Source organism: Carassius auratus, chromosome 31 (assembly GCF_003368295.1).
Source record: "Carassius auratus strain Wakin chromosome 31, ASM336829v1, whole genome shotgun sequence".
Taxonomy (NCBI): Eukaryota; Metazoa; Chordata; class Actinopteri; order Cypriniformes; family Cyprinidae; genus Carassius; species Carassius auratus.
This window is the reverse complement of record NC_039273.1, coordinates 295,001-400,000: the sequence shown is the minus strand read 5'-3', so window position 1 is coordinate 400,000 and position 105,000 is coordinate 295,001. Positions and strand designations below refer to the sequence as shown.

Below are 105,000 nucleotides of genomic sequence, written 5' to 3'. Positions count from 1 at the left end.
TAGGGTTATGGCTAAGGTTAAAGTTAGGGTTTAAATGACCAACTTTACAGCAGGTTAAGCATGTTTACAGCTTGTTTCAAAAAATTATTTCAGTCTGTATATCTAATTTTTCATGATAACTATGGGGGATTGATTTTTTTTATAATTTATCAGTTTAAATTATTTTAATCCTTAATAGCCGCTTTTCCACTGTCGGTCCAGTGCGAGCCAGGGCTTAAAGTGGGCCGGGCGGGGCTCATAGCCCCGGGCCAGTAGCACGAGGCCAGAATAGCGCAGTGTTTCCTCAGTGGAGCTTAAAGCTCTGCTGCATGTCACTAAAACACGCCCTTTACACGCCTCTCAGAACAACGTCATGCAACCTCAACATTTCACCAACAAAGAGAAGTTATTAGAAAACTAAGAAATAAGTCACTGGAACATGTGTGATCACAAAAAGAAACTGATAAAAGCGGCCGTTTGTTTGCATGCTTTGTTATATATTCAAATTCAAGAGCATCGATGTTTTAACTATAGAATACATGATACATTGATCATATTGATTTAATTTATCAGGACTCAAAATTATTCACACATAAATAGACTTATATCTATTTTATTTATTTATTTTTGACGCTCATGAAAATAGCCAGCTTGTTCATTCAAGTCTGTTTCTGTTTATTAGCCACAGTAGCCGTCATATTTAGAATAAGTGATAATATCTCTATTTTTGTAAGCTCCCGAACAAAAACATTATTATGTTATATTCTTTTATGATAGGCAACGTGAGAAAAACTCTCGAGACGAGGCTTGTGACAGAAAATATAAGTTACTTAATAAATACACGACTGTGATAGAGAATAAGGAGCTGACATCTGATTTCTTCAAGCGGTCATTTTACCATGTTTACTATGGTAACATGTTTAGCGTGCATATTTTTTTCATCGCTTATAAATATTTCTGCCTTGTTTGATTATAATCCACATTGGATCAAGTTATTTCAAACACTTGCTGCTGACTGAAAGAGAGTTTTGAGCTCGACTTATTTAAAAAAGTGTTTAATGCTGGTGTTAAAGCTGTTATCTTTCTGAAATGATCCACGCTGACGCTCTCTAGACACGGAGAAACTCCGCCTTTGTTCATAACTCCTCCTCTAGCCCCAGCTGGCCCGCTTTGTCCCAAGGATTTCATCGGGCCGAAAAACCCTGGCCGTTGGCCCCAAGAAAGGCACGATCAAGCCCCTGAAGTGACAGTGGAAACGCGACTGGCTCTGGCACGCACTAGCACGCCCGGTCCTAGCTCGATAGTGGAAACACGGCTAATGTTCTGCATTATTAAAGGCATGGCTACTAGAGTGACAGGTAGATTGCCAATGCTGTCACCGCCGCGCTATGTTGGTGTGGCTTCAGCTTCAAGCTCCCACCTTTTTGTCTATTTGTTACTATCCCAAAGTGAAGCGCGGTGACGTGCTGCCAAGATAGCGACAGTCGGCTCCGCCCACTTTTGGTTTCAATAACTCTCATCAGAAACCTATGGATGAAGTCACGGACACTACGTCCATGTTTGTAATACAGTCTGTGGTTAGATTACAGTCGATTACACATTTATAATGACATGGTTGCATTGGGATCAGCATTCATAGACATTCTGAAATCTATTGGGGTTTAGACAATATGTCTCAGGACCTACTCATTTTTGAAATTATACAGCCAAGTGATGATATCTCAGATTATTATTTAGTTTTGTGCAAACTTCATATAGCTAAAATTGTAAATTCTACTCCTTGTTACAAGTATGGAAGGACAATCACTTCTACAAAAAAAGCCTGCTTTGTAACTAATCTTCTTGATTTATCTCAATTCCTTAACACATCCAAAAACTCTTGATGATGTAACAAAAACTACGGACTCTCTCTTTTCTAAAATTTTGAATACAATTTGCTCCTTTATGCTTAAGGAAGATTAAGGAAAACATTCTGACACCCTGGTATAATGAGCACCCTCACACCCTAAAAATAGCAGACTGGAAAATGGAACACAGCTGGAGGAAAACAAAACTACAGTTATTTCGTATTGCTTGGCAGGAAAGTACACTATCGAATTAGATTTTTATCACTGTCTTGAGGCCATAGTGTTTTCTTTATGGAAATTTTTTTCAAATGCATTTTTGCGCGTTGCATATCTTGCGTTCATATTCTGGGCTCATCTACCTGTATTTATATAGTCTGCAACATTAGTGAGATGTATTCTGAGTTTACTCTTTTAATAGCTATCACAGTGTTACTATTCCTGCAGTTCCCAGATGTGCAGAGTGAAATACAACGGTTTAAAGGAGGAAATTAGGGTATTTTTCTTGCTGATTTGGTAGGTGTTTCCACAGTCTAACCTTCTGAATGTGAAATAAAGATAAAAGGGTTTAACAGGACTACCTTAAAATGCCACAAGAATGTTAAGAATCTTGGAAAGAATATATTAACATTTCATACAACATTCCTAATTTCAATATGACATCATTTTAAAGATGCTCTTAAAGTGAAAACTTTGTAATTACTAGTACAATTTGATTGCACAAGTTTGTTTCCGTAGACTCTGACCAATTACAGGAAAGAGCAGTCTAGCGTTCCATGTAAGGCCGATGTGGCAACAGGAAGGAGCTGGAATGCACTGCACAATGACAGCAATACACAGAACAGTGCATCTCTCTCTCTCTCTCTCTCTCTCTCTCTCTCTCTATATATATATATATATATATATATATATATATATCAGCAGAGCTGCAGCCAAAACACATCCTCCTCACATCCATCCAGAGCGGTCTGCTCTGGCCTGGCCTGTTTCTCCTCAAACCAAGATTTGTTTTCTCCTTTGGTCAACATAGTAAAGGCAGCTTTTAAGTACTGATAATACAAATCACTGGGTTCCAAGAACAACAGTATGTCAGACATAATTACAATTAAATTAATTGTAATTATTGTAATACTTAAAATTATATATGAGATATTTCAAAGATGTACACTGTAAGAATTTGCTTACGTCTAGCTCACTTTAATACATCTCAATAGTGTCAGTGCTCTTGGACACCTGTTGGCATGGATACGAGTTTGACATTGAAGTGGTTCTGTAAACCAGAGCTCCAGGTCATTCTGGTTTGTGCCATACATTCTGTTTGTTAGTAGTTAGTTAAAATATCATCAAAAGTTGATTTATTTCACTAATTCCATTCAAAAAGTGAAAAGTGAAGCATATCCCATCTTCCTCTTCACAATACCCCACAGATTTTCTGTTGGGTTAAGGTCAGGCGAGTTTGTTGGCCAATTAAGAACTGGGATACCATGGTCCTTAAACCAGGTACTGGTAGCTTTGGCACTGTGTGAGGGTTCCAAGTCCTGTTGGAAAATGAAATCTGCATCTCTATAAAGTTGTTCAGCAGCAGGAAGCATGAAGTGCTCTAAAACTTCCTGGTTTATGTCTGGGTTGACCTTGGACCTCAGAAAACACAGTGGACCAACACCAGCAGTTGACATGGCACCGTAAACCATCACTGACTGTGGAAACTTTACACTGCACCTCAAGCAATGTGGATTGTGTGCCTCTCCGATTGAAAACTCTCAGATTTGAGCTTTAAACAACTACATTCTCACCTGAAATACTTCTAAAATTACATTTCATGACTCAATAACAGTAATATTTTGAAAATGATCCAAATAAATGGTGGTTGAAATCACAATGCTGCATGAACTCAACCAATCAGCATGTTTAGTGTCCAAGTCCCGCCTCTGAAAGTTCCAGATTTTAAAAAGTACTACATCGCCAGCAGGGACTTTTTGAGGGGAATTTTTTTTTACCCTGAACTTTATTTAGATCCTGGTTCCTGTGGTGGAAACACACGGAGTACCAGCCCAATGTCCCTAGTTTCTGGGTAAAGTCCCAGAGGTTGAAACGTGGCTTTATAGTACCTTTTAAAAAAGTGTTAACAAAGTAGCCTATGTGTAAAGAAAATAAGAAAATACAAACAAAAAAGAGATAGTAGTAAAACAAAGTAGCTACAATAACCAGTTTGGTTAAAACTAAAATAGAAAAATAGAAAAAATAACGCAAGTTAAATTAGACAAACTTGGGTGGGGGCCATGTCCTAAAAGGTTGAAAACCCCTGATCTAGTATATGAGGTTTAAAAGGTTATTTCTGATAGTCTCCTGTGGTGAGTGCATGAAGTGGCCAACATTTCTTTATGTTTCTACAATATTTAGTAGTAGATTATCAGTGGTGACTGTCAGTTTATATACATATGGCACAGATGCATTTAAAAATCTATTAAAGATGAATGATGAATGATGACATGACATGATGAACACTCATCACAACTGCATGACAACATTCCACAATCATGACATTCCTAATTGTGACTCATGACCCTGGGAATCTATGACGTTGCTACCAGGGGTCCCTGAACAGATATACATATCAATTTCTTTTAAAACAAAAAAATGACCAGACAAGCTTGAAATAAGAAGCACTTTGAATAAATAGTCCCACTTGAAACATCTGCCGAATTAGGGGGCTTGACTTGGGAAGGTTAAACAGACCTCAAACAGCTCAAAGAAAGCCTTGAAATGGCATGTTGATTAATTTCCTTGAGACCAAAGAGAATGTAAAGAACATCTATGCCAAGCAAGTGTGTCTCAATTCGTTTACAGGACTATTAAATACTTGTTTGATTTTAAAAGAATCCAAATGGGAGGCCAATTACAAAACACTGACTATGTAATGTGATGGAGACAAACATAATTAATGCTGGACTGAGGGCAAAAATGGAAAATAAAGACAAAAACAAAATGTAAATATGAATTGTTGATTAATATTATGCTATAATATTTCCATAGTAGAAATTTAATGCAACAGTTTGTTTTCCCTAGACTCTGAAGAGGGCAAAAATACACACATCCAAATCCAATTTCCATCAGGTGCCAAAATAGAAAACTTGAAACAGAAAAAAGAGCAACTGTACACTATCCAACCATTCCCTTTATTTTTAACAACTTCATAATGATGAAAAGTGGGTTTATTTTGGGAAAAAAGGGAATAGTCAAATATTGTGTGGATTCTCCTCGTTTGTTTTCATAGACCCTGAGCCATTACAGGAAAAAGCAGTCTAGCATTCCATGTAAGGCCGATGTCACAACAAGAAGGAGCTGGAATGCACTGCACAATGATAGTAATACACAGAACAGCACATCTCTCTCTCTCTCTCTCTCTCTCTCTCTCTTTCTCTGTGTATGTGTGTGTGTGTGTGTGTGTTTTTCTCTCTGTCTGTCTCTCTCTCTCTCTCTGTCTCTCTCTCTTTGTGTGTTTCTCTCTCTCTCTCTCTCTCTCTCTCTCTCTCTCTCTCTCTCTCTCTCTCTCTCTCTCTCTCTCTCCATCCACAGCTAAGCTGCAGCCAAAACACATCCTCCTCACATCCATCCAGAGTCGTCTGCTCTGGCCTGGCCTGTTTCCCCTCAAACCAAGATTTGTGTTGTACTTTTGTCCACATGATCAAGGCAGCTTTTAAGTACTGATAATACAAATCACTGGGTTACAAAAACAACAGTATGTCAGACATAATCACAACTAAAGTAAAACACTTGTAATTATTGTAATACTTAAAATTATATTTGATATATTTTTCAATATATCTGCCCTCTGTAAAAATTTAGCAGAGTAAATTTGGCAAACCTAATTTGGCAACTTTTAGGTGGCAACAATACAGATTACTTAATTTCAGGTGAAGCATTAAAAAGAATATGAAGTATGTCTCATCTGTCCCTTTGCTGCGACGTTTTGTGCGCAGTACACAAAATCTCATCATCAGCAGCATCCATCCAGGCCATGTGCATAAAGACAGTTTCTTGTACGTGTATCACGAATATGCGTCTTTTTGCGTCAAATGAACCCGTCAAATGTGGACCAAATTCATCTGAGAAGGTGCTTCGAGTGTGGTTTACATGTGAAAATATGTTTATGTTGAAGGCCATTCTTTAGTTGTCTGTAGAAACTAAGGCTTGAGGGTTAAATCAAACAGCATTACAATGCTGCCTGAAATAGGGAAAAAAATGCAAAATGACTGAGATAATACTAAAACATTTAATAAAAATAAAAATAAAGTATATTTGTAATAACTACCATTTCAACTCCTTCTGTTGCACCAAAACTACCTTAGCGTTATTGTGCTATAACGTGATACTTTAGCTTAACTATATGGCTGGATTAGCTGGCTAGCCAGGTAAGTTTCAGGTTAGTTTGCACCAAAACCAGGTAAGTGGCTTGGCTTTTAACGGCATTCATTGTCATAGTAACTTGCACTCCACGGCTAACCTGCTCCGGGGCAGGTTATGTTCTGGGTTAGAGATCTCAAACTGAAGTTGGACCAATCAAATTTGAGAGAAGTGACACATGTCTGAAAACAAAGTCACTCCTCCAGTTTATCTTGCTCCAAATTAAAGGTTACAAAAAAAAAAAAAGCTAAAAACTATCTCTAAAAAAAAAAATAGATGTCTGACTTTAATGATAATTACCGAATCATTTTATGATTTATATAATTATTGTGATTCATATTATTATTATTATTTATCTTTTACACTTTTACAATTTTAGTTTAACAGTTATTATAAATAATTTATTTTAAATAAATATTAATGTATACAGATCATGTAATATAAATAAGCTGTTGTATCAAAAGATTGAACTATTTAAAAAATAAAACATCTGACCTTACATATTGAAGTCTCTATCACTATATATTTTCAAATGTATAAATTAACTTAAATTTCACTTGTTACTGCACTGATAGGGCGAGATTATTTATTTTACTTGTCCTCATTAATTTTTCACATCTAAGCTCTTAAATGAGGTGCTTCCAGAAGTCATAGGTCCTCTTCTGACTATTATTAATTCCTCATTGTCATTAGGACATGTCCCCAAAACCTTCAAACTGGCTGTTATTAAGCCTCTCATAAAAAAGCCACAACTTGACCCCAGAGAACTAGTTAATTATAGACCAATCTCGAATCTCCCTTTTCTGTCCAAGATACTAGAAAAGGTGGTATCCTCACAATTATATTCCTTCTTAGAGAAAAATGGTATATGTGAGGATTTCCAGTCAGGATTTAGACCGTATCATAGTACTGAAACTGCTCTCCTTAGAGTTACAAATGATCTGCTCTTATCATCTGATCGTGGGTGTATCTCTCTATTAGTTTTATTGGATCTTAGTGCTGCGTTTGACACAATTGACCACAACATTCTTTTGCATAGACTTGAACACTTTGTTGGCATCAGTGGAAGTGCATTAGCATGGTTTAAATCGTACTTATATGACCGCCATCAGTTCGTAGCAGTGAATGAAGATGTATCATATCGATCACAAGTGCAGTATGGAGTACCTCAAGGCTCAGTTCTAGGGCCGCTACTCTTCACGCTTTATATGTTACCCTTGGGAGATATCATCAGGAAACATGGTGTTAGCTTTCACTGTTATGCTGATGATACGCAGCTCTATATTTCCTCGCAGCCCGGTGAAACACACCAATTTGAAAAACTAATGGAATGCATAGTTGATATAAAAAATTGGATGACGAGTAATTTCTTACTGCTAAATTCAGAAAAAACAGAGGTGTTAATCATAGGGCCTAAAAACTCTACTTGTAATAACCTAGAACACTGTCTAAGACTTGATGGTTGCTCTGTCAATTCTTCGTCATCAGTTAGGAACCTAGGTGTGCTACTTGATCGCAATCTGTCCTTAGAAAGCCACGTTTCTAGCATTTGTAAAACTGCATTTTTCCATCTCAAAAATATATCTAAATTACGGCCTATGCTCTCAATGTCAAATGCAGAAATGCTAATCCATGCATTTATGACTTCAAGGTTAGACTATTGTAATGCTTTATTGGGTGGTTGTTCTGCACGCTTGGTAAACAAACTACAGCTAGTCCAAAATGCAGCAGCAAGAGTTCTTACTAGAACCAGGAAGTATGACCATATTAGCCCGGTCCTGTCCACACTGCACTGGCTCCCTATCAAACATCGTATAGATTTTAAAATATTGCTTATTACTTATAAAGCCCTGAATGGTTTAGCACCTCAGTATTTGAATGAGCTCCTTTTACATTATACTCCTCTACGTCCGCTACGTTCTCAAAACTCAGGCAATTTGATAATACCTAGAATATCAAAATCAACTGCGGGCGGCAGATCCTTTTCCTATTTGGCGCCTAAACTCTGGAATAACCTACCTAACATTGTTCGGGAGGCAGACACACTCTTGCTGTTTAAATCTAGATTAAAGACCCATCTCTTTAACCTGGCATACACATAACATACTAATATGCTTTTAATATCCAAATCCGTTAAAGGATTTTTAGGCTGCATTAATTAGGTAAACTGGAACCGGAACACTTCACATAACACCGTACTTTCTACATCATTAGAAGAATGGCATCTACGCTAATATTTGTCTGTTTCTCTCTTGTTCCGAGGTCACCGTGGCCACCAGATCCAGTCTGTATCCAGATCAGAGGGTCACTGCAGTCACCCGGATCCAGTACGTATCCAGACCAGATGGTGGATCAGCACCTAGAAAGGACCTCTACTGCCCTGAAAGACAGCGGAGACCAGGACAACTATAGCCCCAGATACAGATCCCCTGTAAAGACCTTGTCTCAGAGGAGCACCAGGACAAGACCACAGGAAACAGATGATTCTTCTGCACAATCTGACTTTGCTGCAGCCTGGAATTGAACTACTGGTTTCGTCTGGTCAGAGGAGAACTGACCCCCCAACTGAGCCTGGTTTCTCCCAAGGTTTTTTTCTCCATTCTGTCACCGATGGAGTTTCGGTTCCTTGCCGCTGTCGCCTCTGGCTTGCTTAGTTGGGGTCACTTCATCTACAGCGATATCATTGACTTGATTGCAAATTAAAACAGACACTATTTCAACTGAACAGAGATGACATAACTGAATTCAATGATGAACTGCCTTTAACTATCATTTTGCATTATTGAGACACTGTTTTCCAAATGAATGTTGTTCAGTGCTTTGGCGCAATGTATTTTGTTTAAAGCACTATATAAATAAAGGTGATTGATTGATTGACATGACATTTAAATTTGTCATATTCTTCAATCTCTTAAACTTTAGCAAAACCTTTAACCTTTAGTTCTGAATTTCGCTGGGTCTCTAGCGATAAGTAAATCAAACTTGCTTTGTGTTGCAAGGCTCGTGATTGGCTGTTAGGGTTAGCCAGTGATGTCACACATTCATGTGCAAGCGCTCCACAAACTCAGGATCAAAGCCTGAGTTGACAGAGTTGATGAACAGCATCATGGTACCAACGTACCAACAACCATGTTACCAACTAATCCTGTAACTCTGAATTTGTTCAACTACCATCATGATACCGGTCCCTGGTGTTAAGTTGACAGCTCTGTAAAGTATGGTGAGTATCATTCATTTTATTTTACATTATTTTTACCACAGGCAAATAATCCATTCTTCTTTTGCACAATATCAAAGTATTACCCTCCAGAAATGATTCTTCCACAGTTTATCTTGCAGACATCAGTGCTGTTTTTCATCACTGTCATACTAATGTAAATTTGTTATCTTTTGCTCAGATTTCTAAAATCTAAACAAAACATTCCTCCTTCCTTTGGACATAAAGGCCACAATACAAGGCCAAAGAACATTCCCTCTTGTAGCATACAAAAAATATTTCCATATTTCACAGTGTGATCATATTCTGAAATTAGGAAGAATGTCAGGATGAAAGGAAGTTACTGTATGTCTTTAGATTCTGTATAATACACCACATTAAAGTGTGATATTATATCAGTATAATATATCTGAAAGAACTGGGAATAACAAAGATCCACTCATGTTACACAAGGGATAATTATTGCACTGTAAATAGATTTATTCACAAAACTGACTATACAAACAAACAGGCTAATGGCTGGTTTATTCTACACTCCTGGTTTAATGTCAATTTATTTACAATGCTCCTGAAAACAGGTTTTAAAATGGACAAGTCGGATATAAAACTGATGGCAGACATAAGCATGAATATCTATTTTAAACCAAAAAATATACAGTACTTCAGTATCTCTGTACCCCTTTCTCACATTTCCTATATATTACACAAAATAAATTCAACATACCTTTTTAAAAAAAAATTTATAAATACTGTAATTTAGGAGAACCACAACAAGAGTGCATAAAAAGATAAAAGAAAACAACTAACCTCCAGTGAAGATCAATGTTGCCGCAAGTCCACCTAGAACTAACTTGTTACAAGACTGGAAAAAAATGGAACAATGGTCTAGAATTGGATGGGACATTATTTCTATTTTATTTTTTTAGGTAAAATAACATCAAAATCTAACCCTACCAACACCTAAATAACATCGATCTACAAAGCATCAAGGAGGTTGCTGCTCTGCTGCCTTAAACTGTGGGGAAGTCATGGCCTAATGTTTGGAGAGTTTGACTCCTAAACCTAAAGGTTGTGGGTTTGAATCCCGGGCCGGCAAACAAAACGACTGAGGTGCTCTTGAGCAAAGCACCAAATCCCCAACTGTTCCCAGGGTGCCACAGCATAAATGATGCCCACTGCTCAGGGTGTGTTCACTGCTCCGGGTGTGTGTTCACTGCTGTGTGTGTGTGTGTGTGTGTTTGTGTGTGTGTGTGTGTGTGTGTGTTCATTGTTCCGGATGTGCATTCACTGTTGTGTGTGTGTGTGTGTGTGTGTGTGTGTGTGTGTGTGTGTGTTCACTGCTATGTGTGTGTGTGTGTGTTCACTGCTATGTGTGTGTGTGTGTGTGTGTGTGTGTTCATTGTTCCGGGTGTGCATTCACTGTTGTGTGTGTGTGTGTGTGTGTGTGTGTGTGTGTGTGTGTTCATTGTTCCGGATGTGCATTCACTGTTGTGTGTGTGTGTGTGTGTGTGTGTGTTCACTGCTATGTGTGTGTGTGTGTGTGTGTGTGTGTGTTCATTGTTCCGGGTGTGCATTCACTGTTGTGTGTGTGTGTGTGTGTGTGTTCACTGCTATGTGTGTGTGTGTGTGTGTGTTCATTGTTCCGGATGTGCATTCACTGTTGTGTGTGTGTGTGTGTGTGTGTGTGTGTGTGTTCACTGCTATGTGTGTGTGTGTGTGTTCACTGCTATGTGTGTGTGTGTGTGTGTGTGTGTTCATTGTTCCGGGTGTGCATTCACTGTTGTGTGTGTGTGTGTGTGTGTGTGTGTGTGTGTTCACTGCTATGTGTGTGTGTGTGTGTGTGTGTTCACTGTTCCGGGTGTGCGTTCACTGTTATGTGTGGATGTGTGCGTGAGCTTGTTTATGTGGTTAAGGAGGACACAAATTTGTATAATGACATAGGTATGACACAGGTATTACAATGAGGTGGTTTATGAGGACATTTTTAAATCATACAGAATTATTAATTTGAAAATCCTAAAATGCACAAAGTTTCCTGTGAGGGTTAGGGTTAGGGGTAGGGTTGGGGTAGGGCCATAGAATATACAATTTGTACATTATAAAAACCATTACACCTATGAAGAGTCCCCATAAACCACATATACCAACATGTGTGTGTGTTCACTGCTATGTGTGTGTGTGTGCGTTCACTGCTGTGTGTGTGTATGTGTGTGTGTGTGTGTGTGTGTCACTGCTCCGGGTGTGCGTTCACTGTTGTGTGTGTGCACTTTAGATGGGTTAGATGTAAAGCACTAAGTCAGAGTATGGGTCAACATACTTGGCGGTATGTCACGTCACTTTCTTTTTTTTCACTTTTTAAGTCTCCTTCTCTATAGTAGATAAGTGGCACAGCAGTTGCTTCATGAGTCTGCACAAACACTCTCACTTAAAGATTATTTCAAGATTTTCTTGACACTCAGTACATAAAAAAACATTCAAGCATCCTATAGACCATTTCACTGAAACCCAGCTCACATGTTATCTTTAGCTGAATATTACAAATACAAAAATTAGTCAAATGGCAATTTGATCAGCTGAATCGAAGGCTAGTGTCCATTTGCACACTTTGTCCGTGGCGGTGCCACAGTCTGCAGAACAGTTTCTTGACTGGATCTGTGTACTCCCTGTTGGCGAGTCCCAAAAACAGAGGCACGACTGCAGTGCCCCCGATACCAACACAGGACAGCACAATGTGGCCAGTGCGATTGCTCTTTCCTCCCTGTCTGAGCAAAAACTCCATGCCTACATGGGTGTAAACAATGTAGGGCACCCAGCAGGTCAGGAAGGCGAGGGAAACGGCTGCTACACAACAAGCATAACGCATTTCCATTCTCCGTCTGCATTTCCTGTTTGCTACGGCTCGCTGCAGACGCTGGATGTGCCTCAGCTGTTCTCGTGTGATCCACAGCACACGGCACGTCATGGCAGCGATGGAAAGAATAGCGGGTGCCAGTAGACCATATACTTCCAAATAGATGAAAGCATTTGGAAAAACACTGCGGTATGTACAGCAACGCTCTCCAGACAGTGCTATGCAGTTAGAGTGCGCCGTGCTGTTGGTTATTGGACAGCACTCATTCCGATCATGAATAGCTTTGTTGTTCCAGCCAAAGGCAGGCAGCAGTGCAAACAGCAGCGGCAGCATCCACACAGCCAGCAGTGGCAGCACAAACCAGCGATGCAGCCAGAGCTGTCCACGCTTAAGGGGACTCATGATGCTCCGGTAACGCTCATAGTGCACCAGCACCAGGTTGAAGAGAAAGGCCAGGAACAGAAAGTTGGGAAAGATGTGAACCAGCAGGCAGGACGAGAAGCTGAGAGGGCGGTTCAGGCCCATCCAGGGGATGAAGGGAAGTGCCACGCCGGTGCACAAGTCGGCCACCAGCAGGCTTAGAAAGAAGTAGTTCTGTGAGCTGTGAAGCTGACGGTTACAGATGATGCCCAGGATGATGAGCAGGTTGATCAGGATGATGGCACAGGAGACGGGCAGCGTGATGGCATAGATCAGCTGGGCCTCCACATTGTTCCCGGAGACATTTCGCATCTCCACAGCCATTACTGCGACTTTCTGCACCAAACATCCATTCTTAAATCTGTTAAACCTACGCGAAGAGAGCAATGCATCATTGATTTTCTGTTAGCAAAACAACACACATCATGGAACAATGACACAACAATTCATATTACTAGTTATATCGTGTCAACATTTAAAAATCCATTAGGTTTTTCCCCTTCCCCTGAAAGGTTTTAGGGTTGATTTTACAAGTTGTCCTCCCTAAGAAACTATATGACAGCAGTTGTTATTGCCATAATGACCCTCAAATACATTTAATTAACAAAACTTAAATCTTGTCACAGCACACTAACACAGCTTGTGGCAGCTGGTCCCCCTTTTTGATATAATAGTTAAAAAAGATTAGTAATACAGCAGATCTACTGATCATGATTTGTTCTTTCAGGCTAATTTAGTTAATTGTATGTGCAGATTTGATTCATGCATCTGGATTTTTTTGTCAGACATAAATGTGCATTCCTGCATCTACTGGAAATGGCATATTAATTCATGAAACTTGCGTAAATATGTGAATAAATTATGAGTAATTTGTGCAGAAACCTTCCAAAAAACTCTCCTCTAGATTCAAAAACTCTTCGTAAATGTCAGATTTGATAGTTAAACGTGTATTTTAATGAATTCCAATCATTGGTAAATAGGGTGTTTGTAGATGCTCATTCACAATTAGTACAATGTACTTGTAATTATGGTATTGCATCAATTTCAGTGTCATCAGTTTGCCAAAAAGAGCACCATTAACACATGCTAGGGAGCAGGTGTACATTTCTTTCACATCACTTTACATTTTCAAAATACAAACATTTTGTGAATTCGAAAATTTAAGTCAAAACAGCTTTACGATAATTTACACAAAAATTAGTTCTGCTCATGTTTCATGAATGAAGCCGAAAATGTCCTATTTTTAGGGTTACAGCAGGACTGATAAACTCTTTGTGTTGCATATCATTACTCGTATTATTTCTTAAACCCTTCCAAATGAGGAGCATTACTAGTAATAAAAGAGCCAACAATTGTCTTGATATACAAGCGTCAGAAACCAAAACGGCTAGATAAGGAAACAACCAAGAGCACAGAACACACACTCAAGCACTTTCGTGTTCAATGTGCATTAAACCTGCTTTATAAGACAAAGCTGCTAAACCGAGAGATTATAAATTCAGTTCTAAGTATGTGTGATCTACAAAAATAATAGTTCTTCACTGATGTTGTTTATTCTGAGTTCCATTTAGAACATCCTTTCAGCATCTTTGCATTAGATGCCACACTATATTATATTATTCAAATAAAAGTAAAAAGCTTTGATATGTAACAAAAGTTTTAGTCTATAAAATGTCCATTCTACATTTTAATGCCAACATAAAAATATATCTAATGAAAGCAGATGCTAAAAGACCTTGATCGTAGGTCATAAATGGTCCATTTGCCGGGTTTATAAGTCATGAACAAGTAACTCCTGACCATAAATTCAACCCTTTCTTTATGAATGCGGGGTTTCCTAAATAATTATTCATAGAGCAAATGAAAAGTGAGAAAGAAAACATACCTTTTGTCAGCTTGGCTTGAAGAGAAGATTAAACTTAAACTCAGGTCTTCATCACTGTTGGGTCATGTCAGGTTGTTTAGTACAACATAAAGTTTGCAGGTTAGCAAACTGTAAAAGGCAATAGCAGTCCATTATAAGTCTGATTTTACATCAGAGCTCTACAAGTAAGATCCACTGAGAACAGCTGGAAAGAGACAAGTGGCTTGTCAAGCAGAGAAAGTGAACAGGGGCGAGTACAGGGGGAACGTCGCTCGTAAAACTCTGAGCAACACCCGAGCAAACCTACAAACCTGTGACATGCACTGCTAATGCATGTACGCATGACAGATAAAGACAGAGGACGATAGACCATTTGAGACTTTGACCGAGTCAGGAGGGATGTCAGAGATGTGCATAACTACTAACAGATAAAGTGTAGAGAAAGACAACTAAAAAAATACCTGAAATGGAGACATTACACAAAATTACATTAGGGACATTTATACCAAAATAGAGATAAAAAAGTGTACATTGTGATAATGTTATTTATCATTGAAACAAGTTAAACAGGTTAACCAAGCAAAACACAATGAGTACAATGAAGAAACAAACATTTCCCTTTTACAATCAATTCCTGCTCCACACTTACTAGTGGACATCACTGACATCAGTGTAGCACTTAAAGACAAAACATAGATGAAAAAAGATAGATGTGGTTGTGTGTGTAACAACAATAATTATAAGATTGTAATTTGTATTATTCTGTTGCTGAAGTATTTCCTGGAGTTCAACAGACCTGGCTGCTGTGACTGAATGAATACGGTGGAGTGTCTAACATCTGGACTGACTAGTGCTCATTCTCACACAGAGCATGTAGTATCAGAATTATAAGAGAGTGCATCCCTTCATTCATCATGTTTGGGAAGTAACTAGCCCCAAAACCATGCAATGTCAAGAAAAACTGTCCAAAGTTGAGATATTTAGATATAATATAATTTGGTAGTAAATCAGTGTAAAATGTTTGCAACTGCTTTTTATTAATTACAACCGCAACTGTATTGTGTTTCGTTTATATGAATTAAAAATCAAACCTTGTAATAAAGCTGTTCAAACTTTTCTTGCATTTTTAACCCACACTATACGTGTCCCATCAGGTCATGAAAAGTTCTTCATACACTTTCACACCCACTTTAACCAGGGTCCGAGACAGTGATGGGACTGAATCAGAAACTAGACATTTTAATGAAGGAACTGGCGAGATGCAGAACTCAGTCAGCTGGAAATGCACAGAACACCACTTCAGTGTTTTCTGCGATGACTATTTAATAGCCCTCGATTCAACGTTGCATTTCTAAGTTCAACAGAAACTATGTGATTGGTTATGATGCTCAACTGGGCAAAAAATGCTTAAAAATTAATCTGATGCAACCAAAGCATATTTAAATTTAATGCTGCAATCAACACTTTAAACTTTCATATTTCACTTTAATCACGACAGCCGTTACGGATTTAGTTTATTTGTGCAAGAGCATTTTTTCCCTCTGTCTTAAATTTGTTATTTTGGTGGCATTTTTGTCCCAAAGCCCGGCTAATTTCTGACCCTGACTTCAGCAGAAATGCATCTTGTTAGCAGACAGGTAGTGAAGTGCAAAGACCGCAAGTATTGGGACGAGCCCCTGGAGCGGACGCAGTGCAAATACTCAGCCTCTCAGCAGAGTTAACATCACTGCTGTGTTTATTCAACATCACATTTCAAACATTCTTCTAACATGCTACAAAGGAATAAAATTAAGGTTGTTTCAACATGACATTGATTAAATACAACAGATTGTATGGCCAACCATTCAGCACTGAACTTTTGCCAAGACAGTCCACAGGCAGTTGTGAATGTGTGTCTGCTAACAGTTTACAGCTAGTGGTGAGAGAAGAACGACAAAAGCTGTTCCTTAACCAGCAAACAGACACATAACAACAGCGAAAGGGAAGATCATTAATCTGACCATCCAACTGAACGATCTCGAAATAGTGGGGAGATATTCAGTTGCTGAAGTCACCCAGGATCCAGATGAAGACGGTGTCTATCGGTCGGGTCTCTGCAGGCAGAACACTTTGGCGTTATGGTCTCCTCCGGCGGTGACGGCGACTGACGCGTCTCTGTGAACACGGACCACACACACCAACATATGAAAGAGATACTGCACACATTTATATTTACAGTTAAAACTGCCAAATATCTTTAGTTGCGGTCATTTTACTTTGGTCAAAAATAACAGAAATCAAAGTGCACAAGATGCCAAAACCTTGCTATGGCTGCCCTGCGTCAATCAGTGCAACTCCAGGAGCGAGTGCTTACTGTACAAACACGAACATTTACTTCATATGCAAAGCAGCCCATTGAAAATCACACACACACACAAACACACACACACACACAAACACTTGCACATGGAGAGAAATAACACAAAGGCTTATGTACCACTAAAAGATTGTTAAATTAAATTTTTACATGCTACATTTAAATAATTTACTTTCTTGTTATGTTTTTGTGGACAAAATGACAAAACATTAAATTATTTAGTGGATAACTCAAGTGTACAATGACAGGGCAACTATGTTGCATATTTAACATGTTCTGTGGCATTCAGTATTAGATTTGGCTACTGGAATAGTCAAATCCTTATTTTTCAATAATTCTTATTTAAATAGAATTTATCTAATAATTTATCATTGATTTGAAATGTTGATGAAAGTAGACTTTGTGCACATCCCTAGTCTTAAAAAAAACAACACCAAAGAACAATAACCATTCTAATATCTAATTAGGTAAATGTGTTAACCATGTTAAACAGCTAACGGTCTAAAACATTGAATCTCCTGTTGATTTATTGACTTTGACAGCACTATTTACATCATTTACATTTCATAACATAACATTAACACTGTTCACTCTGTTCAGCGATTCGGAGCATTTCATCCTACAGACAATGACAACATCAACCGCCGTCCTACACAACTGGACACACTCAGTTTAACAGACTGACCTGTTCAGCACAAAGTCGAGGATCTCAGCCGAGTGTCCGTGGTACTCTGACATCATGACTCCTGATCTGGCGTCCCACAGAGTGACCACACCAGCCAGATTACAGGTGGAGATGACCGCAGACGCCTCCTCCCACTGCAGGTGCACTACACCCACCTGACAGACACACACACACACAGATTCAAAAACGCACGGGTGAAATGAGAAAAGTGCCTATATATGGATTCTAAGCTTTTACCTCATGTTTACACCGATGTCTGAGGCTCTGTGAATTCATATCATAAATGGCCAGGGTTCCGTCCAGATATGCAACAGCAACTAGGGGTAACCTGAAAGTCAAGTCATGGTTATTAACAGTGCTTCGTACGGTACAGATGTGTTGATGTTTGAGGTTGATTCAGGGGAACGTTCTCCTCTGGGCTGATGATTCCAGGCTGCAGCAGATTGTGGACTCATGCATCAGCTGCAGTGTTCATTTTGTCAGCTATTTTTATTTTAGTCTTAATGCTGTGTCAAATGCAACTTTTTATTTTTATCAAATTTAGTCAACCTTGTCCTGTTTTAGTTTTTATCAATTTTTTTTCGACTAAATGTCTGTGTATTTTAGTCTAGTTTTAGTCAGTGGAAACTTACACATTTTCATCATATTTTCATCTTATTCTATAATGGTTACATTTATGAAAAATATTTGGCTAAATTTTAATTGCAATGATTGTTGTGATTTGGAAAATTAATTTATACATTTTATTTTCTAAGTATGTTAGTGTTTTCAGATCACAGAAAGCACATTTGATTGTTTGACAGATTGCATAAAGCAAAAAGCCAGGAGGAGCACGTAATCAGAAAAACTCTGATTGGGGGATTTCAGCTGTTGATATCTGGCAACCGCAAACATGAACACTCATAGAGTCTTTCACAGCAGTCAGAAATGTTTTGGGTCGCCTTTTTTAAAAATAAATAAAATGATTTTGGTAATTATTTTTGTCCTTTTAACTACATTTTAATCTAGGTGTTTTTTAGTCCATGATATTGCATGTTTATTTAGTCTCAGTTATCATTTAAAGGGGTCATATGATGCTTTCTTAAAGATCAATATTTGGTGTATTTTAATGTTCAAAAAACACATTATTTTTCAAATACTGTACATTATTGTAGGTCCTCTATGCCCCGCCTCTTTTAAACGCATCATTTTCTACAAAGCCCCTCCTTCTGACAAGCACAATCTGCTCTGATTGGCCAACTGACCCAGTGCATTGTAATTGGCTGAACACCACAAGCACTCGTCAGAAATGTGACGCCCCTTTCCATAATCGAGAGCTTCATCTTTCAAAATAAATGTAAAGACATTCACATCAGTTCAAGCTGAAAGAGGAACAGATTGGCGTAACAGCCAGTGATGAAGCTCGTATGTGTTCACACGGTTAAGACAGCTAACCCCACTGTGATGTGAATGACCCTGTCTCTTTCTCTCTCTCACACACACACACACACACACACACACACAGGCAGACACACCACACAAAGCTCTGCATTTGAAAAGTCAATAGCAAATACTTCAACTAATAATAAAACAAACTTCCAGTAGCTAATTCAGAAGCTCCCATTGCCGTAGTAAAGTCAGAATGACCTCCTGTCCTAGGTTCACGAAATGGCTTTCCATAAACTGCGTTGCTGTTCTGTTGTGAGTAATCTTAAAGATTCCTAAATGCATCTACTTTCAGAGCAAATAAAGGTCTCTTGCTTTGTCCTAGATACACACACACACATCTCCCAGACACAACTGCTCCAACACTAACGGTGTTACTGAAACCACACCTTCTTTATTTGTGTGAACATTTGGGAGGCATTACACAAATATTCTCACATAGTGATGTAGACATGGGGGCGTGTTTAAACGAGGCATTTTGTGGGCCATGGCATGGAGTCTTAACTTTGATAAAGAATATCTCTTTGGATTTAAGATCATGCAGCTTATCTATGCAGCTTGTAAACACTCCAAAGAGAACGGAAAACTTGAAATCGCATCACGTGACCCCTTTACTGAGCTTATTATTGTCTCATCATAGTCTCGTTTTCATCAGGGGAAAAAACTGTGAGACGAACATTTTTCATATTAGTTTTCATTAACAAACGTAACACTAATTGGCTGTGATGGTACTGGATGCTATCATTGAGGTTAGTAGAGTAGCAATAGATCCACCAAATGTGGTTTGGACAACGATAAAGCACATCAAAACAAATCTAAGCCCTGTTTGAAATTACTTGTGTAAATAGATTCTTTATATATACATATTGAATTAATAGACTATTTGCTTTACTTACACATTACAAAATCCCACAGATTCCACAGAGTTGGAATCCTGCTCCTGCATGGAGTCTTTTGCTTCACTGATTTCACTGGAAAATGAGCATAACACCTAAAGAAAAAATAAATAATAATAAATCACATTACAGGGATCACACATGAAGCTCGATGATGGTGTTCGAGTGATGATCTACATCAGATTACATCAAGGTCCAGTGCTTGGAAATGAACCCAAACTGTAACTGGACACTCGTCACAGTGCTGCGGGAACGATCTCCTGGTGTTTTAACAAATAATGCTACCTATCAGTTTATGCTAACAACACTGTATTTATCTCACTGTAAGGGTAGGGTTAGGGTTAGGGTAGTGTACACGTTAATAAAGGATTTTGCTTCTGAATTATGCTAATAATGGAAGGTACCAAAATCTGACAGGGTTGCATGAATCGTCAGAACACCGGCACAACGAGACAAAACCAATAAAACCCATTACAAACGAGGCATTAGTACCATCCAGTGGGGACATAATTACGGATAATGACTTATACTGTCTTTTTACACAAAGTGTTTTGCGCTGTGTAAACATAAAACCATGTCTAAATTTGTGATAGAGAAATAACAAACAACAAGTACTACTCTACACTCCTCAAAACTGGCGTTTGAATCATCAATGGCAAATCCTTTAAATATAAAAACCTACTTACAGTCTGTGAGTCAGAACAGGCTTCTCTGTAGTCTACTCACCCAGGATCAGGGAACAGTCCTCATCCTCCATAAATACACTGCACACATCTGAATATTTGGGTTGAACTGTTCTGGAACAGTAGCATTACGCAAATCTTCCCACACAGTGACGTACACATGTGGGGCGTGTTTAAACGAGGCGATTTAGGAGGGCATGGACGAGTCTTAACTTTTATATAGAATATCTCTTGGTGTTTGAGACTTTAGTATTTGCAACTTTAGGGAACTTATCTATTCACAAACAGCTTGAAAACTAATTGAAATCGCATATGACCCCTTTAACCCCTTAACTGTCACATTTTTAAAAATTCACTTTGTAGTGCACGATCCAAACTTACATTTTTATAATTCATGAATGAAAATATTTTGTAACATGATATTGATGTACCATTTACATTGTAATGCAATGTCTGATTTTAAAATGGGTATTTAAAGGATGAATTTTGAGATTTTAAGTTTTCAGTCGATATATAATTTCTGATGATTTCTAAAATGTGATGGATAAAAAGGCAACAAAGAAGTCTTTTTTTACTGCACTACTACAGCCTCATCTGTCAGAGAAACTCTGCCGAAGCACCAGTCACAGGCTTCCCTGCTCCAGTACATAAACACATAACAAAGAAATACAGTATCTCAAGTAATAATAATACTGATGTCAGCACAGCCGTATCTCTCCTCACCTTCCCTGTGGATGTGTTGAAGAGTTTAGCCTGACCATCCACTGACCCGGTCAGGACCAGCGTTCCCTCTTTATTACACGCCACAGAGGTCAGCGCTCCCTGATGACCATCATGACCTGAGAAAACAACACGGCTTCAATCTCTTCTGTAGCATGAACATTGACATTTTCTGATGACAACCCAAATAGTTTCAGAGCCAACTCAATGTAACAGGACAACTCAATGTAACAAATAACTTTTTTTTTCTTATTTTTATTTTATGTGATTGTGTCATTCTCACATACTGTGCTTTTACAGAAGTCAAACACTCAAAAGTGCTGAAACATGTGACACAAAGTTCACTCTCACACTGTGTGACCAGATGCTTTATTTGGCTTTGCTTCAGTGTGTGTGATTAGACGCATGTGAGCACCAACCTGATCCAACTCAGATCTATTTCACTTCTTATTGTGCCTGAGTGATTTAAAATCACCTGAAAATCATTTTAGTCACATTTGCGATCGAAAAGTACGGTGTGTGATCCGGTCAGCATAAATGTGTTTGTGTTCAGGGGAGCTTCAAAGATTTCTACTTGCTTGTTTTTGCAGACATGTTGCTGTATTGAATGAATGCAATATTATTCAGATTCACTGATTCACCCTAGGGCTCTACACTGTGTTAATCTGGGCCTGGTGACTTCTGTGGTCAAACATCTCAAATGGCTTGACACTAAATTGATAGTAAAGAGCTTTAAACTTTTTCTAAACCTGTATGATACAAAATATGTTATTTTGAAGACTGCTTTTGTCCACAAAACAGAAGCATTACATTGGACCCCTGTGACGTGACAAAAACAAACACTAGGAGAGAAAAAAAAACCTATGGTTTTGTGCTATACAGGTTTAAAGCGACACGAGGGCGAGTAAATGCCAGAAGTTTCATTTACGTGTGAACCACCATCTGTAAAGGCACCAATGACTCTCGGAGGAAAGTGTGTGAAGGATGTATTACCTTTGATGACATAAACGGCATTGCCTTGTTTTAAGTCCCACAGACGTAAACTTCCGTCCTCGTAGCCCACAACTGCTCTCTTTCCTGTAAGACAGACAAACATTTAAAACAGTCAGTTAGTAACTCAGAGTCTTTGGACAGCCTCAGCTCTCACCGTCAGGAAGGATCTTCCCACTAGTCGCCTGGCAGTTGGGCCCTTGAAATGTCTTGCACTCTCCGCTCGGGATCTTCCACATCCAGACGTTCCCATCAGCTGTTCCGGCCAGCAGCACGGGAGCACAGGGATGCCACTCCAACCACTGCAGCGCAACACACACGCTTCAAATACTCTCCACAAACACCAGCAACGCAAGCAGAGCACCGGCGATGTGCTTCTAACTTACTTCCAGGTCTCCAACCTCAAAAGACCAGATCTCCTCCTTGTTCTCCACGTTCCAGACCTTAATGAGACCGCTCATATCACCAGACACCACCAGCTTGGAGTCGGAGCTGAACGCAGCACATGTGACCGAATCCTTGTGACCTGCAGTGAATCAGACAGAACCAGGTTTGTGCTGATGGACACAGAGCATATAAACGATGAAAGTCTTCTCCAGACCTGTGCATTCAAACAGCACGTCTCCATCAGACACGCTCCACACGAAGGCCCTGTCGTCCTCTCCGCCGGTGACAGCCAGACTGTTGCTCACGGGGTCCAAACTGACACAAAAGACAGAACCTGCGAATCAAAAACAGCATCCAGTAAGATCTCATGACGGAGGAGCGTTTCTCAGACGCTGAGGTGTGTGTGGAGAGTCACCCTTGTGTTTGGAGAAGGTCAGTTCACTGTCGTCCTGCTCAGACTCCATCTCATCCTCCGTCTCCCATCCGTCATCATCCACATTCCCAGCCTCCGCCAGATCTACATCCTCCAGCTCCTCCGCCAGATCCTCTGAACAAACACATGCATGTTTTTTTATATCTTTTTGAGGACGTGCTTTTTTATTTTTCATTCCAATCACAAACCAAAACATCACCCAAACATTTATTTTTTAATTACATTAAAATAAAACATTTATCATGTTAGCTATCTGTATTTATCGTGGGGACATCCTTACAGTGTCTCTCTCTCTCACACACACACACACACACACACACACACACACACACAGAGAGAGAGAGAGAGAGAGAGAGACACACCATGTAAAACATTCAGTGATAAACACACACCTGCGGTCTGTTCTGTGTCACCGAGATCAATAACCTCGATGATTTCTTCATCTTCGTACAGGTTCAGTGAATCTTCCTCAGGATTATCCATCAGTAATATATTTATTTCATTACGTTCCTAGTAAAGTTTTATCACGAGCTCTTTCCGCTTGACCTCGACTGAAAGGCGTTTCTAGGTTCTGTCCGTTACTCGCGATATTGTATTGAAGTCACGGTTCTATAAAAACGTGTTGTTAAATGTACTGTTTTCTGAATAATAAACCTACCGTAACGCGTTTTTTTTACGCTCTTGTATTTCACGTGCTCTTCCAGACAGCTCACGCTGACGTAAGACGTGGAGAACACGGTGACTGACAGCGCGTAAGCCAATCGCGCCCATTGTTTTCCTCAACGGAGTACTGTCGAAAGGCGGGACTTCCGGCTCCGACTGCTCTGTAATAGTCTGTCTATGGTAATAGTGCAGTCTGTGGCACTAGATGGCGTCGTCAGACAAATCACTCATACTCACATCTGAACTGAAATATGAGTTTAGTAGTCTGGATGGAAGATTTGTAATGTATTTGTATGCGAGCACCCCAAGCACTGCACATGTTCTGAGTCTCCCTCATCGATCACGATCCAATTCATCAGCTCATTAGTAGACGCTGAAAGGGGAAACATGTAAACATGAGCAGAGACTGATATGGGGCCTGTACCATGAAGCTGGATTAGGTGGCTAGCCAGCTATGTTTCAGCTTTGTTTCCGCCAAACCTGGGTTTTAGGTACTAAGAAAGTAGCTCGGCTTTAATCGGTGTTCGTTGCTCCGGGGCAGGTTATGTTCTGGATTCAAGATCTCAGACTGAAGCTGGACCAATCAGATGTGAGAGAAGTGACACATGTCTGACACAAAGTCACTCCAGTTTATGTTGCTCCAAATTAAAGGTCACTTATGCTTAAAAAAAAAAAAAAATAATAGATGTCTGGCTTTAATGATAATAACTCAGTCATTTTATGATTTATATAATTATTGTAATTCATATTATTATTTATCTCTTACACACAAGCAATTTTAGTTTAACAGTTATTATAAATTATTTTAAATAAATATTAATGTATACAGATCATGTAATGTAAATAAGCTGTATTATTAAAAGATTGCACCACTTTAAAAATTACAAATCTGACCTTACATGTTCAAGTTTCTATCACTATAAATTGTTCCACTTGTGACTACACTGATGGTGCAAGATCATTTATTTTATTAGTCCTCCTTCATTTGTCATATGACATTTAAATTTGTCATATTCTTCAATCTCTTAACCTTTAGCAAAACCTTTAACCTTTAGTTTTGAATATCGCTGGGTCTCTCACGAGAAGTAAATCAAACTTGCTTTGTATTGCAAGGCTCGTGATTGGCTGTTCGCCAGTGACGTCACACATTCATGTACACGCGCTCCACAAACTCAGGATCAAAGCCTGAGTTGACAAAGAAAGTTGATGAACAGCATCATGGTACCAATAAAGCCGGATTGGAGAGGTTTGGGTTGATATTATGGGCGGGGCTTGATGGAGCGCAGGACATGCAGATAACATGATATTGACCCTTAAGAAATTTAATGCTATCACGTTACAAATCTGTCCCAATATAAAATGAAATGAATAGATAATTTCTACATTGAAATAAAAATGTAAAGACTGCACAACTATAAATTGTGAATCTAAATAATTGGGAATCATTAAAAAAAATATAATAAAATGAAAACATGTATGTATTATCTGTTTCACTAATTTCATTAGTGCTGCGTTTGACACAATTGACCACAACATTCTTTTGCATAGACTTGAACACTTTGTTGGCATCAGTGGAAGTGCATTAGCATGGTTTAAATCGTACTTATATGACCGCCATCAGTTCGTAGCAGTGAATGAAGATGTATCATATCGATAACAAGTGCAGTATGGAGTACCTCAAGGCTCAGTTCTAGGGCCGCTACTCTTCACGCTTTATATGTTACCCTTGGGAGATATCATCAGGAAACATGGTGTTAGCTTTCACTGTTATGCTGATGATATTCAGCTCTATATTTCCTCGCGGCCCGGTGAAACACACCAATTGGAAAAACTAGTGGAATGCATAGTCGATATAAAAAATTGGATGACGAGTAATTTCTTACTGCTAAATTCAGAAAAAACAGAGGTGTTAATCATAGGGCCTAAAAACTCTGCTTGTAATAACCTAGAACACTGTCTAAGACTTGATGGTTGCTCTGTCAATTATTCGTCATCAGTTAGGAACCTAGGTGTGCTACTTGATCGCAATCTTTCCTTAGAAAGCCACGTTTCTAGCATTTGTAAAACTGCATTTTTCCATCTCAAAAATATATCTAAATTACGGCCTATGCTCTCAATGTCAAATGCAGAAATGTTAATCCATGCATTTATAACCTCAAGGTTAGATTATTGTAATGCTTTATTGGGTGGTTGTTCTGCACGCTTAGTAAACAAACTACAGCTAGTCCAAAATGCAGCAGCAAGAGTTCTTACTAGAACCAGGAAGTATGACCATATTAGCCCGGTCCTGTCCACACTGCACTGGCTCCCTATCAAACATCGTATAGATTTTAAAATATTGCTTATTACTTATAAAGCCCTGAATGGTTTAGCACCTCAGTATTTGAATGAGCTCCTTTTACAATATACTCCTCTACATCCGCTACGTTCTCAAAACTCAGGCAATTTGATAATACCTAGAATATCAAAATCAACTGCGGGCGGCAGATCCTTTTCCTATTTGGCGCCTAAACTCTGGAATAACCTACCTAACATTGTTCGGGAGGCAGACACACTCTTGCAGTTTAAATCTAGATTAAAGACCCATCTCTTTAACCTTGCATACACATAACATACTAATATGCTTTTAATATCCAAATCCGTTAAAGGATTTTTAGGCTGCATTAATTAGGTAAACTTGAACCGGAAACACTTCACATAACACCGTACTTTCCACATCATTAGAAGAATGGCATCTACGCTAATATTAGTCTGTTTCTCTCTTATTCCGAGGTCACCGTAGCCACCAGATCCAGTCTGTGTCCAGATCAGAGGGTCACTGCAGTCGCCCGGATCCAGTACGTATCCAGACCAGATGGTGGATCAGCACCTAGAAAGGACCTCTACATCCCTGAAAGACAGCGGAGACCAGGACAACTAGAGCCCAGATACAGATCCCCTGTAAAGACCTTGTCTCAGAGGAGCACCAGGACAAGACCACAGGAAACAGATGATTCTTCTGCACAATCTGACTTTGCTGCAGTCTGGAATTGAACTACTGGTTTCGTCTGGTCAGAGGAGAACTGACCTCCAACTGAGCCTGGTTTCTCCCAAGGTTTTTTTCTCCATTCTGTCACCGATGGAGTTTCGGTTCCTTGCCGCTGTCGCCTCTGGCTTGCTTAGTTGGGGTCACTTCATCTACAGCGATATCGTTGACTTGATTGCAAATAAATGCACAGACACTATTTAAACTGAACAGAGATGACATCACTGAATTCAATGATGAACTGCCTTTAACTATCATTTTGCATTATTGAGACACTGTTTTCCTAATGAATGTTGTTTAGTTGCTTTGAAGCAATGTATTTTGTTTAAAGCACTATATAAATAAAGGTGATTGATTGATTGATTATATATATATATATATATATATATATATATATATATATATATATATAATAGACTATATTACATATTACAATATAATATAATGTTGTGCATCTGTCAGGTCCACTAAAGGCTCGTCAGTAGATCACACGTGCGATGAAGTGAACTAACCCTGGAACAGAAGTTGCTATGGTTACTTACATACCCTGAACCTAACCTCGCTAATCCGATACGTCACATAACCTGCTTTTTGGAGTACCAAGACACTCATTCACACTCAATCACATCGATGCATGATTACCATTAAAATTAATAATATATCAATCCCAACACATGCTTGTTTGCACATAATGTAAGACAGTCAAGACAAACTGCTTTATGTTTTAGAAAACATTTCCATTATTTATATGAAACATGAAAAGCGAACAAAAGGCATTCAATTAGACTTCCAGACATGTTATATAACTTGTGCTCAAAGGTTCATAAAGAGAAGTATAAATCCTCTGTTACTATGGAAACCATAATCCGAACCAGATTCTGTCTGTTACTGGACTGACATGAAGCATAAACCGTGGGCCGTTCTCCTAAACATCACCTGGCTCCATCTGGACCATCATTACTTAATTTACCAAGACTACAGAGAATACAAATGTTCTTAGACTACAACATGAATTATTCAAGTACTTCATGGTTTTAAAAGCTATTGCAATAAACCCCTCAAATTAAAGAAACCCCCTTGATTATAAGTATAAAATAAAGTTATAAATTAAAATAACTCGGGGTGTTTGTTGCTGCTGTTCCACGACTTCCTTTTCCTTCAGATTTTAAATTCACTAACATAATTGTTACGATAGACAAGAATCCACTTCTCTCTGCACAAAATTCAGATGTTCAGATGAAAGGGTTTGGCTGTTGGGTAATGTTGGGAATTGTAATTTTTTGCTCTGTGCCAACTGTACAAATCCATGTTCATTCTTAATGTGGGTGTCTACGATCTGGAATCAAATAATAGAACTGAAAATGTTGCATTATTTAATTTGAACGCCACAAAAAAGGGAGTGTGGTGACGAGTGGAAATGATCCAAACGTTCTGCTCTGAATCATGTGCTCAATCTGCTGAAGAAATGTCACGATGAGCGCTGAACTAATGTGTTGCTCCATGCAGAAGAGATCATTTAATACAGAACCAAGGGTTAAGAGAAATCATGAAATCAAATTTGAATTTTTCTCTTAGAAGACTCAACTGGTTGATAGAGGTTAAGATCACACAAATATAACCATCTGAAAGAGGACCAGCTGCAAACTACCAAAAGGAGATCGCTCTTTTGTCCTGATATGTTGAGCGTACTTGTTTCGTGAAACACACTAATGTCCTTGGGCTTACAGAATGGATATGTGGCTTACTATATTAGCTTAATCAATGACATTAGAAATCTTGAGTGCACATGTATTCAGTGATGGATATTAATAACACTAACATCTACGGATGGAGCTTTGGTTCCTTGCTTCTGTTGAGTTTCTGGCACCATGTTGAACTGAACTGGATGATGACATCAATGAACTGACTTTAACTGATACATCTTACATTATCAGCACACAATTTTCCTGTTTAACACTGGTTTAAAGCTGCTTTGGCACATTCATTATTGTATAAAGAACACTCGAATCACAGTCCTTTGAATGTTGTTGTAGTCTGATGTCAAGAGTCACTTGTTTTGTTAAGAATGAAGAAGAAAATTGCTAAAATCTGTCACTCTTATTTGCTTTGTTGTATTGCCTCAAATAAACATGTCAAGTGAAAGACTTAAAATACACAGTCTGTTCCATCAGAAAGAGGACTGTATGATATTGTAATGTTTTGGATTCATGTCTACAGTGTTCCCTGATCAAAAGAGTTTGTGAACCACAGACACATGAAGGACAACATCAGAGAAACTGTGATTGTCTGTCAAAGCAAGTCATTGAAAACTGATAACATACAAGATTTAGAGATGAACAACATTCACTTATCAGCCGTTAGCGACACCACTGTTCGCACGCACTCACGTAAAACAAACGTCGTCTGGTGTGTTATTAACAGATAATTCTGGAGCACAAGCTAAAGAAACACTTTATTGATCATCACTATCCGCGTGCCCGTCAGGATTGACGTCATCGCGCGTGTGGCGCGTGGATGTTCCCGCCTCTCGTTCAGTCCCGCCACACGTGATTCCCGAATCAAAAATCCAGTATGGCGGAATCTGTCAGACGGCGCTTCTGTGGCTTTTGCGCATTCCGGGCGAATTCAGATGTGTGCCGTTGATCCCGCGAGCGTCCTGCGTCTGCCGCGATCAGGTGAGCGAACGAGCGAGCGATCCGCGTCACGAGCTCCGCGCGCGGCGGTTTGTTGTTATTATGCTCGTCTTCAGCAGCTTCGTTCAATGATGCTCGAAGAGATTTACCTTCACATGTGAGAAAAACCTCTTCAGTGGAGATCAGCTGCGCGTAACGGTTAACCTGAAACCAGCTTTAACTAGTATTGTGTGATTATTGTGTTTAACCGAGCGACGGCCAATGATGCGAAGCGACTCGAGATGGGCGGGTTAGACCGCTTTTTGTGAATGAGGTTGAGAAAGGATTGCCGTGACACACACACACACACACACACACACACACACACACACACACACACACACACACACACACACACACCCACACCCAGATACACACACTGATGTTCAGCATTACAGTTGGTGGTCGTTGCTTGACAGCTGGAACAGAAACTAACAGATAACTTACCTTTAAAATTGCAATCAAAACAAAGCTCCACCTCATGTTTAGTACACTGCTCTGAGTTATCTTCTATTTGAATTCTTATTTGTTCAGAAATTGATTCAGGAGATGGCATATGGTGTTTTATTATCTGTTTAGGCTCCAGTCTTTAGCTTGAGGGACAATGGAAGCCCCAGAGTGAACATAATGGCCACATGGGAATCACCCCCCCCCCCCCCACACACACAGACTGTCAAAGAAGGTTAGCTTACATGCCACCAACATCCCCGTCTGGTGAGGTCAGAGACCCGTTTCAGGAGAGAAATGACCTGATGGTCCAGAAGACCCTGAGATCACGCTTCTGTCGTGCGAAAGAGAGTCTTTCATTTCACGAACATCACAGGATTCCACTGACAGAACATAAGATATATTGGTGATCATCAGTTGTAGAGTAGTTGAGTTACTAAAAATGATTGAGATAAAGCGTAAGACCTGGTCTTCTGTAAAAACGCTGTGTACAAATTGAATAACCCACACACTCCATGTCCTCATCCACGTGGGGTAGTGTTGTTAGGGTTAGGGTTGTAATAACATGTCCACAATAACAGGCCTATATGAACAAAAAACTGACTTTGTGTAAATAAATATTGTCCTTTGTTGGAAAGTCCCTACTGATCGTGTGTGTGCCTGAGTGTGTGTGTGTGTGTTCTTGTTTTTGTGTCATATCAGGACACAACTCTGTATAATGACATGGGTATGACACAGGTATTACAAGGAGATTTTTTGAGAAAGTAAAAATGCACAAAGTTTCCTGTGAGGGTTAGGGTTAGGTGTAGGGTTGGTGAAGGGCCATAGAATATACAGTTTGTACAGAATAAACACCATTACACCTATGGGATGAACACACTTTACACAAAAACAAACATGTGTGTGTGTGTGTGTGTGTGTGTGCATGTTTGAACTGAGGAAGTTAGCCCTGCTGTTTTCTTTCCCACTGGTAAATGTTGTTGTTGTATATCTGCTCAATAATGTGTCCATGTGAAAGGTCTCTTCTGAAGATAAATGAAGGTAAAGTCCATGAGTTGCATTTGATGCAGTGTTTGATCTGAATGCATGGGAGGGCTTTGCCAGCACTGTCTGATGCTGTGTAACTGCTAATCTTTACTAATCTAAAGCTAAGTGTTTTACAGAAATGCGTGTGTCTATATTATAAAGCAGAAGTGAATGTGTACAAGTAATCTTGATATCACAAATGAACAGTTCGATATAATAGAATCTTACAGTTAGCTAACATTAATTTCAGACAGAAGCTCATTAAAGCGATTATTACGAGTGTGATCATATTGATTACAATATAGAGAAATGTTATGTTTTTATGAGAAATCTCTGTAATAAGAGCTTTAGTTACTGGATCTCTGTTTTCTAACAGCTGCTGGATCTGTCGAGACGAGGAGCAGGAAACGCTGCTTTGCTGGAGCTGTATCTGAAGTTTAGAGAAGGCATCAGCTGCTCCAGACATCATGACTTCTCCGAGTCACTCAGGTGCGTCTCGTTGGGTGTTGTATGATTATGATTTTCTGCTTGTAGGTGTAGTGCGTTTGGTTCTTCTGCTTGACACATGCAGTGTGTAATGAGATCTAACAGCTGATGGAGAGACTTACAACGGTTGTGAAAGCTTCTTGACTGATGCAAGCAGACGATCTGTGTTTGTGTTTGAGTTTCATCTTCTCGCCTGAGCCTCAGTAATCCAGGATTCGTTTAATGATGTAATAGGTTTTTTAATCAGTCAGTGCTGTTCACACTGGAGGGATCTCAAGTAGGTTAGTGTCTAAGATTACTTATTCGTCTTGCTAATAAACGTTCTACACATCTTATTTATTTGGTTATATATTATACATGTTTACTTATCCTATTTCCAGTTTGGTATACATATTTTAACTTCATGTAAGCTATTTGTTATTTTATATTTGGCATAGCCTGCCCTATAGCATGGTGTATTTTTATTTTTATTTACATTTACATTTATTCATTTAGCTGATGCTTATATCCAAATTGACTTACAATTGCTATATATGTCAGAGGTCAGAGGTCGCATGCCTCTGGAGCAACTAGGGGTTAAGTGTCTTGCTCAGAGACACATTGGTGTCTCACAGTGGATTCGAACCCGGGTCTCTCACACCAAAGGCATGTGATTTGTCCACTGCGCCAACACTACCCCATATTTGCTTTGTTAATAACATTTCTGTTTTATATACAGGCTAAAGTGAGTTTGACATTGTATTTTGTTGTTGCATTCTGGCAATTGATGCCAAACCTCCGCTGATTTGATTTAAGCTATTTAAAAGTGAAGGAAAGCGGGGGAAAGAGAGAACCCCCCCCCCCCCACAGTGATACAGTATTTATGAGCTTTTTATGAATTAATGAATACTTTTATCAATTAAATGTCACAATGTTTTCTTTCCATCGTCCAATGTTTATTTATCTTTTTTTCTTCTCTGTTCATAATTATTATTATTTTTTTCTTGGTAACACGTTTAACAGGAATAGCTTTGCTTCTTGACATTTAATTTACATAACAGCTGCATTCAGGCCCTTAAGATCCTGTATAGAAGACATTTAATGAATTGCATAATGTTTATAATTTCTCTCATACGTCACTGAGCGTGTGATCATCAGACTGTGTGTGGTTCAGCGTGGTGATGACGGACCGTGAGCTGATGAAATGTGACGGGTGTAACTGTGGTGCTCTGATTGTGTTGTATTATGAGTCCCGTTCCTCCTCCTCGCTCCTTCGATCCGTCTCTCATGTTTATATTCATCAGAGTGCTCTCTTCAGGACTGCAGCAGCTTAACTCGCTGCTATTTATAGATCCGCACAGATTCTGCTTGTGCGCCGAACAAACAAATGTGCTGATTGTTTCTGTCCCTCCAGAAGACTGCAAATCCCCCCCAATCCACCCATCTGACTCCCCACATACAGAACTACAGGCTCTCTGTGGCGGAACCAAACAAATGAACGCTTCCCAGCGTCTGAGCCTCGTTTTCAGATCCTGCATGAAAGCATGCTGGTTTTAATTGCAATCAGTCCAGACGAACAGGAGACTGAAGCAAGCCAGCGGGTGTGCCGTCCGGCGAGAGAGGAACAGATACTGGATGTTCTGCCAACATCTGACCGCTCCAATTACAGCCTACACAGAACCCTCACTGCCATCACACCTTTTGACATTTCAGGCATTTGTCTTTGTCCATTCTGGACACTGATGTGAAGATCCTAATGATGCTGCGTCTAATTAAGGTTATGATGTGATATGTTTCCAGTTTTACATTTCTCATTGTGTTTTCATGTCTCTCAATGGCTTCTGGCCGCTGAAGCGTTGCACGTACATGTGATCATCGTGTTCTTGTACACGTCCAGGTATCACTTTCACAAACAGCTCAGGGAGGTTAAAGATGCTGCATCGATTATTATTATAAGTGCGGCAAACAATAGTTATGAAATACTTAAAATTCACACAAACATTTTCATACATTTTATTGGTGCTGTTGCACTGTGTTACTGTAGAAAAAAAACTATATTTCATAAGATTTGTTGTTTATATTGTGATTTTTGTGGTGTTTATTAGGGCTGAGCGATATATAAAAAAATATATATCCCGATATTGTAAAAATGTTTACGATATTCAATATATATCTCTATGCATTTGCATTTAAATAATTATAAATATTATGCCAATTTAAAAAAAAATTTTTTTTTAGATTGAACAGCTAATTTAAGCAGTTAAAAGAAAATCTAGACCAAGTGATCACTTACTGCTTTTTAATTAAATAAAAACGTATATGTAACTGAAGTAGTGCAAAACAAGTACAGAAAGCACATTCTGTCTACTGCTTTTACTACATTCAATTCACAATGGTGATTTTTTTTTAGTTAAGAACAGTCTGTGAACTATCTGCGGTTTTGAGAGAAGCTCTGTGGCATGAAACTGTTCTTACTGACACTAAAAACCCTCTTAGATGGGGAGCTAGTTGCTGAAGCACACACATATATATATATATGAACAACGCTTTCATTAGATGCTAAACTCCAGCTTGTTAGTGTTTTCAGATCATGGTCAGCGATGCTGAGGAGTGAGAACGTGCGTTTATTTAAAATAAGCAAACAGAAGCGGGCAGAAATGTATCCCTGTAACAGCGAAGCTCTGATTGGGGGATTTAAACTCTTGTTATCTGGTAACCGCTCTCATGAACGCTCTTGTAGAAGAGGAGTGTAGAGCAGTTCGGCGCGTTCTTTTGGGAAACTATGCTTGAATTAGAAATATTCAATACTCCCGATATTTTCTAATTTTACCTTGTCGTCCAAATAATTCTGATATTATCGCTAATATTGGACACATTGGCCCTAGTGTTGATTGATATCTTTGAGGAGGCTCTGCTGTGTATAATGTGTGCTGATGAACAGGATGGTATTTCTAAAGCTGATGGACGTTCTGTTCCTTATCCTTTTTGAAGGGCAGGAAAGGCTTGTTAAGGTTCATCTGATTATTAGTTGACTAGAAAGCTATCCCCTTTGACAGAATGTGAACTTCACAGATGCTAAATCTGGATCTGACCCAGATCAGATGGGATGTTCTCATATATCACCACCATTAATGTCACTGCTGTGTGTTTTTCCAGGAACTTTTTAATCCTGTTATGTATAACTAAAGTAACATATATAACACAAAAAGTTTCTTCTCGTTTCATTATTTTCGAGAGCAAAATCTGATTATGGTGTCTCTCTGTGACCATGCTTTAATATAGCAAAACATTTCCCAAATGAAATGGCTTCTAAAAATGTTATAGCAAATGAGTCGTGTTCATAAGTGGCATGAGAGGTTTAGCGTCTCTGTGTGTGCCGTCTTCATTACAAAGTGTGCAGCGGTGCCAAAGGCCTGATGGATGGACTCTGAGCTCAGAATGCATGCTGGCCTTTGGATGGATATTTGGGAAGTAGATGGATGTTGGCCGCTGCCTTCTGCTCTCAGAAGTGCTCTGTCAGACCTAAAGCCTTCGCCAGAAGCGAATCAAGACTGTGTGAGACATCATGGTTTTACTCTCTTATTCTAGCATGCTAACGGATGCCAGTTGAGTTAAAGCTCTTGTATGATTAAAATAAAACATTTATTTGCCTTTTCACATGAACTTGGTCCGTCGTACTCTTGAACAGAGTGTTGCAGTGATGTCATTGCAGATGTTTGTGAATTATGAGAGACACATACTTTACAGATTGGTTGAAGGGCTAGGGTTAATGTTAGCTTAATGAGTTCTGTAGCCTTTTTTATTGTATATCTCTTTGTCTCCAGTCTATAAGCTAGTTTTTGTTGGTCAGAAAAATAGTGGGTTAAACTTAAACTCTTAACAGAGAACATAGTCTGATTGTTTGTTTGCCATATAATGTTTAAGTGTCAAGGAAGCCGTCAGCATTTGTGAGCTCTGTTTCTTTAAGTCATATCAGCTGGATTTGCCAACGGTGATAATTTAACAAAGAGCTGAGAAGCCCAGACCTAACATTTTGACTAAACGCATATTAGCATTAAGGTAGTGTTTCTGTTTATCACATAGGTAGCATCCGGACGTAAGGCCATCTACAATACTTTCCCTACCAGCAAACATTATTTATTGTTGCAGTCAAAGCCTTTGGTTGAAATGATGTTGCTGTGGACAAAAGCAGCTCTCAGTAGATGGCTGAATGTTTGTTTTGGGAATTGCTTTTTTGCATGTCACTTGGGAAACACTGCTCTGTTCTGCAATCATTTTCATGACTACAACAAGCCTGACATGTAGTTTTATTGTCTTGTGGTTTTCTAAAGGTACTTTGCTCCATGAAACCGAGCTCAGGTTTCATACCTGTTGCTCAGTGGGGTGATGCCTAACCACAGCTGTCTTATCAAGTTAGTAGTCCAACACATTGGCATGCAAACTGATCCATTTATGCATCTTAGTTTAAATAACCACAGCAGATCAGTTTCACGTATCAATTTCTGGCTATGCGTGTTCCTCGTTCAAGCTTAAACATTATATTTCCCATGCAAATCACAAGTCCACAAGTGTTTTTAGTGTTCTCGCCATTTCTGTATGGTCTTTAGCAGCTTTTGGATATTATTGGGCTGGGGCTTCACCTCAGATGGAAATTACACTCAATTCTTGAATAATGTTCTAAACTTTTTTTTTTTTTAATCTTAGATTAATGGAGCTGTGGCTCCCCTCAGCCCCACATTGTGTCTCTCTTCAGATTAATTGTTTTGATGTAGTTGTTCCTCAGCAGAGGGGTTTCCAGCTGAGGCTCCTGGAACCGCTTTCACCACACTTTGGTGCTGTTTGGGTGAAGGGTGAGATCTGTCTGTGGTCATGGACTTCTTCAGCTGCTCATTCTGCTCATTGTGTTTGGACTGATTGAAGATGTTTTCTTGTGTTGTCCATCAGGCTGACTGGAAATTCTATGTCTACTTGAAAGAAATTCTGCCTATATAACCCATGTGTTTTGTAATGCTTTACAATGATATATGTCACAAATCTTGCACAGTCATTTACCATGTTTAAAATGAATATCATGCAGGGGTGGGCGCTATTCCAGTATGAAAGTGACTACCAGTATTATGTTGTTCCATGATATGGATTTTGCTATACAGTTTTTATCAAATTTAGCATTTATATAATTTTGTTCAATTTGGTACGCTTTGCAAATTTGAACAAAAACCACTATAAAGAGTCAAGGCTGAATGTTTTTGTCCTCTGTGTGCAGCACAGTACTACACAGGCATTAGTAATCAAACACATAGAGCATTGTAACAGACCAAACTAATCAAACACAAATCACCTGCTCCAGTGGTTCCCAAACTGAGGGATAGTGAGGGAAAATTAAGAAAGGGGGGTGAAAACTTTTGGAAGGTAAACTGTACTTTATTTGTGTTTCAGGAAGCATACAAGTATCTTCTGTTGCTTATGAAGGGCAGAACTAAATGGAAAAAATATATATTTCAACGGAAATTTTTTTTTGGGCCATCTTCATCGTGTTCAACTCTTAATGCATCTTGTTTCCTTCTTGAGCATCAGTGAACGTTTGAACCTTTTTTAATAGTTGTGTTTGAGTCCCTTAATTGTCCTCAGTCCTAAATACTGACTGGAAATCCTCACAGATACCATTTTTCTCTAAGAAGGAATATAATATACCACCTTTTCTAGTATCTTTGACAGAAAAGGGAGATTCGAGATCAGTCTGTAATTAACTAGTTCTTTGGGATCAGGTTTTGTTTTTTTGATGAGAGGCTTAATAACAGCCAGTTTGAAGCAGTGTAGAGGGTTACCTGCTGACCATTTCAGTTCATCAGCAGACTTGTTGTTATAAGTCAAGTCAAGTCACCTTTATTTATATAGCGCTTTAAACAAAATACATTGCGTCAAAGCAACTGAACAACATTCATTAGGAAAACAGTGTGTCAATAATGCAAAATGACAGTTAAAGGCAGTTCATCATTGAATTCAGTGATGTCATCTCTGTTCAGTTAAATAGTGTCTATGCATTTATTTGCAATCAAGTCAATGATATCGCTGTAGATGAAGTGACCCCAACTAAGCAAGCCAGAGGCGACAGCGGCAAGGAACCGAAACTCCATCGGTGACAGAATGGAGAAAAAAACCTTGGGAGAAACCAGGCTCAGTTGGAGGTCAGTTCTCCTCTGACCAGACGAAACCAGTAGTTCAATTCCAGACTGCAGCAAAGTCAGATTGTGCAGAAGAATCATCTGTTTCCTGTGGTCTTGTCCTGGTGCTCCTCTGAGACAAGGTCTTTACAGGGGATCTGTATCTGGGCTCTAGTTGTCCTGGTCTCCGCTGTCTTTCAGGGATGTAGAGGTCCTTTCTAGGTGCTGATCCACCATCTGGTCTGGATACGTACTGGATCCGGGCGACTGCAGTGACCCTCTGATCTGGACACAGACTGGATCTGGTGGCTACAGTGACCTCGGAATAAGAGAGAAACAGACAAATATTAGCGTAGATGCCATTCTTCTAATGATGTGGAAAGTACGGTGTTATGTGAAGTGTTTCCGGTTCAAGTTTACCTAATTAATGCAGCCTAAAAATCCTTTAACGGATTTGGATATTAAAAGCATATTAGTATGTTATGTGTATGCCAGGTTAAAGAGATGGGTCTTTAATCTAGATTTAAACTGCAAGAGTGTGTCTGCCTCCCGAACAATGTTAGGTAGGTTATTCCAGAGTTTAGGCGCTAAATAGGAAAAGGATCGTAGGATCGTAGGATAGCGGACGTAGAGGAGTATAATGTAAAAGGAGCTCATTCAAATACTGAGGTGCTAAACCATTCAGGGCTTTATAAGTAATAAGCAATATTTTAAAATCTATACGATGTTTGATAGGGAGCCAGTGCAGTGTGGACAGGACCGGGCTAATATGGTCATACTTCCTGGTTCTAGTAAGAACTCTTGCTGCTGCATTTTGGACTAGCTGTAGTTTGTTTACTAAGCGTGCAGAACAACCACCCAATAAAGCATTACAATAATCTAACCTTGAGGTCATAAATGCATGGATTAACATCTCTTCATTTGACATTGAGAGCATAGGCCATAATTTAGATTTATTTTTGAGATGGAAAAATGCAGTTTTACAAATGCTAGAAACGTGGCTTTCTAAGGAAAGATTGCGATCAAGTAGCACACCTAGGTTCCTAACTGATGACGAATAATTGACAGAGCAACCATCAAGTCTTAGACAGTGATCTAGGTTATTACAAGCAGAGATTTTAGTTCCTATAATTAACACCTCTGTTTTTTCTGAATTTAGCAGTAAGAAATTACTCGTCATCCAATTTTTTATATCGACTATGCATTCCATTAGTTTTTCAAATTGGTGTGTTTCACCTGGCCGCGAAGAAATATAGAGCTGAATATCATCAGCATAACAGTGAAAGCTAACACCATGTTTCCTGATGATATCTCCCAAGGGTAACATATAAAGCGTGAAGAGTAGCGGCCCTAGTACTGAGCCTTGAGGTACTCCATATAAAGCATACTGTATGCCAGAGAGCAAACACAATCCGGCTCATTTCTCAAGGAGACCGTCGTGTAAACCGCTGTAGATCTGAGCACCTGGGCTGCATCCTGCTAAAAATAGACAAACACATATAAACAGAATTCCCTGATGCTCGCAGCTCTGCGCTCGTTGCGATGGGGCCTCATTAGATGAACATCAAAGCAGTTTCCCGGGGTTGTGTAGTCGTTGGAAATTTTCCAAAAATAGAAGCTTGTGGCAGATTTGCCACTCTGGGGAAATTGCCTGATATTTTTCTCCTTTTCTGGATGGAAACCCGAGTCAGTGCTTCTGCTGCGGCATTAAAAAGAGAGAAAAGCTGTGTGGTAAATATAAATCTGATGGCTGGTAAAAATAAGATTGAACTGAGATGGAGCAGGCGTTGAGCTGAGTGTGTTGTATTGAGCATCTCTGTCAGTCTGCGTGTCTGTTAGCATACTGATGATGACCATTGCACTGTTGCATGCCTTTTTCTCCATCCATCCCTCTGTCTCTCTTTCTCCCCCCCCCCCTCTCCCTCTCTGTGGGGTTATTTATAGCCATGTCTTGCTGTGTTGAGCTGCTGTGAAGAAGTGAAAAGCCTTTTCATGTTCTCTGTAATGACTATATTCTGCAACTGCTCACTTACATTTAGGTGATGGGACCAACTACTGTCAGTGACGCGGTAGTTCTTTCTATATAATTAACTAGTTTATATATATATAAACTACATAAGTCTGAAGTAATGAATTTAGGTAAATGGGTGCAGAGCCAGTGGTAGTTTTGTAGGCAAACATCAATGCCTTGAATATGCGAGCAGCTATTGTAAGCCAGTGCAAATTGATAAACAGAGGTGTGACGTGTTTCTTTTTGGCTCATTAAAAATTAATCTTGCTGCCGCGTTCTGAATTAATTGTAAAGGTTTGATAGAATTGGCTGGAAGACCTGTCAAGAGAACATTGCAATAGTCCAGCCACAGAACAAGAGCTTGAACAAGGAGTTGTGCAGCATGTTCCCAAAGAAAGGGCTTGATCTTCTCAAGTTGAATAAAGCAAATCTGCAGGATCGGATAGTTTTAGCAATGTGGTCTCAAAAAGTCAGCTGATCATCAATCATAACTCCAAGGCTTCTAGCTGTTTTTGAAGGAGTTATGGTTGATGTGCCTAACTGGATGGTGAAATTATGGAATGATGGGTTCACATAGGGTACACACATACATATACATACATACATACATACATACATATATATATATAAGATACCTCGGTTTTAAGGTGTCGAGCAAACAGCAGGCAGATGTTAGGGTTAGGGTTAGTTCAAAGAAAACGGAATAATAGTAGATGTATAATAAGTAACGCTGTATATGCGTCCGAAAGTCGGACTCCAAATTTTATTCTAAGAATTATTTTGAGGTTAATAAAGCAAATGAAAACTGTTCAGCTTCTGGTAATTTTAAGAAGCTCCGCTAGGCTATTTTAGTTCCCCTCACTCCATTACAAAATAATTTCAATTAACAGTATTTAGAAAAGAAAAACAATTACAATATTAACGACAAACCAAACCAAAACTGAAACTGAAACCAACGTTAGGTCTCTCATTCAACACAAAATGAAAAGTTTCCGTATTCGCAATTTATTTGAATGCCAAATGATTATAAAAATAGCCTAGCTATGTTTACAGTGTTTATTATAGCCCAATGTTTGTAAACATTTTGTGTCTGAAATAATCTTTTTTTTTTTCTAAATAAACGTATATGTTTTTTCTCTCTCTCTCTCTCTCTCTCTCTCTATCTATATCTATATATATATATATATATATATATATATATAAAATTGTAGCGTATTTTCACCATGCAGCAAACCTTTTCAAATATAGCATTTTATAGCATTTTATCAAAACTAAACCCCCTTTAATCGTGTGAAAAAGCGTTTGTTTGTTTTGAGTGGGTTTTGCACATCCTGTCATGCCGATGACTGCGTGTCGCTGCAATAGACGCATTAAGAACAATTAATTTAAACGATGATCGATCATGGAAATGGAAGTGTCGTGCTACATCCCTGAGGACATGGTGGTTACTTTTTATTTTCGAAGGAGATGTACCAAAAAGGAAAAGTCCTGTATATGTTTGTGCTCATCATTTTATGCTGACTGCCTCACAAACGAGGGTCAGTTCAGCGCTGGAGTAGTGTAAGGGTTGATTCTGAAAGAAAGATGGATACTAACGTTCTGTTCATATTCTGTTTTCCAAAAGAGCTTCTTGGCTCTCTGTAAGGCTAATGTTTGCTAAAGCTACTATTGTCTCTGCCTGTTTTCACTGATGCTGCTTCACATGCTTCCAGAATGATCGTAAATAGGAATGTGGTTAGTTAAAAATTGCATTTGGAAGCAATGTGAGGTCAATCTCATAATGTGATGGCACACTAAGGCTGCAGCTATGTCGTTATTATCATCACGCCGTGCTCCTAGTCTGTGTAATTCATAAACACACATATACTTCACAGTGAAGTCAGATTTCAGGAGATTGTCCTGTTTTCCTGGAGCATGAGCTTTTGAAGCTCCGCCCTCTTCTGAAAAGGGAAGCGGGAGCACCAGCTCATTTGCATTTAAGGGTACAAACACAAAAGCGGTGCGTTTTGGCTCATACTCTAGATGTGCCGATTTCAACAAGCTATAAAAAAATATTAGTGGGATATTTTGAGCTTAAACTTCACATACACACACTGGGGACACTAATGTTACATCTTGTAAAAATGGGCATAATATAAAGACCTTTAAAGTGTTGATGCACAAAAATGCCACTGCTCCACCAACTATAATGTTCTGAGTAATCAAAAACCAGTAGAAGATTGTGTGGTGTGTTCTGCCGAATGTTCAGCAGTTCGTCCCAGGTAGGAGTGTGCTGGTATGCGTATCGGTATCAAATGGTTCACAGGGCAAATTGAAAATGTAAGTGATCATCCCTGTCCGCTCGGAGTGAGTAGGGCATGTGCGTGCCATTATGTAGTCATTTGGAATTTACTGGACAAAGGGAGCGAAGTAATTTCCTCATTATCTTCAGCTGGCTGTTCCCGTGACAACACAGATTTGCTGATCGACACTGGCATTCAAAAAAAAAATAATTTTTCAAAATTGCATTTTCAAAAGTTTTTTATTTTAGCTTTTATATATTATATAGCATATTTTAAAAACTTTATGAATAATTAAATGTGGCCTATGTTTATTTGCAACTGGAAATTACTTCGCTCCTTTTGCTGAGTACATTCCCAACACACACGTGCCCTGCTCTCTCCAGAGTCCACACATGATCAATTACATTTAGAGTTTGTCTGTGAACTGTTTGGTACTGATACTCATACTGGCACACCCCTAATCCCTGGTGAAACTGATTGTGTTTGAGAAACAAAAAGAAATGTAAAAACTAGCCAAACAACAGTAAAACAACTGGATATCTTGTTGGATAATGTATATCTAATGCAATATGAAATATTTACAATGTGTGTTGATTGCAAATTGTGTTTACTTTTGTCACTTTGCATTGACACGCTATTTTCCTATTTTGATACTATAAAATTGCTTTGACACAATCTTTATTGTTGAAAGCGCTTAATAAATAAAGGTGACTTTTATTTTCACAGAATGACAGTGGAGAATATTTTGCCATTGAATCATGCTCTGTCTCTGTCTGTGTCTTTTTCTTAGACTCTCAGATGGATCAGACTGTGGAGCTTTTGAAACCGTCTGCGTTTGACCACATTCCCACAGGTAACGCAACTCGTGTCTACCTTTTCAGGATATTTCTCCAGTAAGAATGCTGCAGTTTTCTCCTAACTGACTGAATGTAGAGCAGTGCTATTTAGTCACAGACAAGAGAAAACATGCTAAATACAAAAAACAATACTAAATATAGTAGATGGTTGGAATAGCCAAATAACCTGTCTTCAGATTTAGAATGGAGGCGAAAAACACAGGCCAAATTCCCAGAGCTCCAGCCTCATTCTTCCCACTTGTTGATCTTTTGTGATTAATTTTCTCTGTTGGTCACACAAGAACATGATTGGTCCCCTTTTTTATTTATTTATTACATTTTTTGCTACAACTTGGAATTAATCAATGCATGCTGATGAACTTTTATCATAGTTTCAAGTTATATGGAAATAAAAAGTAGTTACCATTCAACCTGTTATTTTTTCTTCAGTATTTGTGAGGGGGTAGGGGTGCTCCGATCCCGATCGGCCGATCGTTATGCGCATCTCGTCAGTAAAGCTGGTTCTCTAATCAGTGGTTAATTTCATCAGGTGCGTGATTTCACATAGAGCAGCTGTTACTACACAGAACCGTTGTTAATAGAGAAGATGCGCAAATCCACTTCATTTTGAGCGTTTTCTAACCCTATGTGAAATCACGCACCTGATGGAATTAACGGCTGATTAGAGAACCGGCTTTACTGACGAGATGCGCATAACGATCGGCCGATCGGGATCGGAGCACCCCTAGTAAAAAGCCGTTCACGATCTTGTTTTCACGTTTTACAAGAAAAGATAATTGTCTGATTTGCTTACATCCACACATCTTTACATTTTTAAGACTAAAACAAAATATGGATTCTTTGTTGTTCTTAATTAAAAAGCACAACAATAATAACAGTAAGAGACAATGACTAGCTTACAAAACGTTTATTAACAAAAATGATTAAGACAAGGCATGGCATACATCACATGCTGTACTATATAGCAACTAATTAAGTACAGAACATTTAGCAAACACTCAAATCAAATAAAAAAATAAAATAGCGTACCGTAAGGTAAACTGCAAAGATAACAAGCTTTTCAAAGAAAAGTAAAAAAAAATTTCTGTGCGCAGCTTTGCGCTCGTGCCAACGCGGCGAGAATAAACCAGGCTCTTCTCTCACAGCGCTGCGCAGTTCAAATGAGTAGCGCAGTTTCGTTGTGCTTTGTTTAATTTGCCGTTTGATGTTGGTATGCAACAGAAATGGCAGTGCTTATGAGTTGAACAACGCGGTGGTCGCGCCAGTGTGACCACACACAAACATAGAAAATAAAAAAGTACGTGACAAACAGCCAAGTATGGTGACCCATACTCAGAATTAGTGCACTGTGGCCACTAGGCCACGACTTCCACGCTGGACTTTAACGTGACTTTAGTCATGCTGGCAGTCTGGAGCCCTGATTACTAGTTGTTGATGTCAAAAGTTGTGAGTCCAGTCAAACCAAACAATATTTTGGTAAAAAATTTGTCAAATTAGATGGATTCTAAAGACATTTTGATACTTTTGTTCACTAAACCATTGAAGCAAAACCAGTTGAGAACCGCTGTGGTGACGGACAAAATCTGACAATTTGACCTGTAAAAGTGAGCCTGTTAATTTCATCATGTTGGTCATGTGCTGTTCACCAGTCAAACATCTGCACTTTTAATGCTGTGTTTAGAAGAGACATATGATGCATTCATTTTATCCCAGTGTAACGCCTTGATTTAGTGCACTGAATTATAGATGAGGTCTTAAGTGGCGTACAGAGATGGAGACAGATGGCACCGGCTCTGGAGATAGACATGCATTAGCCTTTCACAACAGCAGAATGAAAATTACCCTAACACTTAGTCAAGTCAAGTCACCTTTATTTATATAGCGCTTTAAACAAAATACATTGCGTCAAAGCAACTGAACAACATTCATTAGGAAAACAGTGTCTCAATAATGCAGAATGATAGTTAAAGGCAGTTCATCATTGAATTCAGTGATGCCATCTCTGTTCAGTTTAAATAGTGTCTGTGCATTTATTTGCAATCAAGTCAACGATATCGCTGTAGATGAAGTGACCCCAACTAAGCAAGCCAGAGGCGACAGCGGCAAGGAACCGAAACTCCATCGGTGACAGAATGGAGAAAAAAACCTTGGGAGAAACCAGGCTCAGTTGGGGTCAGTTCTCCTCTGACCAGATGAAACCAGTAGTTCAATTCCAGACTGCAGCAAAGTCAGATTGTGCAGAAGAATCATCTGTTTCCTGGGGTCATGTCCTTAGTTAATTTAAACCAGCTCTTCTTGTGTCTGTGTTCAATATTTGTTGATAAAACAAACAAGGGAAATGTGTTTGCAGCCGTTGTGCGCTGATCCTTTAGACTTGAGGACGAGCAAACATGGATGTGTAGGACTTGTCCAGACCTGCTCGCCTCTGATGATTGAAGCACACGTCATGCAGGCCTTTTCTATGTGTTTTCACTTGACCACAACCATTTTTTTTTTTGCAATTTGCAGAGTATCTAATGGTGCTAACAAAAATGGCACTCCATTAAAGAATTTAAAGGGGGGGTGAAATGCTCGTTTTCACTCAATATCCTGTTAATCTTGAGTACCTATAGAGTAGTACTGCATCCTTCATAACTCCAAAAAGTCTTTAGTTTTATTATATTTATAAGAGAAAGATAGTCTGTACCGATTTTTCAGGAAAAACACGAGCGGCTGGAGGCGTGACGTGTGGGCGGAGCTAAAGAATCACGAGCGCCAGTAGGCTTTTGCGTTGAGAGCATGTGGAAGCTGTGACATTACCTTGAGGAAAAAACCATCCAAAACAAACCATGGCTAACAGTCAGATTCAGCGTATATTTATAATCCAGAATCAAATCCCGAGGCTGAAATTTAACAAGAGCAGCATCAGCAACGACGTCCAACACACGATCGTGACCCTTTTTCGTTGGGATTGCATCATCCTTAAGTAATAAACGATACGCAAATCCGGCGTCAAACTGGGCCTTGTTTGTAAAACAAGCATCTTCGAAATGCAGGTGAACAAACAAAAACACTTGCACAACTCCGTTGATGCTCTGTAAAAATAAACTCCATCCACTGGTCCCTTAATGCTGTTTCTCTTTTGGTAATCTGTGCAGGGTTGTCTTGCCCTGGCAACCAAAAACTAACTTCTTTTGTGACATTTGGCGACGCTCTCGCTCTGATCAGTGAAGTCTGTTGTGCTCTCAGTGCTCTGCTATACGGGAGCGCGCTCTTCCAGCAGAAGTGCCTCAGGACCCATATAAGGAAATTCCGCTCCATCTAACGTCACACAGAGCCATACTCGAAAAAAACTTTCCGAATCTTGTGACAAACGGAAGGAGTATTTTTGGAACAGAAATACTACTTCAAACGTACAACTTAAACTTTGTCCATGTTTAGCATGGGAATCCAACTCTTTAACAGTGTAAAAAACTCAGTATGCATGAAATAGCATTTCACCCCCCCTTTAAAGTCTGTTTTAGATATGTTCCGATACCCTTTTTCTCTTCCCGATACTGATTCCGATACCTGGGCTCAGGGTATCGGCCGATACCGAGTACTGATCCGATACCTGAGTGTGTATCTGTATATACAGCTGTATATACTACTAGCCCTGTGTAATTTGCTAGAATTATTTTATGGTGTGCTTCGGACTTATTCTTTAATAAAACATGAACAAATACATGGTAAACTGCTGTATATATTACAGTATTTCTATTATCTGATATGAATTTGTATATCAGATAACAGTAATATTATTTATTTTCTTAAGCGAAAAAGAACTTCAAATGCAGCCAAAAATCGAACACCCCAAACTAAAAAAGGTATTTTAGTTTTACAATATAACTGTATAAAAAACTGCAACAAATAAGTCTAGGAATATAAAAAATTATATTAATCAAATAATCTCTTTACAACAAAACAAGTAAAAAACAAGTAACCGTCTAGGCATAATTATTATTATTATTATTATTAATAGAGACGTATTATTACGGGCCGGACGGAATTGTGGGTGGGGGGAGTGCATGTACAGCTCTCTCTCCACCTTCAATACCACGACTTAGGTGCCCTTGAGCAAGGCATCGAACCCCCAACTGCTCCCCGGGCGCCGCAGCATAAATGATGCCCACTGCTCCGGGTGTGTGTGTGTGTGTGTGTGTGTGTGTTTGTGTTCACTGCTCTGTGTGTTTGCATTTCGGATGGGTTAAATGCAGAGCATGAATTCTGAGTATGGGTCACAATACTTGGCTGAATGTCACTTCACTTTTACTACATAGAGACATAGCTAAATCTACTGTAGGCTACAACAGTAGCTTAACATATTGTCAATTTACTCACGTTAAACCGAACATTTATTTTGATGGATTGCCATAAAGATCTTTGAGTGTCTGTGTTTATGATATGACCGTTTTCTCAAATGAAACAGTAAATTCTCATGAAGTGATGGTTTATGCGTTCGTGTCCTCATATAGTGACACACAGCATAGACTACAAAACAGCGAGCTCCCGCGCATCTGCGCCCGTCACACACAGATGTAGAATTTGCAGGAGTAATATTTAAATAGTATTTTGCAGTTTAATATTCACGGACACTAGTATATATTCGGCTACAGTCTGGAGTCCTGCGCTTAGACTAACACAGAAGCGACTGAACGCAGCTGAGGGTACCGAATACACTCGGGAGACGGTAACTTACTACCGTTACTGTAGAGACGCTGGTATCATCACATTTTTACATTTTCAGCACCGACTTGGTAGTGAAGTGACAGTACTTGTGGCATCCCTATTCGCCGTTTTACTGTCTGGTTGGTCCAGTCTGAAATACTGCTAAACAGCGGACATACTGATAACCACTGATCTATAATATAGAAGCGGCTTCACTGTCTGTTGCCAGTTTAGAACGCAATGAGAAAATGAAATGATGAGAAAGAAAATGGTATCGGATCGGTTTATGGGTTCTTGTACTCGCCGATGCCAGAATTTGTTGTGGTATCGGTGATATTTCCTATACTATTATCAGAATCGGAACAACTCTAGTCTGTTTGCTGTGTCGCTTAGGAAGTTCATGTCTGACGCCTGTTTCACGACACAAGCTTGAGCTTCACATCAGCGTAACTTCATCACTGCAGCTGCAGACTCGTGATGGTATTCACAAGCGTTTGTACAGTGTCACAGCAGCAGCTCCAAAGCTACAGATTTATTTTCAAAAACAACCATAAATTTGTTTTTAGAAGTTTTAAAGTCTTGTTTGTTAACATGGGGATTCGCATGCAAATAGTAAACAACAAAAACAGATCAGAACATGTAGTTTCAGTCATACTTCAATATAGAACACGCTGTTTTAATGTTTTTATTTTATTTTATTTTTTTGATGAGACACCATGCTTAACATGAAGTTATAACCCAAACTGAATAATTAAAAACAAGTTTAAATGGGTAAATCTTCTAAGCATTTTTTTTCTTCATTTTCTTTTCTGACATACTCCACACACTATATATGATTATTCTGTTAATGTTTAGCAATGTTTATGTGTAATCATATCTATTTTGTCCATCAAAAGTTTGCTGTCACTAATCGAACATTAACAATGCAGCAAAAATAGACTCAGCGCTGAAACCATCGCTGCTCCTGCGCCAGTCTGAACGCACTAGTTTGTTAATATATACGCTGAAAAAACTGCCTTGGAGATGTCCCTCATGTCTCACAACACATCATCACACACCAAACAACACACAGACCTCCCTCGCCTCACCCAACATCCATTAGTGCTAACGAGCAGAGACCAAACATCAGGACCACACACATCAAAACAGATCGCAGACATCAAACCTCAGCACTGGGGGACTGAAGCATCATGGCAGCGGAGCACATAACTAGAAGAGAGACAGACACGAGAAAGACTGCAAGTAATGTTGAGCCATTAAGTTGAGGGACATATCATGAAGCTTGTTGTTCTGTGCTGGAATACATCAGACTGTTATGCAACATGACCGCCAGCATCCTGAAAGCCCAAAGGTCTTCAGCGAATCACAGATGGGGAATAAAGGATTATTCCAGTTATTTGTGTCTGAATTATGACATTTTAACTGCCAGGGTCATCGTGATTTCAGATCAGTTTTGTCACATGAAGTGTTAGATAATGCTGCTGATTATTCATCGACCTCTGAGAGTCTGTGAGATAGCATGTGTCACTGATCTCACTGAAACTCTTCAACACCTTGTCTAAAGCTGAAAATAAACCAGAAGAAGATGAGTACACAGCCAGAGAGATGTGGTTCTCTGTGATTCTGAAGCGGTGTCTGTGGTTCTGGAGCAGTCTCTGTGGTTCTGGAGCAGTGTCTGTGGTTCTCTGTGGTTCTGGAGCGGTGTCTGGTTCTGGAGCGGTGTCTGTGGTTTTCTGTGGTTCTGGAGAGGTGTCTGTGGTTCTCTGTGGTTCTGGAGCAGTCTCTGTGGTTCTGGAGCAGTGTCTGTGGTTCTCTGTGATTCTGAAGCGGTGTCTGTGGTTTTCTGTGGTTCTGGAGCGGTGTCTGTGGTTTTCTGTGGTTTTGGAGCAGTCTCTGTGGTTCTGGAGCAGTGTCTGTGGTTCTCTGTGGTTCTGGAGCGGTGTCTGGTTCTGGAGTGGTGTCTGTGGTTTTCTGTGGTTCTGGAGAGGTGTCTGTGGTTCTCTGTGGTTCTGGAGCAGTCTCTGTGGTTCTGGAGCAGTGTCTGTGGTTCTCTGTGGTTCTGGAGCGGTGTCTGTGGTTCTCTATGGTTCTGGAGTGGTGTCTGTGGTTCTCTATAATTCTGGAGAGGTGTCTGTGGTTTTCTATGGTTCTGGAGCAGTCTCTGTGGTTCCTTGTAGTTCTGGAGCGGTGTCTGTGGTTCTTTATAATTCTGGAGAGGTGTCTGTGGTTCTCTGTGATTCTGAAGTGGTGTCTGTGATTTTCTGTGGTTCTGGAGCGGTGTCTGTGTTTCTCTGTGATTCTGAAGCGGTGTCTGTGATTTTCTGTGGTTCTGGAGCGGTGTCTTTGGTTCTCTGTGATTCTGAACCGGTGTCTGTGGTTTTCTGTGGTTCTGGAGCGGTGTCTGTGGTTCTCTGTGATTCTGAAGCGGTGTCTGTGGTTTTCTGTGGTTCTGGAGCGGTGGCTGTGGTTTTCTGTGGTTCTGGAGCGGTGTCTGTGGTTCTCTGTGATTCTGAAGCGGTGTCTGTGATTTTCTGTGGTTCTGGAGCGGTGTCTGTGGTTCTCTGTGATTCTGAAGCGGTGTCTGTGATTTTCTGTGGTTCTGGAGCGGTGTCTGTGGTTCTCTGTGATTCTGAAGCGGTGTCTGTGGTTTTCTGTGGTTCTGAAGCGGTGTCTGTGGTTTTCTGTGGTTCTGGAGCGGTGGCTGTGGTTTTCTGTGGTTTTGGAGCAGTCTCTGTGGTTCTGGAGCAGTGTCTGTGGTTCTCTGTGGTTCTGGAGCGGTGTCTGGTTCTGGAGCGGTGTCTTTGGTTCTCTGTGGTTCTGGAGCAGTCTCTGTGGTTCTGGAGCAGTGTCTGTGGTTCTCTGTGATTCTGAAGCGGTGTCTGTGGTTTTCTGTGGTTCTGGAGCGGTGTCTGTGGTTTTCTGTGGTTCTGGAGCGGTGTCTGTGGTTTTCTGTGGTTTTGGAGCAGTCTCTGTGGTTCTGGAGCAGTGTCTGTGGTTCTCTGTGGTTCTGGAGCGGTGTCTGGTTCTGGAGCGGTGTCTGTGGTTTTCTGTGGTTCTGGAGAGGTGTCTGTGGTTCTCTGTGGTTCTGGAGCAGTCTCTGTGGTTCTGGAGCAGTGTCTGTGGTTCTCTGTGGTTCTGGAGCGGTGTCTGGTTCTGGAGAGGTGTCTGTGGTTCTCTATGGTTCTGGAGTGGTGTCTGTGGTTCTCTATAATTCTGGAGAGGTGTCTGTGGTTTTCTATGGTTCTGGAGCAGTCTCTGTGGTTCCTTGTAGTTCTGGAGCGGTGTCTGTGGTTCTCTATAATTCTGGAGAGGTGTCTGTGGTTCTCTGTGATTCTGAAGTGGTGTCTGTGATTTTCTGTGGTTCTGGAGCGGTGTCTGTGTTTCTCTGTGATTCTGAAGCGGTGTCTGTGATTTTCTGTGGTTCTGGAGCAGTGTCTTTGGTTCTCTGTGATTCTGAACCGGTGTCTGTGGTTTTCTGTGGTTCTGGAGCGGTGTCTGTGGTTCTCTGTGATTCTGAAGCGGTGTCTGTGGTTTTCTGTGGTTCTGGAGCGGTGTCTGTGGTTCTCTGTGATTCTGAAGCGGTGTCTGTGATTTTCTGTGGTTCTGGAGCGGTGTCTGTGGTTCTCTGTGATTCTGAAGCGGTGTCTGTGATTTTCTGTGGTTCTGGAGCGGTGTCTGTGGTTCTCTGTGATTCTGAAGCGGTGTCTGTGGTTTTCTGTGGTTCTGAAGCGGTGTCTGTGGTTTTCTGTGGTTCTGGAGCGGTGGCTGTGGTTTTCTGTGGTTTTGGAGCAGTCTCTGTGGTTCTGGAGCAGTGTCTGTGGTTCTCTGTGGTTCTGGAGCGGTGTCTGGTTCTGGAGCGGTGTCTGTGGTTCTCTGTGGTTCTGGAGCAGTCTCTGTGGTTCTGGAGCAGTGTCTGTGGTTCTCTGTGGTTCTGGAGCGGTGTCTGGTTCTGGAGCGGTGTCTGTGGTTCTCTATGGTTCTGGAGTGGTGTCTGTGGTTCTCTATAATTCTGGAGAGGTGTCTGTGGTTTTCTATGGTTCTGGAGCAGTCTCTGTGGTTCTCTGTGGTTCTGGAGCGATGTATGTGGTTCTGAAGCGGTGTCTGTGGTTCCTTGTAGTTCTGGAGCGGTGTCTGTGGTTCTCTATAATTCTGGAGAGGTGTCTGTGGTTCTCTGTGGTTCTGGAGCGATGTACGTGGTTCTGAAGCGGTGTCTGTGGTTCCTTGTAGTTCTGGAGCGGTGTCTGTGGTTCTGGAGTGGTGGCTGTGGTTCTCTAAGGTTCTGGAGTGGTGTCTGTGGTTCCCTGTAGTTCTGGAGCGGTGTCTGCGGTTTTCTATAATTCTGGAGAGGTGTCTGTGGTTCTGGAGCAGTCTCTGTGGTTCTCTGTGGTTCTGGAGCGGTGTATGTGGTTCTAAAGTGGTGTCCGTGGTTCTCTGTGGTTCTGGAGTGGTGTCTGTGGTTCTGGAGCGGTGTCTGTAGTTCTCTGTGGTGCTGGAGCGGTGTCTGTGGTTCTCTGTGGTTCTGGAGCGGTGTCTGTGGTTCTCTGTGGTTCTGGAGTGGTGTCTGTGGTTCTGAAGCGGTGTCTGTGGTTCTCTGTGGTTCTGGAGTGGTGTCTGTGGTTCTGAAGCGGTGTCTGTGGTTTTCTATAATTCTGGAGTGGTGTCTGTGCTTCTGAAGCAGTCTCTGTGGTTCTCTGTGGTTCTGGAGCAGTGTCTGTGGTTCTGGAGTGGTGTCTGTGGTTCTGAAGCAGTCTCTGTGGTACTCTGTGGTTCTGTAGTGGTGTCTGTGATTCCTTGTAGTTCTGGAGTGGTGGCTGTGGTTCTCTGTGGTTCTGGAGCGGTGTCTGTGGTTCTCTGTGGTTCTGGAGTGGTGTCTGTGGTTCTGGAGCGGTGTCTGTGGTTCTCTGTGGTTCTGGAGTGGTGTCTGTGGTTCTGTAGTGGTGTCTGTGGTTCCTTGTAGTTCTGGAGTGGTGTCTGTGGTTCTGGAGTGGTGGCTGTGGTTCTCTGTGGTTCTGGAGCGGTGTCTGTGGTTCTCTGTGGTTCTGGAGAGGTGTCTGTGGTTCTGCAACGGTGTTTGTGGTTCTCTATAATTCTGGAGTGGTGGCTGTGGTTCTCTGTGGTTCTGGAGCGGTGTCTTTGGTTCTCTGTGGTTCTGGAGAGTCTGTGGTTCTGCAACGGTGTTTGTGGTTCTCTATAATTCTGAGTGGTGTCTGTGGTTCTCTTTGGTTTTGGAGTGGTGTCTGTGGTTCTGAAGCAGTCTCTGTGGTTCTCTGTGGTTCTGGAGCGGTGTCTGTGGTTCTCTGTGGTTCTGGAGCGGTGTCTGTGGTTCTGGAGCAGTCTCTGTGGTTCTCTGTGGTTCTGGAGCGGTGTCTGTGGTTCTCTGTGGTTCTGGAGCGGTGTCTGTGGTTCTGGAGCAGTCTCTGTGGTTCTCTGTGGTTCTGGAGCGGTGTCTGTACATCGCGTCCATAAAGATCAAATAAACAGCGATTTAGTTACTAATATGGCAGTTACACACAGTGGGATACTAAATCTGACATTCATTCACATCATTACACCATAGTTTGAGAGAACTCGAGTCATTATCATCATGACAGAAAGGCATATTCAAATGTGCTTGAACGTGTGCGATTGGCGATGCTTAAACAACGTGCTAACATGCAAACACAATAAACACATTTTATAAGGAACTGTTCAACTAGCAGTTATTACTAACTTAATAATCAGATAACTTACTTTTGTTCAGTGACGCACACATTAACCCACGCACAGTCTTTGCACTTCTCCTACTAAGTCACTCTCGCACTTTCTGCGCATGCAGACGTGTTAAAGGTGGCGCACGCGCACAGACCCGACCTTTCTAACACGGCTGATGGCTCTCAGTCTGTAATGACTTACAGTGCATTCAGGTTATCAATATAATGTGTTTCAGGGGAATCTAATCCCCAACCTTGCACTTAACAACGCTGTCTGTTCTCTTTAAAGTGCTATATAAATAAGGGTGACTTGACTTGGTATAACTACTTTTACAGAATTAACTTACTGAATTAAATTGCTGAAAATCACAGGAAAGATTGGTTTATTTTTTTTATAAATGAAGAACTGGATTTCTTTGGGCAGTTATTAAAGTTTTACATATGTTACATAACATAGGCTGATTTATTCATTTTTTAGTATTTGGGGTTTTAAGAACAAGTGAAAATGTTTCATTTCATCCAAGTGAAATTAGCAAGCAGTTAGACTGAATTTACATTAGTTTCAAACCAGGGCCAGGCGCGAGTCGAGTCTCATCTATACTGCCAGATGCACTCGTGGAGATCTGCGGTTCGAGCATTACGAGACAGACTCATCCGTGACACGGGATTCACGGCGTGTGGGGCAGAGAGGAGCGAGTGTGAGAAGCATTCAGACACAGACTCTTGTGAACTGGGAATAGCGAACATGCATTATAAACTTATTTCAAATAAATCTATTGGGGAGATAAAATGTGTAAGATAACATTAATGTATTAACAAAAACATCTATGAGTGTATATTTTATTATTTTATTTTATTATATCATTTCAAAACTTAAGTTACATACGTTTTTCTTTAGTTTTAATTTGCCTAACTATTGATGTGACCCTGCAGACACCATAATCCCACAATCCCATCTCTCTCACGCTTTCTGTTTTGTTTTTTATGGTGGGCTTTAAACAGTTGGTTAGAGCAGAGCTGATTGGGGAGAAGAGAGGTGCTCTCACTCTATTGGTTAGTAAGACTGTCACTCAAGGCTGCAGTTATGCAAATGTTCTGGAACAGAGTAATATCACATCCACATCACAGGCTTTACGATTAGCAAATTGTGATTGCGATTCGATTTTGATTGATCACACAGCCCTAGTTGAGAGCTTATCAAAGTCTGTCTGGATGCTCTGCTCGTCTACCTGCTCCAAACCCATCACTGTGTGAACTGAACCTGTCTGAATGCAGGAGGGAGTTTTCGTAGCTGGAAAGCGCTAACATGGGTTCTGTCTCAATGTTGATTCGTAAGGGGAGGTTTTTCATGCTGCCTCAAATGCTTTTGGAAATGTCCCACTTTCCACGTCTGAAGCTGTGATTGCGAGTTTGTTGCCGTTATGTGCTTCATGTCAAAATGAACTGGAATCATGGAGGACAGCACATTAATGACGTCATTCTTGCTTGTTTATTTGGGAAATCTTATTTCAACCAAATGTATAAAGGATATTTAGTCAATTTTTAACAGATTTTTAATAAATTGTAGCATCCTATTCATTGGTAAGCATATAAACATTCACCACTCTATTTAGATATTCAGCTTGCTGACAATGCAAATTTTTTGTCAAATAAATGCTGTTGTGCCTGTGTACAATGTGTATAATTTGCATTAAGTTTTTATTTATATAAATAAAAAATTCTCTGCTCCACCATGTTTAAAGTTTGTGGCTTTCCAAATGTAAACTCGAGTATCAAAATTATATCAGAGTTTCCCAATTTCCTAACTATAAAACTTGAATTTATTATAACTCAACAGCATTATTTTAGCGGTTGTAGCAGTGAAACATATGCATGACTTCTGGTTCCACACATCAACACGTTATGACAATGTAAAACTCGCTTTGTGTGTGTGTGTGTGTGTGTATGTTTGTGCGTGTGTGTGTGTGTGTGTGTGTGTGCGAGCGTGCGTGTGTGTGTGTGTGTGTGCATGCATGTGCCAGCAGTAGATGAGGATTCCAGATGAGAATAAAGCATGTCAGCGTTGTCTCTGGGACGGCCTTGTGACGTCATCAAAGTCAGAGAGAGTCTGAGCGCTGACAGAGCAGTGTTAGTTAGAGAGCGACTGCAGCGGAGGCAGAGAGGAGCTGCGCCACACACACACACACACACACACACAGACCTGCTCGTGCTGAAAATGCGTGTGGTAAGCTCAACTTCACTCTGCATCTGACGTGAGACCCGATGACTGTCATGAATGTGTTTTTCTCTTTATAGTGTTTTTTACTGTGTGTGTGTGTGTGTGTGTGTGTGTGGAGGTAGAGCTACTAACCGAACCTCTGCTTGGTCTCTATCCACGTGTAATTGAAGATGATTTGTGATTGTGCTGCAGCTTGTTTATCAGTAGTTTTCTGTAATACTGCTCTTCACAAACACAAATGTCTGCTGTGGGCTGTGTGTTGCTGTACGGCTCTTTATCTGAACTTGTACAGCATCTTGGTTATTTGAAAATGAAAGCAAAATTTTAAAGTGCAATGCCGTTACTTTCCTAAGAGTCTCTAAGCTTGAAAAATAACGATCTGTTACAGGACCAGCAGCCAGTGATGATTTAGACGTCTTGTCAAGTCAAGTCACCTTTATTTATATAGCGCTTTAAACAAAATACATTGCGTCAAAGCAACTGAACAACATTCATTAGGAAAACAGTGTCTCAATAATGCAAAGTAATAGTTAAAGGCAGTTCATCATTGAATTCTTGCTGCTGCATTTTGGACTAGCTGTAGTTTGTTTACTAAGCGTGCAGAACAACCACCCAATAAAGCATTACAATAATCTAACCTTGAAGTCATGAATGCATGGATTAACATTTCTGCATTTGACATTGAGAGCATAGGCCATAATTTAGACTTTCTAAGGAAAGATTGCGATCAAGTAGCACACCTAGGTTTCTAACTGATGACGGAGAATTAACAGAGCAACCATCAAGTCTTAGACAGTGTTCTAGGTTATTACAAGCAAAGTTTTTAGGTCCTATAATTAACACCTCTTTTTTTCTGAATTTAGCAGTAAGAAATGACTCGTCATCCAGTTTTTTATATCGACTATGCATTCCAGTAGTTTTTCAAAAGTCTTGTGAGTGTTTTGTGTGTGTGTGTGTGTATGTGTGTATCATATCAGGACACAACTCTGTATAATGACATGGGTATGACACAGGTATTACAAGGAGAGGGTGACTTATGAGCACATAACCCATGTCCCCATTTTTCAAAACGCTTATAAATCATACAGAATGAGTTTTTTTGAGAAAGCTTCAGACAGTTTCCGCTGGTAGTTGCTTTATAAGAAGTTGTAGTCATTTATCATTGGCCGAGTCGCACTGATCTGATGTCAGTCTTGTATCTCTCCTGTTAGAGTCTGTGTCTCTGCGCTCGTCTCAGTGTGTTTTTGTCTTGTTTCTGCAGTGGAGCTGAGTTCTGCTCTGCCTGCAAGGGTTCCTCCGGCTGCAATCCCCATGGAGCTGCGTGTGGAGCAGACGCAGACGCTGGACTCGAGCCGTCGCGAGCAGCAGCTGCAGCACGAGATGATGGCGCTCAAACACAAGCAGCAGGTTCAGCGGCAGATCCTCATCGCAGAGTTCCAGCGGAAACACGAGCAGCTCTCGCGCCAACACGAGGCCCAGTTACAGGAGCACATGAAGGTCAGGACGGTGGTGTTTAAAGCTCAGAGCTGCTAGGAGTGTGTCTGTCTGTCGAGAGTTAACTGATGATCAGACCTGATTCTTCACCTCGGGTTCCACGGCTCACTAAATCGCTAGCCACAGATCCCGGGGCTACTGTATTCTCCAGTTGGCCTCCCAAAATGCATCACTGCCCTGTGCATGAGGTATCTTAAACACAGGGTCCCCACGAGTCCTTAAAAAAAAGGCTTCAATTTAGTTGTATCATATTTTTTTCATAAAGACTCTTAAACTCCTTAAAAAGTGCAAGAAAAATTAATTATAGGATCGAAGTGATGTGGCTTGGTTAACCTTGTAATGCCAGAATAAAGGCTAATAACGGCTGAATAAAACAAAAGAATAATGATAAAGTAATAATGAGGATGATGTGTGAGGTTCGTCCCGTGAGAACAATAGAATCATGAACGGGGCAGTTTCGGGCCAGACACGAGGCTACAGCACACAGGAGAGCTTACAGAGGGTCATACTTTTTTTTGTTAGCCTTTTATTAGCCTTCTCTAAAAACGCACATGACATGGTCTCACAGAATGCAGTTTTAGAGGTATGTCCTCAGATTTGGAATGACGCATGAGTAGACTTGTGGCATTAGTTCTTTGTGTTTCTAAAAATATTTACCACAAGCAACATCATTTTTTTATAAAAAAGTCTTCCTACATTTAAAAGCCCTTGTTGATATCACGTTCAAGAGTTTGTCTACCAATTTATGAGAGGAACACAGCTTTCACTTCTAACCAAACTAACATTACTTGCCAATCAGAAGCTTTTGTTCTTCGCTGATGAATGGAAAAGAAGCCTGGGTCTCGAGCGCAACACATTGAAAAAGATTTCCATCTGGTGTCATACACTTGCATAAAAAAGCTATTTATAAAAGAAGCAGAGCTTTGTAAACAGCTCAGAGGAATCACGTCATATCCATAAGAACGATATGGTCGCCAAAACATATTTACCGGGATTTTTGAAAAGGTCCTGTTCACACATGATCTCTTAACCGTAATTTACCAGTAAACTCTTTCTCTGCATATGTGGTGAGTTTGGTTTGCTTAATTAATGTCCATCTGGGAAAACTCACTTTATTTGTAACGTAAATCATTTAAACCTATGCCAACATGGGAGAATACATCAACACATTTCTAATATGCATCGTGATTTCAAAATAAGAGTTTCTGACTTTGGATTTAAATGTCGTTGAATCACACGAAGCATCACCAGGCTGTTATTATAACAAATACATCTGAAGGTGTTTTTCAATAAAACCATATACTTGGTTTTGATACTTTATTTGAGGCCAATTATTATTGCCTCATCGTTACTTTATATATAAATAGTCATATTAAAGTCTGTTTTTTCACTTAGTTCTAGTTATTACAAAAAAAAAAATCAGATTACTCGCTTGTCAAGATAAATGTTAGTAGCTAATTGTGTATAGGTATAGTATTATGTGAAGCATTTATATAGTCTGTATTTTCAGAGTGTATGATACAGCTTTCATTCTTCAGGTCAATCATATATTCATGAAAAAGAGAATCCATTTGAATAAGGAAAGAATAACTTTGCCATTGTATCCTTTCAAATGTTAAAGTTGCTGCAGTCATCGCATTCTTTGCATGTGCCGCACTTAATTTGTACCATTCATTTATTTATTAGAATTTGAAAGATAATAATATTCTATATTCATTTCCTAGTATTTAATTTACTGTTATTTCTTTTGAACAAATCTATTTCAGAAGTTTAATGTTTTAGATTGTAGGTCATCTTGCATTAGACAAAGCTAATCTGCAAAACTTGACATCAAAAGCATCCTAAATGTTACGTGTGTTAGCACCATGTTGTAGTGAGAAACCTTTCTTTGTTTTGCAGTTTCAAACATCCCACAATAATCTGTGTGAGCCTGTCAAGGGCTAATGGCAATGGCAGATACGTTACTAATTAGTTTCAAGGAAAATCTATGTAAATATAAATCCCGTGGCAAAACAGAGAAACAAATCGAGACATAATTAGCGTAGCTACTGTTCCAACCAATTAAAATTAATTAGTTTAACCCAAGCTAAAGAATAAGAATGTGCATTTGATCAGTTACAACTGCAGGCACAATTTAAGGGATGCATTATTCGAATGCTTGGCGAAAGATATGTGTTTTTAATCTAGATTTAAACAGAGAGAGTGTGTCTGAACCCCGAACATTATCAGGAAGGCTGTTCCAGAGTTTGGGAGCCAAATGTGAGAAAGCTCTACCTCCTTTAGAGGACTTCGCTATCCTAGGAACGACCAAAAGTCCAGCGTTTTGTGACCTTAGGGAGCGTGATGGGTTGTAGCGTGGTAGAAGGCTAGTTAGGTACGCTGGAGCTAAACCATTTAGGGCCTTATAGGTAAGTAATGATAATCTGTAACTGATACGGAACTTAATAGGTAGCCATTTCAGAGACTGTAAAATTGGGGTAATATGATCATATTTTCTTGACCTGGTAAGGACTCTAGCTGCTGTATTATGGACGACCTGTAACTTGTTTATTGAAGAAGCAGGACAACCACCTAGAAGTGCATTACAATAGTCCAGTCTAGAGGTCATGAATGCATGAACTAGCTCTTCTGCATCAGAAACAGATGCTGTTTTTGTAACATGGGAAATACTGTTTTCAGTTGCTGTCTAATATTACACCCAGATTTTTGACGGTACAGGCCAGACTGTAGAGAAGCAGGTCATTTGTAATTTTAACAAGTGCAGTTTCTGTGCTATGGTGGGGCCTAAAACCTGACTGAAATTCTTCATACAGATCATTTTTATGTAGGAAGGTGCTCAATTGAGCAGACACAACTTTTTCTAAAATTGTAGACATAAAAGATTTGAATTAGGCCTATAATTTGCCAGTACACTAGGATCTAGTTTTGGTTTCTTAATAAGAGGCTTGATAACCGCCAGCTTGAATGGTTTTGGGACGTGTCCTAAAGTTAACGACGAGTTAATGATATTGAGAAGCGGTTCTTCGGCTACAGGTAACAACTCTTTCAGTAATTTAGTGGGTACAGGATCTAATAAACATGTTGTTGGTTTATATACAGTGATAAGTTTATTTATCTCTTCCTGTCCTATGGTTGTAAAGCACTGCAGTTTATCTTTGGGTACAATGGATGAAACTGAAGTGTTAGACGCTGTAGAATCTACATTCGCTATTGTATTTCTAATGTTATCTATTTTATCAGTGAAGAAATTCATAAAGTCATTACTATTTAACGTTGGTGGAATATTTGAATCAGGTGGCGTCTGGTAATTTGTTAACTTAGCCACTGTGCTAAATAAAAACCTTGGATTGTTTTGGTTATTTTCTATGAGTTTGTGTATATGCTCTGCCCTAGCAGTTTTTAGAGCCTGTCTATAGCTGGACATACTGTTTTTCCATGCAATTCTAAAAACTTCCCAGTTAGTTTTTCTCCATTTGCGTTCAAGACTACGAGTTACTGTCTTGAGAGAGTGAGTATTACTGTTATACCATGGTACAGTACGTTTTTCTCTAACCTTTTTCAATTTGATGGGGGCAACAGTAGGGGTGCTCCGATCAAGATCGGCCGATCGTTATGCGCATCTCGTCAGTAAAGCCGGTTCTCTAATCAGTGGTTAATTCCATCAGGTGCGTGATTTCACATAGAGCAGCTGTTACTACACAGAGTCATTGTTAACTGAGAAGATGCGCCAATAAACGCTGAAAATGAAGTGGATTTGCGCATCTTCTCTATTAACAACGGGTCTGTGTAGTAACAGCTGCTTTATGTGAAATCACGCACCTGATGGAATTAACCGCTGATTAGAGAACCGGCTTTACTGACGAGATGCGCATAACGATCGGCCGATCGTGATCGGAGCACCCCTAGGCAACAGCTTCTAATGTATTAGAGAAAAAACATCATCACTTTGAGATACAATATCTATAGCAGTAAGATCGGTTCCATGCGATATAATTAAATCTAGTGTATGATTAAAACGATGAGTGGGCCCGGTGACATTTTGCTTGACTCCAAAGGAGTTTATTAGGTCAGTAAACGCAAATCCTAATGTATCATTTGCATTATCAACTTGAACATTAAAATCTCCCATGATTAGCGCCTTATCAACTGTAACTAGAAGGCCTGAGAGGAAATCTGCAAATTCTTTTAGGAATTCTGTATACGGCCCTGGTGGTCTATACACAGTAGCCAGAGCAAGAGATACATTAGATTTCTTTTGCATGTCTGACAGAGTAACATTTAGCAGAAGTATTTCAAAAGAGTTAAACCTGTATCCTGTTTTCTGGGTAACATTGAGAATATCACTATATATTGTTGACCAGTCTGACGGGGCTCATGCTTATAACAGTAGTTTGGTGGAGTAGACTCATTTAGACCAAAATAATCATTTGGTTTTAGCCAGGTTTCAGTCAAGCAGAGTAAATCAAAACTATTATCTGTGATCATTTCATTTACAATAACTGCTTTGGGTGTGAGTGATCTAATGTTTAATCACGAAAATATTTTTTTATAGGTCCTACATTATATGTATATTTTGACATCACTATTCGGGGAACAGACACAGTCTTAATAAATTGTACAGCGCAAGTACTTCTATAATTTTAGCGTGTAGAACAAAACTCATCATAATGGTTATTTGAGAATTGTCTTACTAGTCACATGGAGCGAAGTGTCCTGGAGATGTTGTCAGAGAGAAGCTCCGCTCCAATTCTGCTGGGGTGTAATCCATCAGCGCGAAACAGCCTAGGACGCTCCCAGAAAATATTCCAGTTATTAACAAATAGCAGTTTCTGTTCTTTACACCATGACAACAACCATTCATTTAAAGCAACAAGTCTACTGAACCTTTCGTGTCCTCGTCGATACGTGGGCAGTGGTCCTGACACGACGATCGTCGGCGCGGGCGTCATGCTGCGACCCGTCTCGATCAGGAGTAGACGTGGTGGGAACTGTTAGCAGCGCGCTGTATGCTTACCCTGGACTTGTGAGCGTCAACCCGGGATGATTCCTGCGCGGCTCTCCGCTCTCTCAGCTGCGCCTGCCTCACCTCCAGGTCACGAATCTGCTTCTCCACAGCCTCCAACGTGTCCTCACCTGCACTCAAATGTAGTCATACATCTGCCATTAAAGCAAGTAACAGTGACTAAAGCAATGGTAATGTGCGTGAATAGAGTATTAGCAATGCAAGCGGGATTAGCAGCTACCACGCTGGCGATGCTAACGGGCTATAAGCTAAATAGCAGATTCGGGAAATCTAAATAAAACTAGTGATAACAAGGCACTCTGATTGTTTTTGTTGTAGAATACGATAGAGGATATTTCACACATTATTGAAATGAAAATTATGGTGTATAATAAAGATTTTTGAGATTAAAAATAGTTGATGAAAAATAACGTGACGGAGCTCAAACTCAAGACACACAGCAGCAACAAAACTAATTTCAGGAGCTTTTAATCCAGGGACAAAAAACAGGAATCATGCTATTTCTTAAATGTGATAATTCAGCTTTAATGGCTATGATATAATTAAAAGAGAGCAAGGCATGTTTCAAAATAAAAACGCAGTTAGTAATCACCAAACATGTAAATGTAAACTGACAAAAAAATCTCAATAAATAAATAATCATCAGGAATAAATACAAATTATCTGGGGTAGGGGGGCCTACTGTAATGTTGTAGTCAAGTCACCTTTATTTATATAGCTCTTTAAACAAAATACATTGCGTCAAAGCACTGAACAACATTAATTAGGAAAACAGTGTGTCAATAATGCAAAATGATAGTTAAAGGCAGTTCATCATTGAATTCAGTGATGTCATCTCTGTTCAGTTTAAATAGTGTCTGTGCATTTATTTGCAATCAAGTCAATGATATCGCTGTAGATGAAGTGACCCCAACTAAGCAAGCCAGAGGCGACAGCGGCAAGGAACCGAAACTCCATCGGTGACAGAATGGAGAAAAAAACCTTGGGAGAAACCAGGCTCAGTTGGGGTCAGTTCTCCTCTGACCAGACGAAACCAGTAGTTCAATTCCAGACTGCAGCAAAGTCAGATTGTGCAGAAGAATCATCTGTTTCCTGTGGTCTTGTCCTGGTGCTCCTCTGAGACCTCAATTTGTTGAACCTCAATTCAATTGTTAGCCTTAACTTGGTTTGGACGTTTTTTGTATTTTCTAGTTCGGGGAACAGACACAGTCTCTATAGTGTGATATCTAGGTGAAAGAGTCTCTATGTGCTGAGAATTAACTGACCTCTGTGACGGGAGGCAGCTAGCAGACGGTCGGTTTAGCCAGTCTGTCTGCTTCCTGACCTGGGCCCCAGTTAGTCAAGTATAAACACTAAGACTATTTGCGATATTTCTAGACAGAAGAGTGGCGCCACCCCAGGAGGGATGAAGACCATCTCTTTTAAACAGGTCAGGTCTGCCCCAAAAGCTCGTCCAATTGTCTATGAAACCCATGTTATTCTGTGGGCACCACTTAGACATCCAGCCATTGAGTGATGACAATCTGCTATGCATCTCATCACCACGGTAAGCAGGGAGGGGACCAGAGCATATTACAGTGTCTGACATCGTGCTTGCAAGTTCACACACCTCTTTAAAGTTATTTTTAGTGATCTCCGACTGGCGAAGTCGAACATCATTAGCGCCGGCATGAATAACAATCTTACTGTATTTACGTTTAGCATTAGCCAGCACTTTTAAATTTGCCAAGATGTCAGGTGCTCTGGCTCCCGGTAAACATTTGACTATGGTGGCTGGTGTCTCTATATTCACGTTCCGTACAATAGAATCACCAATAACTAGAGCACTTTCATCAGGTTTCTCAGTGGGTGCATCACTGAGTGGGGAGAACCTGTTTAATGTTTTGATTTCAGAATGAGCTTTTATGAGCTTTATTGCCTTTATTGCCAGGTATGTTTACACATACGAGGAATTTGTTTTCGTGACAGAAGCTCCGCAGTACAACAGAATGACAGCGACAGAACATAAAACACATAATAAAAGAATAAAAAATACAAATAAGTAGATAGTGAATGACAATATACAAATGACAATTGTAGGCAGGTATATTACAAAATGAAGTTATGTATGTACATATATATTGTGTGCAAAATTTAAGTGTATACTAAGTATGTGTGTTAGATAAATAAAGTGTGTGTGTATATAAATATAAAGTGTAGTGTGTTCGCCGTTATTATCAGCTGTTCATAAGATGGATTGCCTGAGGGAAGAAACTGGTCCTGTGTCTGGTCGTTCTAGTGCTCAGTGCTCTGTAGCGTCGACCAGATGGACACAGTTCAAAGAGGGAGTGTGCTGGATGTGAGGGGTCCAGAGTGATTTTGACAGCCCTTTTTCTCACTCTGGATAAGTACAGTTCTTGAATAGAAGGGAGGGTTGTACCGATGATTCGTTCAGCAGTCCGGACTACCCTCTGTAGTCTTCTGAGGTCAGATTTAGAAGCTGAGCTGAACCAGACAGTTACTGAAGTGCAGAGGATGGATTCAATGATGGTGGAGTAGAACTGTTTCAGCAGCTCCTGTGGCAAGTTAAACTTCCTCAGCTGGCGGAGAAAGTACAACCTCTGCTGGGCCTTTTTCACAATGGAGTCAATGTGAATGTCCCACTTCAGGTCCTGAGAGATGGTGGTTCCCAGGAACCTGAATGACTCCACTGCAGTCACAGTGCTGTTCATGATGGTGAGTGGGGGGAGGGCAGGGGGGTTTCTCCTGAAGTCCACGATCATCTCCACTGTTTTGAGCGTGTTAAGCTCCAGGTTGTTGAGAGTGCACCAGACAGCCAGCTCTTTTACCTCCTGTCTGTAAGCAGACTCGTCACCGTCCTGAATGAGGCCGATGAGTGTGGTGTCATCTGCAAACTTCAGGAGCTTGACAGAGGGGTCCTTAGACGTGCAATCGTTGGTGTACAGGGAGAAGAGCAGTGGGGAGAGGACGCAGCCCTGGGGGATGCCAGTGTTGGTTATACGGGTGCTTGATGTGTATTTTCCCAGCCTCACTATCTGCTGCCTGTCTGTCAGGAAGCTGTTGATCCACTGACAGATGGAGGTGGGCACGGAGAGCTGATTTAGTTTGGGCAGGAGGAGGTTTGGGATGATCGTGTTGAAGGCCGAGCTGAAGTCCACAAACAGGATCCTCACATAAGTCCCCGGTCTGTCTAGGTGTTGCAGAACATAATGGAGTCCAATGTTTACTGCATCGTCCACAGACCTGTTTGCTCTGTAGGCAAACTGAAGAGGATCCAGCAAGGGCCCAGTGATGTCCTTCAGGTGGGCCAGCACCAGTTTCTCAAATGACTTCATGACTACAGACGTTAGAGCCACAGGCCTGTAGTCATTTAGTCCTGTAATTTTGGGTTTCTTAGGGATGGGGATGTTTAATGTTTAATGTTTAATGTTTTGATCGGAACAGAAGAGTGGTGTTTTGACCCACGACTACGCTGCCTCACCGTCACCCAGTTGCCCTACTGCAGGGGCTCTGCTGGAACCGGACAATGTACAGGAATCCCTGAGCTAGACGCATCCAAAGCCGTATCTAGAGCCCTAACATTCTTACTGTCCTCAATTAAAGTTTGGATGCATGTTTCTAATTCTGAAATCTTCTCTGTCAGCCTAACTGTTTCCCTGCATTTATCACATGTGAATCCCTCATCAGCGACAGAGATAGATAAACTGTACATGTGGCAAGAGGTGCAAATAACGATAGCAGGAGAAGCCATTACTCACCGTGCTTGATGAAATATTCTTACTGCGGTTGTTTGATGAACTTGTGAAAAACTGCAGCGTGAGAGAGGAGAGGAGAGGAGAGGAGAAAAGAAAACGCTAATGACAAGCTAATGAGTGCTAACACTTTGCAGGTGTACTGCACTCACGGAAGAGTGAACGATCAAAGTTAATCTGATAAGATTGATCGATAATATCAGAAATATGGTGTGAATTAAGTTATATTTTACAACTTAAAAAAACAAACAAACAGACAGTGATAGTAAGAAAGATTATAGAGAACAGCTACACGGAGCTACGATTAGCTACAGAAGGCCAACAGGAAGTAGAGAAAACACTGTCCGACAGTGACACCAACAGGTTCTCCAACCAGCTGTTATCCAGCTGTTATCTTGTGTGTGTGTTTCTCTCCCCAGCATCAGCAGGAGCTTCTGGCCCTCAGGCATCAGCAGGAGCTGCTGGAGCAACAGAGGAAGATGGAGCAGCACCGTCTGGAGCAAGAGATGGAGAAACAGCAGCGAGAGCAGAAGCTACAGCTCCTCAAGAACAAAGAACGTGGCCAGGAGAGTGAGTTCACTATGAGTTTTTCACAGTGTTACTTCTAAGTAAAAGAATACTTTTGATGCCAGAAATGTTAACAAAGCTGTGATCAGGAACTTCAGCTGAATGTCTCTCTTTGGTAAATCCTGTGTCTGCTGTGAACAGGTGCAGTGGCCAGTACTGAGGTCAAGATGCGTCTGCAGGAGTTTGTTCTGAATAAAAAGAAAGCGCTCGCTCAGCGCAGTCTCAACCACTGCATCTCCAACAGCCCACGCTACTGGAGCGGGTAAGACACAACACACTCAGGGACACTTCTGATATAAGGACATTTAGTGTTAGTTATTTAAGCTCAAACCGATGACAACATCATTCAGAGTCAAGTCAAGTCACCTTTATTTATATAGCGCTTTAAACAAAATACATTGCGTCAAACATCTGAACAACATTCATTAGGAAAACAGTGTCTCAATAATGCAAAGTAATAGTTAAAGGCAGTTCATCGTTGAATTCAGTGATGTCATCTCTGTTCAGTTAGTGTCTGTCAGAGTGACAAAGAGTTAACCAGACCTGTGTTTCTGCTCTAACCACAGACGGGGATCCAGCAACACTTGTGGTGTCTAAGTATAACAACACTTTTCAGCTTGAAATCTTTTCTCTCATGGCCTTTTTGGCTTCAGTGTGTCAGGCAGCTGAGAACTGATGGGGTAAATGGAGGCAAAATGAGATTCGAACCTGCAGCCCATGTGTCAGGATGGGTTGTGTAACCCTAAGCCGCCTCAGTGTAGTGCACAATTATAATGATTCATGCTGCTGATCTTCATTCTGATATTAAAGCTGCAGAGACTCTGACCCGTATCAGTTCATCATGTTTTTCCCATCACTCGTGTTTTGATTACTGCTTTTATATTTTCTCAGTCTGTCTTTTTCTGTGCAGGAAAACTCAGCACAGTTCTTTGGATCAGAGTTCCCCTCCTCAGACCAGCGTTAGTTCCTATAACCATCCTATCATGGGCGTCTACGACTCCAAAGATGACTTTCCACTGCGCAAAACAGGTGCTTGACTTCACATGTTATCATCAGTCCTTCTGCAAATTGACAGAAATAGTGGCTCTTCAGAAGAATCCAGCACTGCTTGCACCGTATAATTATTAACTCAGTGGTAAAGCCGGTGTGATGCTGTTGACTCGGGCCCGCCGCTGGACACAAGCCACAGTTTACTCTGGACTGCATTAGTGCGTCCCAGCATGCCGCCATGAGTTTAGCAAAAAGTGTGTGTGTGTGTGTGTGTGTGTTACTGTGTGTGACTGTGTGTGTGTGAGTGGGCATGTTTTTGTGACATATCAGGACTTTGTGACAACTTTGTATAATGACCAGTGTTGGGAACGTTACTTTAAAAAAGTAATTAGTTATAGTTACTCACCACTTGTTCCAAAAAGTAACTGAGTTAGTAACTGAATTACTCTATAATAAAAGTAACTCGTTACCAGGGAAAGTAACTTTTTACGTTACTGTAAAAAAAAGAAAGAAAAGAAAAAAAAAAGTTGCTACATGTCAGAGAATTTGTACTTCTTTTTTTTTTTGCAGTTTTCACAAGTCAGTTGAAATGAGTAGAACAGACAGGTACATAACGTTCTATATTTATTGCACGTCAACAGACAGCAAGAGTTTTATCCTGCACTTCAAGTATTATCTTTGTAAGAAAAGTGTTTTTGGCCACTAGCTTTGTAGGTGCGTGTCACACATTACATGTACACATTACATGCACGTTCTTGCCTTTGACCACAATGAATTTGAAGTAGTGCTTATATCTTCACCTTGAAAATGCCAACTTTTCATCGGATTGCTCCTGACTCGCCATCTCTGCTGCGAATCTCTGTGTAGCTGTTGCGTGTGTGTGTGTGTTTGGCGCCGCTAGTGCTGACGCGTGTGCCGGCATGTGTGTAAAAACACTGGCTCTGATTGGCTACCATGAAACACATGACTCTGCCTTAGCCAATCACAACCGCTTACCTCGTCATCAACCCACCTGCTCACTCGCTGTGTGAGCCTGGGGTGCGTTGCGTTAGGATTGCATAGTTTATTAAATCAATGCATAGTAACGCACCGCATTTAACGTTCAGTAACGTTAACGGCATTGTAACGACGGGAAAAGTAATTCGTTAGACTACCACGTTACTGAAAAAAATAACGTCGTTACCTAACGCCGTTCTTTTAAACGCCGTTATTCCAAACACTGATAATGTCATGGGTATGACACAGGTATTACAAGGAGAGGGTGACTTATGAGGACATAACCCATGTCCCCATTTTTCAAAACACTTATAAATCATACAGAATGAGTTTTTTTGAGAAAGTAAAAATGCACAAAGTTTCCTGTGAGGGTTAGGGTTAGGTGTAGGGTTGGTGAAGGGACATAGAATATACAGTTTGTACAGTATAAAAACCATTACACCTATGGGATGAACACACTTTACACAAAAACAAACATGTGTGTGTGTGTGTGTGTGTGTGTGTGTGTGTGTGTGTGTGACTGGATCAACATGAGATGAAACCGTCCTGTAGGTGAAAGTGATCGATGTCTCATCCCAGGGATCTCCTATAACCCAATTCATTTTCTGCGTTTTTCCCGTCTAGTGATGATTTTGTGGAATTTGCTTATGTTAATGGAAAGCCATTTGTTACGAGCCTCCTATATTTCACAGAGCCACAAGCATCATTTCCAGTAATAACTGAATGAATAGAGAGCGGGAAAACAGCCAAATGAATCTACCTTTTATTGTAATGCTGAGATTCTGACTTGAGATGCAAAACGGAGGTAAATCTACTGCAGAATGGAGAGCTATCGTTGCTTTGCTCTTGTGAAGCTGGTTTCCAGTAATGGACTTGTGTTTGTTCTGTGGTGAGTCCTACAGAATCTCCCGCTAGTAACTCTAGTATTACTAGCATCTCCACTCATGGAGCAGCTGGACAAACCTCATTCTTAAATGAAGTATGCACTCTATACACAGTTTCTACATAAAGTGATACAGCACGTGAAAGCTTGCTGTCGTTGTGTCTGTCATTGCAGCGTCTGAACCAAACCTGAAGCTGCGTTCGCGTCTGAAGCAGAAGGTGTCGGAGCGGAGGAGCAGCCCGTTACTGCGCCGCAAAGACAGTCCCATCAGCACGCTCAAGAAACGCTCTCTGGACATGGCAGGTGATGCAGCAGACGCACTCGTGTTTGCTGGCATGGACACGTCACTGTTTTCACACAGACAAACTCTGTCTTTTCTTCTGACGTCCGTAGATTCGGCGTGTAGCAGCGCTCCTGGTTCAGGATCCAGTTCCCCAAACAACAGCTCACACGGAAACCTGTGCGAGAACAACACCAGTGTGACTGAGGTAGTTTGGTTTTGGTGTGTGTGTGTGTGTGTGTGTGTGTGTGTGTGTGTGTGTATGTGTGTATAATGACATGGGTATGACACAGGTATTACAAGGAGAGGGTGACTTATGAGGACATAACCCATGTCCCCATTTTTCAAAACACTTATAAATCATACAGAATGAGTTTTTTTGAGAAAGTAAAAATGCACAAAGTTTCCTGTGAGGGTTAGGGTTAGGTGTAGGGTTGGTGAAGGGACATAGAATATACAGTTTCTACAGAATAAAAACCATTACACCTATGGGATGAACACACTTTACACAAAAACAAACGTGTGTGTGTGAGAGAGAGTGAGAGTGAGTGTGTGTGTGTGTGTGAGTGAGTGTGTGTGTGTGTGAGAGAGAGAGAGAGAGAGAGTGTGTGTGCGTGTGTGGGAGTGTGTGTGTGTGTGTGTGTGTGTGTGGGAGTGATACTAGAGGTCTGCTAACCGACTCGAGCCTGATGTTTCCTGAACTTCTCTCAGGTTTAGGGTTTGTATTGAAAGTAATACTCGGGTATGGCCCGGGTTCAGACTTCAGTTAAAAGCCTTGCAGACCTCTAACACACACGTCTACACACACACACACACAATTCCTCTTTCTCTACATTTCATCTCTAGCTTGTTTCCTAGTCTAGCTCTCTTATAAACCTAGCATCCTTCACTATGAATACTGTTAGCTCTGTGGTAAACTGCTTATATTCGTCTATTTTAAGTCACTTTTATAAAAGCATCTGCTAAAAGAGAACTACTGTACAGAACTACCAAATATTGCCACAAGTGTGATTGCATCATATATTAATAGTGTTACAGTCTTCTAGTTGTCTACGTCTTGTATTCATTTACACATAAACTGACAGTCACCACTGATAAGCGACTACTAAATAAGTTGCTTTGCAATGATTTGTATCGTAAAAATCGCTTTACAAATAAACATGAATTGAATGTGAATGTGGTCCAGTCGTCTCACAGGCCGGCGGGTCAGGACGGGGGGGTCAGTCAGCTGTCTCTCTACACGTCTCCTTCATTACCCAACATCACCCTGGGTCTGCCGGCCACCGGCACCAACAACGTGAGTGTTCAGATCTCACCGAGCTTGTGCTCTTACAACAGTTTTGACAAGGGGTTAAATAAATGCTCTTAATTCAAGACAGATTTTCTGAAATTGTCTGTTTTAGTTAGTTTTGTTTTTTAATTAAATTTGTTTTTAAAGGATGTTGAGATATTTATACTGAAAAATAAACCTAGTAATTAGACTGTGACACTGTACCATTCACAGTTAATACCGAACTGATCTTAATCGAACTGTATTTGACACAGTTAGAGGCTCTGGACTGTTTGATTGTGTTAAGTCAGCACTCATCTTACTGCTGCTTTGTCATGTGATGCTTTGGAAAAGGCTCAGTTTTTTGTTGTTGTTTCTTCAATCAGGTGACATCTACCCAGCCGGACAGTGAATGTTTGTCTGTGACCGGTTTACCCATAAGCTCTCCGTTCCTGGTCACCTCTCACCTGCCATCATTTCTTGGCAATTCGGACACTGCAAACTCCCACAATGCATTACTGCAGCACATGGTCCTTCTGGAGCAATCAGCCCCACCGAGTCCTTTGGCCACAGGTGAGTAGAGCTTGGGGTTCTTTGAGATTCTGTCCTGGTTTAGTAACCGTGAGCAGGCCATTACAAATATTTGTTATTTGGCTAATAGCTACTGATCAGATTGCGGAGCGTTTCCCATGGCCGGTGTCAAAGCATTACAAAAACCTTGAAATGTGTGAACAATCCTCTGTCCATAACAGCGCAGAGGTGCGGTGAGTCAGGGGTCCCTCGGTTAGTTCGATCAGTGTTGGAGTGTTCATGAGGAGTGTGTTCATGAGGAGTGTGTGTGTTGCAGGAGTGTTCATGAGGAGTGAGTTCATGAGATGTGTGTGTTGCAGGAGTGTTCATGTGGAGTGTGTTCATGAGGAGTGTGTTCATGAGGAGTGTGTGTGTTGCAGGAGTGTTCATGAGGAGTGTGTTCATGAGGAGTGTGTGTGTTGCAGGAGTGTTCATGAGGAGTGTGTTCATTAGGAGTGTGTGTGTTGCAGGAGTGTTCATGAGGAGTGAGTTCATGAGGAGTGTGTTCATGAGGAGTGTGTGTTGCAGGAATGTCCATGAGGAGTGAGTTCATGAGGAGTGTGTTCATTGCAGGAGTGTTCATGAGGAGTGTGTGTGCTGCAGGAGTGTTCATGAGGAGTGTGTGTGTGTTGCAGGAGTGTTCATGAGGAGTGTGTGTGCTGCAGGAGTGTTCATGAGGAGTGTGTTCATGAGGAGTGTGTGTGTTGCAGGAGTGTTCATGAGGAGTGAGTTCATGAGGTGTGTGTTGCAGGAGTGTTCATGTGGAGTGTGTTCATGAGGAGTGTGTGTGTTGCAGGAGTGTCCATGAGGAGTGAGTTCATGAGGAGTGTGTTCGTTGCAGGAGTGTTCATGAGGAGTGTGTGTGTTGCAGGAGTGTTCATGAGGAGTGTGTTCATGAGGAGTGTGTGTGTTGCAGGAGTGTTCATGAGGAGTGAGTTCATGAGATGTGTGTGTTGCAGGAGTGTTCATGTGGAGTGTGTTCATGAGGAGTGTGTTCATGAGGAGTGTGTGTGTTGCTGGAGTGTTCATGAGGAGTGTGTTCATGCGGAGTGTGTGTGTTGCAGGAGTGTTCATGAGGAGTGTGTTCATGAGGAGTGTGTTCATGAGGAGTGTGTGTGTTGCAGGAGTGTTCATGAGGAGTGTGTTCATGAGGAGTGTGTGTGTTGCAGGAGTATTCATGAGGAGTGTGTTCATGAGGACTGTGTGTTGCAGGAGTGTTCATGAGGAGTGTGTTCATGAGGTGTGTGTTGCAGGAGTGTGCTATGAGGAGTGTGTGTGTTGCAGGAGTGTTCATGAGGATTGTGTTCATGAGGAGTGTGTTCATGAGGAGTGTGTGTGTTGCAGGAGTGTTCATGAGGAGTGTGTGTGTTGTAGGAGTGTTCATGAGGAGTGTGTTCATGAGGAGTATGTTCATGAGGAGTGTGTTCATGAGGAGTATGTTCATGAGGAGTGTTCATAAGGAGTGTGTGTGCTGCAGGAGTGTTCATGAGGAGTGTGTTCATGAGGAGTGTGTTCATGAGGAGTGTGTTCATGAGGAGTGTGTTCATGAGGAGTGTGTGTGTTGCAGGAGTGTTCATGAGGAGTGTGTGTGTTACAGGAGTGTTGATGGGGATTGTGTTCATGAGGAGTGTGTGTGTTGCAGGAGTGTTCATTAGGAGTGTGTTCATGAGGATTTTGTTCATGAGGAGTGTGTGTGTTGCAGGAGTGTTCATGAGTGTGTGTGTTGCAGGAGTGTTCATGAGGAGTGTGTGTGCTGCAGGAGTGTTCATGAGGAGTGTGTGTGTTGCAGGAGTGTTCATGAGGAGTGTGTGTGTTGCAGGAGTGTTGATGGGGAGTGTGTGTGTGTTGCAGGAGTGTTCATGAGCAGTGTGTTCATGAGGAGTGTGTGTTGCAGGAGTGTTCATGAGGAGTGTGTGTGTTGCAGGAGTGTTCAAGAGGAGTGTGTTCATGAGGAGTGTGTGTGCTGCAGGAGTGTTCATGAGGAGTGTGTGTGTTACAGGAGTGTTGATGGGGATTGTGTGCATGAGGAGTGTGTGTGTTGCAGGAGTGTTCATTAGGAGTGTGTTCATGAGGATTTTGTTCATGAGGAGTGTGTGTGTTGCAGGAGTGTTCATGAAGAGTGTGTGTGCTGCAGGAGTGTTCATGAGGAGTGAGTTCATGAGGAGTGTGTTCATGAGGAGTGTGTGTGTTGCAGGAGTGTTCATGAGGAGTGTGTGTGTTGCAGGAGTGTTGATGAGGAGTGTGTGTGTTGCAGGAGTGTTCATGAGGAGTGTGTTCATGAGGAGTGTGTGTGTTGCAGGAGTGTTCATGAGGAGTGTGTTCATGAGGAGTGTGTGTGTTGCAGGAGTGTTCATGAGGAGTGTGTGTGTTGCAGGAGTGTTCATGAGGAGTGTGTTCATGAGGTGTGTGTTGCAGGAGTGTGCTATGAGGAGTGTGTGTGTTGCAGGAGTGTTCATGAGGAGTGTGTTCATGAGGAGTGTGTGTGTTGCAGGAGTGTTCATGAGGAGTGTGTTCATGAGGAGTGTATGTGTTGCAGGGATGGGAGTGGGGTCACTGCAGAAGCTGGGTCAGCACCGGACGCTGGGCCGCACACAGTCGGCTCCTCTACCCCAGAGTGGACAGGCTCTTCAGCAGCTTGTGGTTCAACAACAGCACCAGCAGTTCCTGGAGAAACACAAGCAGCACTTCCAGCAGCTCCACATCAACAAGGTCAGACATTGAGCTCTTCACCCTATCCCTGCCGTGACAGATGGAACGGTTGTAATAATTAGCTGTAGCAGAGATATATCTCAGGTGGATGTGATTAATATCATCCCTGCGCTTCTGTTTGCTGCGCTTCTGTTCATGTGGTTAATGGTGAATGCTCCAAGGAAGCAGATATCTCACCAGCACATGATGGTATGTTGACCGCTGAGGATCTGGGCTGAGTTTAGAGTCCCTTCGAACATGAGACATGGCCAGATGAGGTCAATCTGAGGTCAAGGTATATTCATATCAGCAAAACAGGCTTGTTCAGGGATGCTCTACAACAGTCGCCCTGCAGTTTATTTCCTGCTTCAACACACACATGTAGTTCTCAAATAGGCCTAAAGAACTGGATCAGCTGGATCTGGGGCATATAATCAGGGTTGAGGCTTAACTCTTCTTGTGTGTGGAGTACAGGTACTGGAGTGTGATTGTCTTCTCTAAATGTCTGTGTATTTAAACACACCACTGAACATCAGATGGACTCCGGCTGGAAGCTGCTCACTCTGGAGTTCCTCACATTCAGAAGGAAGGAAAAAAGAAACGCTTGGTTGGAAGAAAAGATAAAGATTAGGCAACAAAGGAGGCTCTGACGTCAATAATGTTCTCTGGCTCCTGGCCACCTCGCTACAGACAGTAACTGTGATGATGGTGCTTCAGCTTGGCTTTGGCACCTTGAGTGCACTGCAGCTCACTGTGAATAAAAGCATCAAATTAAATGTTGTTAATGTATTGAGTCCCAGTGGCTCTAGCTTGAACCAAAGCGAGTCCATTCACGAGTTGCTCCAGTCCTGAATGAAGAGCAGCTGTTTTCTCCGTCTAAATGAGCCAAACATCTCAGTAATGTTCAAGTAAGCATAGTGGAAAAAGGTTAATATTAGAGCATGGTGATAACAACGCTAAGGTCATGGGTTTGATTCCCAGGGAATTATAAAAAGTTCTGGGCTGGGCAATATGGCCAAAAAAATGTATGCTATATCTTACCAGTTATTTTAACAATGATGTGTTTTCTGTCTGTGTGTTAGATGTTGAGTAAACCCTGTGAGCGGCAGCACCAGAGTCACCCAGAAGAGACGGAGGAAGAGCTCCGAGAGCAGCAAACGGAAACCCTTCCCATGAGCCTCCACATCAAACAGGAAGTCGCTGATCTCACAGAGGAGCAGGGACAGGATGAACAAGAGCTGCTCTTCAAACAGGTGAGAGATGCTGTGTTTGCTGTTTGTATCGCCCTCTTGTGCGTGTTGTTACAGAGCCAGATCAGCCTAAAAAATAATACATTACAAAACAAAATTCATAAATTAATTTCCTTCACACATTTAGGAATGATGATGAGTATTTATGGATCATTGAATCTGCATTTGCAAATAGATGAGCGAATAGTCACACATGAGCGGACTGCATTCAGTTTGTTCACACAAAATACATAGCCTGCTGTCTTATACAGCAAACTGGCACTAACCCTGTTTATTCAGATCAATCTGTAATGTTTAACATAAGTGTTTAATGTCCAGATGTTGTTGTTAGCAGTATCAGGTTCTCAGTAACTTTTTATTAAAGCAGGCATTAAAGCAGATTCTGGCACCAAAGGGAGACACAGCGGAGAGATTTTTTTATCTGAAGGCATTCTCTTCTGATTCAAGCTTGTCGTGATGGTAACTTTAAAACCCACTGATTACAAACTGTATTTAAAATTACTCAATAGTTTATCATCGAAATCATTGTTTTATTAATTATCACCCATTCATACTGCAATTCCTACAAACACCATTTATAGTATAAGAAAGCTGGTGCAGACTAACAACTGTAACAGTGCTAACACTTAATTAACCAAAACAACATTTAATCACAAGAGAATGCCTTCAGATAAAGAAACGTCTTTACTCAGTCGTTGAGTCTGGTTTTCATCCTCCGTGCTGAAATCTCTCCGCTGTGTCTCCCTTCGGTGTTGGAAGCTGATCAGAGGTTACTAAGAACCTGATACTGCTAACAACAACAACATCTGAAGATTTAACACTTATGTTAAACATTCTAAAATAATAAAAACAAAAAAAGAGTACCCATTAAATTGTCTTTACATTAAGGACCCGATCATGAAACATTGCGAAGAGGTTTCTGTGTCCCTGTAAAGCAAAAACAAATAAACATTAAAAACCACAAATGCAAGAGAGTGTGTATGTGTGTGTGTGTGTGTGTGTGTGTGTGTGTGTGTGTGTGTGTGTGTGTGTGTGTGTGTGTGTGTGAGAGCAGCAGGCCCTTCTTCTGGAGCAGCAGAGGATTCATCAGCTCAGAAACTACCAGGCGTCGATGGAGGCGGCCGGTGCATCGGTCAGTTTCCCAGGACACCGTCCTCTGTCCAGAGCCCAGTCATCTCCTGCATCCGCCTCCTTCATCAGTCCACAGGAACAGCCTTCCAAACCTCATTTTACCACAGGTAATACATTGCATCAAAGCAACTGAACAACATTAATTAGGAAAACAGTGTGTCAATAATGCAAAATGACAGTTAAAGGCAGTGAAACAGAATTCATAAGGAGGAACGCTCCAGTTCATGTTTCTGCATGTGCATTGTGTATTTTTCTCTAGGTCTGGTGTATGACTCTCTCATGCAGAAGCACCAGTGTATGTGTGGAAACACCAACACACACCCCGAACACGCCGGACGCATCCAGAGCATCTGGTCTCGGCTGCAGGAGACGGGTCTGCGCAGCCGGTGTGAGGTGGGACACGTCTCATCAACACTAACACTGCTGTTACACTAACACTGCTGTTACACTGCTGTAAGACTAACACTGCTGTAACACTAACACTGCTGTTACACTAACACTGCTGTAACACTAACACTGCTGTTACACTAACACTGCTGTAACACTAACACTGCTGTAACACTAACACTGCTGTTACACTAACACTGCTGTAACACTAACACTGCTGTTACACTAACACTGCTGTAACACTGCTGTAAGACTAACACTGCTGTAACACTGATGTAACACTAACACTGCTGTTACACTAACACTGCTGTTACACTAACACTGCTGTAACACTGCTGTAAGACTAACACTGCTGTAACACTGATGTAACACTAACACTGCTGTTACACTAACACTGCTGTAAGACTAACACTGCTGTAACACTAACACTGCTGTAACACTGCTGTAACACTAACACTGCTGTAACACTAACACTGCTGTAACACTGCTGTAAGACTAACACTGCTGTAACACTGCTGTAAGACTAACACTGCTGTAACACTAACACTGCTGTAAGACTAACACTGCTGTAACACTGCTGTAAGACTAACACTGCTGTAACACTAACACTGCTGTAAGACTAACACTGCTGTAACACTAACACTGCTGTAACACTGCTGTAAGACTAACACTGCTGTAAGACTAACACTGCTGTAACACTAACACTGCTGTAACACTAACACTGCTGTAACACTGCTGTAAGACTAACACTGCTGTAACACTAACACTGCTGTAACACTAACACTGCTGTAACACTGCTGTAAGACTAACACTGCTGTAACACTAACACTGCTGTAACACTGCTGTAACACTAACACTGCTGTAAGACTAACACTGCTGTAACACTAACACTGCTGTAACACTGCTGTAACACTAACACTGCTGTAAGACTAACACTGCTGTAACACTGCTGTAAGACTAACACTGCTGTAACACTAACACTGCTGTAACACTAACACTGCTGTAACACTAACACTGCTGTAACACTGATGTAACACTGATGTAACACTAACACTGATGTTACACTAACACTGCTGTAAGACTAACACTGCTGTAACACTAACACTGCTGTAACACTGCTGTAACACTAACACTGATGTAACACTAACACTGCTGTTACACTAACACTGCTGTAACACTAACACTGCTGTAACACTAACACTGCTGTAACACTGCTGTAAGACTAACACTGCTGTAACACTAACACTGCTGTAACACTAACACTGCTGTAACGCTAATACTGCTGTAACGCTAACACTGCTGTAAGACTAACACTGCTGTAACACTAACACTGCTGTTACACTAACACTGCTGTAAGACTAACACTGCTGTAACACTGCTGTAAGACTAACACTGCTGTAACACTAACACTGCTGTAACACTGCTGTAAGACTAACACTGCTGTAACACTAACACTGCTGTAACACTAACACTGCTGTAACACTAACACTGCTGTAACACTAACACTGCTGTAACACTGCTGTAAGACTAACACTGCTGTAACACTAACACTGCTGTTACACTAACACTGCTGTAACACTAACACTGCTGTAACACTAACACTGCTGTAACACTGCTGTAAGACTAACACTGCTGTAACACTAACACTGCTGTAACACTAACACTGCTGTAAGACTAACACTGCTGTAACACTAACACTGCTGTTACACTAACACTGCTGTAACACTAACACTGCTGTAACACTAACACTGCTGTAACACTGCTGTAAGACTAACACTGCTGTAACACTAACACTGCTGTAACACTAACACTGCTGTAACGCTAATACTGCTGTAACGCTAACACTGCTGTAAGACTAACACTGCTGTAACACTAACACTGCTGTTACACTAACACTGCTGTAAGACTAACACTGCTGTAACACTGCTGTAACACTAACACTGCTGTAACACTAACACTGCTGTAACACTGCTGTAAGACTAACACTGCTGTAACACTAACACTGCTGTAAGACTAACACTGCTGTAACACTAACACTGCTGTAACACTAACACTGCTGTAACACTAACACTGCTGTAACGCTAATACTGCTGTAACGCTAACACTGCTGTAAGACTAACACTGCTGTAACACTAACACTGCTGTAACACTGCTGTAAGACTGACACTGCTGTAACGCTAACACTGCTGTTCGGACTGGAAGGGTCCAGGAGTAATCTTTGGTCACACCTGCCAATGGTGAAATTTACTGGCCAAGGATATTTCTCAATGGCCGTCATTTTCCTTTTCTGTAATATTGGAGTTATTTTTCCTTTTCTGATGAACAGCTTGATGCATGAGCTGAATCAATCTCTGTGTGTCACTGAAACAAAAACATCCAGATTTTTACAGATTGATTGTGAATTTGTTTTGCTATTTTAATGTGAGGATTTGTCCACAAAGTTCAGGAAAAATCTTCTGTTGGTCAATTTGTACATAGATAGTTGTTCAAAAACTCTTTTTTTTTCTCTGGGTCACCTAGTGAGTTTAAGATTTTCATCCTTAAAGTTTGATTCTAATGGTGCATCGTGTTGCACTTCCTAATCTCAGAGCTGTGTTCCTCTGCTGAGTGCTGGTTCTGGACTCTGTTGTTGTTTTATTTTCTTCAAGCACTGAGCTGCAGTTCATCTCTCCTGATGTCAGCAGGGGGCGCTGTCGTGCTCTAGTCAATCTCTCTGTCTTGTATTTTCAGTGTATCCGTGGGAGAAAAGCCACATTAGAGGAACTGCAGACGGTTCATTCTGAAGCTCATGTCATGTTGTATGGAACCAACCCACTACGGCAGAAACTGGACAGTAAGTCATTTCCATCAAGATCCTGTCATCATTTACTCCACGGCTGTCCAAGCTCCATCCTGGAGGCCAGCAGAGTTTAGCTCCAACCAGCTCCAAAACACTGGCCTGGAAGTTTCTAGTATACCAGTTAGACCTTGATTAGCTGGTTTAGGTGTGTTTCATTGGGGTTGGAGCTAAATTTAGCTGGAAGGCCCTGCATTACACAGACAGACACCGACTCTGTAGTGTCGAAGCATCTCTGATAAGTGTTCTTCTCTCTGTCTGGCTCAGGTTCTGTCATCTCTATGTTCGTCAGGCTGCCGTGTGGCGGCATTGGGGTGAGTAGAATGAATTGGAGCATGTCTCAACAATCTCTTTCTCGTTTGAGCATCATTGTAATGAAGGTTTCTGGTTTCTTCCTTTTCTGTGAAGGTGGACAGTGACACGGTCTGGAATGAAGTTCACTCGTCGAGCGCAGCGCGTCTGGCTGTCGGTTCTGTGGTCGAACTCGTCTTCAAAGTGGCATCAGGAGAGCTGAAGGTCACTGTCTGCCATCATCTTCCTCTCTTTATGTCTGTCAGTATTGTTTGATTGATGTAGAGTGGTGTGTCTCTTCTCAATGCAGAATGGTTTCGCAGTGGTCCGGCCGCCGGGACACCACGCAGAGGAGAGCACACCCATGTGAGACGCGTCTCTGTGTTTGTCCTTCTGTGCTTTCTTCCTTCACTCCTGTAACACTGCTGCTCTCGTCCAATCACAGGGGCTTCTGTTACTTTAACTCTGTTGCCATAGCAGCTAAACTCCTACAGCAGAGACTCAATGTCGGCAAAATTCTGATTGTTGATTGGGTGAGTTTATTTTGAAGAATTATTTGGCACTTCTGTATTGTCTTTTCTTTGTTGACTATTTTCGTTACACCACATTCAGGACGTTCATCATGGCAACGGAACACAACAAGCGTTCTACGACGATCCCAGAGTTCTGTACATCTCACTTCATCGATACGACGATGGTAATTTCTTCCCGGGCAGCGGTGCTCCTGAAGAGGTAATACGATGATACGAGTGAAGTGGATTGTGGGAGGTTAGATTTGTTCCTTACTCGAGCAGCACTTCCTCTGAACAGGTGGGCAGTGGACCGGGGGTCAGTTTCAATGTCAACATGGCGTTTACTGGAGGACTGGATCCACCGATGGGAGACGCAGAATACCTCGCTGCCTTCAGGTAAAATAGTCTCATCAAACACATTTATCATCCGTTCTCTTCACCTCATCAGATCTGTTCATCGACGGTCAGCTGTTTGTGAATGTGACTGATGCATTAAGATGTCAGGAGGTGATTGAGTGTTTAAATACATGAGCACACACACACACACACACACACACGTTTGTTTTTGTGTAAAGTGTGTTCATCCCATAGGTGTAATGGTTTTTATTCTGTAGAAACTGTATATTCTATGGCCCTTCACCAACCCTACACCTAACCCTAACCCTCACAGGAAACTTTCTGCATTTTTACTTTCTCAAAAAAACTCATTCTGTATGATTTATAAGTGTTTTGAAAAATGGGGACATGGGTTATGTCCTCATAAGTCACTCTCTCCTTGTAATACCTGTGTCATACCCATGTCATTATACAGAGTTGTGTCCTGATATGATACAAAAACATGCCCACACACACACACACACACACTCTCGCGCACCCACACACACACACACACACGCACTCACATACACACACACACACATTCTCACACTCTCACACACACTCTCGCACACTCTTGCACACACTCACACACACACACACACACACACACACTCACTCTCGCACACACACACACACACACACACACTCTCGCACACTCTTGCACACACTCACGAGTTGTGTTGTTTCCTTCTTGCTCTTGTGGTTTTAAGGACAGAATCTGATTAATAATTATTATAGAGTAATTAAACTCATTTCGTAAATAATGGATTTACAGAGTTATTGAACCGAACTGAATCAACAATGAACTGATTTCGACTGAATGTTGACTGTTTATTGTCCTCAAGAGCTAACTTACAGCAGAACTCAGTTTTGTTTACATCACTGGTTTCCTGTTTATAACTAAAGCTGCTTTAAAACAAGTCTGTATTGTATAAAGCACTATAAAAAAAAATAACATTGCATTTCTATGTACAGTTCTTAGGCAAGGCAAGTTTAGTTAAATAGCACATTTCATACACAATGGTAATTCAAAGTGCTTTACATCAAAGAAAGTAAAATAATCATGAAAAATAAGAAAAAAAATAAAACAAGCAATTTTAAAACTTTTAAAATGATTAAAATAAATGCAGAGCTAAACAGATGAGTTTTGAGTCTAGATGTAAATGTGACTAGTGTTTTAGCACATCTGATCTCTTCTGGAAGCTGATTCCAGCTGCGGGCAGCATAGTAACTAAAGGCGGACTCCCCTTGTTTTGTGTGAACCCTTGGTATTTCTAACTGACTCGATCCTAGTGATCTGAGTGCTCTGTTAGGTTTATATTCAGTGAGCATATCTGCAATATATTTCTGTCCTAGGTCATTTAGTGACTTATATACATGAGTAAAAGTACTTTAAAATCAATCCTAAATGTAACTGGAAGCCAGTGTAAGGACCTGAGGACTGGTGTGATATGCTCAGATCTTCTGGTTCTGGATGAGCTGCAGCTGTCTAATGCTCTTTTTGGGAAGAGCCCATTACAATAGTCCACCCTGCTGGTGATAAAGGCATGAACAAGTTTCTCCAAGTCCTGGCTGGAAACAAAACATCTAATTCTTGCAATGTTTTTAAATGATAGTATGCTGATTTAGTTACTGCTTTGACATGACTACTGAAACTAAGGTCTGTCTCCAGAATCACACCAAGATTCCTGACTTGATTTTTAGTTGTTTGACCCCTAGAGTCAAGGTATGCATTCACCTTGAACACTTCATCTTTGTTTCCAAATGCAATGACTTCAGTTTTTTCCTTGTTTAACTGAAGAAAGTTCTGGCACATCCAACTATTAATTTCATCAATGCATTGGCAGAGGGAGTCAATGGGGCTGTAGTCATTTGGAGATAAGGCTAGGTAAATCTGGGTATCATCAGCATAGCTGTGATAGGCAATCTGGTTATTTCTCATTATTTGACTCAGTGGGAGCATATACAGGCTAAACAAGAGCGGTGCAAGAACTGAGCCTTGTGGGACTCCGCATGTCATGGACGTCCACTTAGACTTATGCTCTCCTATATATATAAAAAACCCTTTCTTACACTGGATATGCACACAAGTCAAGTCACCTTTATTTCTATAATGCTTTATACAGTACATACTGTGTTCTTCGTACCTCGCTGAATACATCTGAGATGATTTGATAGATGGCAGATCTTTTAATCCTGATAACTGAGCTCTGGCTTATTCGGTTCTTCAAACAAGTTTTCAGATTGGGTTAATATATCAGCAGATTACTGTTCATCAGAAAGAGCAGTGCTGTGATTGGCTGGCAGCAAGAGATCAACATGATGACATCATACTGTAATGAGCAAAATTAGACAAAAGTTCTTATGCTGAAAAAAAAAGATTCATTGATTATGAAAGGGTTTTTCTATATGTGACCGCATTAATTAAAGTTTCTAAATCCCTTAAAACATAACTGTTTCTAAAAGTGATCCTGTGATGTATAAAAGCTCAGTGAATGCACGGCTCTGACGAACTGTACATCATGTGTCTGACTGCAATAAAACAAATCAATAAAATTGGCCATGTCCGTTATTATAGATTACGCAACATTTTTATTATTTTCAAAATATTTTAAACAATTACAATAAGGTTCCATTAGTTAAAGTACATTACGTAGCATGAACAGTTCATTTATTACAGTATTTGTTAATTTGTTGTCGTTCACAGTGGATTAACTAAATGTTAACAAGCTCAACTTTTGATTTTAATAATTCACTAGTAAATGTTTGTCCCATAAATATCCTGCAGTCCCGTTTAGTTGCTAATGTGAAGGTGTGTGTCAATGCTTGACCTCCCAGGACGGTGGTGATGCCGATCGCGAGCGAGTTTGCTCCAGATCTGGTGCTGGTGTCTGCAGGGTTTGACGCGGTGGAAGGACATCCTCCTCCTTTGGGAGGATACAAACTCACCTCCAGATGTAAGCTCCACCTCTTTACTGTCAACTCACTTCTGTCTGGTTCTATTTGTTGTCTGGATCGTTTCAGTAAAACACTAACATGGTTTTGTGACAGGTTTGGGTCACCTGACTAAACAGCTGATGGGGTTAGCGGGGGGTCGAGTGGTGCTGGCGCTGGAGGGAGGTCATGACCTCAGGGCCATATGTGACGCCTCTGAGGCCTGCGTCTCAGCGCTGCTGGGGATAGAGGTAAACGACTTCCCATCATCCTTTGCGTTGTAAGTTTTCATTTACACATGTTAACTAGTTACAGATAGATTTGTGACTTTGATTGCATGTGTTTGTGTGTGTGTTGAACAGCTAGAGCCGCTTTCTGCAGACGTCCTGAAGCAGAGACCCAATGAAAACGCTGTGCGCTCCATAGAAAAAGTCCTGGAATATCACAGTGAGTCGTTCAAAAGGAATGAAATCCCTGACCCCTGAATGGTCCAGGGTCAGTTCATCAGTGGAAGTCTGTATGGCGCTAGAGGCTAGTGTGTTATATACTGACCTCTTCTCTGTGGAAAGATTTCTTGTGTTATAAACAGACCCCATGATCCAGAAGTGTTTGCCCTGCAGTGGAGACACGCTGAACATGTTCTCAGGACCTGGGAATCAAAGCATGCTGATCTGACGCTGGAGCTGAAGGTGTTGATGTGTGTCCGGTTCTCTGTGTTCAGGTCAGTACTGGAGCTGTGTCCAGCGGGTGGTGTCCAGCGCAGGTTTGTCTCTGCTGGAAGCTCAGAGAGGCGACTCTGAGGAGAACGAGACCGTGTCAGCGATGGCTTCTTTATCTGTCGCAGCATTGGAGAAAAGGTACAATCTCTGTCTCTGCTTTCTTCCGTCCACCTGTCCTTTTGTTTCTGTCTTATGACCGTCTTTGTTGTGTTTCTGCTCAGGACGGAGGATGAGCCCATGGAAGAGGAGCCGCCGATGTAGGGACGAGAGTTTAACCAGAGCTCTTCTGGGACTCTGTATCTGTTTGACTTGGTCTCGTCTGACGGAGATCCTCGCTGAGCAGAGAGAGACGTCAGGGCACAAAGGCTAACCGCTACGTTAGCGCTGTAGCCCGCTAGCACTGTGGCCCCAATGCAACGTGCTCAAGCTGAAGTCACTTGAGACGTTTGTTTTTGGAGATTTCTGTCCCATTGGCTCGATGCGCACACCTCGTGGCAGACGTCAGCCGGCAGATCGTTCTGACAGAGGAGAAGCAGGGCCCAACAAACCCTCTGCGGTCTCCAGAAACTGCTGTTTGTTTAGAGAGACACCAGACACACTTCACCACCATAAACACTACAAGACGTGACCACAGGGGGGCGCTGTGACGCCTTACAGGTGTTTCTCAGAGACACAGTGCCTTTGTTGAGATTCACCAATGAATTCTGAGGAACTTTGCATCAAGTCAGTAATGTCATAAACACATTACCCATAATTCCAGTGGGCTGACTTTAGAGAAGAGAAAACCTTTTCAGCATGTTTACTTGGACAGCGTTCACGCATTAGTCCTAAACGCACATTGTCTAGCGATGACTGACTTTGGTTTGTTTTTTGTCTGAGCTGCACAAATGCTGCAGAAAATCTTCCTGAACTTCCAGTGATGTTTAACAGTGTCTCGACGTCACACACTGCAGCTCCATGAAACACAGCTGAAGGCAGGCCTTGGTTCTTCAGCGGTTTATTGACTGGCACGTGCATTACAGGAGAGATCTACAGGACACCCGGACCGAACCGGACACCAGGAGGACTGATCGAAGCATGAGTCTGCATCTTGTGTTGCACCTTTTTCTAACTATGTTTTGAAAAGTGCAGTGTTTACGAGACCACAGCGTATGGGAATGATTTTCCACTGGATTCATCATGGGACCGGACAAGAGACGACTACGTACCAAATCAGCTTGTGTCCCTCTTGAACAAAACAAACCTTGTAAAAACTAATTCGCGACTTGATGATGTTTAAACCCGTAAGCATGAGGCGGGATCGGCACGAGATATGCATGTGAAATCATTTTTCTGCTTCTCTTACGAACCGTAAACGAGTCTCATCTCTCAACAACAGTTTCACCTCTTTACAACTCATCAACTTGCTCAGTTTATTTCAGATACTGATCATTTTTTAGGTTTTAGTAATTAATTATTCATGTTTTGTACAGTTTTCATTCCTTTTTTTATTACCTGAAATTTCAGATATTTGTACTTTTCACTTGACTTTGCTCTTTATTATTTGTGCTAGTGGATTTTAGTTCCATTATTTGGGTTACACTTGGTGTCATATACTTTGAGCTACATGAACACTGACGTGTGTGTGTGTGTGTGTGTGTGTGTGTGTGTGTGTGTGTGTTTTCAACCATTCTTTGATTGATTGTGTACTTCCACGGTTTGTTCAAAGTAAATTTGTATATAAGGAAATCTAAATATTTCATCACTGTTCTGTGAGCAGCACACACTGGTCTTAAATATACTAAACCTTATTTTGTTTTGTTTTTATTACAAGGATAAGTTGTACAAGGAGAAGCAAACAAAAATATATATTTAGTTCATCACCTGCAACACGTTCAGTGAAGACAACCAGAGCATGTTCTACAACACAAGTGAATCCAAACTAAATAAAGCTGTGACGATGTTCACAAACTGTTGCTTTCGCTCATTTGTATTAATTATACATATATATATTATGAGTGAACTCATTTAGAGGAAGCTTATGTTTTACTGACTGAAACAGTTTTCAATGGTCTGAATCGAGCTCAGGGATCTTCTTCTCTGCCAAGCTTATATTTTTACTCAGTCTATTCTGTTCATGAACACACACAATAAGTAAATAATAATCCAGTTGATACTGTTATTTGACATTCTAAAATGTGCCATGAAATTAAAGGTTTAACAGACGACAGGAACGTCGCAGCTCTCATCCAGTCCAAAGACTTCAGGAACACAAACTACAGGAAAACTCTCGAGCAGCTCCTCACATGTGTTCAGAAGCAGAAAGGATCACGAAAGCCTTTATAACAGACGCTCCAGCACATGTGAGAATCACGTGAACCACGTTTTTAAGATTATGCCTGTTTATTTTTATTATTATTATTATTATAATGACTGTAATTGTCACAGAATCATCAGGCTCCAACAAAGATCAATATCTCCTGAGTTCCAGCCTCACACCTCACTATATCAGGAAAATATCAAGGAAAACAAATATAAAAGTAAGAACACGTTCTACAAGTGTGCAAATCTCATTGCAAGAATTCATAATAATAATAGGATTGGTCATAATCTCTTAAAACTAATGTGGACCTGTGACATCTCCATCACAAACACTGACAGGATAGATTATTGTTCCTCTTTTCTAGGGTTTACGTGTCAACACAGAGTCTGCATGTGGTCTTTCTGGATTATAATTACTGAGGTGTATAATCTGTTTTTTAACACAGCTAGTCGTGACAATGTGGACTTGATCAAGTCTGATGTAGTTTAAACAGACCATCAGGAAAAACTCTGCTGCCCTCGTCTGGAAACATTTAACAAACACATGTTCATGTCAAATCAACTTTGAAAGTCTCTCAATCATCTGAAAGTCCCTAAACTCCTGTAGAAGCATCAGGAAGAAACTGTTGTGTATGTGCATCCTATATATTGCAGAGTAAGGCCAATATAAAGCCATTAAGGCATAATGAAAAATTAAACAGGATAAAAAGTGATGCAGATAAGGGAGTATCTTAGTATAATAATTATTCTTTGCACGCAGGGCCGCGGGAAGTAATTTTGAATAGGGGGTGCTGTGAATTTTTTTTTTTTTTTTTTTTTTTTTGACAAAAACCCTATAGGCCTATTTAAAATACATTTTAAAAATAAAAACATTGAGATTTACTACTTTGTCATATACACTTCAGTGCACAGCCAGCCAGGGTCTGAAACACACGGACATCAGTTCTCAGATATGCGCAATGCGCTATTATTCTGAAGCAGAAGTAGAATCAGAAATAGTTTAATAATCGAAAGAAAACTAAATAATTACTTTCATTACAATTTCAGATAGCCTATACATACATGCAACTTATTTAGATACAACAAATAATATTACAACAAAATATAATATTAATCAAATTTCACAATAACGCTAAAACAATGCAATCGACTTGGTCAGCTGGCTTGAGTCACTGCACGTTTATGTCACACGCAACTTTATTAACTCCAAAATCTTTTTACGCACACCACAAGGAAATAATCTCTGACTATTTAAGCAATTTGTTTATTGAACAGTTCTCCACATCCATTACGCAAAAAACACACGCACAGTATAAAGCTTTCTGTCTCCATCTCCAACCTTTTTACACAAACCACAAGGAAATAATCTCCGACTATTTAAACGTTATTTAACAGTTCTCCACAACCATTACGCAAAGAAGACACGAACGAAATAATAATCTCCATCCCCACCACCTTACAAAAATAATATAGTGTACTACTTACGATTGCTTGGCTAGTCAAAGCGGATCCCACACTTGTTGCCAAAAAAATAAATGTTACAAGCGCGGCAGCACCATGCTCTTACCTGAGCTACATGCAGGCGGGGTGCCCTGGTTACAGGTGTCCAAATGTCGAGGTGCGCTCTGGGGTCGTGGACATAAGTCTCTCATGAGGGGACGAATGTCCAGGGAGTTCAGAATGTCTGTGTTGGTATGCATCAGCGAAAACTATGTTAATTTAATAGTCAGCTGCTGCCAAAGATGGATGTATTCTGCATGGAACGAGCGGGAAACCTCGTTACTTGGCGACCAAACCTGCCTGCCTAACGTTGACAACGTAACTTCCGAACCTGTGTTGATTAGGCCTCAAAATATGAAATTAAAATCCAAAATATACGTAATAGCGTACGTGTGTCAAAATCATTTTCTAAAATATTAATAAGGAATTTATAAATTGTGCAAATTTTTTTAATAGGCCTACATTTTTTTAAATCACCCTCTCATCACTAGGGGGTGCTGCAGCACCCCCAGCACCCCCACTTCCCGCGGCCATGTTTGCACGTGTTGTTTTTAATCCAAATTTGTACATATTTAATCATAGATCTTCTATGTTTTTACACCATTTACTCATGGTCTTTTACCTCAAGTCTACCTTTGTAATTTCGTTCGCGTTTACAACACTTAGCTCGATCAACTAAGCACAGAATTTTCAAAAGAATGTGAAACATGTAAAGTTCGCAGCATAGACTGTTTAAAATACATCCAAGAGTTTTACAAACTGGTCTCATATTGTGAGGACATTTCCACATGGCATGAAACCACACGTGATTTGTTGCTTTACCTGTCAATCATATGGACTCTTGGGCGGTCCTTGGTCATTCAAAGCCGTAAAGATTCCCAATCCTTCTGCCATCCGTCTGAGGGTCTGGCTACACGGAACTATGTACAAGTGCACAAGTGATTTTTGCATTTACAGACTGTTAGCAGTTTGGATTTTTGGATTATAAATCAATAATCCACATTTAATAAGAACCAAACAAATATTGAATAGATGCTGCATGGATTGATAGAAAGCTAACAAAAGGAATCAGCCGCAGGATAATGTTAGTTACACTTACACACATTAGTTTCTTTCAAAGCTGTAGTAACTGGAACTGAATATCTGTGGTAGAAGGGTTTTGACGCAGTAATAAAACAATGATACAAAGAATCTTCTCTCTATCACACAAACACTCCTCTTTAATCTAAGGTTAGTCTTTCAATGGAGAAGAAATGCTACACATGAGCACATAACATTGACGGCAGACTTAACGATAACACCAGAAGAAAACTTCTGAATCTTTCCACATTCAATTCATGTACATTCATTGTATATTTAATTTCATATTTGTCATTTATTTATCAAGTCAAGTCACCTTTATTTATATAGTGCTTTAAACAAAACAGATTGTGTCAAAGCAACTGAACAATATTCATTATGAAAACAGTGTGTCAGTAATGCAAAATGAATTCATCATTGAATTCAGTGATGTCATCGTCCAGCTCAGTTCAGTTTAAATAGTGTCTGTGCAATCATTTGTCCGGTTTGTATGTAGCTGTTGAATCTCAAATAGACCATGAATGACCTCGATGATGATACACCAGTGACTCATCATCATCTTCACTAACAACAGACCAAGAACTTCCTCAGAACTCAATATTGGCAAAAGTTTCTGAAAGGGTGAAGAAAGAGCCGCTCAAAGGCTTCAGCCATCACTGAAATTAAATGACAAACAACAAATGATAAAATGAACAATCAGTCAAATTACTCTTTCCAGATCAGCTCAACTGAGGATGTTTTTTCTGTCAATTAATCTAAACAAACAATCTAGATGTGTCAGAGCGCATTACAACCAACTCAATGCTGAGCGCCAGGTTGACCTCCCAAACACACAATCAACCGCCCACACTCATTTCACACGGCTAATTAATGACACACACACACACACACACACACACACACACACACATATCCATTAACACAAACTGAAGATGTGCACAAATGTCCCTGAAGGGAGGTTTGGTCAGATTTAACTAGAAACACTCTTGGAGCTACACTGCAGCTAACACACACACACTCACACACACACACACACACACACACTCACACACACACACACACACACACACTCACACACTCTCTCACACACACACACACTCACTCACACACTCACACAAACACACACACACACAAACACACACACACACACACTCACACACACACACACACACACACACACACACACAGGTCCTGGTTATGGATGGGTTGGTGAAGAACTCTTCAAGCTCTCTCTGCTTAAGCGCTCCATTTGTTGCCGTGGCAACAGCACCGTTCCTGGCAAAAGTTCTGGCTCAAACCGCTCTCAGCCTCCATTTGTTTAACATACGAAACAAAAAACACAGCAATCCCAATGTGCAACAGTTGACCCTTTTTAGGTCGTTCTACTGCCAGTAAAAATAAACACAAATCAATTTAGTGGGGCATGTCAGCGTATATCTGAGCATTTATCGATTCCTATTGCAGTGTGAGCCTTAGTGCACATTGAGAGCGAGAGAGATTTGGAAAAGAGATTCTTGTTTTTAAAATGATTGAACTATGGAATGAATGGAAACATTTTTTGAGTGTTCACTGTATAAGTGTTCACGTCTCCAGGACGGCTGCCGTTCTTATTCGGTCCTGAGGGGGTTTTAAGGCTCTGGCCCTGCGTTACTCAATCTAGTAGTGGTTTATTACTTGTAAACTTCAATAGACACAAAAGATGGACTGTGGTTTTCAGCAACAAATAAAGGCTAATAGGAATTTAAGTTTATACTTTTTGTTTTGTAGGATAAGCCTTGGATACTCTGGGATAATGTCATAGATCCTCTTCTGTATATCATTACTTCATCACTGTCATTAGGATTTCCCAAAAAAGTTTTTTGTTAATCTTTTCATAAAAAATATAAAAAATATAATAATAATAATAATAATAATGAACATACAACTTGATCCTGGAGAATTAGTTAATTACAGACCATCTCAAATCTCCATTTTCTGTCAAAGACACTAGAAAAGGCTATATCCTCTCAGCTATGTTCGTTCTTGGAGAAAAATGGTATATGTGAGGATTTCCAGTCAGGATTTAGACCGTATCATAGTACTGAGACTGCTCTCCTTAGAGTTACAAATGATCTGCTCTTATCATCTGATCGTGGGTGTATCTCTCTATTAGTTTTATTGGATCTTAGTGCTGCGTTTGACACAATTGACCACAACATTCTTTTGCATAGACTTGAACACTTTGTTGGCATCAGTGGAAGTGCATTAGCATGGTTTAAATCGTACTTATATGACCGCCATCAGTTCGTAGCAGTGAATGAAGATGTATCATATCGATCACAAGTGCAGTATGGAGTACCTCAAGGCTCAGTACTAGGGCCGCTACTCCTCACGCTTTATATGTTACCCTTGGGAGATATCATCAGGAAACATGGTGTTAGCTTTCACTGTTATGCTGATGATACTCACTTCTATATTTCTTTGTGGCCCGATGAAACATACAAATTTGCAAAACTAACGGAATGCATAGCTGATAAAAAGGAACCTAGGTGTGGTGTTTGATAGCAATCATTCCTTTGAACTTCATTTTCTAGTATTTGTAAAACTGCATTTATTGGGTGGTTGTTCTGCATGCTTAATAAACAAACTCCAGCTAGTCCAAAAGTTCAGCAGCTAGAGTTCTTACTAGAACCAGGAATTATGACCATAGTAGCCCTGTTCTGTCAACACTGCACTGGCTCCCTGCATTAATTAGGTTACCTGACACGGAAAGACTTCCCATAACACCTGATGTACTCGCTACAAAGTAACAAGAATGGTATCTACGCTAATAGTAGTCTGTTTCAGTCTCATTCCAAGGTCACTGTAGCCACCAGATCCAGTCTGTATCCAGATCAGAGGGTGGATCAGCACCTAGAGATGACATCTACAGCCCTGAATGTCATAGGAGACCATGTCAGCTAGATGAACCCTAGAGACTATTGACACGAGACCAATCTGATGTGCACTGCAGACATGAATTAAACCACACCATGCTGTTTCCATCAGACCAGAAGAGAACTTGCCCCCTGACTGAGCCTGGTTTCTCAAAAGGTTTTTTTTTTCTCCATTTCTGTCACTGATGGAGTTTTGGTTCCTTGCCACTGTCACCTTTGGTTTGCTTAGATGGGGACACAATTTCTGGCAACATGTTGACTTGACACAGACAATCAATGAAGTGAGTTTAACTGATAAACTGACTGTAACTGTTTTCTATTGCCCTCTTAAATTATCAGTTACACATTTTTAACACTGTAAGGCTGATTTGACACAATCTGTATTTTATAAAGTGCATTATAAATAAAAAAAATATTAAAAAAAAGTAAAGGAACAACAAATGCACAATGCTTTGACAAGGACTGACCTGCCAGAGACCGACATACCGAACTGAACATGAACAGTCATCAGGACGGACTCTGGGGTCTGTTTTTATAACACTGACAAATCATCGTTCTGAACTATTTTCAAGACATTAAACATCAAGTTTTTGTGTATCCTAAAGTATCTCTGTGACTGCGATGAAGGCGTCTCTCTTTCCGACAGCAGCAGGGACAGTTTGCAGAGGCGTCGACTCATGACTATTCATCAGCACTCGGATCTCGCCAGAATATTCAAATGACACCGCTGATATTCTCAACCCTCTTCAACCCACTGATCTCTCCACGCTTATGGAAGCTTTTGAGTATGTTAAAGTAAAGAGAGAGATACAGAATAAAAAAAGATGGAGAGAGCTCCAGCTGCTGTCATCCTCCTCCATCAGCGGCTGTGAGGTGGTGTGTGGTGGAGGAGACCGGTGGAGGATAGAGGAGATGCCCACTCGCCCATGAGTCACAGTGACACAAACACACACACAAGCAGCTGCTGTAGTGCAAGGGAAGGTCACCAACACTGTGACTTCAAGATGCATTCACTTAAAAGAACCTGAAAGAATTGTGCCAAGGCCAGACACTGTGGCCTTCATTGCGGTCAGCATCACCTCTCACAAACCTCACAGCTCTGACCGGTGGCCCACGCACTCGCCCACACGCTCCAGCACCACATGACGCCCTGCGCTCACACATAGACGCTCACTGCTCAACTGAATTAAGTAACTCTGTGGTGAAAATGCACAGGAAGAGTTCTTTTGCTATCAGTGATGAATTTATAGCAATACGCAAGTCATACAGAAACTAGCTCCAGAGCGTTTATACTTACAGCTGACAGGAAAAAGGGTGACTCTCAGCATCTGATCAGTTTCATGCTGAATTTGGGCCATCACCAGATGTGACATTTAGAAACATAACCAGGAATCTCCATGAACACGTTTATATCAGCAGAAAGAAGCAGAATCAATTGTGTCGTGTTTGCAGGGATGTGTCCGCGCCGACAGCCTTAGCGACATGCTAACGCTGCTCTGTTGCCTGGCGACAAGGCGCTCTTTTCTGACCCGTTACACTATTTCCTCTACGACTGACCACACATGACACATGTCCAGCATTCATGCTCATGAACTCTGAAGGAAGTCTTTTGTCTGTGGGTTTGGGCAGGTTCATCATCAGCGCTCACTGGGACCAGAATTTCTCCTCCTGAGCCGCTCTTCATCTTTTACACTACTCGGGTTGCCATGGTTTCTGCAGTACTCTTAGATCAGGACCTGAAGTTTCCTGCCACTCAAGGTCACGGCGCGACAAAGACACGAGTCCCAGCGGATGACGAACCTCCCATTCAGCACAGTGTGCCACATCTGAGCTATAACTGCAGTGGAAACAGGCTGTGCGCCCCTGAAAGGCCAGATTCACAGACTGCAATGAGCAGAGGAACAGATTCAGTCTCTGGTCGTTGTGTGGATGTGAACTGGCCGAACCCACGGTTCATGTCAGCAAGGTGAATTATGAATATTGTTTCTACTCTTCTCTGTGTGTAAGTAGTTTGTTGGGATGAATAAAGTGAGAAGATCGCACCTCTCATCCTCTACAGCGAGGCAGCGATGGGCTTCGTGCCAGCGAACACCCACACAATCCTCTCCTCACTCAAACACTCACAGCTACAGTCTACAATCAGACCCTGCAAAAAATACAAATGATGAAAAACATTTAGCTTTTAATTAATTTATATCAGTATAATTCAATTATACTAAATGTTAATTTGAGTAAAATAGCAGTAACATCATATTGCTAGCACATCTGCTACTTTTCACAATAATGTCAATTTCAGTCATGCTTTTATTATTTATTTGTATTAATAATAATTATTATTTTAGTGGTTAGCATGACTACTATATTTGTGTCACTCTAAAAGGACATTTGTTTTGCTGCTCCAATCAGAGCGATGCTTCAGTGATTGTGTAGTTTGTGTTTATTGTGTTGTTTTGCCTCTACAGCAGACTGAACCGTGAGTCAGGTTCACATGACGCCTACACAGTCGCCCACACAGACACCCACGGGCCGTGCACACACACACACACACACACACACCTTCAGCCGTGTGAGGAGCCCTGCGTCCATCACAACAGTAATAACAACCATCAAAACCTCCAGCAGAAACACAATCACAGGAAAATGCTGCTCCCACAATCTACAGAAACACATTCAGAGAGGAGTCTGTGCTCCGAAGCCTCCAGACACAAGAGCAATAGATCCTATCCCACTTTCTGCTCTTAGTATTGTCCGTCTTCAAGTCTTACAGCTCTGCCTGTGTGGTGCCAGTCGCTCTCCCGTTATATCAGGGTTGCTGGTAATTATTTAAAAGCAAGTCTAAGTAGTTCTCCTCCCCTGCAGTCTGAAGTGTGGAGCGACACACATTGTTTCTTCATCTCCCACTCACATTTTAATCTGTTAACCAGCATCAGAAAGCTAATGAACGCCGCCGCTGGTGTGTCGCACTAAATGGACATCAGTGAGACTTCTGAGACAAATTTCACATTAAGAATTGAACTGGTTAGACACGGGACCCGAGTCAGTTTGGGATAATGGCCGAAAAGAGTCACAGAAGATCTGGATTTGATGAACCCAAAGATCTGTGTTCAGTTCAGCTGTTACTAGGACTGACAAGAGAATCTGTTCTCTTACTGCGACAGCTTTATTTAGTCCTGCGGCACAACATGCTCGCTGCTGGCAGGCTGAAGGAGGTGCAAGTGAAACAGAAGCACTTCATTTATTCTAATTTGATTTGACCTCAATGATCTTGACACTTGGTAACGTTCAGTTTGAAGGAAGAACGCATGCCAAGTCTGATTTCGAAGGGCTATAGACAAAGTCAGCGATTAGACACGAGCCGGTGTAACGTTCACCCAAACACAGTAAAGCCTGTGTAAGATAATGCCTCTATTAATTAATGGAGGGTGAAACATAATTAGCTTGGGCCGTCCTCCGGCGCGGCTCCATTAGACGGGCGATGCAGGGATGGAAGTGCTCTCGTGGGCGGCTGTCGGTGTAAATGTGCTGTATATGAATGCTGAGTGTGAGTGTGTGTGAATCAGGCTATTTGTGAGTGTGTTGGGGGCTGAGAGCCCTTGAGAGAGTGTGTAGGCAGGGGTCCACACGCACACACACACACACACACAGGGGTGGAGAGGTATATGGTTCACCACCTGCCGATTGATCACTTGTGTGAATAAGAGAGAAAGAGACACAGTGTGCGCGCGAGAGAGAGAGAGAGAGAGAGAGAGAGATTTGATAGAACGAGTGATTTTATATCACAGTGACAAATACTTCTGCATGTAGAACACAGCTCACTTCAGATCAAGCTAGTAAAGGAAAAGAGTAGGAAAAAAGAAAAACAGAGGACAGTGGAAGAAGAAAATGTGGAAAATAATCAAACATGTTAGTGTTGACGACTCAGGTAAGAGCCTTTATCTGTGTGTGATATGCATTTACTCTTTATTTCAATAATCTGCATTTACATCACTTCATGAAGTCTTGCTTCCAGAGACAGGAACAGGAAACATTGCAAGAGATCAGATTAATGAGTGGATTAATTGGGCTGAAGATGGACTTGAGTGAGTTCAGGAAAGTGTAACTTCACAATCAGAAACACCGAAGAGCCAGAAATCTGATGATCTGAGAGAAACCAGCTCTGAAATCACTGACCTATATATCGACTATATTGCAATGATGTGAGTATGTGTAAGCAGACTGTGCGCGCGCTGCTGGAGGAGTTTAAACCCGTGTTTCTCTCTAGTTTCAGCAGCAGAAGTTCGAGGAGACGGGCGCGTTCACGTGAACGAAGGTAAGTGTTCATTTAATTCTGTTCGTCGCTCAAATCCACTTCATCTTCTGCACATCATTATTATTCATTAGTAAAAAACAATGACAATATCACGGGCGCGCGAATGATCAAGCAGCTTGATGAAGATTTCTGACGTCACAGTCCTTCAGCGGTTCTGTAGAATCGGAGCGATCGGTGAAACTCGCCGTTAACCGAGAACACGGTCGCGCGTGATGTCTAGTCTCGTGCACTAACTAGATTTTGACATCTACCGCATCTGGACGTTTAGGCGATTGAGAATCAGAGACGTTTAAAACTGATTCAGTGTGAAAATACATGGTTTTACGGCGTGACCGCGCTTCTTATCAGAACTGAAGGATTTATTAAACCAGCCTCAATTACAGTGTGTCTTCATGCTGAAGGTCTTCATTCTTCACTCAGGTTCTGGTGTTTAAAAGAAAAAAGAAAAAGAAAAAAGTAGTTGCGTCAAATCAGCATCTCATGCCTAATTTTCAGCAGATCCTAGAAACACCTGATCAGATGATGCTTTACTGCAACAGTGATTGCAGAAGTGTGATTATTTGGTCGGCATGGTCAGCTGTTAATGCTGCTTTCTTACTGCAACAATTCAAAAGATGAAAATCAGTTTAAAGCATTCAGTGGCTTCAATCATAGGCGGTTCCGTTAGGGTTAGGTCCGTCTGGGAATGGGTTAATGTGGGGGGGTCCCCCTCGGTCCGTTCGGTTGGGCCCGGTTCGACCGCACCAGCTGCATTAGGAAAGTTACATACAACAGGCTATAACAAAACAAATGTTTGAAATAATTTGCATTTATTTTTTGACAGAAGGCTAAATTTATGTGATCAAACTACAGTAAAAATAATAATATGAAATACTAAACTTATAATAAATAATAATAAGAAAAAAAATCAAAAAAGTTTTCTAAAATGTAATTTATTTCTGTGATCAAAGCTGAATTTACGATCTTCAGAAATTATTCTAATATGATGACTTGCTGCTTAATTATTAAAATAAAAAATATTAATTATCAGTTATTATTTGTGATCAATTATTACTAATGGTTCTTTATTATCAATAGCCTACTGAAAACTGTTTTTGTTTAATATTTTTGTGGAAACTGATACTTTAACTTTTTCAGGATTATTTAATGAATAGTGTTAAAGAACAGAATTATTGAAAACATAAATAATTTATAATAAGTTTAAATATCTTTACTGTCACCTAAATCAATTTACTGCAACCTTGTTGAATAAAAATAATAATAATAATAATAATAATAATAATAATAATAAATTAAAAAATAATATTATATATATATATATATATATATATATATATATATATATATATTAGTGCTGGGCTACGATTATTATTTTTAATCGCAATTAATCGCACAATTGTCTGTGATTAATCGCAATTATTCACATTGCTATGCACAAAACTAATAATGCATTCAAAAGTAGCATATTGTGCACTTTTCCCATTTAAAAATACTGCTATATAAACAAAAGTGCAATAACATTTGGTTTGCAAACACTTTAAACAAATAAGTCGCTTTTTTACAGCAGTGTTCTTTTTACAAAGTAGCAGTTAAAATATTTATTGTAAACTGTAACTTGCCATGTTAAATTGTCACTGCCAGGACATTTACATTTTTATAGGAAATATTTTATAGTTTGTTAAAGAAAAACAAGTTATGCTCAGAGTCCTAACATTATAACAGACATCTTCCTGTTAGAGAGCTGCAGGATCGCGGCACCCATCGCAGCAGAGCACGGTGTGGGACAACACTTGATGTGTGGGGAGAGACTCGTGTGTTTGGGATGTGGGAGAATAATTAGGGTTTGCTCATACTCGAGGATCTTTACCCACAAAGCCTGGTTCGAGAGACTGGTGTGATCGCTGTTATCAGTCCCTGTCTCGGTTGGAAGAGGAGGACAAGAGCGAGGATCAGGTATAAACAGATCAGTGAGTGTGAGAGCTAACGCTCCGGAGCACAGATCTTCTGATACGAGCTGCATGATGCGTGTAAAGCAATATATTGTGAGAGGGCCATGTGTCGCTGCATCCCATACGACTCAAAATAATACAGCTCAAAGTTAAACATGATTCACTCGACTGTGCTGAGCAAGCGCTTCTCTGCTGTCCTCACGTGCCATCGGAAACTTCCTATTTACAACTTATCAAGTCTTTATGAGCTGATTATGAGCTTGTTGCATTCTATTCTGTTAAAATAACAGTGGTTTGGGAATGTTGATGCTTAGCCTTAATCATTTAATTGGGAGGATCCTCCTGTGTCCCATGATTTGTCTGTATTTGTATTCAGATAATAACGTGTTAATTTGCCCAGCCCTAATCTATAGATAGATCGATTAGATTCGAAGATGTCTAGAGCCGAGCATTGTGTCATGGACGGATATCATGTTCCTCTGGAAGAGATGGGTAAAAACTCTTCAAAATTATTTACTATTTGTCTAATACACCAGGAACGCCCAGTTACCAGTAAAGAAGAATACCAGTCATTAATGTTAATAAGAATTTCATAGCATTTTATTTCTGAATCGTGTTATATTTGTATATTAGTTAGTGGTGTTAAAATGGTTCTAATGAGCTTGTTTACGGTGGTCCAGAAAGTCCAGGGACATTTTTAGCCCCAATCCTCGGGACCTAAGTGAAGCAGTTTATCATCATACAAGCAAATCAAATGATTGTTTACGGCTAACAATACAAGCTTTTCATTTGCCTTCACTTGACATAGTGTCCACAAAAGGCCACTCCAGACATATTAGTCCACATCTCTGCAAATATATTTAAGAAAAACACACCAGACGCTGTCGCCCACACGAGGAGTCATGGGTTTGCAGGAGCCAAGCAGCGTGGCAGGAATTATTCTAGAGTCCTTTCTGTGATGAAGCAGCCATTAGCTGGAAAACACAGGAGACATTTTGTAGACGTTTACAGAAACCACTGAACAGACATAAACTACTTTAACCAGAACTGACTGTAGACGCAAGCAGTTACAGCGGACTGAATAACCACCTCAAGTCTCTTATTGCTCTTGTAAAACAGTTTCTAATAAAGTATGAAGGGCATATTGCTGAAAACCTGATGCAGTGAATCAGACGGAGAGTAAGGACTGGAAACGGCTGTTTCTCATGAATCAGCATGCTCTGCTTCCTTTATCTGAATAATGTTTTAACTCACTTCTCCTTTATATCAGAGGAGTTTCTCCAGCACATGACATTCCTTTGTTTTCTCAATGAATGAGGCCTCTGACCTTCCCATTGAGAAAAAGCCATGGTAAGCTCCGCCCCTCTGACACGATTGGTCAGAATGAAGAGGCACCGCCCCCCTGAGCTCCCGCCTCTCTTTAAAGGGGTCGGACCGGCAACATGTGACTCGACTACAGCGTGGGAGTAAAACGGTGAAAGAAGAACAGATCTGGAGTGAGGTGAAACTGGAGGAGAGGAACGAAAGAAAGAAAGAAAGAAAGAGAAAGGAGGAGATATAATGAAAGCTGAAGAGAGGTTTCTGCTGGACGAATGTGAGTACTGCTATATTTTGCAAAGTCATCATGGTTTTATTGTGCCAGACAGAGACAATCTGACATTACTGAGATGGACAAACAGAGAAACAGGATCAAGTGTGGTGAAGTATTTAATGTAAAGCAGAAGACATTGTGTGAAAACACGAGTGGACTGATAGTGGTCTGCTCTGACGGCACCCTTTGAAGCAGATTACTCATTAAACTCAAGATGGATGCCGACAAAGACTAACCTTAACCTGCTTCTTCATGCTTTCACAGGATTCCAGACTCCAGACCGGATTCACTGGGAAGAAGAGAAAGAACGTGGAAAACAGGAGGTTTGCAAACAGGTATCTCACGTCACGTTTGATTGTGCAATTGTTTGCCGACTCAAGATAGCAGCGAGGAACAGGTTTAGGGTCAGAGAGAGAAAGAGTGAGAGACACAGGCTGGAAGAAGAGAAAAGTGAAGAACAAAGGGAAGAATCCTCTTTTCCATCATCCTGATGGACGAGACAAACCCTTACCCTCCGAAACACTGTGCTTTCGTGGGCACCAGTCCAGTCACAGAAGTTGTGAAGTATCAGCTTCCACATCAGATGTTCACCTGAAGGATCCAGAGAAATGATTCGGCTGTCCCATGAAACTCATGAGTAGTTATGACATGAACTGATGTGCTGCAGTCACACAAGGCTAAACTCTACAATCTACCAACCATTTTAAATTAGCCACAAATTCTCATATATTTATCTTCCATATGGTTTTAATGTGCTCATGTTATTTAAGGGATACCCATAATATCTGGGCTCTTCAGTAAATGCCAGCTAGAGTTAATATTCTCATGTACATGTTGATCAGCGTTCTCTCGACTCTGAGCCTGATCTGTTTCAGAAACTGTACGCAGTGTCTGAGACGTGGTCATTGTGTTTGTCCTTGCTCTGGGTGTCGTGAAGGGAAGCCGAGCGAGAGCATGTGGGTGAAGGGTGAAGCATGCTTTTATGAATGGGCTGCTGGGACGAGCGCTCTGATTGGTCAGACCCACGCCTCTGTGTCTGTAGTGAAATACGACACCACCGCGTTACCACTGCTGCTCTTATCACCCCTTACAACAAAGCTGTAAGATGCATGTCTACTTCACTGAAAGAGAAGGCTTTTCCTGCCAAGAGTCTTGAAACGCGGTCAGTTCTTGACCCCTGTGCGTCCAGGAACAGCATGGACTGCATCTGAGCTCAAGAGTTGGTCAACAACGGCAGCTGTCACACAATGAGTAGAGAGAGAGAGAGACACGGAAGGGAGCGTGTACCCACGTTCACCCCTTTACCTAGAGCTTAAACACTTCCTGTTCTGTCCTCTCACATCTCCAGAGGTCACACGCAGGTCATCATGGAGCGTCCGACTGACCACATCCTGTATCAGATGACAGACCTACTGATGTGCTAAACATTTAGTGAAGGATAGCAGAGATGACGGCAGCGTCACGCTCACTGACTTCCAGTCCTTTTCCTGCCAAATCATGGAAAACTTGAGTCGTGTGACATCACGGAAACAGGAGAAGCGGAGTGGAAAAAGAGTGTCACACGTCAGTCATGTGACAGAAAGAGAAGGACAGCATGAAGAGGTCAAGCGATCGTCATCACTGATAACTGAACATTACCTGTGCATTTCCCTCTAGGTGCAGCGTGACGTCTCTCAGCCTGCTGCAAACCTGCTGACTCGAGCGGAGCACACACACACACACACACACACACACACGAGTCAGGGCTCCTTATCATGGAGCTACCATCCTGTTTAACTTTCCATCGGCGGTCCCTGAACTCTTTCCAGGCCACATCTGCCCCTCACACTCACTTCCAGTCTGTTCCTCGATCAGTTTAATCCACTTGTGTTGGTGCATCACATACGTCTCGTGAAGTATTCTCCCTTCAGTGTATCAGTGGGGTCCATGAGATCACGTCAGTTTCTGGTTAACCCAGTCGTCTATCTTCTGTCTAGACCGGAGCAGAGCTGCACGAGGCGTCCATCCTTTGCTCAGTGGTCAGTGTAGGTCCTGTTCTCCTCCAGCAGCTACATCTGGCTACTGGGTCTCTGATGTCGTTCTGTGATCGAGCAACGCTTCACAACACTGCAGCTAAAGCCAGACCCACGGAGGAAAACGAGACTGATGTGGTTTTGAACCTGGCATACAGTGTAGAGATCTGTGTTTGTCAAATTACAGCTACATTGTCTGCTGGGTTTCAGAGCCACTTCATAACGCCGGAGGCTTTTAGTCAGGAAACGTTTAACACCATGTCAGTCTTCAAATGATTCAATAAAGACTAAACATGGTCACTCTGTCTGAGGAGCCATTTGTTAATAAATCCATTTAAAGACAACAATATATGAACAGATCGTTCAGTGTCCATCTGATCGTGCTGCATGTCTTCATTAACAGGTTTCTGCATTGTGTTATCAGCTCACCTGCACAAATATGATACCAGTGTGAACAACACACACACACACCGTTATACACACACCCCGTTACACACTCACACACACAGTTATACACACACCCCGTTACACACTATTACACACACACACACATGTTTGTTTTTGTGTAAAGTGTGTTCATCCCATAGGTGTAATGGTTTTTATTCTGTAGAAACTGTATATTCTATGTCCCTTCACCAACCCTACACCTAACCCTAACCCTCACAGGAAACTTTGTGCATTTTTACTTTCTCATAAAAACTCATTCTGTATGATTTATAAGTGTTTTGAAAAATGGGGACATGGGTTATGTGCTCATAAGTCACCCTCTCCTTGTAATACCTGTGTCATACCCATGTCATTATACAGAGTTGTTGTGAGTGTGTAAAACAAAACGTGCACACTGTTACACACTCACAACACCGTTACACACACACACACCCGTTAGTTACACACACACACTGTTACCAGTGTCAACGACACACTCACACACAGTTACACACACACCCCGTTACAGTTACACACCCGTTTACACACATACACACACCATTACACATACTGTGACACACACACACACACACAGTTAGTTTAGAGGAAGCTCTTTAGCTTCAGCTTTCCATTAAACAACAACACATTGTGAAAAGGACAAATAACGGAAAGAAGAGGCCATTACTGACCACACACCAGAAGAAGAGACTATTCAGAGACAGAGCCTCGATCGAGCGGCTGCTGAACCACAAGACGTCAGGAGGAAGGTCTGCTCCACAGGTGCATTACTCCGAGTGAACGAGGAACATGCAGCACTGAACCAGCAGACACGACTGACCTAAACAATGAGGCCATTAGTAAGTGTTTGAGAGGACGATGAACTTCAACCTTTCTGGAGCTTTCAAACGCTCAATGGCAGCCAACCTCAGGAGTGTAGACACATCAACCACTGTATAGAGTTCAGCAAGGCTTCAGGTCCTACCCAACAACAGCAGAAATGTCAGGAGGATGTGCATCTTAAGTTATTGATGGGCCATTGTGTACAATAATGTTATTTATAAAGATTAAAGAGGAGGCTAAGCCAAGCATTCTCACGTATTGGCTCATATTCAATACAAGTGCATGAAAATGTTGACAACTTGTTTAATAACTCATAAAACATTCTTCAAACAATAAAACAACTTTATAGTTTCTGTACAATGCTTACTAAGCGGTTTAATTCTATATAGAAAAATGCAGGAGTAGTTAAATGACCAAACTCCTTCAAATTTAATGGCAGGTACTCTGGGAAAAATAACAGCATTCCATCCACAAATATCTTCAAGCAATAAATATGTATTTATAAATAGTGTAAATGTACATCAGGATTAGAAACAAACGAGGAAGGAGAAAACAGACACTTTATTCCTTACTCTATGTGCAACCCATGTTTCTTTGTGACTTGGCTGTTATGCTTTTTCCTTTTTCTTACCTAAGAAACAAAATATTGACCATGGTGTCAAAAGAACGAGAGACCGCTAAAACAAAAGCAGTAAAAAATGATCACCTAATTTTTCACATTACAAATATTGTTTTTTTGTGTGTTTTTTGTAGATTTTGCCATCCAAAGTCATCGTAAAATCACTATCTAGCATACAAAGAGTGGGCTAGCTCTCCTCGGTGAAGGCGAACCCTTGAGACACGAGGAAAGAGACGCCAGGTTTCAGCTTGTTACCAAATACACAACAGCGTCTGGAGTCAGTAGTCTGTACGTGACGATGCCAGCTGGGACACACTATATGTACAAAACCAGCTTCCCACAATATCTTCCCCAGCTGTTGTGATTAATTCCTCACGTGAAGCAGAGGAGAGCGGCCGTTCAGGAAGAGGCGTGTAGACAGGAAGTCCCTCACTAGCGCCCCCCGCAGGCCACAGTCACACGCTGCAGTTTATGAACAGGTTGCATAGACACACAGTCACTTGAGTCGAGGGTCTCGTGCTCTCCGATGGTCACCAGCCACACGAGAGACGAGCACCACGGTCCTGAATATCAGAAATGGTCCTGTAATGTGATATTCTCCACATGTTCGGCGTCTTAATGTCAAGAAGCAGACGAATGCAGAGCAGGAGCCTAAACACAAGTGAGCGCAGAGCGTTATGATTCACACACACACACACACACGTCTCCATTCAAACGAATATAAAGCATCACTAGATCATGTTGATACTCACTAATGAGAACTGGTCGTAGACCTGCATGAGGTCCTCCATCCTGAACTGCTGCAGCACCACGAACCCGTCGAGGTCACCGCTGGTCTTCCGAGCGCAATCCTGACACTGAACCACGCAGGACTTCCTGGAGTAACTGTCGCTCGTCACAAACAGAAGGTTAAACACCTCCACCTGGAAGAGAGCCGGACAGGAAGGTGATTGAGACGAGAGCGGTCAGTTCTTCTGCTGTAGAGTCCAGCACTCACCTCACAGATGCTGCAGTAATGGGCCGGCTCGTCTCGGCTTCTTCTGTGCCACACCGTCTCCTTCCCAGCAGCCACCAGCGCCTCTTTAATGGTCTGACACTGCTTCAGCGTCCGCAGCAGACAGAACCTGTGAACCACACACAGCTTTGATCA

At 41.0% G+C, this 105,000-nt stretch overlaps 4 protein-coding genes and 1 long non-coding RNA gene across 8 annotated transcripts in view; 2 read left to right on the top strand and 3 right to left on the bottom strand.

Moving 5' to 3' along the window:
- Nucleotides 1-11,649: 11,649 nt before the first annotated feature.
- On the bottom strand, nt 11,650-13,598 carry LOC113051070 (G-protein coupled bile acid receptor 1). The gene has a single exon (XM_026214681.1). The coding sequence runs from the start codon at nt 13,037-13,039 to the stop codon at nt 12,014-12,016; it is 1,026 nt and encodes a 341-aa protein (XP_026070466.1). The 5' UTR covers nt 13,040-13,598; the 3' UTR covers nt 11,650-12,013.
- A 2,671-nt stretch (nt 13,599-16,269) lies between these two features.
- On the bottom strand, nt 16,270-23,896 carry LOC113050121 (angio-associated migratory cell protein-like). The gene is made up of 11 exons (XM_026212813.1): nt 23,547-23,896; nt 23,137-23,268; nt 22,936-23,055; nt 22,721-22,860; nt 22,492-22,636; nt 22,338-22,421; nt 21,348-21,463; nt 19,942-20,036; nt 17,858-17,948; nt 17,621-17,775; nt 16,270-16,733 (listed from the first exon to the last, which is right to left on the bottom strand). The coding sequence occupies exons 1-11, from the start codon at nt 23,635-23,637 to the stop codon at nt 16,658-16,660; spliced, it is 1,245 nt and encodes a 414-aa protein (XP_026068598.1). The 5' UTR covers nt 23,638-23,896; the 3' UTR covers nt 16,270-16,657.
- Nucleotides 23,897-29,128: 5,232 nt separating this feature from the next.
- On the top strand, nt 29,129-86,258 carry LOC113050120 (histone deacetylase 4-like). Of its 2 annotated transcripts, XM_026212811.1 has the most exons (27): nt 29,129-29,517; nt 31,364-31,476; nt 42,697-42,759; nt 56,619-56,854; nt 66,046-66,196; nt 66,335-66,455; nt 67,104-67,222; nt 69,237-69,365; nt 69,456-69,550; nt 70,529-70,639; nt 70,999-71,185; nt 73,719-73,891; nt 74,953-75,123; nt 76,175-76,358; nt 76,511-76,644; nt 79,369-79,471; nt 79,742-79,788; nt 79,883-79,990; nt 80,076-80,131; nt 80,211-80,298; nt 80,378-80,497; nt 80,576-80,673; nt 83,494-83,612; nt 83,707-83,840; nt 83,952-84,036; nt 84,311-84,446; nt 84,530-86,258. In XM_026212811.1, exons 2-27 carry the CDS (start codon nt 31,455-31,457, stop codon nt 84,567-84,569), a joined length of 3,030 nt encoding a protein of 1,009 aa, XP_026068596.1. In that variant the 5' UTR covers nt 29,129-29,517; nt 31,364-31,454; the 3' UTR covers nt 84,570-86,258. The 2 variants fall into 2 exon arrangements, with proteins under 2 accessions (XP_026068596.1, XP_026068597.1); XM_026212812.1 differs by lacking the exons at nt 29,129-29,517; nt 31,364-31,476; nt 42,697-42,759 and adding an exon at nt 55,252-55,363.
- A 13,071-nt stretch (nt 86,259-99,329) lies between these two features.
- Nucleotides 99,330-102,265, top strand: LOC113050119 (uncharacterized). Its single transcript, XR_003276740.1, has 2 exons — nt 99,330-99,956; nt 100,218-102,265. It is a non-coding gene; the product is annotated as an uncharacterized LOC113050119 (long non-coding RNA).
- A 1,251-nt stretch (nt 102,266-103,516) lies between these two features.
- Nucleotides 103,517-105,000, bottom strand: part of LOC113050117 (lysine-specific demethylase 6A-like) — a 23,177-nt gene continuing 21,693 nt past the window's right edge. For all 3 annotated transcript variants that reach the window (XM_026212808.1, XM_026212809.1, XM_026212810.1), the window contains 3 exons: nt 104,848-104,974; nt 104,603-104,773; nt 103,517-104,501 (listed from right to left, as the gene is read on the bottom strand). In XM_026212808.1, the coding sequence (XP_026068593.1) occupies nt 104,472-104,501; nt 104,603-104,773; nt 104,848-104,974 (328 nt within the window). In that variant the 3' untranslated portion in view covers nt 103,517-104,471. The remainder of the gene's footprint in view (nt 104,502-104,602; nt 104,774-104,847; nt 104,975-105,000) is intronic.

Bases quoted from the DNA above. Each gene is read 5' to 3' on its own strand.
- LOC113050121 (XM_026212813.1), bottom strand. From the start codon at position 23,637: ATGGATAATCCTGAGGAAGATTCACTGAACCTGTACGAAGATGAAGAA. The intron at 22,861-22,935 runs GTCTGGAGAAGA...GATTCACTGCAG, and splicing joins CGTGCTGTTTGAATGCACAG to GTCACAAGGATTCGGTCACA. The intron at 20,037-21,347 runs GTGAGGAGAGAT...TTTTTTCTTTAG, and splicing joins TCAACACATCCACAGGGAAG to GTGTTATGCTCATTTTCCAG.
- LOC113050120 (XM_026212811.1), top strand. From the start codon at position 31,455: ATGACTTCTCCGAGTCACTCAG. The intron at 56,855-66,045 runs GTCAGGACGGTG...TTCTCTCCCCAG, and splicing joins AGTTACAGGAGCACATGAAG to CATCAGCAGGAGCTTCTGGC. The intron at 84,037-84,310 runs GTGAGTCGTTCA...CTCTGTGTTCAG, and splicing joins AAAAGTCCTGGAATATCACA to GTCAGTACTGGAGCTGTGTC.
- LOC113051070 (XM_026214681.1), bottom strand. From the start codon at position 13,039: ATGGCTGTGGAGATGCGAAATGTCTCCGGGAACAATGTGGAGGCCCAG.